Source organism: Mytilus californianus, unplaced genomic scaffold (genome assembly GCF_021869535.1).
Source record: "Mytilus californianus isolate M0D057914Y unplaced genomic scaffold, xbMytCali1.0.p SCAF_7, whole genome shotgun sequence".
NCBI classification, from domain to species: Eukaryota; Metazoa; Mollusca; class Bivalvia; order Mytilida; family Mytilidae; genus Mytilus; species Mytilus californianus.
Window position 1 is genome coordinate 49585133 of NW_026262723.1, and position 106939 is coordinate 49692071.

At 33.4% G+C, this 106939-nt stretch overlaps 1 protein-coding gene and 2 long non-coding RNA genes across 3 annotated transcripts; 1 reads left to right on the forward strand and 2 right to left on the reverse strand.

The window, feature by feature from the left end:
• Nucleotides 1-5296: 5296 nt before the first annotated feature.
• LOC127709740 (ATP synthase subunit d, mitochondrial-like) lies at nt 5297-104399 on the reverse strand. The gene is made up of 5 exons (XM_052215414.1): nt 104223-104399; nt 96262-96358; nt 86569-86646; nt 67158-67220; nt 5297-5584 (listed from the first exon to the last, which is right to left on the reverse strand). The coding sequence occupies exons 1-5, from the start codon at nt 104342-104344 to the stop codon at nt 5411-5413; spliced, it is 534 nt and encodes a 177-aa protein (XP_052071374.1). The 5' UTR covers nt 104345-104399; the 3' UTR covers nt 5297-5410.
• Nucleotides 35417-36670, forward strand: LOC127709764 (uncharacterized). Its single transcript, XR_007985747.1, has 2 exons — nt 35417-35687; nt 36590-36670. It is a non-coding gene; the product is annotated as an uncharacterized LOC127709764 (long non-coding RNA).
• LOC127709750 (uncharacterized) lies at nt 35961-40122 on the reverse strand. Its single transcript, XR_007985729.1, has 2 exons — nt 38922-40122; nt 35961-36164 (listed from the first exon to the last, which is right to left on the reverse strand). It is a non-coding gene; the product is annotated as an uncharacterized LOC127709750 (long non-coding RNA).
• Nucleotides 104400-106939: the final 2540 nt, after the last annotated feature.

The window sequence follows — 106939 nt, forward strand, 5'->3', positions numbered from 1 at the left end:
GACGACGCCAACGTCATACCAATATACGACCAAAAAATTTTCAATTTTTGCGGTCGTATAAAAAAATGCTTATTTTTGGCCCCTTTTTGCCCCCCTAATTCCTTTACTGTTGGTACCATAACCCCCAAAATCAATCCCAACCTTCCTTTTGTGGTATTGAACCTTGTGGTAAAATTTCATAGAGATACATTCACTTAAACTCAAGTTAGAGTGCGAAAACCAATGTGTCTTCGGACGACGACGACGACGACGACGACGACGACGACGACGACGCCAACGTCATACCAATATATGACCACAAAAATTTTTTTGCGGTCGTATAAAAACAGTATGGGACATATATCAAAAAATTCGTAAGGGTTCCGCGGAACCCAGTGTCTCGCCTACTTTTGCTGTTAATCGCAGGCTCAACAAAAATGAGGAAAAAAATTAATAAAAATATTCCTCTCTATACTATCTTTTGATTGTAAGTAGCTTCTGTCCAAGTTTGGTAAAAATCCAGGATAGTTTATGAATCTAATAAATGTTTTAAAAACTTAAAGTGCAGACTGTATGTAATGTTAACTGGAAGAAAAACTAAGTCCATTTATAAGTAAAATACGGAAAAAATGGATTTTTTTTTACTTTTTTACAAAATTTACTTCTGGATACTATCTTTTGATCATAAACAAGCTTCTTTCCAAGTTTGGTAGAAATCCAGGATAGTTTAAGAAAGTTATTAAAATTTCAAAAACTTTAACCACAGAGTGAATGTAATGTTTCATGGCAGAAAAACTAAGTCCATTTATAAGTAAAATACGGAAAAAATGGAATTTTTTTTTTACAAAATTTACTTCTGGATACTATCTTTTGATCATAAACAAGCTTCTTTCCAAGTTTGGTAGAAATCCAGGATAGTTTAAGAAAGTTATTAAAATTTCAAAAACTTTAACCACAGAGTGAATGTAATGTTTCTTGGCAGAAAAACTAAGTCCATTTATAAGTAAAATACGGAAAAAATGGAATTTTTTTTTTACAAAATTTACTTCTGGATACTATCTTTTGATCATAAACAAGCTTCTTTCCAAGTTTGGTAGAAATCCAGGATAGTTTAAGAAAGTTATTAAAATTTCAAAAACTTTAACCACAGAGTGAATGTAATGTTTCTTGGCAGAAAAACTAAGTCCATTTATAAGTAAAATACGGAAAAAATGGAATTTTTTTTTACAAAATTTACTTTTGAATATTATCTTATGATCATAAACAAGCTTCTGTCCAAGTTTGGTAGAAATCCAGGATAGTGTAAGAAAGTTATTAAAATTTCAAAAACTTTAACCACAGAGTGAATATTTGTGGACGCCGCCGACGACAACGACGACGACGACGACGACGACGCCGACGGAATGTAGGATCGCTATGTCTCGCTTTTTCGACAAAAGTCGAAGGCTCGACAAAAATGGCTGTTTTTTTTGTGACAAAGAAAAAACTGATCGATTTGATCCATCTGTAAATAGTGTATTAAAATTTTTGTTAGAATTGCATATGAACGGCCTAGGATATAGTGCTGTTAATACTGCTAAATCAGCAGTATCTAGTTTTGTTTACCTTATTACTAATGTGCAAATTGGAAAACATTTTCATGTCAAACAATTTATGAAGGGAATATTTAACAAAAAATTCGTAAGGGTTCCGCGGAACCCAGTGTCTCGCCTACTTTTACTGTTAATCGCAGGCTCAACAAAAATGAGGGAAAAAATCAATAAAAATATTCCTTTGTCAAAGTTTGGTATAAATCCAGGATAGTTTATGAATCTAATAAATGTTTTAAAAACTTTAACTGCAGACTGTATTTGATGTTAACTGGAAGAAAAACTAAGTCCATTTATAAGTAAAATACGGATAAACAGGTACAAAATTTTAACAAAATTTCCTTCTAGATACTAGCTTTTGATCATAAACAAGCTTCTGTCCAAGTTTGGTACAAATCCAGGATAGTTTAAGAAAGTTATTAAAATTTTTAAAAACTTTAACCACAGAGTGAATGTAATGTTTCCTGGCAGAAAAACTAAGTCCATTTATAAGTAAAATACGGAAAAACAGGAATTTTATTTTTACAAAATTTACTTCTGGATACTATCTTATGATCATAAACAAGCTTCTGTCCAAGTTTGGTAGAAATCCAGGATAGTTTAAGAAAGTTATTAAAATTTTTAAAAACTTTAACCACAGAGTGAATGTAATGTTTCCCGTCAGAAAAACTAAGTCCTTTTACAAGTAAAATACGGAAAAACAGGAATTTTATTTTTACAAAATTTACTTCTGGATACTATCTTATGATCATAAACAAGTTTCTGTCCAAGTTTGGTAGAAATCCAGGATAGTTTAAGAAAGTTATTAAAATTTCAAAAACTTTAACCACAGAGTGAATTTTTGTGGACGCCGCCGACGACGACGACGACGACGACGACGACGCCGACGGAATGTAGGATCGCTATGTCTCGCTTTTTCGACTAAAGTCGAAGGTTCGACAAAAACCGGTTGTACCTTGGTATAATTGTACTTGGAATGTGGAAATTGTGTCAAGTCTGTTAAAGACTTGGAAACCAGTGAAAGATATTACATTAAAAAATTCGTAAGGGTTCCGCGGAACCCAGTGTCTCGCCTACTTTTGCTGTTAATCGCAGGCTCAACAAAAATGAGGAAAAAAATTAATAAAAATATTCCTTTCTATACCATCTTTTGATTGTAAGTAGCTTCTGTCCAAGTTTGGTACAAATCCAGGATAGTTTATGAATCTAATAAATGTTTTAAAAACTTAAACTGCAGACTGTATGTAATGTTAACTGGAAGAAAAACTAAGTCCATTTATAAGTAAAATACGGACAAAATTAAACAAGCTTCTTTCCAAGTTTGGTAGAAATCCAGGATAGTTTAAGAAAGTTATTAAAATTTCAAAAACTTTAACCACAGAGTGAATGTAATGTTTCTTGGCAGAAATACTAAGTCCATTTATAAGTAAAATACTGAAAAAATGGATTTTTTTTTTTACAAAATTTACTTTTGAATATTATCTTATGATCATAAACAAGCTTCTGTCCAAGTTTGGTACAAATCCAGGATAGTTTAAGAAAGTTATTAAAATTTCAAAAACTTTAACGACAGAGTGAATATTTATGGACGCCGCCGCCGCCGCCGACGGAATGTAGGATCGCTATGTCTCGCTTTTTCGACAAAAGTCGAAGGCTCGACAAAAATTTAACTTTTAAATTGGCCATGTTAATAGCTTTGACAACAGGTCAAAGAATGCAGAGTATTTTCTTATTAGATATTAGAAATTTGGAACTTTGAACTTGATACATGCTCAGTCAAAATAGGATATGGAGACTTGCTTAAGCAAACTAGACCTGGATATCAGTTACCAGAGATATATATAGAAGCATTTAAGCCAGATTTTAGGATTTGTGTGGTTCATGCATTACATGAATATTTAGGACGCACAAATAAGTTAAGATTTAATAATAATCAATTGTTTTTGAGTTTTCAAAAACCGTATAAACCTGTTAAAAAGGGTACCATTGCTAAGTGGATTAAACAAGTTTTAATTTTGGTTGGAATAGATATGAAAATCTTTACACCTCATAGTACTAGAGGAGCTGCTACTTCCTATGTTAGTGGACGAATTCCAATAGCTACGATTCTTCGCACAGCTGGATGGAGGAAAGATAGTGTGTTTAGAAAATTTTATCAAAGACCAATTACTAATGACAGCTCCTTCAGTAAAGAAAAATCTTATTAGCCAAGGGAAAATAAGATAGTTTTGTGTATATATGGATATATATAAATTGCCAAAATTTAGAATTATTAGTGTTTTCAAGTAGTGAAAGTATGTAGTGTTTATAGTATAACTGTTGCTACTTAAAGATTTTGACTGAAAGTGCAGAACTGAACTCTAAAGACTCATGTGATTCTATAGGTAGATTGGACTTACTAAATTAACAAATTAAACAAAACTTACCTAAGTAAAGCTCCCTTTACATTTTCATAAATTTCTATAATGACATTGAGAATTAATTAACAAATTAAACAAAACTTACCTAAGTTGTAGTTTGATGTTAATTTGGTAAGGGCCAATCTACCAGAATCACATGCCCGCCCGAGTTGTGATTTGTGCCCTCCCTTATTCAAATATGGAAGTTTCAGTTCCTGACTTTCTCCACTCTGAAGTCTGATTTGTATCATGTGATCATCTGTTCACTCGTGTGATTCTGGAAGATTGGACCTTACCAAATTAACATCAAACTACAACTTAGGTAAGTTTTGTTTAATTTGTTAATTAATTCTCAATGTCATATTAGAAATTTATGAAAATGTAAAGGGAGCTTACATCAATAGATATAAACAATTCACCAAAGTTTCATGAGAATTGCTGACAGCATTTTTGAGTTATTGTCCGAAAACTGGAAAGTCCCCCCTTCAATGAATAAAACCCCGTAACTCAGAAATGATAAATGAAAAATTTATAAAATTCTAAACGGAGCTTACATCAATAGAAATAAACAATTCACCAAAGTTTCATAAGAACTGCTGAAAGCATTTTTGAGTTATTGTCCGAAAACTGGAAAATCCCCCTTTTTTATGAATAAAACACTAACTCGGAAACGTAAAATCTAAAGTATATAAAAATCGAAAGGGAGCTAATGTCAATAGATATAAACAATTCACCACAATTTCTTGCAAGTTGGTGAAAGCATTCTTGAGTTATTGTCCGAAAACTGGAAAATCCCCCTTTTTTCAATGAATAAAACCCCATAACTCGGAAAAGTAAAATCTAAAATTTATAAAAAGTGAAAGGGAGCTCACGTCAATAGATATAAACAATTCACCAAAGTTTTATGCAAATTGGTTAAAGCGTTTTTGAGTTAATGTCCAATATGTTGACGACGGACGGACAGATGGACAGACAGACAATGGTATACCATAATACGTCCAAAAATTGGACAACAAGCTTCTGTTTTCTTCCTTTTATACTTAAACTAGATGTGTCAGATCGACATGAATTGCCCCGCTCGCAAAAAAACTTGAAGCAACTTTTAGGATTGGAAATTTACAAATGGAAGTCTGTTATTTTCACGAAATTTAAAAGTCCAAATCCCATAATTTCGTCAAAAGTCAGCAGACACATACTAAAAATGAGCTCAATATGTTAAGGTGTTTAGAAAAAAGTCTGTATAACTGTTTGTTGCGGAATGACGGAATGAAGGATACGGGAACACTATATGGCCCAGACCACTTTGTGGCGGGGCCATAAAAATCAAAGTCAACACTAACTTTTTTTTTCAAATATAATATATGTTTTTATAGTTCAATACCAAAACTGTAAGAAATAAAGATTGTAATTGTTATTGATCTCAAAACTATTTAAAAGCTATGATCACCATTTCTTTCCACCATAATTCAATGGAGAGGGAGAGGCTTCTGGCTGTACCTCTGGTGTAAAGGGGTACATTGCTGGACGATCAATATCAATTTCAGGACTTGGGAAATATACAAGAGCCATCTCTTTGGTGATTTCTTCAAGCGGTGGCAAAGAATCAAGTACTGCAATCTAAAGAATAAATTTAACAAAAAATAAGACAATAAATAATTAAAAAACAAACAAACAAAAAACAACAACAGTAGAAATTTATCTCCATGTAAAATAATCTGCTTCTATATGTGCAGAGGATATCATATGCCCTTGTCCAGAATTCAATATTAAGAGTGTTATGCAATTTTTAAAAAATATGGACCTCAAGTTTTTCAGCAACAAGTTTAACAAGTCTAGAATAAAATTGCTTTCTGCTCTGGCCACACCAACAAAAAAAAATTGTTCTTCAGATTTTTCAGATGAATATTGAGGGGTGGCAATTAATGAATCTGTTGGTGTGAAATTTTTTTTGGGGTCTCTGACATTGAAATTTACAATATAAGCAGCATTGCTAAGATTCAAACCTTGTATGTAATTTATATACATATCACTTATTTTTTTGTGTTTTTATATGTGTGTTGCAGTAAATGTGGAGTCCTTCCTGTTTTAAGCAAGTTTAAGTTTAATCAGAGCTACCAATCACGGCTGTAGCGCACCTTAAAGGAATTGAGGCAAAGGGGTTCTGGGGAATGTGGCCCCAGCGGGACAAAAATGTTTGAACTGTTAACTTGCATTTTCCTGACGGGACACTAAGGGAATGGTTGGTGCATTTATAATAAGAAATAACATGAAATAACAGAAAGTATGTGTTTATTTCTAACTCTTAGATTCAACAAACTGTCAAGTGTCAATCTGGAAATTAATCTCTATTCATCCAAAACCTCCTGATTCTACGGTAGCTAGAACTATCATATTTCAAATGCCCATTTCCCTGTAATGTGTCTAGGTTAGGTGACTTGTCTTTCTACGGACTGTTACCTTGTGAACTAGCACGTTAAAAATCCTACTCAGCGTGTCGGTCTAGTACAAAGCAAGGTTAATATTCATATTACATTAACTTATTCTTGTCCTGAATATGCATATTAATTTGCCGCTGGATGTTAAGCAGCCATCCATCATCATCATCATCATATAGTGCAGATTCTCTTCCTCACCTCGTCCACCTCTGTTGTATTAATAATGCAAAAGTTTCGTCACATAAAAAATGATTATTTTGCAAGAAAATCTGGTATAAGAAACAATAATAATTGGCTCTTCTTCTTTCAATACATGCATAAATTTTATTAACACAGTTTTAATCATAAAGCTTTTGCTGCCTCTGGAGTCAAGCACTGCCCTGGATTTATTTACAAATAGCTTTAACTTCATGGAGGACTCAGATGTAAATGGCTCATTCATCACATATATTTTCCATAATCCACTGCCTGCACTTCAGATAGTCAAAATCCAACAAACAATACCCAGTAAATTGCTAGTCGGTGCTGATGTAACCCTGCCTTTGGCATTTATCATGATTTGAGTCGCCTATAAATGTTTTTGAGCTTCCATTTCGAAAATCAAAGGGTGAGGTGGGTTATAACTACTCCTTAACCTTACCATCAACCGTATGTTCTGAAATGTAAAATAAATAGTGTATGAGTACATTGCTAAAGAAATATAAATTATAATTTCTTTTTTGCAATTCAGTTTAAATCGTTTTCATTATAAGAGGAGATTATGTTTTGAATCAGTGCAATATTTCAGAAATTATAAGAACACAGAGTATAAAACTTATAGAAGCTTTAAACAAGAGTGCACACACTGAAATGTCTCACCTGCTTTACTGATCATTGATTTTATGTTTATAGTCCTAAATATAAAGCTTTACTACAAGTATCATATTGCTTATAGTTTCTAAGAAACAAACTTAACCAGGAAAACTTAACTCTGACCAATGAACCATGAAAATGAGGTCAAGGTCAGATGAACCATGCCAGACAGACATGTACACCTTACAATCAATCTATGCATTAAATATAGTTGACCTATTGCGTATACCATCTCTAAGAATCAAACTGAACCATGAAAATTTAACATTGACCAATGAACCATGAAAATGAGGTCAAGGTCAGATGATACCTGCCAGACAGACATATACACCTTACAATCATTCCATACACCAAATATAGTACACCTATCACATAAAGTATTAGAAAAAAAAAAGACCAAAACACTGAGCAATGAACCGTGAAAATGAGGTCAAGGTCAAATAAAACCAGCCAGACTGACATGTACATCGTAAAAATATTTCCATACACCAAATATAGTTGACCTATTGCATATAGCATAAGAAAAAAAGACCAAAACACAAAACCTTAACTTTAACCACTGAACCATGAAAATGAGGTCAAGGTCAGATGACACCTGCCAGTTAGACACGTACACCTTACAATCATTCCATACACCAAATATAGTAGACCTATTGCATATAGTATCCGATACATGGACTTGACCACGAAAACTTAACCTTGTTCACTCATTCATGAAATGAGGTCAAAGTCAGATGAAAACTGTCTGACAGACAATAGGACCTTGCAAGATACGCACATACTAAATATAGTTGTCTTATTACTCATAATAAGAGAGAAATTAACATTACAAAAAATCTTAACTTTTTTTTCAAGTAGTCACTGAAACATGAAAATGAGGTCAAGGACAATGGACATATGACAGACGGAAACTTCATAACATGAGGCATTTATATACAAAGTATGAAGCATCCAGGTTTTCTTCCTATTCCTGAGCCATAACCCCCCAAAGCAAATCCTAACCATCCCTTTGTGGTATGGAAACTTGTGTTATAATCTCAGAGAGATCCATACACGGTTCCACAAGTTATTGTCTGGAAACTAGAAAAATGCTTATTTTTGGCCCCTACTTCCTTAACTGTTGGTACCATAACCCCAAAAATCAATCCCAACCTTCCTTTTGTGGTATTGAACCTTATGGTAAAATTTCATAGAGATCCATTCACTTAAACTAAAGTTATTGTGCGAAAACAAATGTGTCTTCTGACGACGACGCCAACGTCATACCAATATACATTTTTTGCGGTCTTATAAAAATACATGAAAAAAAAACTGCCACACAAAAACTAGAATTCAGTACCATCTCAAATGAATTTGTAGACAAACAGCTTAAAAAATCAAACATCAAAAAGGCAACAGGAATAGATGGCATCTCAGTTATATTCCTAAAACTAGCACAACCAGTTATCACAAAACCAATAACTGAATTGATAAACAAGACTATAAAATCAGCTACTTTTCCAGACCAACTGGCACAAGTTGTACCATTGCACAAAAAGAACAATGTACTTGATGTAGGCAACAATAGACAAGGAAGTATACTTCCTGTTATTTCAAAATTTTTCGAACATGCAATTTACAACCAGCTAATTGAATACTTCAATACACACTTTCACCCATACTTATCAGCTTTTCGATCAAAATACGGATGTCAAACTACTCTACTCAGAATCATTGAGAATTGGAAAATAGCACTTGATCAAAATAAGTTTATTTGGTCAATACTAATGGATCTTTCTAAGGCATTTGACTGTCTTCCTCACGATCTTCTGCTGCTTAAGCTTGAAGATTATGTATGGTCTTTCATCTTCTTCTCTAGAACTGATAAAAACATTACTTATCTAACAGGAAACAATGTATCGAGTTGGCTCCAGTCTGAACAATTGGCAAAATATAGACAAAGGAGTACCACAAGGTTTTATTCTTGGTCCTATACTTTTCAAAAATTTTTAAATGATATCTTTCACTTCACCTCACACAGTTCACTCTACAATTATGCTGACAACAATACTCTTTCTTATGCAAATAGGGATATAAACACAGTTATTTCTACACTTGAAAAAGACAGTTTGACTCTGATAGACTGGTTCTCTTCCAATCAAATGAACGCAAACCCTGAAAGATTTCAAGCTTTGGCAATTGGCAAAAATACAATGGGCAAAACATTACATTTTACCTGGCAGGTAACAATATAAAATGTGAAAAAGAGGTCAAACTATTAGGCATCACCATTGACTTTGAACTAAATTTCAACACACATATCTCCAACATCTGCAAATAAAATGCTTCGCTGAGCGCAGCTGGATACGACCACAGAGGTTCAACCCTGAACAGTTGGGGCAAAAATGGACACAATATTCGTGCTTGATACAGGTCTGAATTTGAATTGTAATTAAATATTTTACACATACTAGGTTTCTGACACAGAATAAGTGTAGTCAAAGAACTTAAAACTGGTTATATGATTTGAATTTATATTAATTTTTTTGCTTTTGTGCAATACACTATGATGTTGAATATTAACCCCCCCCCCCCCCCCCCAAAAAAATATTTTGAAGGAATTTTCTTTTTAATTTCTGAAATCTGAAATGAGAAAAATTGTAGCCCCCCCACAAATTCTTATTTACCCTCCCCCCCCCCAAATTTTTTTCAACTACCCCTTTCTCTTATTCCAAAAATAATCTCAATTCAAATTTCTAATGGAGTTTGCAACCATAACTACTCATTTAAATACATCCTAAAATATTAAAATATAAAATGACATACAGTCATGGTTAAAATTAATATTAATTAATAGTAACTTCTAAAAATAAATTTACAGCTAATCATCTCAAGACAATCATCATTTCTTAATACATAATTTTCAAGCAGTGTAAGGGAGGTAATCAAACATATATACAACAGTATTCTTTAAATGGATTGGATTACCTCCCTTACACTGCTTTTAAATTGTCTAAATTATCCTTTGACCATAAAAACCCTTGTTTTTCCCCCTTTTTTGGCCCCTAATTCCTAAACCTTTGGGACAATAACCCCCAAAATCAATCCCAACCTTTCTTTTGTGGTTATAAACCTTGTTTTAATTTATTGATTTCTATTCACTTATACTAAAGTTATTATCCAGAAACCATCTGTCTTCGGATGACGATGACGACTACAACGACAATGTGATACCAATATACGACCAAAAAATTTTCGTATAAAAAGCATCCAACCAACTTAATGTCTTAAAAAGACTTGGCAAATAATTGAACAAACTAGGAAAGTTAACAATATATCACTCCTTCATTATGTCAAACTTTAATTTCTGCTCATTGTCCTGGCATTTCGGCAGTGAGGCAAACACTACTAAAATTGAATAAAATGCTCCGCAGGGCGCAGCTTGATACGACCGCAGAGGTCGATTCCTGAACAGTTGGGGCAAGTATGGACACAACATTCAAGCTTGATACAGCTTTGCATTTGGATTGTGATTAAATATTTGACACAGCATAGGTTTCTGACACAGAATGAATGTGGTCTAAGAACTTAAAAATTTTAAATTGGACATTCACCTATTATGATCCAATATCCAAAATCTAAATACATGGTTAGATTCAGCGTATCAAAGAACCCCAAGAATTCAATTTTTGATGAAATCAAACAAAGTTTAATTTTGGACCCTTTTGACCTCAATGTGGACAAAGTTGATAACGGGGCCCAAAAATCAAAAATCTAAATACATGGTTAGATTCAGCGTATCAAAGAACCCCATATATTCAATTTTTGTTGAAATCAAACAAAGTTTAATTTTTGACCCCGATTTGGACCAACTTGAAAACTGGGCCCATAATCAAAAATCTAAATACATGTTTAGATTCAGCATATCAAAGAACCCTAAGAATTCAATTTTTGTTAAAATCAAACTAAGTTTAATTTTGGACCCTTTGGACCTTAATGTAGACCAATTTGAAAACGGAACCAAAAATAAAGAATCTAAATACACGGTTAGATTCTGCATATCAAAGAACCCCAATAATTCAATTTTTGATGAAATCAAACAAAGTTTAATTTTGGACACTTTGGACCTCAATGTGGACCAATTTAAAAACGGATCCCAAAATCCAAAAAACTAAATACACGGTTAGATTCAGAATATTAAAGAACCCCAAGAATTCAAGAATAAAACCCCATTGAAATTGATCAAGAAGAGCAATTTATACGAAGTACCTTCTTTTGCACAATACTGTGCAATTAAATATTTCTTGCTATTGCGCAATACTGTACAATTGACAATTTCTTGCTATTGTGCAATATTGTGCTATTGGATATTTCTTGCTATTGTGCAATACTGTGCAATTGAAGATTTCTTGCTATTGCGCAATACTGTGCAATTGAAGATTTCTTGCTATTGTGCAATACTGTGCAATTGAAAATTTCTTGCTATTGCACAATACTTATTATATAATAATTTACACATCCTGTTTGGTGTGTATCTCCTACCATATCATTATTATTTGCTTTTAAATATAAATCAGAAATAACCAACTAAAAATGGAAAATTTTAAAAGAAAAAAAAAAGGAAAAAAAGAAAAAAAAGGAAAAAAAAAAATCCCCCCCCCCCCAAATTTTTGAACCCCCTTATGATTCATCACCCCAAGCTCAATCCCAGCCTTCCCTTTGTGGTATGGTACCTTGCAGTACAATTTCAGAGAGATCCATACACTTGAACACAAGTTATTGTCTGGAAACTAGAAAAATGTGTTTTTTGGCCCTTTTTGGCCCCAAATTCCTAAACCTTTAGGGCAATTACCCCCAAACTCAAACCCAGCTTTCCCTTTGTGATATGGAAATTTGTAGTACAATTTTACAGAAAGATCCATACACTTACACACAAGTTATTGCCCTAAAACTAGAAAAATGCTTGTTTTTTGCCCCTTTTTGGCCCCTAATTCCTAAAATATTGAGGCAATTACCCCCATCATCAATCCCAGCCTTCCCTTTGTTGTATGGTACCTTGCAGTACACTTTCAGAGAAATCCATACACTTGAACACAAGTTATTGTCTGGAAACTACAAAAATGCTTGTTTTTTGCCCCTTTTTTGGCCCCTAATTCCTAAAATTTGGAGGCAATTCCCCCAAAATCAATCCCAGCATTTATTTTGTGATATGGAGCCTTGTGGTACAATGTCAGAGAGATCCATACACTAACACACAAGTTATGTCTGGAAGTTACAAAAATGCATATTTTTGGCCCCTAATTCCTTTACTGTTGGTACCATAATCCCCAAAATCAATCCCAACCTTCCTTTTGTGGTATTGAACCTTGTGGTAAAATTTTATAGAGATCCATTCACTTAAACTAAAGTTAGAGTGCGAAAACCAATGTGTCTTCGGACGACGCCAGACGACGACGACGACAACAACGTCATACCAATATACGACCACAAAATTTTTTTTGCGGTCGTATAAAAAGTACAAGAAAGAGGACTCCTCTTCATTTACCAGGATAACAATAGCACATAATTATGATGATTTACTTTTGAAATCAAAAATGCCATCTTCTAAAGTAAGACGCCTAAGAACCCCCATGGCAATAGAGGAAAAGGAAAATCCAATATACCTACATGATCTTATAAACATTAAAGAAACAAAATATTCTTTCAGATATCAAAACTTAGCTTCAATGCCTGAAGTTAGAACTACAAGGTATGGCTTGAAATCTTTCAGATATTCTGCAGCCAAACTATGGAATGAGTTGCCAAACCACTTTAGAACTGAAACATCTTTTACCCAATTCAAGAGTCTAATAAATTCATGGAATGGCAACTTATGCCATTGCAATGCATGTGCTTAGCATTTATTTTTTATGTTGCATGTTACAGCTTTGAAACATAGTAGTGCTGCTTATTATCCTTCCACTCTTTTTGTGTTTTATTTGCTTAGCTTTTTATAATTTGTGATTGCTGTGCTTTAGTGTTTTATGTTGCTGCTTTAATGTTGCTTTTAGCTTAGTGCTCATGCATGTATATAATGTGTAGTATTTAAATTAGTTCAGCCTTGCCTAACTGTGCATGAAATATATGTTTTATGTCTTTTATGCTTTAATATGAGTATTGTGCATGTTTATTGTGTATGTTCATTGTGTAAATGTATGTATTTGTCGGTTATAAAAGCTCAAAGAGCTTATTTATTGTTTTGTGACATGCTGACTTTAAATAAAGCTTTTGATTTGATTGATTTGATTTGGGACACAGATGATGCCCCCGCCTGCATATAACGTTATAAAGGGACATAACTCAAGAACGGTAAATGTGACGCTACTCGAATTTGTACTTAGTCTGAGTTTTGTGATAATAAGCATTGTGTATAAGTTTCATAACATTTCATTGAGGCAAACGAAAAATATATATTAGCATATATTCTATTTTATAAGGCATTTGGTGACAAAATATCTTTTTGAATATGCAGTTCATAGTGGAGTGGTAATTGGGAGATCTCCAATGTAGCAATGTAAGCAAGCTAACATCTACAACATTTGGTATTTGATGGAAAGTTTTCTCATTGGCAATCATACCACATCTCCTTATTTCATAATAGTTTGAGTTTTTTCCTGAAATACAAGAAGTTTAAAGACTTTAACAAATATGTACTAGGAGACTGAAATACGCTGCTGTTATAGTTCAAATCTGACTTTTGTTGTGAACATGTGATGTTATAATTTGATAGATTTAATACTTGCTATACTAAATATACTTATTAACTTTCCAATTTAAGGGACCAACGAATCTTTACTAAAACTACAAATTAGCAATATAGCGCTATAAAGGGACATCACTCAAAAAGTGACGCTACCCTTATTTGTACTTAGTCTGAGTTTTGTGGTAATAAGCATTGTGTATAAGTTTCATAACATTTCATTGAGGCAAACATAAGTTAGAGAACGGAAATGAAAAATTCAGCAATTTTTCCATTTGTAAAGGGGCATAACTCTAGAAAGGTAAAAGTGACGACACCCAAATTTAAACATGATCTGTGTTTTGTTGAAATAAGCATTGTGTATAAGTTTCATTACATTTGGTTGAGGCAAATTAAAGTTAGAGAACGGAAACCAATTTTGGGATGTACGTATGGACGGACGTACAGACGAACAAGGGTAGAACTTAATGCCCCCTCCGCTACGTGGAGACCTTAAAAAAAAGTCAGTTTACAGCAAATAATCATCATTGTTTAAGACAACTTTATGTCTTTAGACAAGTTTAAAGACATGAAATTGACTGCAGACATCTCAAGAATCTAATGATCATTTGCTAAATATATATGCTTCAAGTCCTGAAGACCTCTTTTCAGAAAGGTTTTGGAATTTCATCATTGGAACTACAATTACGTTTTTACAAATGTGCATCCTCAAAAATGTGAGTAATCGCCTAACTGTTGCTTTCTATTCACATTATGTGCTTTGTGTGTTTTTTTTCCACTTCAAATGTTTCTCATCTGGCAGTTGTGAACGTGCATGTTCCAATTGTGAAAGACACAAAGAAATAGGATCATTTTCATGTATTCAGTAATTCTCACAAAGAACCTACTTATTTCGTTGAAATAAATTGGCATAACAGCACGTTTCAAACAACCTACATTATTTACTTCTATTTACTTCAATGTGACATGAAATGGTTAAGTTCGTAATTTGTTATTAATATTGCAATACATACCTACTAAATCAAGTTGTGTTGATAATATTTTTCAGTGATGCTTCTTCTTCATGTTCTATTCAAAACAAGCGCGCTCAAAATCCAACATCCGGTAAAGTAATATTTGCTTATGTGGTTGCAGCTAAAAGACATTTGTCGTCAATTTATCATAATAAACATCATTATATATCGTCTGGTTGAGTCTAAAGCTATGAAATATTAGTTAATTCCCAGTCACAGTATTTGAACACCCCAAGTGTTCAATTTCAGAACACTGTTCTTGAACATGTGCATTAAAAGACTGAACACAATGAGTTCTATATCTAAACATGTTAAACGCTGGTGTCTAATGTGGAACACTGGTGTTATAAACCAAGTATATTGTGTTCAAAATTTACAGTGTAACACACGCTGTATTCAAAAGTGTAAAATATTACAGCTTAGTAACAAATCATTTAACTCAATGTTTAGATCGGTATTTGATATTCAGTACAGGTGGAAACATCTTTTTTCAATTTCTCAGTCATTAGGCCTGGTTAATTTATGCTTCCTTCTGTCTGTCAGGCAATCTTGTAACAAAAAAAAATACCCCCTTCCTGCATTTTTATGAATTTTTCAAAAGGAATAGATTATAAATATGAAGGCGAATTTATTCAAACAAACAAGTTGGTTTAAGTTAACATTTGAAGTTTCAAACTGGATCTACATATATATTTTCAAAAAACTAGGTTTCAATTGCCTGTGTATGAATAAATTTAGAATAAACGTTTCCTGAATACTGGGACATAATATATTGACGTTAGTATAATAGTCCCAGCTGAATATGATAGCCAATAATCAGAACATGTGGTTTTATTGGTCTTCAAATTGTTTTAGTTTCTTTAAAAAAAAAAGATACAAGTAAGGCTTTTACAGAATAATTTTCAAACTGCCGTACAAAAAGAGATCCATAAATGTCTTCATTTCACACAACAAATTTGTCATATGTATGTCAACTTTTTTAAAACAGCTCAGTTCACGTATTGAACACCTTTTTAATGAGAGCAAGTTGTCTAATGCAAGAGTTTTCAATTTTTTCCTTCATTGAATACTTCAATAGCAAGTTATGTTTTGTTTTCCACAGGAACAGTATTCGAAACGGAATGTTTACCAGAGACCGGTGTGGGTAAAGCTCAATCGTGCTTGCCGAATGGAAAAGCACTGTGATAAATGATAATGATGTATTGCTTGAACCTCACATCTTAATAATTTAAAATACCAAATTTTCCAGAAAATAGATGTTTCTCAAGTTTGATCGTCGTTTAAAAGTGAAGCATTTGCCTCCATTATGCTACGGCCTTGCTAATGAATTGCTTATTCTTCCGTGAAAAGAGGAATGCGCAAAACTTTTGACTTTAAAGCAATCTTCAGGTTTTACACAACATCTTCAATGTGCGGACAACCCGCCAAATGAGTAACTATCTCTCAATCAGGAATACTTTTCTAGTGTAAAAATATATTTTTTTAATACATATTTAATAGGCACTGGCTACGATTACGTTGAAATGTAACAATAATAAAAAAGTTATTGTTACATTGGACTCTAATTGCCGGGATGCAAAGTTGAATTAGAAACAGATTAAGATAACACGATATCAAATGGCATATCTCCTGATTTTTTAAATTTTTGGCACACTTGTACTTTGATTCGAGTTACATCGGAATATGAAATAACAAGAGGCTGTCAGAGAGACAACAAACCGAATTTTCCTGCAGAGGTCGAACCCTGAACAGTTGAGCAAGTATAGACACTACATTTAAACTTAAAACAGCTCTTAATTTGGATTGTGATTGAATATTTCACACATCATAGGTTTGTGACACAAACTGAATGTAGTCAAAGAACTGATATATTTGAAATTGGACATTTAAATACCTATTATGGTCCAATATCCAAAATCTAAGTACATATTAGAATCAGCATATCAAAGAAACCCAAGAATTCATTTTTTGATGAAATCAGACAAAATTTTAATCTAGGACCCTTTGGACCTCAATGTGGACCAATTTGATAAAGGAGCCCACAATCCTAAATCTCTCAATACATGTTTAGATTCAGCATTTCAAAGAACCCCATAAATTCAATTTTTGTTGAATCAAACAAAGTTAAATTTTGGACCCTGATTTGGACAAACTTGAAAACTAGGCCTAAAAATCTAATATTTAAATAGAGTTTAGATTCAGCATTTGAAAGAACCCTATATATATATTTAATTTATGTTGAAATGAAACACAGGTTAATTTTATCCATAATATTTTCTGTGCAAATGGGAATAACTCAAACTGGATAAATAGTTCTCTAAAATAAGATATGATGCAATTTTTCAAATTATAATCAATAATAAACAACCAGTGATGACTAAGTTCTCTAAAATTAGATATGATTTAACACTCAAACATTGTTAGAATCAGCATATCAAAGAACCAAAGAATTCAATATTTGATGAAATTAAACAAAAGTTTAATTTAGGACCCTTTGGACCTCAATGTGGTATTATTTTATTAATAATGAAAAGCTCAACCGTTTACAAGTTCTTAAACAGGAGGGGGGTGGGGTGACCCAAGGGGACTCACCTTATATTTCATTTGATTTGTTTTATTGTTCCATACAAGAATATATATGGTTTCGGGGTGGGGATCTTGACCATTTACAAGTTTTCAAAAAGAAGGGGGGTGGGGGTTACCCCAGGGGACTTTCCCTCAATTTCATTTGATTTGTTTTATTGTCCCATTTAAGAATATATATGGTTTAGGGCTGAGGATCTCGACCGTTTACAAGTTATCAAAAAGAAGGGGGGTGGGGGTTACCCCCATTGACTTTCCCTATATTTCATTTGATTTGTTTTATTGTCCCATACAAGAATATATATGAATTAGGGGTGGGGATCTCGACCGTTTACAAGTTCTTAAACAGGAGGGGGAGGGGTGACCCCAGGGGACTCGCCTTTTATTTCATTTGATTTGTTTTATTGTCCCATACAAGAATATATATGGTTTCGGGGAGGGGATCTTGACTGTTTACAAGTTTTCCAAAAAAAGGGGGTGGGGGTGACCCCCCCTGGACTTCCCCTATATTTCATTTGATTTGTTTTATTGTCCCATACAAGAATATATATGGTTTAGGGGTAAGGATCTTGACCGTTTACAAGTTCTCAAACAGGAGGGGGTGGGGGTGACCCAAGGGGACTCGCCTTATATTTCATTTGATTTGTTTTATTGTCCCATACAAGAAAATATATGGTTTTGGGGTGGGGATCTTGACCTTAAACAAGTTTTCAAAACTAGAGGCTCTCAAGAGCCTGTGTCGCTCACCTGACTCTACTTTGGTTTTAGAAATCATGTAAAGATAGATAAAAATCATAACAGATACCAAAATAATGATTGAGGCCAAATTTTGATTAATATTGGTCCCGTTATTTAATAAAATATCCTGGTGGCCATCTTGAACAGTAAATCGGCAACAAAGTAGCAACACTTGGTCAGCACTTCATAAGGAACATTCATGCCATGTTTGGTTTCATTCCATTCAGTGGTACTCTAAAAGAAGACATTTGTATGTATTTCCAATAGGGTCCTATGTAAAACTAAGCCCCCCCCCCCCCTAGCGGCCATCTTGGATGATGGATCGACTGCAAAGTAACAACACTTGGTCTGCAACTCATAAGGAACATTCATGCCATGTTTGGTTCAATTCCATTCAGTGGTTCTCTAAAAGAAGACAATTGTATGTATTTCCCATAGGGTCCTATGTTAAACTAAGTCCCCCGCTGGCGGCCATCTTGGATGATGGATCGGCTGCAAAGTAACAACACTTGGTCAACATCTCATAAGGAACATTCATGCCATGTTTGGTTCCATTCCATTTATTGGTTCTCTAAAAGAAGACATTTTATGTATTTCCTAAAGGGTCCTATATAAAACTAAGTCCCCCGCTGGCGGCCATCTTGGATGATGGATCGGCTACAAAGTAACAACACTTGGTCAGCATCTCATAAGGAAGATTCATGCCATGTTTGGTTTCATTCCATTCAGTGGTTCTCTAAAAGAAGACATTTGTATGTATTTCCCATAGGTCCTTTCTTAAACTAAGTCCCCTGCTGTCGGCCATCTTGGATGATGGACCTACTGCAAAGTAACAACACTTGGTCAGCACCTCATAAGGAACATTCATGCCATGTTTGTTTCATTCCATTCAGTGGTTCTCTAAAAGAAGACATTTGTATGTATTTCCCATAGGGTCCTATGTTAAACTAAGTCCCCCGCTGGCGGCCATCTTGGATGATGGATCGGCTACAAAGTAACAACACTTGGTCAGAACCTCATAAGGAACATTCATGCCATGTTTGGTTTCGTTCCATTCAGTGGTTCTCTAAAAGAAGACATTTGTATGTATTTCCCATAGGGTCCTATGTTAAACTAAGTCCCCCGCTGGCGGCCATCATGGATGATGGACCGACTGCAAAGTAACAACACTTGGTCAGCATCTCATAAGGAACATTCATGCCATGTTTGGTTCTATTCCATTCAGTGGTTCTCTAAAAGAAGACATTTTTATGTATTTCCCATAGGGTCCTATGTTAAACTAAGTCCCCCGCTGGCTGCCATCTTGGATGATGGATCGGCTACAAAGTAACAACACTTGGTCAGCACCTCATAAGGAACATTCATGCCATGTTTGGTTTCATTCCATTCAGTGGTTCTCTAAAAGAAGACTTTTGTATGTATTTCCCATAGGGTCCTATGTTAAACTAAGTTCCCAGATGGCAGCCATCTTGGATGATGGATAGGCTACAAAGTAACAACACATGGTCAGCACCTCATAAGGAACATTCATGCCATGTTTGGTTTATTCCATTCAGTGGTTCTCTAAAAGAAGTCATTTGTATGCATTTCCCATAGGGTCCTATGTTAAACTAAGTCCCCCGCTGGCGGCCATCTTGGATGATGGATCGGCTACAAAGTAACAACACTTGGTGAGCACCTCATAAGGAACATTCATGCCATGTTTGGTTTCATTCCATTCAGTGGTTCTCTAGAAGAAGTTCAAAATGTAAAAAGTTAACGCCGACGACAGACGACGCCGGACGACGGACGCCAAGTGATGAGAAAAGATCACTTGGCCCTTCGGGCCAGGTGAGCTAAAACTAGAGGCTCTCAAGAGCCTGTGTCGCTCACCTGACTCTACTTTGGTTTTAGAAATCATGTAAAGAAAGATAAAAATCATAACAGATACCCAAATAATGATTGAGGCCAAATTTTGATTAATATTGGTCCCGTTATTTAATAAAATATCCTGGTGGCCATCTTGAACAGTAAATCGGCAACAAAGTAGCAACACTTGGTTAGCACTTCATAAGGAACATTCATGCCATGTTTGGTTTCATTCCATTCAGTGGTACTCTAAAAGAAGACATTTGTATGTATTTCCCATAGGGTCCTATGTTAAACTATGCCCCCCCCCCCCCTAGCAGCCATCTTGGATGATGGATCCACTGCAAAGTAACAACACTTGGTCAGCAACTCATAAGGAACATTCATGCCATGTTTGGTTCAATTCCATTCAGTGGTTCTCTAAAAGAAGACAATTGTATGTATTTCCCATAGGGTCCTATGTTAAACTAAGTTCCCCGATGGTGGCCATCTTGGATGATGGATTGGCTACAAAGTAACAACACATGGTCAGCACCTCATAAGGAACATTCATGCCATGTTTGGTTTTATTCCATTCAGTGGTTCTCTAAAAGAAGTCATTTGTATGCATTTCCCATAGGGTCCTATGTTAAACTAAGTCCCCCGCTGGCAGCCATCTTGGATGATGGATCAGCTACAAAGTAACAACACTTGCTGAGCACCTCATAAGGAACATTCATGCCATGTTTGGTTTCGTTTCATTCGGTGGTTCTCTAAAAGAAGTCATTTGTATGCATTTCCCATAGGGTCCTATGTTAAACTAAGTTCCCCGATGGCGGCCATCTTGGATGATGGATCGGCTACAAAGTAACAACACTTGGTCAGCACCTCATAAGGAACATTCATGCCATGTTTGGTTTCATTCCATTCAGTGGTTCTCTAAAAGAAGACATTTGTATGTATTTCCCATAGGGTCCTATGTTAAACTAAGTTCCCCGATGGCGGCCATCTTGGATGATGGATCTGCTTCAAAGTAACAACACATGGTCAGCACCTCATAAGGAACATTCATGCCATGTTTGGTTTTATTCCATTCAGTGGTTGTCTAAAAGAAGTCATTTGTATGCATTTCCCATAGGGTCCTATGTTAAACTAAGTCCCCCGCTGGCGGCCATCTTGGATGATGGATCAGCTACAAAGTAACAACACTTGGTGAGCACCTCATAAGGAACATTCATGCCATGTTTGGTTTCATTCCATTCAGTGGTTCTCTAAAAGAAGTCATTTGTATGCATTTCCCATAGGGTCCTATGTTAAACTAAGTCCCCCGCTGGCGGCCATCTTGGATGATGGATCGACTACAAAGTAACAACACTTGGTCAGCACCTCATAAGGAACATTCATGCCATGTTTGGTTTCATTCCATTCAGTGGTTCTCTAGAAGAAGTTCAAAATGTAAAAAGTTTACGCCGACGACGGACGACGCCGGACGACGACGGACGACGGACGACGGACGCCAAGTGATGAGAAAAGCTCACTTGGCCCTTCGGGCCAGGTGAGCTAAAAAGGGGGTGGGGGTTTCCCCAGGGGCCTTCCCCTCAATTTCATTTAATTTGTTTTATTGTCCCATTCAAGTATATATATGGTTTAGGGGTGGGGATCTCTACCGTTTACAAGTTATCAAAAAGAAGGGGGGTGGGTGACCCCCTGGACTTCCCCTATATTTCATTTGATTAGTGCTATTGTCCCATACAAGAATATATATGGTTTAGGGGTGGGGATCTTGACCGTTTACAAGTTCTCAAACAGGATGGGGTAGGGGTGACCCCAGGGGACTCGCCTTATATTTCATTTGATTTGTTTTATTGTCCCATACAAGAATATATATGGTTTCAGGGTGGATCTTGACTGTTTACAAGTTTTCAAAAAGAAGGGGGTGGGGGTCCCGGGGACTCCCCCAATATTTTGCTTGATTTGTTTTATTGTCCCATACAAGAATATATATGGTTTAGGGGTGGGGATCTCGACCGTTTACATGATAAAACTCAAATTTATTTCCATGAACCAGTAACAAAACACCAAAATAATTCTCTAAAATTAGATATGACTTAACCACTCATAAATCTCTAAAATTAGATATGATTTTATATCTATCAATTAAACACATCACTTTTCAAAACAAATAACTCAAACTTATTTCCATAAACCATTAAAAAACCAGTAACAAAACACCAAAATTATTCTCTAAAATTAGATATGACTTAACCACTCATAAATCTCTAAAATAAGTTATGATTTTATATCTATCAATTAAACACATCACTTTTCAAAACAAATAACTCAAACTTATTTACATAAACCAATAAAATGCTTCGCTGGGCGCAGCTTGATACGACCGCAGAGGTCGAACCCTGAACAGTTGGGGCAAGTATGGACACAACATTCAAGCTTGATACAGCTCTGAATTTGGATTGTGATTAAATATTTGACACAGCATAGGTTTCTGACACAGAAAGAATGTGGTCTAAGAACTTCAATTTTTTTAATTTACCTATTATGGTCCAATGTCCAAAATCAAAATACATGGTTAGATTCAGCATATCAAAGAACCCCATATATTCAATTTTTGTTGAAATCAAACAAAGTTTAATTTTGGACCCCAACTTGGACAAACTTGAAAACTGGTCCCATAATCAAAAATCTAAACACATGTTTAGATTCAGCATATCAAAGTACCCCAAGAATTCAATTTTTGTTAAAATCAAACTAAGTTTAATTTTGGACCCTTTGGACCTTAATGTAGACCAATTTAAAAAACGGGACCCAAAATTAAAAATCTAAAAACACGGTTAGATTTGGCATATCAAAGAACCCCAATAATTCAATTTTTGATGAAATCAAACAAAGTTTAATTTTGGACCCTTTTGACCTCAATATGAACCAATTTGATAGCAGGCCCACAAAATAAAAAATCTAAATACATGGTAAGATTCAGCATATCAAAGAACCCCATATATTCAATTTTTGTTGAAATCAAACAAAGTTTAATTTTGGACCCCAATTTGGACCAACTTGAAAACTGGGCCAAAAATCTAAAATCTAAATACATGTTTAGATTCAGCATATCAAAGAACCCCATATATTCAATTTTTGTTGAAATCAAACAAAGTTTAATTTTGGACCCCAACTTGGACCAACTTGAAAACTGGTCCCATAATCAAAAATCTAAACACATGTTTAGATTCAGCATATCAAAGAACCCCAAAAATTCAATTTTTGTTAAAATCAAACTAAGTTTAATTTTGGACCCTTTGGACCTTAATGTAGACCAATTTAAAAAACAGGACCCAAAATTAAAAATCTAAATACACAGTTAGATTTGGCATATCAAAGAACCCCAATAATTAAATTTTTGATGAAATCAAACAAAGTTTAATTTTGGACCCTTTTGACCTCAATATGAACCAATTTGATAGTGGGCCCACAAATAAAAAATCTAAATACATGGTAAGATTCAGCATATCAAAGAACCCCATATATTCAATTTTTGTTGAAATCAAACAAAGTTTAATTTTGGACCCCAATTTAGACCAACTTGAAAACTGGGCCAAAAATCTAAAATCTAAATACATGTTTAGATTCAGCATATCAAAGAACCCCATATATTCAATTTTTGTTGAAATCAAACAAAGTTTAATTTTGGACCCCAACTTGGACCAACTTGAAAACTGGGCCCATAATCAAAAATCTAAACACATGTTTAGATTCAGCATATCAAAGAACCCCAAGAATTCAATTTTTGTTAAAATCAAACTAAGTTTAATTTTGGACCCTTTGGACCTTAATGTAGACCAATTTAAAAACGGGACCCAAAATTAAAAATCTAAATACACGGTTAGATTTGGCATATCAAAGAACCCCAATAATTCAATTTTTGATGAAATCAAACAAAGTTTAATTTTGGACCCTTTTGACCTCAATATGAACCAATTTGATAGCGGGTCCACAAATAAAAAATCTAAATACATGGTTAGATTCAGTATATCAAAGAACCCCAAGAATTCAATTTTTGATGAAATCAAACAAAGTTTAATTTTGGACCCTTTTGACCTCAATGTGGACAAAGTTGATAACGGGGCCCAAAAATCAAAAATCTAAATACATGGTTAGATTCAGCATATCAAAGAACCCCATATATTCAATTTTTGTTGAAATCAAACAAAGTTTAATTTTGGACCCCGATTTGGACCAACTTGAAAACTGGGCCCATAATCAAAAATCTTAATACATGTTTAGATTCAGCATATCAAAGTACCCTAAAAATTCAATTTTTGTTAAAATCAAACTAAGTTTAATTTTGGACCCTTTTGACCTTAATGTAGACCAATTTGAAAACGGAACCAAAAATTAAGAATCTAAATACACGGTTAGATTCGGCATATCAAAGAACCCCAATAATTCAATTTTTGATGAAATCAAACAAAGTTAAATTTTGGACCCTTTGGACCTCAATGTGGACCAATTTAAAAACGGGGCCCAAAATCCAAAAACTTAATACACGGTTAGATTCAGCATATTAAAGAACCCCAAGAATTCAAGAATAAAACCCCATTGAAATTGATCAAGAAATAAGCAATTGATACGAAGTATCTTCGTTTGCACAATACTGTGCAATTGAATATTTCTTGCTATTGTGCAATACTGTACAATTGACAATTTCTTGCTATTGCGCAATATTGTGCTATTGGATATTTCTTGCTATTGCGCAATACTGTGCAATTGAAGATTTCTTGCTATTGCGCAATACTGTGCAATTGAAGATTTCTTGCAATTGTGCAATACTGTGCAATTGAAAATTTCTTGCTATTGCACAATACTTATTATATAATAATTTACACATCCTGTTTGGTGTGTATCTCCTACCATATCATTATTATTTGCTTTTAAATATTAATCAGAAATAACCAACTTAAAATGGAAAATTTTAAAAGAAAAAAAAAAGGAAAAAAAGAAAAAAAAAGAAAAAAAAAAATCCCCCCCCCCCAAATTTTTTGAACCCCCTTATGATTCATCACCCCCAAACTCAATCCCAGCCTTCCCTTTGTGGTATGGTACCTTGCAGTACAATTTCAGAGAGATCCATACACTTGAACACAAGTTATTGTCTGGAAACTAGAAAAATGCTTATTTTTGGCCCCTTTTTGGCCCCCAATTCCTAAACGTTTCGGGCAATTACCCCCAAACTCAATTCCAGCTTTCCCTTTGTGATATGGAACCTTGTAGTACAATTTCAGAAATATCCAAACACTTACACACAAGTTATTGTCATGAAACTAGAAAAATGCTTGTTTTTTGCCCCTTTTTTGGCCCCTTATTCCTAAAATTTTGAGGCAATTACCCCCAAAATCAATTACAGCCTTCCCTTTGTGATATGGAACCTTGTGGTACAATGTCAGAGAGATCCATACACTTACACACAAGTTATTGTCTGGAAGTTACAAAAATGCTTATTTTTGGCCCCTTTTTGGCCCCTAATTCCTTAACTGTTGGTACCATAACCCCCAAAATCAATCCCCACCTTCCTTTCGTGGTATTGAACCTTATGGTAAAATTTCATGGAGATCCATTCACTTAAACTAAAGTTAGAGTGCGAAAACCAATGTGTCTTCGGACGACGCCGGACGACGCCAGACGACGACGACGACGACGCCGGACGACGACGACGCCAACGTCATACCAATATACGACCAAAAAATTTTAATTTTTGCGGTCGTATAATAAAAAACCAGTAAAATACTTCTCTACAATCAGATATCATGTTATATCTATTTCCATATTATAATCAAATTTAATTAATAGTTGCTAATATTGTTTCTTTCATGTGTCAAAAAATTATACAGATCTGCAACTTATCTATCAATGTCAAAAACTTTATCTCATAATAAAAATAGATTATTATCTAATTAAAAACAAGTTTAGATTCAGCACTTAAAGAACCCTATATATATTTAATTTATGTTCAAATATAACACACACAAACTGATTAATTTTCCCAGGGGACCTGCCCTTTATTTCATATGATTTGTTTTTTTGTCCCATACAAGGATATATATGGTTTAGGGGTGGGGATCTCAACCATTTACAAGTTCTTAAACAGGAAGAAGGTGGGAATGACCCCAAGGAACTCACCTTTTATTTCATTTCATTTGTTTTATTGTAACATACAAGAATATATATGGTTTCGCCGTGGGGATCTTGACCATTTACAAGTTTTCAAAAAAAAGGAGAGTAGGGGTTACCCCGGGGACTTTCCCTAAATTTAATTTGCTTTTAATTTATTGTCCCATACAAGTACATATATGGTTTAGGGGTGGGGATTTCAACCGTTTACAAGTTTTCAAAAAGAAGGGGGTATGGTTTACCACCGTGGACTTCCCCTATATTTCATTTGATTTGATATATTGTCCCATACAAGAATATATATGGTTTCTGGGTGGGAATCTTGACCGTTTACAAGTTATCAAAACTAGAGGCTCTAAAGAGCCTGTGTCGCTCACCTTGGTATATGTGCATATTAAACAAAGGACAAAGATGGATTCATGACAAAATTGTGTTTTGGTGATGGTGATGTGTTTGTAGATCTTACTTTACTGAACATTCTTGCTGCTTACAATTATCTCTATCTATAATGAACTTGGCCCAGTAGTTACAGTGGAAAATATTTTGTAAAAATTTACAAAAATTTACAAAATTTATGAAAAAATTGTAAAAAATTTACTATAAAGGGCAATAACTCCTTAAGGGGTCAATTGACAATTTTGGTCATGTTGACTTATTTGTAGATCTTACTTTGCTGTACATTATTGCTGTTTACAGTTTATCTCTATCTATAATAATATTCAAGATAATAACCAAAAGCTGCAAAATTTTCTTAAAATTTCCAATTCAGGGGCAGCAACCCAACAACGTGTTGCCTGATTGGTCTGAAAATTTCAGGGCAGATAGATCTTGACCTGATAAACAATTTTACCCCTATGTCAGATTTGCTCTAAATGCTTTGGTTTCAGAGATATAAGCCAAAATCTACATTTTACCCCTATGTTCTATTTTTAGCCATGTCGGCCATCTTGGTTCGCGGGCGGGGTCATCGGACACATTTTTTAAACTATATACCCTAATGATGATTGTGGACAAGTTTGGTTAAATTTGTCTTAGTAGTTTCAGAGGAGAAGATTTTTGTAAAAGATTACAAAAATTTACGAAAAATGGTTAAAAATTGATTATAAAGGGCAATAACTCCTTAAGGAGTCAACTGACCATTTTGGTCAAGTTGACTTAATTGTAGATCTTACTCTGCTGAACATTATTGCTGTTTACAGTTTATCTCTATCTATAATAATATTCAAGATAATAACCAAAAACGGCAAAATTTCCTTAAAATTACCAATTCAGGGGCAGCAACCCAACAACGGGTTGTCAGATTCATCTGAAAATTTCAGGGCAGATAGATCTTGACCTGATAAACAATTTTACCCCATGTCAGATTTGCTCTAAATGCTTTGGTTTCAGAGATATAAGCCAAAATCTACATTTTACCCCTATGTTCTATTTTTAGCTATGGCGGCCATCTTGGTTGGTTGACCAGATCACCGGACACATTTTTTTAACTAGATACCCCAATGATGATTGTGACCAAGTTTGGTTAAATTTGACCCAGTAGTTTCAGAGGAGAAGATTTTTGTAAAAGTTTACGGACGACGGACGACGGACGCAGGACGACGGACGCAAAGTGATGAGAAAAGCTCACTTGACCTTTCAGGTCAGGTGAGCTAATAAAAGGGGGGTAGGGGTTACCCCAATGGACTTCCCCTATATTTCAATCAGAAACAGTAAATTTTCAAATAAATCTGTCACTCCAATGATTATCATATGCTAAAATATTTCAAAGATCTAATTAATAATGAAAATAAATCATTATCTTATGCTGAAATATTTATAATATCTAATTGAACAGAACTATGGTTGTTTAACATAGTACTCTAACATAATTAATAATGTAATAATCTTCAAAATGTCTAATGAGATAGCTTATAATCATTACCACTTAGGAAATAGATTAATTTCAAATAAATCTGTCAATCCAATTTTTATTCTGAGATAAGACAAATCATAAAAAGATAACAACAGTAAAATATTTAAAAATTCTACTTTTGGATATTAAAAATGAAGATAACTCACAAAGGAGATATACTAAAATCTTGAAAATTAATAGAGACCTTCATTAAGTCCCATGAAACAACATATTTAAATTTGAAATTTGTTAAAGCGTTTTCATGTTATTGTGCGGACGCTGTTTAGTAGACGCCAGAGCCGCCCGCCATATATAACCATTTTAATAACCGATATTTCCTTTCGAAAATCAGGTTAAAAACTGGGGTTACCATTTTTGTTTTTTTGTAATTTTCATAAGAAAACATCAATTTAGGCGACAAATGTACACAGATATACAGGGGAAATGCCTTTTTTCTAACTTATTTATTTTTAGATATTTCTATGCTCTTATATACGGTGTCCTGAAAGACTAAAAACTAACATAATATCCAGAATTGTATACTGAATCCATGCATGTATAGAAACACATATGTCACCATCCTTGTTTTTGAGATACATTGCTTCAAAGTCGACCGATACTATTGGAATTTTACAGAAAACGTGTGAAGTTACTGAATACAGAATAACTTTATTTTTATTCAGAGGTATTGAAAAACAAGAGGCTGTCAGAGTGACAGCAAACCAGATTTTCCTGCAGAGGTCGAACCCTGAACAGTTGAGCAAGTATGGACACTACATTTAAGCTTAAAACAGCTCTGAATTTGGATTGTGATTGAATATTTGACACAGCATAGGTTTGTGACACAAAATGAATGTGGTTTAAGAACTGAGATGCTTGAAATTGGACATTTAAATACCTATTATAATGGTCCAATATCAAAAATCTAAGTACATATTAGAATCAGCATATCAAAGAACCCCAAGAATTCATTTTTTTATGAAATCAGACAAAAGTTTAATTTAAGACACTTTGGACCTCAATGTGGACAAATTTGATAAAGGAGCCCACAATCCAAAATCTCTCAATACATGGTTAGATTCAGCATTTCAAAGAACCCCATAAATAATTTTGTTGTTGAATCAAACAAAGTTTAATTTTGGACCCTGATTTGGACCAACTTGAAAACTGGGCCCAAAAATTTAAATAGAGTTTAGATTCAGCATTTGAAAGAACCCTATATATATATATTTAATTTATGTTGAAATGAAACACATGTTAATTTTATCCATAATATTTTCTGTGCAAATGGAAATAACTCAAACTGGATAAATAGTTCTCTAAAATAAGATATGATGCAATTTTTCAAATTATAATCAATAACAACAACCAGTGATGAATAAGTTCTCTAAAATTAGATATGATTTAACACTTAAACATTGCTAGAATCAGCATATCAAAGAACCAAAGAATTCAATGTTTGATGAAATTAATCAAAAGTGTAATTTAAGACCCTTTGGACCTCAATGTGGTATTATCTTATTAATAATGAAAAGAAATACAGGTTTAGATTAAGCATTTCAAAGAACCCTATATATATTCAATTTATGTTGAAATCAAACACAGTTTAATTTTGGACCCCAATTTGGACCAACTTGAAAACTGGGCCCAAAATCAGAAATCTATATATATGTTTATTAATAGACAATATAAGCTTAGTTTTTAAAGGAGTTTACTTCATCAAAAAAAAAATATATATAGCATTCAGAAAATTAGTTTTTAGAGAATAACAAACAAACTTGCCACAAAATTCTACAAACAATTTACCAAAGAAAAGAAGAAAAAAATCAAAAATTTTATTTATCATTAATACAATGTCATTTCAAAATCTATAAAACTTATCAGTAACAAGAAATAATTGTAACAGAATGCTGTTACGAAGTCTCCAAAACAAAGCCCCAATAATTCGTTATTCCCATTGTCGCTTGACATTGGGCAATGTCCAGTACAAATTGGATTATGATATGCATAAGGGACGCCTATGGATTGACCCTGTATGTCATTCAAATCTTCTTGAAATTACAAACAGGAATTTATATGTTTTAGGGATGGAGATCTCGACCGTTTACAAGTTCTCAAAAGGGGGTGTGATCCCCAGGGGACTTTCCCTTTATTTCATATGATTTGTTTTTTTGTCCTGTACAAGAATATATATGGTTTAGGGGTAGGGATCTTGACCGTTTACAAGTTCTTAAACAGGAGGGGGTGGGGGTGACCCCAGGGAACTCGCCATATATTTCATTTGATTTGTTTTATGGTCCCATACAAGAATATAAATGGTTTCCGCATGGGGATCTTGACCGTTTAAAAGTTTTCAAAAAGAAGGGGGGTGAGGGTTACCCCAGGGGATTTCCCCTTAATTTCATTTGATTTGTTGTATTGTCTCATTCAAGAATATATATGGTTTAGGGATGGGGATCTAGATCGTTTACAAGTTATCAAAAAGAAAGGGGGTGGGGGTGAACCCCATGGACTTCCCCTATATTTCATTTGATTTGTTTTATTGCATACAAGAATATATATGGTTTAGGGGTAGGGGATCTCAACCGTTTACAAGTTCTCAAACAGGACAGGGTGGGGGTGACCCCAGGGGACTCGCCTTTTATTTTTTATTTGATTTGTTTTATTGTCCCTTACAAGAATATACATTGTTTCGGGGTGGAGATTTTGACTGTTTACAAGATTTCAAAAAAAAGGGGGGTGAGGTTGACCCAGGGGACTCACCCTCAATTTCATTTGATTTGTTTTATTGTCCCATTCAAGAATATATATGGTCTAGGGGTGGGGATCTCGACTGTTTACAAGTTATCAAAAAGAAGGGGGGTGGGGGTGAGCCCCATGGACTTCCCCTATATATCATTTGATTTGTTTTATTGTCCCATTCAAGAATATATATGGTTTAGGGGTGGGGATCTCGACGGTTTACAAGTTCTTAAACAGGATGGGGTGGGGTGACCCCAGGGGACTCGCCTTTTATTTCATTAGATTTGTTTTATTGTCCCATACAACAATATATATGGTTTCTGGGTGGGGATCTCGACTGTTTACAAGTTTTCAATAAAATGCTCCGCAGGACACAGCTTGATACGACCGCAGAGGCTGAACCCTGAACAGTTGGGGCAAGTATGGACACAACATTCAAGCTTGATACAGCTCTGAATTTGGATTGTGATTAAATATTAAAGTTTAATTTGGACCCTTTTGACCTCAATGTGGACAAAGTTGATAATGGGGCCCAAAAATCAAAAATCTAAATACATGGTTAGATTCAGCATATCAAAGAACCCCATATATTCAATTTTTGTTGAAATCAAACAAAGTTTAATTTTGGACCCCGATTTGGACCAACTTGAAAACTGGGCCCATAATCAAAAATCTAAATACATGTTTAGATTCAGCATATCAAAGAACCCTAAGAATTCAATTTTTGTTAAAATCAAACTAAGTTTAATATTGGACCCTTTGGACCTTAATGTAGACCAATTTGAAAACGGAACCAAAAATTAAGAATCTAAATACACAGTTAGAATTGGCATATCAAAGAACCCCAATAATTCAATTTTTGATGAAATCAAACAAAGTTTAATTTTGGACCCTTTGGACCTCAATGTGGACCAATTTAAAAACTGGGCCCAAAATACAAAACTTAATACACGGTTAGAATCAGCATATTAAAGTACCCCAAGAATTCAAGAATAAAACCCATTGAAATTGGTCAAGAAATAAGCAATTTATACGAAGTATCTTCTTTTGCACAATACTGTGCAATTGAATATTTCTTGCTATTGCCCAATACTGTACAATTGACAATTTCTTGCTATTGCGCAATATTGTGCTATTGGATATTTCTTGCTATTGCACAATACTGTGCAATTGAAGATTTCTTGCTATTGCGCAATACTGTGCAATTGAAGATTTCTTGCTGTTGTGCAATACTGTGCAATTGAAAATTTCTTGCTATTGCACAATACTTATTATATAATAATTTACACATCCTGTTTGGTGTGTATCTCCTACCATATCAATAGTATTTGCTTTTAAATATAAAACAGAAATAACCAACTTAAAATGGAAAATTTTAAAAGAAAAAAAAAAGGAAAAAAAAAAATCCCCCCCCCCCAAATTTTTTGAACCCCCTTATGATTCATCACCTCCAAACTCAATCCCAGCCTTCCCTTTGTGGTATGGTACCTTGCAGTACAATTTCAGAGAGATCCATACACTTGAACACAAGTTATTGTCTGGAAACTAGAAAAATGCTTGTTTTTTGCCCCTTTTTTGGCCCCTAATTCCTAATATTTTGAGGCAATTACCCCCCAAAATCAATCCCAGCATTCCCTGTGTGATATGGAACCTTGTGGTACAATGTCAGAGAGATCCATACACTAACACACAAGTTATGTCTGGAAGTTACAAAAATGCTTATTTTTGGCCCCTAATTCCTTAACTGTTGGTACCATAACCCCCAAAATCAATCCCAACCTTCCTTTTGTGGTATTGAACCTTATTGTAAAATTTCATAGAGATCCATTCACTTAAACTAAAGTTAGAGTGCGAAAACCAATGTGTCTTCGGACGACGCTGGACGACGCCAGATGACGACGACGCCGCCAACGTCATACCAATATACGACCGCAAAAATTTTTTTGCGGTCGTATAAAAAGAAGGTTGGTGAGGTTAACCTAATGGACTTCACCTATATTTCATTTGATTTGTGTTATTGTCCCGTACAAGAATATATATGGTTTAGGGGTGGGGATCTCAACTGTTTACAAGTTCTCAAACAGGAGGAGGAGGGGGTGACCCCAGGGGATTCGCCTTTTATTTCATTTGATTTGTTTTGTTGTCTCATACAACTAGAGGCTCTAAAGAGCCTGTGTCGCTCACCTTGGTCTATGTGAATATTAAACAAAGGACGCAGATGGATTCATGACAAAATTGTGTTTTGGTGATGGTGATGTGTTTGTACATCTTAATTTACTGAACATTTTTCCTGCTTACAATTATCTCTATCTATAATTAACTTGGCCCAGTAGTTTCAGAGGAGAAGATTTTTGTAAAAGATTACTAAGATTTACGAAAAAATGGTTAAAATTGACTATAAAGGGCAATAACTCCTAAAGGGGTCAACTGACAATTTCGGTCATGTTGACTTATTTGTAGATCTTACTTTGCCGACATTTATCGTTTTTTACAGTTTATCTCTATCTATAATAATATTCAAGATAATAACCAAAAACAGCAAAATTACCTTAAAATTACCAATTCTGGGGCAGCAACTCAACAACGGGTTGTCCGATTCATCTGAAAATTTCAGGGCAGATAGATCTTGACCTGATAAACAATTTTACTTCATGTCAGATTTGCTTTAAATGCTTTGGTTTTTGAGTTAAAAGCCAAAAACTGAATTTTACCCCTATGTTCTATTTTTAGCCGTGGCGGCCATCTTGGTTGGTTGACCAGGTCACGCCACACATTTTTAAAACTAAATAACCAAATGATGATTGTGGCCAAGTTTGGTTTAATTTGGCCCAGTTGTTTCAGAGGAGAAGATTTTTGTAAAAGATTACTAAGATTTACGAAAAATGGTTAAAAATTGACTATAAAGGGCAATTACTCCTAAAGGGGTCAACTGACCATTTCGGTTATATTGACTTATTTGTAAATCTTACTTTGCTGAACATTATTGCTGTTTACAGTTTATCTCTATCTATAATAATATTCAAGATAATAACCAAAAACAGCAAAATTTCCTTAAAATTACCAATTCAGGGGCAGCAACCCAATAACGGGTTGTCCGATTCATCTGAAAATTTCAGGGCAGATAGATCTTGACCTGATGAACAATTTTACCCCTGTCAGATTTGCTTTAAATGCTTTGGTTTTTGAGTTAAAAGCCAAAAACTGAATTTTACCCCTATGTTCTATTTTTAGCCGTGGCAGCCATCTTGGTTGGTTGACCAGGTCACGCCACACATTTTTAAAACTAGATAACCAAATGATGATTGTTGCCAAGTTTGGTTTAATTTGGCCACGTAGTTTCAGAGGAGAAGATTTTTGTAAAAGATTACTAAGATTTACGAAAAATTGTTAAAAATTGACTATAAAGGGCAATAACTCCTAAAGGGATCAACTGACCATTTCAGTCATGTTGACTTATTTGTTAATCTTACTTTGCTGAACATTATTGCTGTTTACAGTTTATCTCTATCTATAATAATATTCAAGATAATAACCAAAAACAGCAAAATTTCCTTAAAATTACCAATTCAGGGGCAGCAACCCAACAACAGGTTGTTCGATTCATCTGAAAATTTTAGGGCAGATAGATCTTGACCTGATAAACAATTTTACTTCATGTCAGATTTGCTCTAAATGCTTTGGTTTTTGAGTTATAAGCCAAAAACTGCATTTTACCCCTATGTTTTATTTTAGCTGTGGCAGCCATCTTGGTTGGTTGGCCGGGTCACGCCACACATTTTTTAAACTAGATACCCCAATGATGATTGTGGCCAAGTTTGGTTTAATTTGGCCCATTTGTTTCAGAGGAGAAGATTTTTGTAAAAGATTACTAAGATTTACGAAAAATGGTTAAAAATTGACTATAAAGGGCAATTTCTCCTAAAGGGGTCAACTGACCATTTCGGTTATATTGACTTATTTGTAAATCTTACTTTGCTGAACATTATTGCTGTTTACAGTTTATCTCTATCTATAATAATATTCAAGATAATAACCAAAAACAGCAAAATTTCCTTAAAATTACCAATTCAGGGGCAGCAACCCAATAACGGGTTGTCCGATTCATCTGAAAATTTCAGGGCAGATAGATCTTGACCTGATGAACAATTTTACCCCATGTCAGATTTGCTCTTAATGCTTTGGTTTTTGAGTTATAAGCTAAAAACTGCATTTTACCCCTATGTTCTATTTTTAGCCGTGGCGGCCATCTTGGTTGGTTGACAGGGTCACGCCACACATTTTTAAAACTAGATACCCCAATGATGATTGTGGCCAAGTTTGGTTTAATTTGGCCCAGTAGTTTCAGAGGAGAAGATTTTTGTAAAAGTTTACGGACGACGGACGACGGACGACGGACGCAGGACGACGGACGACGGACGCAAAGTGATGAGAAAAGCTCACTTGACCTTTCAGGTCAGGTGAGCTAAAAATATATATGGTTTCAGGGTTGGGATCTTGACCGTTTACAAGTTTTCAAAAAGTAGGGGGGTAGGGGTGAACCTGGGGACTCCCCAAATCTTTTATTTGATATGTTTTATTTTCCCATTCAAGAATATATATGGTTTAGCGGTGGGGATCTCAACTGTTTAAAAGATAAAAGCACATTCTCAAATTGAAAGGGGGTGGGGGTAAGAATATATATATGGTTTAGGGAGACTTAATAACATGCTCCGCTGGGGTGCAGCTTGATACGACCGCAGAGGTCGAACCCTGAACAGTTGGGGCAAGTATGGACACAACATTCAAGCTTGATACAGCACTGAATTTGGATTGTGATTAAATATTTGACACAGCATAGGTTTCTGACACAGAATGAATGTGGTCTAAGAACTTAAAATTTTTTAATTTACCTATTCAAACCATATCATTATTATTTGCTTTTATATATAAATCAGAAATAACCAATTTAAAATGGAAAATTTTAAAGAAAAAAAAAGTCCTCCACTAAATTTTTTGAACCCCCTTATGATTCATCACCCTCAAACTCAATCCCAGCCTTCCCTTTGTGGTATGGTACCTTGCAGTACAATTTCAGAGAGATCCATACACTTGAACACAAGTTATTGTCTGGAAACTAGAAAAATGCTTGTTTTTAGGACCCTTTTTGGCCCCAAATTCCTAAATGTTTAGGGCAATTACCCCCAAACTCAAACCCAGCTTTCCTTTTGTGATATGGAACCTTGTAGTACAATTTCATAAAGATCCATACACTTACACACAAGTTATTGTCCTAAAACTAGAAAAATGCTTGTTTTTGCCCCTTTTTGGCCCCTAATTCCTAAAATTTTGAGGCAATTACCCCCAAAATCAATCCCAGCATTCCCTTTGTGGTATGGTACCTTGCAGTACAATTTCAGAGAGATCCATACACTTGAACACAAGTTATTGTCTGGAAACTAGAAAAATGCTTGTTTTTAGGCCCCTTTTTGGCCCCAAATTCCTAAACGTTAATGGCAATTACCCAAAACTCAAACCCAGCTTTCCTTTTGTGATATGGAACCTTGTAGTTCAATTTCATAAAGATCCATACACTTACACACAAGTTATTGTCCTGAAACTAGAATAAAATGCTCCGCTGGGGCGCAGCTTGATACGACCGCAGAGGTCGAACCCTGAACAGTTGGGGCAAGTATGGACACAACATTCAAGCTTGATACAGCACTGAATTTGGATTGTAATTAAATATTTGACACAGCATAGGTTTCTGACACAGAATGAAAGTGGTCTAAGAACTTAAAAATTTTCAATTTACCTATTCATACATGTGATGGACTGTGAAACTCAGATCAGGAGATTGGGAAATTTTGGTCAGGAGATTAGGACTCAGATCAGGAGGTTTTTAATCGACATTAATTTTGTTGTAAATGTAACCGTGTGCTGTAAAAATGGTCTTTTAAAGTGTGTTTTCTTCAACTTTCCAACCAATTTATTATGTTTATAGTACCCTTGTACTTATAAAGTTTCTCCATCTTTATATTCTACATGTTCAATCTAACATTGTTTTTTTCCAGTATGTTCTTTAAATTTTTAACTTCATATTCTATAAAACAATCATTGCAACCAGAACATTTGTTTAGCTGTCTGCAAATAGTTTTTATTTTATTTTTTTTCTTTTGCAAACTCAGAAATTTATTCTATATATAAAGTTAGGGTCATAGTTATTATATAAATTTCAATTTAAGCCTTAAAAGGAAGTATAGAATCCTCAAATAATTTTCAAATTATTATTTTTTTATTTGTCCTAAGACATTTAAAATCATTTAATAACCATCCTTTTATGATTATTTGTTCAATTTATATTTTATTTATATTCTTTTAAAAATTTTCATTATTAAAAGGAAAGTAACTTAAAACAGGATAAATCAAGGGAAGTAACCCAATAAATACACAGTTTTTGTTACACAACGGCAGTTAGCCTGAGGTAAAAATCGTTGCTTACCAGTATGTTTGACACCCAAGCTGACAAGTGAAGCCATATAATTATGCATGTTAATTGATTTACAGGTAAAATATAACTCCAGGTAATGTCAGTTACACCAGATGCCTGAGATGTTATGTTGGGCAGAAATTTTTCATTCATGAAAAATTTCATACACGGGATTTTTTCAACGGGAGGGGGGGAGGAGACCCCTGAAAACGGGATTATTGTACTCCCGTCGGGAGGTTCACATGTATGCCTATTCAAACCATATCATTATTATTTGCTTTTATATATAAATCAGAAATAACCAATTTAAAATGGAAAATGTTAAAGAAAAAAAAGGAAAAAAAAAATCCCCCCCCCCAATTTTTTGAACCCCCTTATGATTCATCGCCCCCAAACTCAATCCCAGCTTTCCCTTTGTGATATGGAACCTTGCAGTACAATTTCATAAAGATCCATACACTTACACACAAGTTATTGTCCTGAAACTAGAAAAATGCATGTTTTTTTTGCCCTTTTATGGCCCCTAATTACTAAAATTTTGAGGGAAAACCCCCAAAATCAATCCCAGCCTTCCCTTTGTGATATGGAACCTTGTAGTACTATTTCATAAAGATCCATACACTTACAAACAAGTTATTGTCATGAAACTAGAAAAATGCTTGTTTTTTGCCCCTTTTTGGCCCCTAATTCCTCATATTTGGAGGAAATTACCCCAAAAATCAATCCCAGTATTCCCTTTGTGATATGGAACCTTGTAGTACAATTTCATAAAGATCCATACACTTACAAACAAGTTATTGTCATGAAACTAGAAAAATGCTTGTTTTTTGCCCCTTTTTGGCCCCTAATTCCTAAAATTTGGAGACAATTACCCCCAAAATCAATCCCAGCATTCCCTTTGTGATATGGAACCTTGTGGTACAATGTCAGAGAGATCCATACACTTACACACAAGTTATGTCTGGAAGTTACAAAAATGCTTATTTTTGGCCCCTTTTGGCCCCTAATTCCTTAACTGTTAGTACCATAATCCCCAAAATCAATCCCCACCTTCCTTTTGTGGTATTGAACCTTATGGTAAAATTTCAATGAGATCCATTCACTTAAACTAAAGTTAGAGTGCGAAAACTAATGTGTATTCGGACGACGACGACGGACGAAGACGACGACGACGACGACGACGACGACGACGACGACGACGCCAACGTCATACCAATATACGACCACAAAAATTTTTTTGCGGTCGTATAAAAATGCTTGTTTTTTGCCCCTTTTTGGCCCCTAATTCCTTTAATTTTGAGGCAATTACCCCCAAAATCTATCCCGGCATTCCCTTTGTGGTATGGTACCTTGCAGTACAATTTCAGAGAGATCCATAGACTTGAACAGAAGTAATTGCCTGGAAACTATAAAAATGCTATTTTGGACCCCTTTTTGGCCCCTTATTCCTAAACTTTTAGGGCAATTACCCCCAAACTCAAATCCAGCTTTCCCTTTGTGATATGGAACCTTGTAGTTCAATTTCAGAAAAATCCATATACTTACACACAAGTTATTATCATGAAACTAGAAAAATGCTTGTTTTTTGCCCCTTTTTTGGCCCCTAATTCCTAAAACTTTGCGGCAATTACCCCCAAAATCAATCCCAGCATTCCCTTTGTGATATGGAACCTTGTGGTACAATGTCAGAGAGATCCATACACTAACACACAAGTTATGTCTGGAAGTTACAAAAATGCTTATTTTTGGCCCCTTTTTGGCCCCTAATTCCTTAACAGTTGGTACCATAACCCCCAAAATCAATCCCAACCTTCCTTTTGTGGTATTAAACCTTATGGTAAAATTTCATGGAGATCCATTCACTTAAACTAAAGTTAGAGTGCGAAAACCAATGTGTCTTCGGACGACGACGACGACGACGCCAACGTCATACCAATATACGACCAAAAAATTTTTAATTTTTGCGGTCGTATAATTATCTACAAAATGTCTTATAATGAACAGTAAATTTCAAATTTCATTTATACAGTCCTTACTAGTAAATTTCAAATTTTATATATATAGTCCTACAGATCTTATCAGGAAACAGAAAATTTTCAAATAAATCTGTCACTCCAATGATTATCATATGCTAAGATATAACACAGATCTAATTAATAATTAATAATGTAATTAACTTCAAAATGTCTAATAATATAGCTTATAATCATTACCACTTAGGAAATAGATAATTTTCAAATAAATCTGTCACTCCAATTTTTATTGTGAGATAATACATTATGCTTAGTCATAAAAAAGATATCAAGAGTAAAATATTTAAAAATTCCACTTTTGGATATTAAAAATGGCGATAACTCACAAAGGAGATATACTAATATCTTGAAAATTGAAATTGACCTTCATTAAGTCCCAGGAAACAACATATTTAAATTTGAAAAAAATTTGTTAAAGCGTTTTCATGTTATTGTGCTGACACTGTTTGGCAGCCGCCCGTAGGTCCGCCCAGCCGGCCGCTGTACATCACCATTTTAATAACCGATATTTCCTTCGAAAAATCAGGTTAAAAATTACGCAATTTCCACACGCATTAACAGACTTTTGGTTAGATCTCCTTGCTAAATGTATATATTTCCATGTAAATGCATTGTTTCAATTTATTGATTAAAGTTGCTTAACTTTGATAAATTTTATATCTTTTTAATGAGAAACAATGAATTTCATAAAGATGATAAACAGCATAGTTTTTTAATTGCATTTTAATTGATATATGATACTTTTTTTTCCTTTTTGATATAAAAAAGTTCTTTGTAGTGCTAGATATTTAGTTGGTAGTTTCTGACAAGAGGACTAATATAATTGTGCAACTATAAAAGACTATTTAAGACATAAACTGAAACAACTGTTACTTTAATTGACTCAGGCATGCATGAATAAAATAATGTGATTCAAAAATTTGATTTCGTAAACAGTGAATTACAATTTGAATTGATTGATTGATGGTTGCTTAACGTCCAGTGGCAAATATTTCATGCATTTTCAGGACGATACAGTACAGTTTGAAATAGTTGTGTATAAAAGACACATTTGATGTAGCCGTCAAAACAGGTTTAACATTCTGTTTAGTTTTGAAAATTATAAAGAAAATCAACAACCTGATAAAATACACATTCTAAATATAGTATACTCTGCATGGTGTAAATCTGTGAGTTGTGTGCGTAGTTAGTTGGACAAATCTTGCAAAACTGAGAATATATATGCAGCCTCTATATAGGTAAAGCAGTTGGCGCAATATATTTTCAAAATGCCAAATTCAGCAACCTGTCATTTGAAACAAAATCTTTACATCTTTAGTATATGTACTAACACCAGGTACATAATTTAAAAGCTTAAAAACTGTAGTCCTAAGAAATCAGCTGTATAAACTCTATATACCAAGTGCGGGACGGACTGTCGAACGGACACGGGTAAAACAATATGCTCCCCTCATTTTGTCGAGGGAGCAAAAAATATATTAGCATATATGATGATGTTCTATTTTATAAGGTATTTGGTGACAAAATATCTTTTTGAATAAGCAGTTCATTGTGGAGTGGTAATTGGAAGATCTCATATGTAGCAATATAGTTTTTCTTAAGAACATGTGATGTTATAATTTGATAGATTCAATACTTGCTATACTAAATATACTTATTAACTTTCCAATTCAAGGGACCAACGAATCTTTACTAAAACTGCAAATTAGCAGTTAACTAGATGTGTCGGAACGACACGAATGCCCCTTCTCAAAAAGATGAAAAATCTGCAATTTCAACAACACATGTAGACACAAGCATGCATGGATAGTATCCAGCTATCAAGACCAATACTAGTTTGATGAAAAATTTCCTTGATCAATGAGTAGTTAAATTTCAAACTATCAGCAAACAGGAAGCGGATGTACTACAGATCTAACAAGATGTGTTGAAACGACATGAAAATCAGCATAGCAGAACGAAACATAAACTTGATCTGTAATAACTCATCATGGTAGACTCACATACCAAAAAACCAGCCCAAAATCTGAAGGCGTATAGAAAAAAAGTCTGTATAACTGTGACTTTCAACAATTTATTAAAGTCCAAAGCCTGTAATTTCGGCAAAAATTAGCAGAGCGGAACGAAACTTAAACTTGATCTGTAACTCATCATGGTTATCACATACCAAAAATCAGCCCAATATCTGAAGGCATTTAGAAAAAAATTGTGTATAATGGTTTGTTGCGGAATGACGGACAAGGATAAAACTATATGGCCCCGACAACTTTGTTGAGGGGCCATAAATACTTGTCCATCCTGCAATAATCATGTGTTATCTAGATGTCTAGGTTTTGTGTGTTGTTAATTGGCCACTTGCTGTTTTATTGTATATCCCACATCCCCATTTATGCACACAAAAAAATAACAACCCTTTTAACTTACATACACACTTGTATACTTGTTGTAAAAACTCCTAATACAACGTAAGACTGTGAATACTCTCGGGCTATTCCCCGAAGCCTATTTGAGCAATATGCCCCTCCCCAAAAAGGCACCTTTGCTAATCATCTGAGTTGTTTTGTTTTGTCACTTTGTTAAAAGGTGTGTTATTCATCAGCTGAACTTGTACATCATGTCCAACTCAAAACACCAAAAACACACCCATCCCCAAAGACCCAAGTGCAAATTAACATGAATGTAAAATCAAAATGATTCCACTTCATTTGAACTTGGGTGGATAGTTGTCAATCTTTTGCAATCATATCACTTCTCCTTATTTTTATATTTAAGATCTCATTAAGACACCACACGTTGTGGGGGACATAAAAATACTTGGCGTCCGTCCGGTTTTGTTATAGCGCTCTCACCTGTACAATTCTTGCCAGATTTTTATAAAACCTATAAATTAGGTTTATATCTGCATTGTCGCTGACAAGTTTGAAAATCAGTGGCGTTCAATTATTTATTAAAGAGTTACGTATGCCCCTTGGAATTATTAATTATATGGAAATTGCATTGTAAGCTCTCTCACTTGTACAATTATTGACAAATTTTTATAAAATTCATATCAAAGGGTTATATCAGCATAGTTATAATGGCAATGGACAGATGAAATATGAACATCACGGGGGGCATTGGAACTCTGTTCTTTTAATCCCTTTGTTTTTTGCCGTTTGAATAAAATAGGTTAATGAAAATATCTTTTTATAATTTATTTGCGTTGGAAAGCACTTTTCTGGATTTGCCTTCATCGATGCACATCAATCATTTATTGAGGGGCCACAGGTTTTTACTGCATCGTTTGATTGTAAATTTCGAAAAATAGTTTATTTCAGAATGGAATTGAACAAAAATGTAATGGGATTTGAATGATTTAATTTTATTTCGTTTTAACAGAGTGCATATTTAGTGTTGACATCCCCTATGTTTAAGCCTTTGTTAACTTTCTCTGTATTCTGATGTAGTTGTCCTGTGTCGATTGTGCTAATACGATTACAATACTAGTAGTTTATTTTTAAAAAAAGCTTTAGAAACCATATCGGATTTCTTCTGCACAGTCCAATAAATTTCAAAGACTGTTTACACTTGAATCATAGGGAAAGTTGTTCAGCCAAATAGCCAAGTTCAACTACCCTTCTCTACGTCTGCTTGTTCGGTGCTTTTTCGCTTAATTCTATCAATATTGTTTTCCAAATAAATTTCCTTTTTCTATTTCACTAGCAGCGATTTTCAGTGACCATTTTAAAACGAATAGGTTTCTAAGCGGAATTTACCTTACCTTGTGGTACAATTCCCCGTATTTTCACACATTTTCTACTTCCAAAACAAAATTTCATTGGGAAACGGCGTGCATCATTAATAAGAATGTATTGCAAAAAAAACCAAAAGGTTGATTTAATATTTTTTCATTTCCCGATAAAAGTACAGCCTACATGAATTGTGTCGTCAACCATCAAACCTGCTCCATCGACTAGTATCTATGAACGTTGTTCAACAAAGTCAGGAACGATAACTCATAACGCAACATCATTTGATATCGTGTTACCTTAATTACGAAAGTAACAATAATATTTGTGTCTATGGCTACGTTCCGTTATTGTTATGTTAATGCACTTCAATGTATGCTGGGACTACTAATATGTATTAAAATATAACTTGAAAACTTTTATTTTCTTAAACACTGCAATACAATTTTTTCACATCCAGTATGTGCTTTTAGGAGCATGGTTTAAGTCTGATGCATTTTTGGTGAAACCACTGTCATGACTGTATGTCAGCCATCACAAACGAGTGATGCAGCAATGTGCATGTGGTTTTGCAGACTAAACAGTTCCACTGCGCAATATCCCTTTTTGAAGTTAAAGCAACTTTCAATGTCTGCCATACTTCAGGTGAAAAATATTTTTTAGTATTGAAATGTTTATATTTTCATCCAAAATTTTGTTGGAAATGTGAGGTTGTCTTTTAATATCATTTCATTTCCGTCCATTACTGAAATCACACTACATTGATTGATTGGTGTTTAACGCCACTTTCAACACTATTGTGCTGTTTTGTGGCGGTCAATTTTTATTGGTGGAGGAAGCCGGAATGCTTGGAGAGAACCACTGAAGGAAGTTCGCAGTATTTTACTTCACTGCTGTCAAACTTTGCTTTTGATGTATCAATTTTTCGCGAACTGCATTTGTATAAAGTTTTATTCTCGATATTGTTTTAGTTTTGATTCAAACGCATCTTAAGTTTTAAATTTTTCACCCAAAACAAATTTGCTTGCTGTTCGGTGTGAGCCAATGCTCCGTGTTGAAGGCCGTACCTTGACCTATAACGGTTTACTTTTATAAATTGTAACTTGGATGGAGAGTTGTCTCATTGGCACTCATACCACATCTTCCTATATCTATTGGTAATAGGAATCACTTCATCCATTGTTCAAAGTATAATGACAGTAATAAGGGAAGGTGTGCAGTTAAATGATTCTTAAATACATAGAAGTGAACACTTTTCTTCTAAACATCGCACCATTGAACTATATTTTTTGCATTTGGCACTACTAAAATGTAGTATTATCTTGTTGAATATTAAAACAATTAGTACTTAAATACTATTTAAGCATTTTTTGTTGAATAATAATTATTATTATTATCAAGTATTTCGAGGAATTAAGCAGCAAAACTATAGTAGGTTAAAATTTAATAAATCTAACGTAACAATAACGCAATGTAACCATAGACACAAAATATTATTGTTACTTTCGTAATTACTCGAATTTTCTAACCCAACCTAGCATTCCGGCAATTAGAGTCCAATGTAACAATAACTTTTTTATCATTGTTACATTTCAAAGTAATCATAGCCAGTGCCTATTTTATATGTGAGATGACACATATCAATAATAAAATGCTTCGCTGAGCGCAGCCAGATACGACTGCAGAGGTCTAACCCTGAACAGTTGGGGCAAGTTTGGACACAATATTCAAGCTTGATACTGTCTGAATTTGGATTGTGATCAAATTTTTGACATAATATAGGTTTCTGACACAAAATAAATGTGGTCTAAGATCTTAAAAATTTGAAATGGGACATTTAATTTACCTAGAATGGTCTGATATCCAAAATCTAACAACATGGTTAGATTCAGCATATAAAAAAACACCAAAAATTTAATTTTAGTTGAAATCAAACAAAGTTTAAATTTAGACCCTTCAAACCTTAATATGGACTAATTTGAAAACAGGGCCCAAAATGAAAAATCTAAATGCACAATAAGATTCAGCATATCATACAGCTGCAATAATTCAGTTTTTGATGAAATCAAATGAAGTTTAATTTTAAACCCTTTTGACCTCAATGTATACCAATTCAAAAATGACGCCCAATATCCAAAAAAGTAATACAAGGTTAGAACCCCCAAAAATTAGACTTTAAATTAATCCCATTAAAATTGGTTAAAAGATTTGTATTTATTTTCAATTAAAGATTTCTTGCTATTGCGCAATACTGTGCAATTCAAGATTTCTTGCTATTGTGCAAAACTGTGTAATTGAAGATGTCTTGCTATTACGCAATACTGCATAATTGAAGATGTCTTGCTATTGCGCAATACTGTGCAATTGAATATTTCTTGCTATTGCGCAATACTGGCCAATTGAAGATTTCTTGCTATTGCTCAAAACTGTATAATTGCAGATTTCTTGCTATTGCGCAATACTGTGCAATTGAACATTTCTTGCTATTGTGCAATACTCTGCAATTGAAGATTTCTTGCTATTGCCCAATACTGTGCAATTGAATATTTCTTGCTATTGCGCAATACTGGCCAAATGAAGATTTCTTGCTATTGCGCAATACTGTATAATTGCAGATTTCTTGCTATTGCGCAGTACTGTGCAATTGAACATTTCTTGCTATTGTGCAATACTCTGCAATTGAAGATTTCTTGCTATTGCCCAATACAGTGCAATTGAAGATTTCTTGCTATTGCGCAATACTGTGCTATTGCTCAAAACAGTGCTATTGTGCAATACTGTGCTATTGCGCATTACTGTGCAATTGAAGATTTCTTACTATTAGGCAATACTGTGCAGTTGAAGATTCCTTGCTATTGCGCAATACTGTGCAATTGAAGATTTCTTGCTATTGCGCAATACTGTGCAATTGAAGAGTTCTTGCTATTGCGTAATCATTTGAAATTTCAAAAATGTTGAATAAAATAAAATATGAACCCCCAAAACAAATTGGAAAAAAAATCCCCCCAAACTTTCCCCTTCCCCCTTGGAGTAATTACCCCTAAATTAATCCCAGCCTTCCCTTTGTGGTATGGAACCTTGTAGTACAATTTTAGCTATAGAGAGATCCATATATACACTTAAACACAAGTTACTGTCTGGAAACTAGAAAAATACTTGTTTTTGGCCCATTTTATGCCCCTAATTCCTGAACCGTTGGGGCAATTACCCCAAAACTCAATCCCAGCCTCCCCTTTGTGATATGGAACCTTGTGGTACAAATTCTGAGAGATCTATAACACACAAGTTATTGTCCGGAAACTACAAAAATGCTTGTGTTTGGCCCCATTTTGGTCCCTAATTCCTAAACTGTTGGTACCATAACCCCAAAAATCAATCCCAACCTTCTTTTTGTAGTATTGAACCTTCTGGTAAAATTTCTTAGAGATCCATTCACTTTAACTAAAGTTATTGTCCAGAAACCAAATGTGCTGTCGTATAAAAAGTGAGTTGACAATTCAGTAAAATACAGATTTTTTTTTAAATCAAACTTTTTCTTTAGATGATATTTCATGATTTTCAATATTAGGTTTCTATCCAATTTTCATACATTCAAGAAGGTTTACAATTTAATCATGTCATAAAAATTTAATCCCAGATTGCCTGTAAATGTTAACTTCAAAAGTCCATCTTTCAATGAAATACTGAAAATGAAAAAAATATATTTTCTAAATTTTGCATCAGACATGATTATCCCTTGATAATATAAACTGCTTCGCCAAGCGCAGCTGGATACGACCACAGAGGTCCAACCCTGAACAGGTGGGGCAAAAATGGACACAATATTCAAGCTTGATACAGGTCTGAATTTGGATTGTAATTAAATATTTGACACATTATAGGTTTCTGACACAGAATAAATTAATGTAGTCAAAGAACTTAAAATTGGTTATATGATTTGAAGTTATATTCAATTGAAGATTTCTTGCTTTTGTGCAATACACTGTGCTGTTGCGCAATACTTAGTAAATCTGTTTTCAGACAATATACAAAGAATTGGAAATTGTGACGGAAAATTGACAATTTCTTAAATCTTGAAGAAAAAAAATTGACAACCCCCCTTTTTCCAAAAATAAATATTTGAAGAAATTTTCTTCTTAATTTCTTAAATCTTGAGGATAAAATATTGCCCCCCCCCCCTATCTTTGATAAAAGACGAAAATCATTAACTTAGTGTACATGTAATCAAACTTTATAAATATAGTTAATAGTTCCAATATTTTTTCTTTCATTTGTAACAAACTAATAAAGATCTGCAACTTATCTATGAAATTCTACAACTTTATCTACACAATGTAATGTAATGAAATATATCCTTTAATACAAATAGATTATTATCTAATGAATTTGCAAGTCTGGAACAGGATCAAGTAAAAATTAAAATTAAAACACACTCAGACAATTAGTTTATACAGAATGAAAGAACCTTAGTGAGCGCGCTCACATACCCCACGTCCCCACATTGTCATTGGAGAAATAAAATAAGTGTAAGAAAAAAAAATTGTATAGAAAAAAAAATTGAATCATAATTTCCTGTCAATATGCACATCTACATAGTATGTCCTTATTATCTACACAGTTTCATGAAATTCTGTTGTGTGGTTTGAGAGGAGTTGCAATGACAAAAGGTTGCAGTAGTATATTGGGCAATTAAGTTCAAAGAGGCGTAACTCCTGGAAAAAAAAATTGAATCGTATTTCCTGTCGATATGCACATCTACGTAGTATGTCCTTATTATCTAAAAAGGTTTCATGAAATTCCGTTGTGTGGTTTGAGAGGAGTTGCGATGACAAACTGTTACAGTAGTATATTGGGCAAATAAGTTCAAAGGGGCGTAACTCCTGGAAAAAAAATTGAATCGTAATTTCCTGTTGATATGCACATCTACGTAGTATGTCCTTATTATCTGAAAAGGTTTCATGAAATTCTGTTGTGTTGTTTGAGAGGAGTTGCGATGACAAACTGTTGCAGTAGTACATTAAAGTAAATAAGTTCAAAGGGATGTAACTCCTAGAAAAATAATTGAATCATAATTTCCTGTCGATATGCACAACTACATAGTATGTCCTTATTATCTAAAAAGGTTTCGTGAAATTCTGTTGTGTGGTTTGAGAGGAGTTGCGATGACAAGAAACAGGACGGACAGACTGACGGGTCAAAAACATTATACCCTCCGCAACTCGTTGCGTGGGGTATAATAACAAACAAACCTACCACAAAATTGTTCAAACAATTTACAAAAAAAAAAAATCCAATATGTCATTTATCATTAATATAATGTCTTTTAAAAATCTTTATTAAAATGAGTTACATGTATTTCCCTTCGTACAGAAATGGATTAATTCATCAAAAATTGAATTCTTGGAAAAGGGCTATAACTGATCATGACTAACGAGAAAAGCTAAAATCGTGAAAATTGAACTCGACCTTCATTTAGTCACAGGAAACAACATATCTAAATTTGAAAAAATTTCTTTAAAGCGTTTTCATGTAAATGAACAGACACTGTTTGGCAGCCGCCCGCCCGCCAGCCGTACATCGCCAAATTAATAATTTACTTCGAAAATCCGGTTAAAAATTGCAGAATTTGCTGTTCTTTACAAGCATTGGCATCTGTATCCCATGGACACATTCTTCATTTATCTTATTTTGCTCTGGATAATGTCTTTTTGATCATAAAAAAAGATTCTGTCCAATTTACATAAATATCCATGAAGTTTTGACACAGTTATTGATGACTTTAATTTTGGAATGTATCTGTACCTTAACTGTAAAACAAACTAGAAGTTCTAAAGAGTCTGTGTCCCTCACCTCAGTCTATGTGCATCTTCAACAATGAACACTTTCCAACACTGTAGACTAGAGTAGAATTGGTGACCAAATTTTTTTTTTAATGATCTTGTATTGCTGATCTTTTTTTCCCGTTGACAGTTTCTCTTTATTTTCTTTATTTTTTACCCAATACACAAAAAAAATGGACACAGATGTTGCCCCCGCTTGCATACAACATTATAAAGGGACATAACTCAAGAACAATAAAATTGACACTACCCAAATTTGTACTTGATCTGAGTTTTGTGGTAATAAGTATTGTGTAAAGGTTTCATAATGTTTGGTTGGGGCAAACTTAAGTTACAGAACAGAAACTAAAATTTTTGCAATTTTTCGATTTACAAAGGGGCATAACTCGATAATGATTAAAAGTGACGCCACCAAAATTCAACTTGATCTGTGTTTTGTGGTAAAAAGCATTGTGTATAAGTTTCATAACATTTTTGAGGCAACTTAAGTTAGAGAACGGAAACTAAAAATTTTGCAACTTTTCCATTTATAAAGGGGCATAACTCTAGAACGGTTAAAGTGACGCCACCAAAATTCAAAATTGATCTGTGTTTTGTTGTAATTAGCATTGTGTATAAGTTTCATAACATTTGGTTGAGGCAAACTTAAGTTAGAAAAGAAACTAAAAATTTTGTAATTTTTCCATTGATAAAGGGGCATAACTCTAGAACGGTTAGAGTGACGCCACCAAAATTCAAACTTGATCTGTATTTTGTGGTAATAAGCATTGTGTATAATTTTCATAATATTTAGTTGAGACAAACTTAAGTTAAAGAAGGGAAACTAAAAATTCTGCAATTTTTCCTTTTATAAAGGAGCATAACTCTAGAACATTTAGAGTGATGCTACCAAAATTCAAACTTGATCTGTATTTTGTTGTAATAAGCATTGTGTATAAGTTTCATAATATTTAGTTGAGGCAAACTCAAGTTAGAGATCGGAAACTAATTTTCGGACGTACGTACGTACGTACAGACGGACAAGGGTAAAACTTAATGCCCCCTCCGCTCAACAGAATATGACTTGTACAGGTCAGTTTATGTCAGATTTTAATTTATCATGAAATGACTTCCACAGGTCAGCTTTTGCACAAAACATTGTGACTTAATATCTTCATATTCTAATAAGATTTATGCCCCTTTTTCATGCATTTTGACTTAGAGAGGTCATTTTTGTTCTGATTTAAAGCAGTCATTACTACCACTTTGTTATCAATCTCCATAAAAATATGGTGATTACGAGTTTCGAATTAAAAAGTTTTAAAAACTGGGGCTCATCTGACATCATATCTTCTCCTTTCAAGAATCTAAACATAATATATTTATCTCATCACATTCAATTATTTAAAAATACAAACAAAAACCAGGTGAGAAAAAATGGATCATACAATTTTCTGAATATCAAAAGATTTACAAAATACAATATTGGATACATTTACTAGTACCATGACAGTACTTCAAATCTTCCAAGGAAAAACAAGACACTTATTCATGATAAGACTATGTTAATTAAAGATATATTCTCATCCACTTTAAGCCAAATGTATAAGAGCAAAACATTTATTATTCTAATAATTCATTGAGGTAAAAACTGTTCCCCTAACATAAATAACCATTTGACTTTCTAAAAATTTATCAAATAATAAACTCAAAAATGGCAGATTCAGAAGCAGGGCTTGAAGGAAGTACACCTAGCTTTGATTGGAAATTTTGTTCTGTAAACTGACTTTAACAGGTCAAATCATGTTCTGACTTCAAAGAGTCAAACAAAACTAAACTTATTACAACTTTTAAGTCTAGTATTGTCATATTGATTTAAAAATGTATGGGTGAGCCAGATAAAAGACAGAGGAAATAAGGTCCCCATAAGTCACAATAATGAGGACTATAAAAAAGTTTATTTGGTATGTTCAATATTAAATGTATTTTGTTTTAAACAGGTCAAATCATGTTCAGACTTCAAAGAGTCAGTCCAAAACTAAAGTAAATTTATTGAAATATTTAAGATGGGCATTGCCATATGATATTTAATGAATGTATGGCAACGTCAGATAAAAGACACAGGAAATATATGTAAGATCCCCTAAAATAAATAACCATTTGACTTAATTGTTTCTAAAATTTATCAAATAATAAACTCAAAAATGGCAGATTCAGAAGCAGGGCTTAAAGGAAGTACACCTAGCTTTGATTAGAAATTTTGTTCTGCAAATTGACTTAAAAAGGTCAAGTCATGTTCTGACTTTAAAAAATCAGTCAAAAACTAAATTTATTGAAATTATTAAGTCATTGCCATTTGATATTAATGATAATGTACGGAAAAATCAATTAATAAACTCAACAGTTGCAGATTCAGAAGGGGGCTAAGAGGAAGAACACCCAGCTTTGTTTGGAAATTTTGTTCTGCAAACTGACTCAAACAGGTCAAATCATGTTCTGACTTATAAGAGTCTGTCAAAAACTAAATATATTGCAACTGTAACAGTTAGGATACAAGTAGGAATAAAATGCTCCGCAGGGCGCAGCTTGATACGACCGCAGAGGTCGAACCCTGAACAGTTGGGGCAAGTATGGACACAACATTCAAGCTTGATACAGCTCTGAATTTGGATTGTGATTAAATATTTGACACAGCATAGGTTTCTGACACAGAATGAATGTGGTCTAAGAACTTAAAAAATTTAAATTGGACATTCACCTATTATGGTCCAATATCCAAAATCTAAATACATGGTTAGATTCAGCATATCAAAGAACCCCAAGAATTCAATTTTTGATGAAATCAAACAAAGTTTAATTTTGAACCCTTTTGACCTCAATGTGGACAAAGTTGATAACGGGGTCCAAAAATCAAAAATCTAAATACATGGTTAGATTCAGCATATCAAAGAACCCCATATATTTAATTTTTGTTGAAATCAAACAAAGTTTAATTTTGGACCCCGATTTGGACCAACTTGAAAACTGGGCCCATAATCAATAAACTGCTTCGCTGAGCGCAGCTGGATACGCCCACAGAGGTCCAACTCTGAACAGCTGGGGCAAAAATGGACACAATATTCAATCTTGATACAGGTCTGAATTTGGATTGTAATTAAATATTTGACATATTATAGGTTTCTGAATAAATGTAGTCAAAGAACTTGAAATTGGTTATATGAATTGAATTTATATTCAATTAAAGATTTCTTGCTGTTGTGCAATACACTATGCTGTTGCGCAATACTTAGTAAATCTGTTGTCAGACTATAAACAAATATAATTTATAAAATTCTAAAGGGAGCTAACATCAATAGATATAATCAATTCACCAAAGTTTCATAAGAATTGCTGAAAGCATTTTTGAGTTATTGTCCGAAAACTGGAAAATCCCCCTTTTTTTTATGAATAAAACCCCGTAACTTAGTAACGTTAAATCTAAAATTTATAAAAATCAAAAGGGAGCTCATGTCAATAGATATAAACAATTAACCAAAATTTCTTGCAAGTTGGTGAAAGCATTCTGGAGTTATTGTCTGAAAACTGGAAAATCCTCCCTTTTTTAATAAATAAAACTTCATAACTTGGGAATGTAAAATCTAAAATTTATAAAATTCTAAAGGGAGCTTACATCAATAGACATCAAAAATAAATCAAAGTTTCATGAGAACTGCTGAAAGCATTTTTGAGTTATTGTCCGAAAACTGGAAAATCCCCCTTTTTTTATGAATAAAACCCCGTAACTTGGAAACGTAAAATCTAAAATTTATAAAAATCAAAAGGGAGCTCATGTCAATAGATATAAACAATTAACCAAAAATTTCTTGCAAGTTGGTGAAAACATTCTTGAGTTATTGTCCGAAAACTGGAAAATCCCCCTTTTTTTAATGAATAAAACCCCATAACTCGGAAACGTAAAATCTAAAATTTATAAAAAACGAAAGGGAGCTCACGTCAATAGATATAAACAATTCAGCAAAGTTTTATGCAAATTAGTTTAAGCGTTTTTGAGTTAATGTCCGACATGTTGACGACGGACGGACAGACGGACAGACGGATGTATGGACAGACGGACAGAGGTATACCATAATACGTCCCGTAAACGGGCGTATAAAAATCTAAATACATGTTTAGATTCAGCATATCAAAGAACCCTAAGAATTCAATTTTTGTTATAATCAAACTAAGTTTAAATTTGGACCCTTTGGATCTTAATGTAAACCAATTTGAAAACGGGGCCCAAAATCCAAAAACTTAATACACGGTTAGATTCAGCATATTAAAGAACCCCAAGAATTCAAGAATAAAACCCCATTGAAATTGGTCAAGAAATAAGCAATTTATACGAAGTATCTTCTTTTGCACAATACTGTGCAATTGAATATTTCTTGCTATTGCGCAATACTGTACAATTGACAATTTCTTGCTATTGCGCAATATTGTGCTATTGGATATTTCTTGCTATTGCACAATACTGTGCAATTAAAGATTTCTTGCTATTGCACAATACTGTGCAATTGAAGATTTCTTGCTATTGTGCAATACTGTGCAATTGAAAATTTCTTGCTATTGCACAATACTTATTATATAATAATTTACACATCCTGTTTGGTGTGTATCTCCTACCATATCATTATTATTTGCTTTTAAATATATATCAGAAATAACCAACTTAAAATGGAAAATTTTAAAAGAAAAAAAAAAGGAAAAAAAGAAAAAAAGGATAAAAAAAAAATCCTCCCCCCAATTTTATTGAACCCCCTTATGATTCATCACCCCCAAACGCAATCCCAGCCTTCCCTTTGTGGTATGGTACCTTGCAGTACAATTTCAGAGAGATCCATACACTTGAACACAAGTTATTGTCTGGAAACTAGAAAAATGTGTTTTTTGGCCCCTTTTTGGCCCCAAATTCCTAAACGTTTAGGGCAATTACCCCCAAACTCAAACCCAGCTTTCCCTTTGTGATATGGAACCTTGTAGTACAATTTCAGAAAGATCCATACACTTACACACAAGTTATTGTCCTGAAACTAGAAAAATGCTTGTTTTTTGCCCCTTTTTGGCCCCTAATTCCTAAAGTATTGAGGCAATTACCCCCATCATCAAGCCCAGCCTTCCCTTTGTGGTATGGTACCTTGCAGTACAATTTCAGAGAGATCCATACACTTGAACACAAGTTATTGTCTGGAAACTAGAAAAATGCTTATTTTTGGCCACTTTTTGGCCCCCAATTCCTAAACGTTTCGGCAATTACCCCCAAACTCAATTCCAGCTTTCCCTTTGTGATATGGAACCTTGTAGTACAATTTCAGAAAGATCCATACACTTACACACAAGTTATTGTCATGAAACTAGAAAAATGCTTGTTTTTTGCCCCTTTTTTGGCCCCTAATTCCTAAAATTTTGAGGCAATTACCCCCAAAATCAATCCAAGCATTCCTTTTGTGATATGGAACCTTGTGGTACAATGTCAGAGAGATCCATACACTAACACACAAGTTATGTCTGGAAGTTACAAAAATGCTTATTTTTGGCCCCTTTTTGGCCCCCAATTCCTTTACTGTTGGTACCATAACCCCCAAAATCAATCCCAACCTTCCTTTTGTGGTATTGAACCTTGTGGTAAAATTTCATAGAGATCCATTCACTTAAACTAAAGTTAGAGTGCGAAAACCAATGTGTCTTCGGACAACGCCAGACGACGACGACGACGCCAACGTCATACCAATATACGACCACAAAAATTTTTTGGCGGTCGTATAATAATTAGAAGATGTGATATGATTATCAATGAGACTACTCTCCACCAGAGACCAAATGACATAGAAGTTTACAACTATAGGTCACCGTACAGCCTTTATCTTTTCTATTGAACAAGTTTCAGATTTACAAAAGCAATAAAACTCTTCAATGTCTTCAGGGATAATTTTTTCAAATTCATCATCATTAAAATCGTGCACGTCCATACTGATTAGTGAAATATTTGTAAGTGACGATAGTTTATTAACATAGAAAACCTAGTAAAAAACTGTCAACTGCCAAATATTGGCATGGTCGTTAAATGTCATATCCTTGACATTTATGTATACATCCGGTTACTTCGGTAAATTCCGTAATTACAAGTATCCCGAAAACGTTGTTGAACCCATGCATCGATACGACTAATTGAAAGATGTCAGGTTAATTAACAGATACTTAATGATTTTGCGGCATCGCACTATAAACGTTTGAAATCGGTTTGTTGGAGTTCCTGTCAATATAATACTTCCATGTGTAAACTGACTATTTATTATTTGAATTACATTACAATTACTTTGCCTGTGTAATGCATTACATTACACATTACTTTTTCAATATAAAAACTAAAAACATTTAAAAAACAGATTTTTATAAGAAATTGATAAATATTACCTGGGTATATTTACATATATATACAGTGTTAGTGACATAGACTTCAAATACATGAAAAAAAAATTATCATATAATTTTGTTTCTAACATTGATCACTTAATCATTAAGACATCATAAAGGGATTTCAAAGGGATATAATAAATGTGCCATTAAAGGATTATCTTGTTAAATGCTTAAGGGCTCTGTGAGGACAAACATAAGTTGAGAAGATTTGATTGCAATAAAAACATTTTGATATTAATTAGGTGAAATAACAACCACAGTTTGGTGTAAAAATGTTGATTGACATATTCAATCTTTCATTGAAATACATGTAAGGTGTGTATAGAATTATGAAAATTTCATCTTCATATTTTTTACATTCATCTATATAGTTTTGTTTAATAATTATTTTTTAGAAGATTTTTTAGGGGCGACCTATCTATAATGATTTAATACAGTAATTAACTGTGACAATAATTTTATTCAATAATTTCTTTTTTTTTTTGTTAATATTTTATTTCTATTTTACTATATTCTTCAATTTTATGTATTTTACCAATTTGTAATGAAAAGTAATGTACAGTAATGGAGGCATTACATTGATTTTTAACTAAAGTAATTATTACATTACATGTAATTGTAATGCAGAAAATGTGCATTACAAATTACTTTGCATTACATCAAAAAAATGTAATATTACAATGCATTACAATTACAAATTACCATTACCCCAGGCCTATATTTCATTTTATTTGTTTTATTGTCCTGTGCTAGAATATATATGGTTAAGGGGTGGGGATTTCGACTGTTTACAAGTTTTCAAACATGAGGGGGTGGGTGACCCTACGGGACTTCACCTTTATTTCATTTGATTTGTCTTATTGTCACTTACAAGAATATATATGGTTAAAGGGGGGGGGAGGAAATGACCGTTTACAAGTTTTCAAACAGGAGGGGGTGGGGTGACCCCCAGGGACTTCCCCTATATTTCATTTGATTTGTTTTATTGTCCCATTCAAGAATATATATGGTTTAGGGTTGGGGATCTCGACCATTTACAAGTTTTCAAACAGGAGGGGTAGGGTGACCCCCCAACATATCATTTGATTTGTTAAATTGTCCCATACAAGAATATATATGGTTTAGGGTGGGATCTCTACTGTTTACAAAATATAAGAACATTCGCAAATGGCAGGGGGTGGGGGTAAACCTGGAGAGGAGGTCTCATCTGGGGGTTCTGATCCCGGATCCCGCTTACTGTTTTGACAGATTATCCCGCTTACACTATGTACGTAAGCAATTCTCATTTTTTTTGTAATTTCCCGTATCCCGCTAGACTTCATTTACCATTTTCAAGGCACAATAATTTGACTTTCACGTGCCACGCTTACCAAAAAATCGACAATCCCGGGTCATGCTTAGACCCCAATGAGACCCACTGGAGACTAGCCCGGTATATTTCATTCAAATCAATTTGACATTATAAAGAGGAATAGTGAAATGACAGAGATAGGGGTGATCCCTGGAGACTTGCCCTACATTTCATTTGATTTGTGTCATCATGTCCCATGATCATAACTGAAGACCCGGTGTGTGTATCACTTATTGTTCTCAAGTTATAATCATTTTAAAAATAAAAAAAAAGCCCTTGGGTTCTTTAGTTAAACCCCTCCCTTTCTTTTTCTTTTTATTAAAATTATTCCCATTTTCGTTTCATTATCAATATTCACAATGAATGTTTTTCTCACTGGGAGAAACGAATCAGAAAGGTTAAATAAAATGCTTCGCTGGGCGCAGCTTCATACGACCGCAGAAGTCGAACCCTGAACAGTTGGGGCAAGTATGGACACAACATTCAAGCTTGATACAGCTCTGAATTTGGATTGTGATTAAATATTTGACACAGCATAGGTTCTGACACAGAAAGAATGTGGTCTAAGAACTTCAATTTTTTTAATTTACCTATTATGGTCCAATGTCCAAAATCAAAATACATGGTTAGATTCAGCATATCAAAGAACCCCATATATTCAATTTTTGTTGAAATCAAACAAAGTTTAATTTTGGACCCCAACTTGAACAAACTTGAAAACTGGTCCCATAATCAAAAATCTTAACACATGTTTAGATTCAGCATATCAAAGTACCCCAAGAATTCAATTTTTGTTAAAATCAAACTAAGTTTAATTTTGGACCCTTTGGACCTTAATGTAGACCAATTTAAAAAACGGGACCCAAAATTAAAAATCTAAAAACACGGTTAGATTTGGCATATCAAAGAACCCCAATAATTCAATTTTTGATGAAATCAAACAAAGTTTAATTTTGGACCCTTTTGACCTCAATATGAACCAATTTGATAGCGGGCCCACAAAATAAAAAATCTAAATACATGGTAAGATTCAGAATATCAAAGAACCCCATATATTCAATTTTTGTTGAAATCAAACAAAGTTTAATTTTGGACCCCAATTTGGACCAACTTGAAAACTGGGCCAAAAATCTAAAATCTAAATACATGTTTAGATTCAGCATATCAAAGAACCCCATATATTCAATTTTTGTTGAAATCAAACAAAGTTTAATTTTGGACCCCAACTTGGACCAACTTGAAAACTGGTCCCATAATAAAAAATCTAAACACATGTTTAGATTCAGCATATCAAAGAACCCCAAAAATTCAATTTTTGTTAAAATCAAACTAAGTTAAATTTTGGACCCTTTGGACCTTAATGTAGACCAATTTAAAAAACGGGACCCAAAATTAAAAATCTAAATATACAGTTAGATTTGGCATATCAAAGAACCCCAATAATTAAATTTTTGATGAAATCAAACAAAGTTTAATTTTGGACCCTTTTGACCTCAATATGAACCAATTTGATAGCGGGCCCACAAATAAAAAATCTAAATACATGGTAAGATTCAGCATATCAAAGAACCCCATATATTCAATTTTTGTTGAAATCAAACAAAGTTTAATTTTGGACCCCAATTTGGACCAACTTGAAAACTGGGCCAAAAATCTAAAATCTAAATACATGTTTAGATTCAGCATATCAAAGAACCCCATATATTCAATTTTTGTTGAAATCAAACAAAGTTTAATTTTGGACCCCAACTTGGACCAACTTGAAAACTGGGCCCATAATCAAAAATCTAAACACATGTTTAGATTCAGCATATCAAAGAACCCCAAGAATTCAATTTGTGTTAAAATCAAACTAAGTTTAATTTTGGATCCTTAGGACCTTAATTTAGACCAATTTAAAAACGGGACCAAAATTAAAAATCTAAATACACGGTTAGATTTGGCATATCAAAGAACCCCAATAATTCAATTTTTGATGAAATCAAACAAAGTTTAATTTTGGACCCTTTTGACCTCAATATGAACCAATTTGATAGCGGGTCCACAAATAAAAAAATCTAAATACATGGTTAGATTCAGCATATCAAAGAACCCCAAGAATTCAATTTTTGATGAAATCAAACAAAGTTTAATTTTGGACCCTTTTGACCTCAATGTGGACAAAGTTGATAACGGGGCCCAAAAATCAAAAATCTAAATACATGGTTAGATTCAGCATATCAAAGAACTCCATATATTCAATTTTTGTTGAAATCAAACAAAGTTTAATTTTGGACCCCGATTTGGACCAACTTGAAAACTGGGCCGATAATCAAAAATCTAAATACATGTTTAGATTCAGCATATCAAAGTACCCTAAAAATTCAATTTTTGTTAAAATCAAACTAAGTTTAATTTTGGACCCTTTTGACCTTAATGTAGACCAATTTTAAAACGGAACCAAAAATTAAGAATCTAAATACACGGTTAGATTCGGCATATCAAAGAACCCCAATAATTCAATTTTTGATGAAATCAAACAAAGTTAAATTTTGGACCCTTTGGACCTCAATGTGGACCAATTTAAAAACGGGGTCCAAAATCCAAAAACTTAATACACGGTTAGATTCAGCATATTAAAGAACCCCAAGAATTCAAGAATAAAACCCCATTGAAATTGATCAAGAAATAAGCAATTTATACGAAGTATCTTCTTTTGCACAATACTGTGCAATTGAATATTTCTTGCTATTGTGCAATACTGTACAATTGACAATTTCTTGCTATTGCGCAATATTGTGCTATTGGATATTTCTTGCTATTGCGCAATACTGTGCAATTGAAGATTTCTTGCTATTGCGCAATACTGTGCAATTGAAGATTTCTTGCAATTGTGCAATACTGTGCAATTGAAAATTTCTTGCTATTGCACAATACTTATTATATAATAATTTACACATCCTGTTTGGTGTGTATCTCCTACCATATCATTATTATTTGCTTTTAAATATTAATCAGAAATAACCAACTTAAAATGGAAAATTTTAAAAGAAAAAAAAAAGGAAAAAAAGAAAAAACTAGAGGCTCTAAAGAGCCTGTGTCGCTCACCTTGGTCTATGTGAATATTAAATAAAGGACGCAGATGGATTCATGACAAAATTGTGTTTTGGTGATGGTGATGTGTTTGTACATCTTAATTTACTGAACATTTTTCCTGCTTACAATTATCTCTATCTATAATTAACTTGGCCACGTAGTTTCAGAGGAGAAGATTTTTGTAAAAGATTACTAAGATTTACGAAAAAATGGTTAAAAATTGACTATAAAGGGCAATAACTCCTAAAGGGGTCAACTGACAATTTCGGTCATGTTGACTTATTTGTAGATCTTACTTTGCCGACATTTATTGTTTTTTACAGTTTATCTCTATCTATAATAATATTCAAGATAATAACCAAAAACAGCAAAATTACCTTAAAATTACCAATTCAAAGGCAGCAACCCAACAACGGGTTGTCCGATTCATCTGAAAATTTCAGGGCAGATAGATCTTGACCTGATAAACAATTTTACTTCATGTCAGATTTGCTTTAAATGCTTTGGTTTTTGAATTAAAAGCCAAAAACTGAATTTTACCCCTATGTTCTATTTTTAGCCGTGGCGGCCATCTTGGTTGGTTGACCAGGTCACGCCACACATTTTTAAAACTAGATAACCAAAGATGATTGTGGTCAAGTTTGGTTTAATTTGGCCACGTAGTTTCAGAGGAGAAGATTTTTGTAAAAGATTACTAAGATTTACAAAAAATTGTTAAAAATTGACTATAAAGGGCAATAACTCCTAAAGGGGTCAACTGACCATTTCAGTCATGTTGACTTATTTGTTAATCTTACTTTGCTGAACATTATTGCTGTTTACAGTTTATCTCTATCTATAATAATATTCAAGATAATAACCAAAAACAGCAAAATTTCCTAAAAAATTACCAATTCAGGGGCAGCAACCCAACAACAGGTTGTTCGATTCATCTGAAAATTTCAGGGCAGATAGATCTTGACCTGATAAACAATTTTACTTCATGTCAGATTTGCTCTAAATGCTTTGGTTTTTGAGTTATAAGCCAAAAACTGCATTTTACCCCTATGTTTTATTTTTAGCTGTGGCCGCCATCTTGGTTGGTTGGCCGGGTCACGCCACACATTTTTTAAACTAGATACCCCAATGATGATTGTGGCCAAGTTTGGTTTAGTTTGGCCCAGTTGTTTCAGAGGAGAAGATTTTTGTAAAAGATAACTAAGATTTACGAAAAAAATGGTTAAAAATTGACTATAAAGGGCAATTACTCCTAAAGGGGTCAACTGACCATTTCGGTTATATTGACTTATTTGTAAATCTTACTTTGCTGAACATTATTGCTGTTTACAGTTTATCTCTATCTATAATAATATTCAAGATAATAACCAAAAACAGCAAAATTTCCTTAAAATTACCAATTCAGGGGCAGCAACCCAATAACGGGTTGTCCGATTCATCTGAAAATTTCAGGGCAGATAGATCTTGACCTGATGAACAATTTTACCCCATGTCAGATTTGCTCTTAATGCTTTGGTTTTTGAGTAATAAGCTAAAAACTGCATTTTTCCCCTATGTTCTATTTTTAGCCGTGGCGGCCATCTTGGTTGGTTGACCAGGTCACGCCACACATTTTTAAAACTAGATACCCCAATGATGATTGTGGCCAAGTTTGGTTAAATTTGGCCCAGTAGTTTCAGAGGAGAAGATTTTTGTAAAAGTTTACGGACGACGGACGACGGACGACGGACGCAGGACGACGGACGCAAAGTGATGAGAAAAGCTCACTTGACCTTTCAGGTCAGGTGAGCTAAAAAGAAAAAAAAATAATTCCCCCCCCAAATTTTTTGAACCCCCTTACGATTCATCACCCCCAAACTCAATCCCAGCCTTCCCTTTGTGGTATGGTACCTTGCAGTACAATTTCAGAGAGATCCATACACTTGAACACAAGTTATTGTCTGGAAACTAGAAAAATGCTTATTTTTGGCCCCTTTTTGGCCCCCAATTCCTAAACGTTTCGGGCAATTACCCCCAAACTCAATTCCAGCTTTCCCTTTGTGATATGGAACCTTGTAGTACAATTTCAGAAATATCCAAACACTTACACACAAGTTATTGTCATGAAACTAGAAAAATGCTTGTTTTTTGCCCCTTTTTTGGCCCCTAATTCCTAAAATTTTGAGGCAATTACCCCCAAAATCAATTACAGCCTTCCCTTTGTGATATGGAACCTTGTGGTACAATGTCAGAGAGATCCATACACTTACACACAAGTTATTGTCTGGAAGTTACAAAAATGCTTATTTTTGGCCCCTTTTTGGCCCCTAATTCCTTAACTATTGGTACCATGACCCCCAAAATCAATCCCCACCTTCCTTTTGTGGTATTGAACCTTATGGTAAAATTTCATGGAGATCCATTCACTTAAACTAAAGTTAGAGTGCGAAAACCAATGTGTCTTCGGACGACGCCGGACGACGCCAGACGACGACGACGACGACGACGACGACGACGACGACGCCAACGTCATACCAATATACGACCAAAAAATTTTCAATTTTTGCGGTCGTATAAAAATCAATTCGTGATTGAGTTTAAAAATAGAAAAATCCATGACGATGTTCAGCTCGAAGCAATAATTTTACTTTTTAAATTGCATTGACTGGTTAATAATGTTAACATTGTTTAAGACAACACGAGTTATCTCCCGAAAATAACAATTCATTATCATAACAACATTTTCTGACCTGAACAAGTCAGAATTGTCAAACAACAGGTCATCTCAAAGACCACCCATCCGTATTTACAGGTCTTGCGCCTTCATGAAACAGCAAAAAAATCACTTGCAAAAAACTTCTTTATAGGCAAAAAGTATAAAAATGCCCATGAAAATACGGAGGTAATATGAATTACCTTTCTAAAAATGCCCACAATGACCTAGATTTTCACTAAAAATCGTAAATAATCAATATAATATTCAATGACTTCTCGTTCGGTCACTTCCAAAACAACGACTCCCAAACACGTGATCTCTCGCACAAAACCATGTGATCGTATGTGTCGTAGATCAGCAGCAAATTCAAAATAACTTCTGGTTTGACGGACTCGAGTGAAAACTACGCAAAACAAAAATTGTCGCGTACAGGTCAGAATTTCATAACACTTTCTGACTTAAAGAGGTCATTTTATTCTGACTTGTTTATGTCAGAGCTCTGACTGATTATGATAATGTAGTTGAAATGAAATGCAGAATAATATTATATCTAAGTTAAAAGTATAATAGAATTATATTATAATGAACTGAGAATCTTTTTTAACTTTTTTGCAAAATAGGATAATAATATGGGATAAAATTGTTGTATGATATTAGGCATGAATTGGTAATTGTGGTTTATGGGATTGTAATTCTAAGTGGTTGAGATGTTATTTTAATAAGATTTGTGAATTTGTGGTAAGAATTGTTCTGAAAAGTTATATCAAAAGGTGACATTCATGTTGTGTGTTTTAGAATAGATTATCATTAAATTGTGGTTTGAGTTATTTCCCTTTGAACAGAAATGTCAATATTAAGGAAATTGTTTTTAAGTGTATGTGGCAAATGTATAAATTATTATTGAAGTGGATGATATATTTGAATGGGAATGCTGATAATTTGATAATTTTGGTGATGCATCTTTTTACCTATTTAAAGTGCAGTAGACAGTTGAGGTGATGTTATGGAAGAGGTCATAAATAAGCAAATCAAACAAAGTTTAAACAAGAATGTGTCCATAGTACACAGATGCCCCACTCGCACTATCATTTTCTATGTTCAGTGGACCGTGAAATTTAGGTCAAATCTCTAATTTGGCATTAAAATTAGAAAGATCATATCATAGGGAACATGTGTACTAAGTTTCAAGTTGATTGGCCTTTCAACTTCATCGAAAAACTACCTTGACCAAAAACTTTAACCTGAAGTGGGATAGACGGACGAACGGACGAACAAACGGACGCACAGACCAAAAAACATTGTTTTTTCTCCCTTTTTGGTCCCTTAATCTTAAAGGGATATGGCCATAACCCCCAAATTCAATCCAACCTTCTCCTTGTGGTACTATTTCATACAAATCCATACACTTATACTCAAGTTATTGTCCTGAAACCAGAAAAATGTTTGCTTTTGGCCCCTTTTTGGCCCAAAATTCTTAAATGGTTAAGCCATAACCCCTAAAATCAATCCCAACCTTCCTTTTGTGGTATGGAACCTTGTGGTACAATGTCATAGAGATATTTACACTTATACTCAAGTTATTGTCTGGAAACCAAATGTCTTTGGACGACTACGACATCACCATACCATTATACAGCCGCAAATTTTTGCTGTTGTATAAAAATTTAACGTTGTCCAAAGAGCCTTGATAATGATGTCAAGGTCAGATGAAACCTGCCAGACAGACAAGTACAAATTTTCATATAGTATCAGAGAAACAGACCTAAGGATAAACACAATAAACTGTTGACACAGAGATATATCTTGCCTGTCGGCATAAAGTTCAGAGAAAAGATAATTTGATGGACTGCAACATTGCTAATCAATTCAAAGTCACTGGACCATTAACTAGTGGGCAGGGCTTCGTAATGGTTGACAAAAAGAGATGTACAGACAGCAAGGTAATTTTATAGAAAATATCGTTGTCTATTGTAAGTAGTTCCTATCAAACTAACTTAAGCAGAAAACTTTAACATTGAAAATTGCTTATTAATTGAAAGTTGGTGGACCATGACCTAGGGGACAGGACCTCAAAATAGTCGTTAAACTGATATAAATTAATAGTAATGCAACTCCATACAAAATTTTATCAATCTTTCACAAGTAGTTTCTATCACACTAACTTAAGCAGAAAACTTTACAATTGTTGACGTCATCGACAATGACAACATTGTTGCAATACCTATGTCTCGCCTTCCGCGACTTTCCTCGCAGGCAAGACAAAAATCAAATTCACGGACTGATATCTGTTCAATGAAATGGGGTCAAGGTCAGCGGAACAATGTCTGAATGTGTGATTTTTGAAGAAAGGACAAAAATGCGAGATTAATTATTGTGATTTTAGGAAAATAGGCATACAGTTACCTGGTATATGTATCCAATATCAGAATGTGAAAAACCTCACAATAATTTCTGAATTTAAAGTACATGTATACCATATATAGAGTCCTATTACTCATAATATAATAAGTTAGAAAATCCTGTGATAAAAAACCTAAGAAGTTATATAATTTTGCCACCTCAGGATTGGCATCAATATGTCACTCAAAAGCAGTCTTCAACAATCCGAACTTTTCTGAATGGGTTCCATTAATATATCTACCAGAACTAGAAATTAAAGAAACAACAGACATGGCTTCCTCCGCCTCATTTTTAGACTTATACCTCGAATGGTCTTGAAGTATAGATTTTGCGTACTGACGTTGTTTATCATCTTAATAACGTGTTATAGTATTCTTTTATTTATCTTTATTAATATTACTTTTACTGTTAAGTCTGTTTTTTGAGATATCCATTTGACGTGACTCTGTGCTTATGTATCCCATCATACTTTGAACGACAAAATTATTTTATTTATTAATATTACTTTACTGTTGAGTCTGTTTTTTGTGATTTACATTTGACGTGACTCTGTACTTACAGTTAAAAGGCTTGTATAGTCCGCGGTTTAATTCTCCAAAATTGACCCTGACAGCAGGGGTGCGGACTATAGAGTACAATAAGCAAGAAATAAGAGAGAAAATTTCAATTTCGTGATGTGGTTTGTTTACGTTCCGCCATGTTTGTTATTGGCACTGTAGAGGGCGCTCTTATCATTTTTCAAACCAATAATTTTACCCAATCCATATTAATAAGTTATTTTAATTCAATATCAAATTAATACTGATAAATTTGAAAATTAAATGCTTCATTACAAAATTCTCTTTTCTTTTCAATGCATTGCTAAATATAACCTGGTATCTGCTTGAATAAAATCGTACAAAAAAAGTAAAAAAAGACAACCGTAAACCAGCTTACGATGTGTAAACTACAAAACGTAATCGGTTATTTTTCATTCCATTTTGGTGTTTCCTATTGACAAATATGTTTTGTATTAGCTTAAGACCCTTCAAACATTAATGTGATAGATATATTAAACACTGTTTTACATAAGGAGGGAACTGTTTTACTTTCAAAGTTGTATTATAGTGATATCTATTATGTACGGATTTTGCCTCTCACTGGGTTTTTTCATCTTTTACTCATGCTTTTCAAACTTCCGGTTTAAACATACACAAGTTTCTAAATTGTTTTTTGTGTGATTTAGACTTAATTTAACCAGCGTGAAGTGTTTTAGAACCATTTAGCTTCTGTTTGGTGATGGAAAATAGGTTTTTCCAAGAAAATACCGCAAACAACCACACAGGATTTGAAATTACCGGAGTTTCATTAGACCTTTTCTAACAGTTACAAAAAGTTTTTTTACCTGAAATTTCGTGGGGAGAAGGGGGTGCGGACTATGTACCAGTACGAACTATACAAGCCCAATTACGGCATGTATATCGTCATACTTTGTACCACACAATTGTTTTATTTTATTTATTAATATTACTTTTACCGTTAAGTCTGTTTTTTGTTATATCCATTTTACGTGACTTTGTATTTATGTATCCTGTCATACTTTGAATGACAAAATTATTTTATGTCTACCTGTGCGAATTTCAAACGGGCGATTTTACGCCAATACTTAAAACCTTCCATCCTTTATGGGTGGATTTTACATAGATAAATAAAATCGTATAATATAAGCAAAATAAGGATGTTAAATTTGATGTATGCCTTTTTGTGCTTCTTCGTTACATTTGTTTTTATAGTGATTAAGATGATAACACAATGTTGACTGCTGTACCCCTATCTTTGACATTTTTACCTATTGTGTCTGTTTGTTTTGTTCACGCAGTCAATATAATGGAATTTGATGTGACTGTCATACAAGTGAGAGGTTTAGCTAGCTATAAAACCAGGTTCAATCCACCATTTTCTACATAAGAAAATGCCTGTACCAAGTCAGGAATATGACAGTTGTTATCCATTCGTTTGATGTGTTTGTGTTTTGATTTTGCCATTTGATTGGGGACTTTCCTTTTTTGAATTTTCCTTGGAGTTCAGTATTTTTGTGATTTTACTTTTTTTTCAATATATTACTTAATGTTACCTAAGTTTCAAATTTCTATAGCAGTTCATAAGTTTTCACCGATTGAAAACTTTTCAGTTCTTTGATGTTTGTACTTACATATTCCTTATATAAATTAATCTGTCCATCTAGATTTTCTACAATAACAGCATTCTCTTCATCCTACAAAAGTCAAAACACAAATTATATAATTAAATATACTGTGGATTATATTGGAATATAGCAAAACTTGACAACCTTACTTGTTATTGTGTATCTCCCAGATCATGGGTAATTAAAAACGTTATTGTAGTTATCTGCAATTCATTACAAGTAATTTCAAGTAATTTGTAATTGAGCCTATGTTTAATGTAACAAGCATTCTGAGAGTATTGCATGGCAATACATAGTCCCCTACCGGGTAAAAATTCATTTTTACTGGAACAAAATGCTAACTTGTTCTATAACTTGTCATGGTGTAAACAAAAAGTAAATATCATGTCAATATCTTCAAGCATGACTAAAAACAGTGTGGAAAACTGATTATATGAGTGAAAAAAACATTAGATATGTTTAATAGTTCTCTAAAATTAGATATGATGTAATAAAGTGTATATCTATTTTCAAATTATAATCAAATATAATTAATAGTTCCAAATATTTTTTCTTTCATTTGTCACAAACTAATATAGATTTGTAACTTATCTATAAAATGTCAACAACATTTATCTACACAATGTAATGTATTGAAACATATACATTAATAAAAATAGATTATTATCTAATTAAAGGATTTCTCTTCATAATTTCTTTATATATATATATAGCATTCAGAAAATTAGTTTATACTAAATAACAAATAAACCTGCTAAAAAATTCTTCAAATGATTTAACAATGAATGTCTTTTAAAAAATGAGTTATCTCCCTTTGTACAGAAATATGGTTTAACATAGTACTCTTACATTAGATATGGTCCAGAGTTATGGTCCATAACTCTGGACTAAATCATCAGACCAGAGCAAAATTCTAACTTGATCTATAACTTGTCATGATAAAACTATATACCAAATATCAAATCAATATCTTCAAGAATGAAGAAAAAAAGTGTGGAAAGCTGATTTGCCGGACTGACGGATGGACAGACGGACAGATAGACAGACGGACAGAGTGCAAACCTGAAGTCCCCTTTGACTTCGTCGGTAGGGGACTAATGAAAAGTTATTACTCACATTGGCTTTTTGCCATGTAAGTGATCATGGCTATAATGAACTACTTTTCAATTACATTGGAATATTTGCTTGAAAGCTTAAAACATTTTTATGTTTCAAAATACATTTCATTGCAAATTATTATTACATGTACAATGATGTATACTCATTTTCTTTTAGCTGATTAAATAATTTCTGCAATTAAAAAAATCAAAAGATGAAAAGTGTTACCAATGAATGAGTTTAAATTCATACGCCTGCTAACTTTGAACCAAACTTATCTGGTATTCATCATCATCAAAATCTCACCCATTCACATAAATTCATTTAATGGTACAACCATAGATGCAACAAGTACATCCAAATTTAACAGTCTCATTACCACATCTTGAGTTTGACGAATAATGGATCTTCCCAAAATGGATATACCGGTACATTATGCAGTGAGGGAGATCACTTGAACTTTTTACGATAGTGCATTTACAGATTTTGGACACTCAATTTTAATTTGTGACAACATATATATTTAACAACCAAACAACAAGATATGACTTCAATGCACTGTGTAAAATTTCACAAGTTGAGGTTTTTCTTGGTGTGTCATCAGACATTTATATACTGATAGCGGGTTATTTTCGCGGGGTGTTTATTTTCGCTTATTTTGGTGGATAAATGAAAATCACTAAACAAAATGAGCAAAAATTTATGCAGACATTCAGTACTTTCTAATAGCTAAAGTGTTTTGTAAACGATCTTTTTTTCCCGGTCCGCAGGTCAATAATGGTGTATGTTAGTTTTAACAACATAAATGCCAAAGGGCATTGTACATATATGCATTTTATAAAGTGACTGTAAGTTTCTGTATACCCTTATAAATTAGTGTGGAATAAAATAAAAGAGTTGTAAGTCACTCTTGATAATTGTATAACCTAATAAGAAGTACATCAAAGGTCTGGTCAATTGCGTAACTCATCAACCAAAAAATTTACAAAAAGTTTGTATACCTGTGACAAATATCTAAGATTCAAATAATTCCTTTAGATCATTCTGAATATTTCTACCCCTGTCAGATTTTCTCTGTTTATAGCAGTTTTCAAGATATTAGACAAAACTTGCATTTCACCCCGTTGTTTTATTTTTAGCCATGTTGGTTGGCAGGCAGGGTCATCAGACACATTTTAAACTAGATACCCCAAAGATGATTGGTTTAATTTGGCCAGGTAGTATCAGAGAAGATTTTAGTCAAAGTAAACGGATGATGAGGATGGACGACAGACATGAAGTGATAAGAAAAGCTCACTTGACCCTTGCAAAAGACAAGATGATGAACTATTTCGAAATGGTTTTTGGGATCCATCCCACCAGAACTTAGTAATGATGTCTTCAGTTTGTTCATTGTTGGAATAAAGGAGTACTTCTACTTTAACGGACCCCATAAAAGAACTGAAAACTATAGTAGATACTAGTATATAAGAATAAGCTGTCCCCAAAAAGTAAAAAAAACGAAAAAGAGGTCAAAAATCAAGAAAATAAGGTAAAATTTGAAGTCAACAGGTAAAGTTTTGTTTTAAAAAAATGTTAAGTTTTTTAAATTAGATTTTCAAAATCTTAAAGAAACACATCTTGGTAAGTGAACAAAATGTATGTTTTCCATTACTCAGGTAGGTATATCACGCGACAGAATTTCATTATCTGTGACCCCTAAGTAATAAATATTCATTAAACATATATGGTATCTCGGCATAATGTAAAATCAGCTGTGTTTACAAACATTGCAGTGTAAGAAAATGCTGATTTAGTTAAAAGATTTGTTTAGTATTTGTGAAATTAACGCGAAAATTATCCAGTGGTGTATTTCTTCAGGATTCAACTAGACTAGTTTAGAGAGGTGTGTATAAATGTAACCATGGACATTTTGGATAAAGGAACAACAGTTCATTCTCAAGTAACAATGTCACATTTCTCATAGAAATTGTAGTAATAAAAAGTGCAGATACATATTTCAGTCAAACAAATTATAATCAGTTTTGACGATCCATTAAATTGATTTCTTGCATTCATAAATCTTATTAAAAGAAAGCGTACACTGCATGCAGAGGAACAAAAACAGACATTGTTTTCAACAGAAATTAGCATTTAATGTTGTCCAGCTATCAAAAAACCCAAATTATTACAGAAAATTTCAAATTACTTTTATATTCTAGTGTCGATGATATTCTAGAATTGGCAATTCAAGTACAATAAATTATCATTTATTTTTCATTTTTACTACACCAGCTCTCCAGCCATAACGCCTTTGGTTGCTGTCAGATAAAATTTTATTTTTTTTCAATTTCTGATCAGTTTCCCAAGCCTCAACTGCAATGTTTAGTCTAACTTTGACTGTCAAAAATTTAAAATACAAGTTGAAAACAATCTTATTATATAAGTTGGATCATTGTCTTTTGATGCGGTGTAAAAAATTGCTGCTGTTAAGCCTGTTTATATTCTTGCATAGCAACATAATTTCGGGTTATCTGTCATGCGCATTAATAGTGCATTTCTCAACTTCTGGGGTCCGCCAAAAGCAGATTCTATCCGAAATAAGTATCAATATTTTTGATTTGGAGTTTTAGAAAATGAAACTAATATTTAACGCTATACAGAAAATCAAAATGGACAAAATTGGGGAAAGGACGACATCATTGGTAAAATTCTAGCTGCGAATCTTCTTTTCTTTGTGCCTACTGCTAGCAGCTATATTTTGGTGCCAAAGAAATAAAAAATTGTATTATGTGACATTGGCAAAGCCTGATAGGTCTCTAAAAAACACAGCAAAGGACCTCCTTTGTGCACAAAGAAACACAATGCACTACGAAGAAGTATCATAAGAGCACAAAGAACCAAACATATCCTTCTTTGTATGGTAAAATTAATATTTATGAAGAAGAATAAAATGATTCGCTGAGCGCAGCCTGATACGACCGCAGAGGTCGAACCCTGAACAGTAGGGACAAGTTTGGAAATAATATTCAAGCTTGATACTGTCTGAATTTGGATTGTGATCAAATTTTTGACATAATATAGGTTTCCGACACAAAATAAATGTGGTCAAAGATCTTAAAAATTTGAAATGGGACATTTAATTCACCTAGAATGGTCTGATATCCAAAATCTAACAACATGGTTAGATTCAGCATATAAAAAACACCAAAAAATTTATTTTAGTTGAAATCAAACAAAGTTTAATTTTGAACCCTTCAAACCTTAATATGTATGGACTAATTTGAAAACAGGGCCCAAAATAAAAAATTCGTAAGGGTTCCGCGGAACCCAGTGTCTCGCCTACTTTTGGTGTTAATCGCAGGCTCAACAAAAATGAGGAAAAAAATTAATAAAAATATTCCCCTCTATACTATGTTTTGATTGTAAGTAGATTCTGTCCAAGTTTGGTAAAAATCCAGGATAATTTATGAATCTAATAAATGTTTTAAAAACTTAAACCGCAGAATGTATGTAATGTTGACTGGAAGAAAAACTAAGTCCATTTATAAGTAAAATACAGAAAAAATGGAACAAAATTTTATCAAAATTTCCTTCTAGATACTAGCTTTTGATCATAAACAAGCTTCTGTCCAAGTGTGGTACAAATCCAGGATAGTTTAAGAAAGTTGTTAAAATTTTAAAAACTTTAACCACAGAGTGAATGTAATGTTAACTGGCAGAAAAACTAAGTCCATTTATAAGTAAAATACGGAAAAATGGAATTTTTTTTTTACAAAATTTACTTCTGGATACTATCTTATGATCATAAACAAGCTTCTTTCCAAGTTCGGTATAAATCCAGGATAGTTTAAGAAAGTTATTAAAATTTCAAAAACTTTAACCACAGAGTGAATGTAATGTTTCCTGGCAGAAAAACTTAAGTCCATTTATAAGTAAAATACGGAAAAATGGATTTTTTTTTTACAAAATTTACTTCTGGATACTATCTTATGATCATAAACAAGCTTCTTTCCAAGTTTGGTAGAAATCTAGGATAGTTTAAGAAAGTTATTGAAATTTTAAAAACTTTAACCACAGAGTGAATGTAATGTTAACTGGCAGAAAAACTAAGTCCACTTACAAGTAAAATACGGAAAAAATGGAATTTTTTTTTTACAAAATTTACTTTTGAATATAATCTTATGATCATAAACAAGCTTCTGTCCAAGTTTGGTAGAAATCCAGGATAGTTTAAGAAAGTTATTAAAATTTCAAAAACTTTAACCACAGAGTGAATATTTGTGGACGCCGCCGACGACGACGCCGACGGAATGTAGGATCGCTATGTCTCGCTTTTTCGACAAAAGTCGAAGGCTCGACAAAAATCTAAATGCACAATAAGATTCAGCATATCATACAGCCGCAATAATTCAGTTTTTGATGAAATCAAACAAAGTTTAATTTTGGACCCTTTTGACCTCAATGTAGACCGATTTAAAAATGGGGCCCAATATCCAAAATAGTAATACAAGGTTAAAACCACCAAAAAGTAAAGACTTTAAATTAATCCCATTGAAATTGGTTAAAAGATATGTATTTATTTTCAATTGAAGATTTCTTGCTATTGCGCAATACTGTGCTGTTCAATTGAAGATTTCTTGCTATTGCCCAATATCACAGCGCAATGCTGTGCTGTTGTGCAATACTGTGCTATTGGTCAATACTGTCAATTGAAGATTTCTTGCTATTGCGCAATACTGTGCTATTGAAGATTTCTTGCTATTACGCAATACTGTGCTATTGAAGATTTCTTGCTATTGCGCAATACTGTGCTATTGTGCAATACTGTGCTATTGCGCAATATTGTGCAATTGAAGATTTCTTGCTATTGCACAATACTGTGCTGTTGCCCAATACTGTGCTGTTGCCCAATACTGTGCTGTTGCACAATACTGTGCAATTGAAGATTTTTTCTTGAAGCTTTTCCAAAAATTTGAAATTTCAAAAATTTTGAAGAAAAAAAATATAACCCCCCCCCCCCCCCCCCCACAAATTGGAAAAAAAAAATCACCCACAAACAGGTCTGAATTTGGATTGTAATTAGATATTTGATATATTATAGGTTTCTGAATAAATGTAGTCAAAGAACTTGAAATTGGTTATATGAAAGATTTCTTGCTGTTGTGCAATACACTGTGCTGTTGCACAATACTTAGCAAATCTGTGACATTAGACTATAAACAAATAAAATCTTATAACTCGGAAACGTAAAATCGAAAATTTATAGAAATCAAAAGGGAGCTTACAAAAATAGATATAAACAATTTACCAAAGTTTCATGTAAATTGTTGAAATTTTTTTTGAGTTATTGTCCGAAAACTGGAAAATCCCCCCTTTTTTAATGAATAAAACCCCAAAACTCGGAAACGGTAAATCCGAAATTTATAAAAAAAACGAAAGGGAGCTCACGTCAATAGATATGAACAATTTACAAAAAATTTCATGCAAATTGGAGAAACTGTTTTTGAGTTATTGTCCGAAAACTGGAAAATCCCCCCTTTTTTAATAAACAAAACCCCAAAACTCGGAAATGGTAAATCTGAAATTTATAAAAAACGAAAGGGAGCTCACGTCAATAGATATAAACAATTCAACAAAGTTTCATGCCTATTGGTTAAAGCGTTTTTGAATTAATGTCCGACATGTTGACGACAGACGGACGGACGGACAGACGGACAACGGTATACAACAAGGAATTATTTGAATCTGGAATAATTTTGAATTCTGGAAAATTGATGAGAAATATATGATGAAAACTAACCCAACTAAATAGGGTTAGCTATGCGCGCATGGCTAAGGTGGGTTAGTTAGTTCATACTGAAATGATAGTGAAAGTAAAATTAACCTTAGCCATGCATGCATGGCTAACCCTATTTAGTTGGGTTAGTTTTCATCATACATTTCTAATCAATTTTCCAGAATTCAAAATTATTCCAGATTCAAATAATTCCTTGTTATACCATAATACTTCCCGTAAACGGGCGTATAAAAATGCTTGTTTTTGGCCCCTTTTTTACCCCTAATTCCTGAACATTTGGGGCAACTACCCCCAAACTCAATCCCAGCCTTCCCTTTGTGATATGGAACCTTGTGGTACAATTTCAGAAAGATCCATACACTTAAACACAAGTTATTGTCTGCAATAACTACAATAAACTGTTTCGCTGAGCGCAGCTGGATACGCCCACAGAGATCCAACCCTGAACAGTTTGGGCAAAAATGGACACAATATTCAAGCTTGATACATGTCTGAATCTGGATTGTAATTAAATATTTGACATATTATAGGTTTCTGAATAAATGTAGTCAAAGAACTTGAAATTGGTTATATGAATTGAATTTATATTCAATTAAAGATTTCTTGCTGTTGTGCAATACACTGTGCTGTCGCGCAATACTTAGTAAATCTGTTGTCAGACTATAAACAAATAAAGTTCAATTAATTCTCAATGTCATATTAGAAATTTATGAAAATGTAAAGGGAGCTAACATCAAGAGATATAAACAATTCACCAAAGTTTCATGAGAATTGCTGACAGCATTTTTGAGTTATTGTCCAAAAACTGGAAAATCCCCCCTTTTTTAATGAATAAAACCCCATAACTCAGAAATGATAAATGAAAAATTTATAAAATTCTAAAGGGAGCTTACATCAATAGATATAAACAATTCACCAAAGTTTCATAAGGCCAATTAAAATTAATTGATAGATTTTCATCCCCGCCCGCCCCTCTGAAATCGTTCCGCCCCAATTTTTTTTATTTTGAAAAATTTACGATTTCCGGATTTTGTTCATTTTCGTTACCGGTAACTGTCGATAATTTCGTTTCATTAATAACATCCTGTTTCAAATTTTGGTTTTTGCATTTCTTTGTATGTTTGATTCGTTATACATGTATATACATGATAGAACCTTATTATTACACTTGCATATATGAAGAACACGTCACAAGAGCGTTTCATATCTAATAAAAAATAAAAAATAAAATCCTCCCACCCACCCCATTTTTTTCAAAAATTTGGATGAAAATCTACTAATTAAATTTACTTGGCCTAAGAACTGCTGAAAGCATTTTTGATTTTTTGTCTGAAAACTGGAAAATCCCCCTTTTTTTATGAATAAAACCCTGTAACTCGGAAACGTAAAATCTAAAATATATAAAAATCTACAGGGAGCACATGTCAATAAATAAAAACAATTCACCACAATTTCTTGCAAGTTGGTGAAAGCATTCTTGAGTTATTGTCCGAAAACTGGAAAATCCCCCTTTTTTTAATGAATAAAACCCCATAACTCAGAAACGTAAAATCTACAATTTATAAAAAATGAAAGGGAGCTCACGTCAATAGATATAAACAATTCACCAAAGTTTTATGCAAATTGATGAAAGCGCTTTTGAGATAATGTCCTACATGTTGACGACGGACGGACAGAGGTATACCATAATACGTCCCGTAAACGGGCGTATAAAAATGCTTGTTTTTGGCCCCTTTTTTACCCCTAATTCCTGAACATTTGGGGCAACTACCCCCAAACTCAATCCCAGCCTTCCCTTTGTGATATGGAACCTTGTGGTACAATTTCAGAAAGATCCATACACTTACACACAAGTTATTGTCTGCAATAACTACAATAAACTGTTTCGCTGAGCGCAGCTGGATACGCCCGCAGAGATCCAACCCTGAACAGTTGGGGCAAAAATGGACACAATATTCAAGCTTGATACATGTCTGAATCTGGATTGTAATTAAATATTTGACATATTATAGGTTTCTGAATAAATGTAGTCAAAGAACTTGAAATTGGTTATATGAATTGAATTTATATTCAATTAAAGATTTCTTGCTGTTGTGCAATACACTGTGCTGTCGCGCAATACTTAGTAAATCTGTTGTCAGACTATAAACAAATAAAGTTCAATTAATTCTCAATGTCATATTAGAAATTTATGAAAATGAAAGGGAGCTAACATCAAGAGATATAAACAATTCACCAAAGTTTCATGAGAATTGCTGACAGCATTTTTGAGTTATTGTCCAAAAACTGGAAAATCCCCCCTTTTTTAATGAATAAAACCCCATAACTCAGAAATGATAAATGAAAAATTTATAAAATTCTAAACGGAGCTTACATCAATAGATATAAACAATTCACCAAAGTTTCATAAGAACTGCTGAAAACATTTTTGATTTTTTGTCTGAAAACTGGAAAATCCCCCTTTTTTTATGAATAAAACCCTGTAACTCGGAAACGTAAAATCTAAAATATATAAAAATCGACAGGGAGCACATGTCAATAAATAAAAACAATTCACCACAATTTTGGTGAAAGCATTCTTGAGTTATTGTCCGAAAACTGGAAAATCCCCCTTTTTTTAATGAATAAAACCCCATAACTCAGAAACGTAAAATCTACAATTTATAAAAAATGAAAGGGAGCTCACGTCAATAGATATAAACAATTTACCAAAGTTTTATGCAAATTGATGAAAGCCCTTTTGAGATAATGTCCGACATGTTGACGACGGACGGACAGAGGTATACCATAATACGTCCCGTAAACGGGCGTATAAAAATGCTTGTTTTTGGCCCCTAATTCCTAAACTGTTGGTACCACAACCCCCAAAATCTATCTCAACCGTCCTTTTGTGGAATTGAACCTTATGGTAAAATTTCATAGAGATCCATTCACTTAAACTAAACTTATTGTCCGGAAACCAATTTCTCTTTGGACAACGACGACATGATAGCATTATACGAACGCAAAAATTTTTTGCGGTCGTATAAAAAAACTTTTACTTTATTTTATCATAAAAATTTTGTGATTCTTTATTTTACTCTAGGGTAATTAGTACCGATTAGGAACTGACTGTGTATATTCTGATTGTGTGATAGCTATTACAAATCAAAATATCCTGCCTATATCATGTATATGTTGTGTTTGTGAAAACAAATTTCCAAAATTTTTGTTATGGGAACCAAATTTTGTATGAGTGAAATTGACCGGGAGAGTGGTATCAGATGTTTACCGGTAAATTTTTAACATCTATAGTTTGAAAAATCTGTATTTCAGAAATGCTGATATAAACTTTGTTTAACAAATATTTTAATCTGAATAACAAAGTATCTACAGAGGCCTAAATTAAAATATTGTTTGTTTGCCCTTTTCCTATCCTATTTTTTGAAACAGGGTAGGTAGGTAGGTAAAATATTTTATTTTTCTTTGCCAAAAAATAACTTGGCATGGTACATTTGTTTTCATGGGTGGGTAGGTAGGTAGGTAAAATATTTTATTTTATTTGATAGATATGATATCTGCCTGATATCATTTTTGTCGAGCCTTCGACTTTAGTCGAAAAAGCGAGACATAGCGATCCTACATTCCGTCGGCGTCGTCGTCGTCGGCGGCGTCCACAAATATTCACTCTGTGGTTAAAGTTTTTGAAATTTTAATAACTTTCTTAAACTACCTTGGATTTCTACCAAACTAGGACAGAAGCTTGTTTATGATCATAAGATAGCATCCAGAAGTAAATTTTGTAAAAATAAAATTCCATTTTTTCCGTATTTTACTTATAAATGGACTTAGTTTTTCTGCCGGGAAATATTACATTCACTCTGTGGTTAAAGTTTTTAAAATTTTAATAACTTTCTTAAACTATCCTGGGTTTCTACCAAACTTGGACAGAAGCTTGTTTATGATCATAAGATAGTATCCAGAAGGAAATTTTGTAAAAAAATAAATCCATTTTTTCCGTATTTTACTTTTAAATGGACTTAGATTTTCTGCCAGGAAACAACACATTCACTCTGTGGTTAAAGTTTTTAAAATTTTAATAACTTTCTTATACTATTTTGGATTTGTACCAAACTTGGACAGAAGCTTGTTTATGATCAAAAGCTAGTATCTAGAAGGAAATTTTGTAAAATAATAAATCCATTTTTTCCGTATTTTACTTTTAAATGGACTTAGATTTCCTGTCAGGAAACAACACATTCACTCTGTGGTTAAAGTTTTTTAAATTTTAATAACTTTCTTATACTATTTTGGATTTGCACCAAACTTTAACAGAAGCTTGTTTATGATCAAATGCTAGTATCTAGAAGGAAATTTTGTTTTCTTCAAGTTAACATTACATTCAGTCTGCAGATAAAGTTTTTAAACATTTATTAGATTCATACACTATCCTGGATTTTTACCAAACTTGGACAAAAAGTTCTTACAATCAAAAATAGTATCAAGAGGAATATTTTTATTGATTTACTTCCTCATTTTTGTTGAGCCTGCGATTAACAGAAAAAGTAGGCGAGACACTGGGTTCCACGGAACCCTTACGAATTTTTGTCTGTACTGCTTTGTTTGGTATCTTCTTTAAAATATCTGTAAATCCTTTCATATGCATCATCTGCATTTAACTTCTTTGTATGCACATATACCTGCACGGCTTAAATGCACACTGTAGTATATGCACCCTACTTTCCTTAACCAACCATTATAGAATGCTAGTTTATAACATATCTGCATGTTGGGTGTCACAGTGCAAAATGGCACATGGATCAATAACCAGTCCCTCTAAGCAAATGGAAACTGGGGGTTCTAACTAGTGCTGTAGACCAAACAGAGGGCTTGAAGAATCATTCTGCTCTTGATTGAAGTAAAAGAAAAGAGAAAGTCATTGCAAGATTCACTAATTTCAAATTCATATATTTTAGATAACAATAACTTATTGTTTACCATAATCTTTCTATATTATTGGTAGACTGAAATTATATACAGAATGATTTTTCCATTCCTGTCAGAAATGAAAACAAAAGATATATCTGAAGCATGTTTATTCACATACTAACAATTTTAACAGTAACTGAACTAAAATAACCTGAGACATATCTGTGAACTTAAGAGAATCTCAATAACATTATCATTAAAATCTGCCTCAAACGTTTCCTGTGATCCACCACTGTGCAATTTCACTGTAACTTGTCCCTTGTCAAAGGCATCGTTAACATGGTCATCCTGATCTTGATCACCAAAAGCCACCCATGCAACATCATCCCAAACTTCCATTGTACAAACATTCGACATCGATGTCAAACCAATGCTTTGAATCTCAAATCATGCCGGCAATCAAGTCTAACGCTCCCGTGATACTGAACGGGCTTAACCTTATCCGGAAAAGATAAAACCTGAAGATTCCGTTAAAAAAGTTTTGAGCGGTAAATACAAATATAAGATTTTCAGTCAGAACGAAAAATCAATTTAAAACAAACATTTGCCGGTAAATACAAATAAAAGATTTTCAGTTGGAATGAATTTATTGGGTCGGTCGGTAAAGGGCAAACAAACAATATTTTAATTTAGGCCTGAACTATTCTTACTTTAGAATATTGCTTTGGACTGTATAGCTGTTGTTTGGAATCAATCTACAGTTCAACCTGTGACATACTCAGATAAATGGTGGCCAAAATATGAGTGATGGAAATCACTCATGGAAAGATTGGGAGAATAGTTTGAATAATTTCAAACTTATATTATATTTAGGTAAGGAGTGGACCGTCCAAAAAGAACACCAATATAGCACTATTGCTGACAATTGCATTTACCGCTGGTCTTTAGAAGGATCTGCGGAAATATATAGTGATGATCCACCTTAATGTGTGTTCAGAGTATATTTCACTCTTGGGCTCATTATTCTCCTGTCAACTGAGCCATGCATGAATCTACAGTTATCTAAATATAAGAATATAGATTTGGCTTATTGTTGATCCACTTCTGATCTTGATCCTTGTCCTATCAGTTGTTGGCAAAATTTCAATGGCAGCTGAGAAAAATTTGCAAACAAACAATATTTGACAAGCCATTTGGTAAGGAACATTACATTGTTAATGCACTAAATGGATCAAACATTCACTAAAGGCCATTCTAATCAAGTTTTAATGAAGTAACAAATTCATTTTGCTGAAAATCAGAATCATTTGATGGCAGTCGAGTAAAGAAAGAAAAGTGAAATAATTACAATCAGTCTACAAAGAAACCTTTGAAATAATTACAATCAGTCTACGAAGTTAATGCTTTCATCCTTACTTATAAATGAAAAATTATCAGAGAGGAGAGTGATCGTTAGAACACCCAGATAACTAAATTTCATTTTTGATAGTCAGAAAAATAAAAGTGACAGACACGAAAGAAACTTAGTTCCTCTAGTCACCCAGTGAACCCTAAAAGGTGCCATATGAATCTAGTTTCAACCTTAATTGCAAAGTAGTTTCAATGACTATCTGTTTATTAAAAAAATCTGCCTTAAGGGCAATCTACATTAAAAGTGTTAAAAATTTATTTCAAAAGTTTAATGATTCTACAATTTGTGAAAAGCTTTTATCAGCATTTTCAATCCTGACTAGCAGAAACCTTTGCCCATTACTTAACCCTTTCAACCCTACACAAAAAAATAGAAAAATGGCTACTGCTGCTGAATTTTTTTGTGTTCATTCATTAGAACAGTATATTCCTTTTCAGACTGCTGTATCTTTTTTATTATTAGAAATACAAAGTTAGTGCATGAAAAAATGCTCAGGAGAGCATGAATTGTAATGTTAAGCAATTATTTTAGTAAAATTTTCATCAAGCTACCAGCATTTTCAGGTAATTAACAGGTAAAAGGTGTAAATTATTGTATTTGTGTTGAATTTTGAATAAAAACAACTTTTAATCTTCATTAATTTTGTTGTTTTATCTGCCATATAATAAAGAAGACACCAGTTGCTCGATTCTGTAGCGTATTTGCACCATACACAACGTGTAATGTAAACGTGGCGCAAATAAGTGGCTCCGTCCCCAAAATGTTTAGTCAACCTCCGTTTCCCCCCCCTTTTTCTACGTCTCGTAAAGATCAACCAAATCATATTTCCCACACGAAATGAATGTAATTAACACAATGAGATAACAGGAAACCTTTTAACTATTCCTCGTTGTCAGTTTTGCCATAGAAATGCTGAAATATTTCCATATTTACAGCGTCTTTTTTGATTTCCGCCATTTGCATTTGTCAAAATATTTTTTTTTATTTTTCTTCTACTGCATGCTTTTACCATTAAAATTCCAGTGATTTCAAGCGCAAATGGGACCTTGTATATCCTCGATTCATACGAGGAAAAATTAGAGAGGACCCGAATGAAAACCGAATGGTTACGAGTCTGTATGAAAAATCCATCATTATCCCGACATATGCCGCGAACAGCAGTGGCGGGCGGCGTACATCATCGCAGCATATGCCGTGTATAGCGTTGAAAGGGTTAATAGCTATGTTAAAGGAAGGCATTCATTGTACATTGAAACACTTCCTGGATGAAGGATTACATGAAGTAAGATTGCATCCTCTGGGCAAAATTTGATAAAATATATTCACAAAGGGATGAGGGTTATTCCATTAAAATGGATGTGGGGATAGGAAGGGACTTTCTAAATCCTCCATAACCAACAAACTTTCTTTAAGTACTTTTGCTTACATCAAATAGATAAAAATTCCATAAAGACGGAGGATCCATATCCTAAAATAAAACTTCCCTTCCTACCCTCCAACATAAATGTTTATGAATCATCCCTGACAAAACATAGCTCTATGGGCAAGACCTATAGAATATTAGTACGGTGACAAATAAGCTAAATTTGAGAATTTAATGGACCGAAATACCTCACGGCTAATTTTGGTCTTATTTTGTAGATAAATATAATATCCTTTGATTAAGGCGTGTCGTAGAGTGCCAAAGTGGTGCAGATTTTTTACTGAGGTCAAAGGTCTTTGACCTATAATGGTTAACTTTTACTAATTATGACCTGGATGGAGAGTTGTCTCATTGAACTCATACCACATCTTCTTATATCTATAAACAATGGAATATATAGCAGACTTGAAAGTCTGATATATATGTAAGCCTCAAATCTATGTCCTTTTTAATATTGCGTCATAGACGTTCCAAATTTATGTCCTTTGTTGTCTCAAATCTATGTCTTTTATTGTCTCAAATCTATGTCCTGCATTGTCTCAAATCTATGTCCTGCATTGTCTCAAAATCTATGTCCTGCATTGTCTCAAATCTATGTCCTTTGTCGAAATGTGGTGACGTAAGACATAGCAAGAATAATCAATTAAAAAAAATGTGTAGTTTCAATCTTGAAAGTAACATACATGTATGCTCGTTATGCCAATAATTTGTACACTGAATTATGTTGTGGTTGTTGAATGTTGATGTCATGGTACACAATGGATTTTTAAAAATACATAGATTTGAAACTGGAATAGTTTCACCAGAAAAAAAAACTTTTGTAATAATTAAGACAGTGCACAAAATGTCGTTGTTAAACACAATAAATTATACCCTAAACATTTTATGTGGTATCTATACATTGAAACATTGAACAAAACGTTTGTAAATAGGTGTATGTGTTTATAGCTTACGATACAGAATAGGTTTGATTCATTGTTGACGGCCGTATATGTATCTTTAGTTGCTTGTATACAGATGTCATTTTGTCTCAGGTTGTTTATTAATTTATATTTCCAGACGTAATGAGTAAAGGGAAGTAACGATAATTACTACAGAACAATTAACGGGATCAGGAAATGCAAACAATTTGAAAATGTTGTAGTTTTACAATAAAATGTAAATCATACAATAATTACACACGCATGTAAAAATTTTAAGCACACACATGGAGAACACACCCCAACTTAACATTGAATTATTGGAAATGACTTAATAAAAAAAAAATCCTATAAGGCCGTACTTATTAGACGGGCATAAATTTGTGCATGGCGAAACAAACTGGAAAAAGATTTAAGGAAAGGACACAGATTTGAGGCCGTATCTTTTTTAACAGACATAGATTAGCGATTGACGTCACGATGGGGCACAGATTTGAGAAACGGACACAGATTTGAGGCCGTACACAGATCTGAGGCTAACATATATGTGAACTACAAACAAAGATTCACAGGGATATTACGCTTCAAAAGTTGCTGTCTATGTTTAATTATAATACACTAACACTAGACATCAATATGCACATCAATTTGAAAAGGTAACGGAATCCTAGAAAAAAAAAGTGGATGTCAATGTATGGCGCCGACAAAACTCATGAGTTTATTCAGATCACCATGTACTGATTGACCATTGCTTCTGGGGTCATTTTGATCCGCGGTGAATTGATTTTCACTGCAACATATGTGTCAATATAAGAATCAGCAAGAATGACAAATTTTGATACATGCATGTATTTCCCCGACCTCTTGTAATTGTCTTCCTTTGCCAATTTCGATTACAGAAGACATGTCGCATCCTGTAAGAGCGCGAGCTGCTGTTGGTGTGCCAGACATCAGGGGTCCAATAACTTTTAATAAAATGCTCCGCAGGGCGCAGCTTGATACGACCGCAGAGGTCGAACCCTGAACAGTTGGGGCAAGTATGGACACAACATTCAAGCTTGATACAGCTTTGCATTTGGATTGTGATTAAATATTTGACACAGCATAGGTTTCCGACACAGAATGAATGTGGTCTAAGAACTTAAAAATTTTAAATTGGACATTCACCTATTATGGTCCAATATCCAAAATCTAAATACATGGTTAGATTCAGCATATCAAAGAACCCCAAGAATTCAATTTTTGATGAAATCAAACAAAGTTTAATTTTGGACCCTTTTTACCTCAATGTGGACAAAGTTGATAACGGGGCCCAAAAATCAAAAATCCAAGTACATGGTTAGATTCAGCATATCAAAGAACCCCATATATTCAATTTTTGTTGAAATCAAACAAAGTTTAATTTTGGACCCCGATTTGGACCAACTTGAAAACTGGGCCCATAATCAAAAATCTAAATACATGTTTAGATTCAGCATATCAAAGAACCCTAAGAATTCAATATTTGTTAAAATCAAACTAAGTTTAATTTTGGACCCTTTGGACCTTAATGTAGACCAATTTGAAAACGGAACCAAAAATTAAGAATCTAAATTCACGGTTAGATTCGGCATATCAAAGAACCCCAATAATTCAATTTTTGATGAAATCAAACAAAGTTTAATTTTGGACCCTTTTGACCTCAATGTGGACCAATTTAAAAACGGGGCCCAAAATCCAAAAACTAAATACACGGTTAGATTCAGCATATTAAAGAACCCCAAGAATTCAAGAATAAAACCCCATTGAAATTGGTCAAGAAATAAGCAATTTATAGGAAGTATCTTCTTTTGCACAATACTGTGCAATTAAATATTTCTTGCTATTGCGCAATACTGTACAATTGACAATTTCTTGCTATTGCGCAATATTGTGCTATTGGATATTTCTTGCTATTGCGCAATACTGTGCAATTGAAGATTTCTTGCTATTGCACAATACTGTGCAATTGAAGATTTCTTGCTATTGTGCAATACTGTGCAATTGAAAATTTCTTGCTATTGCACAATACTTATTATATAATAATTTACACATCCTGTTTGGTGTGTATCTCCTACCATATCATTATTATTTGCTTTTAAATATAAATCAGAAATAACCAACTTAAAATGGAAAATTTTAAAAGAAAAAAAAAAGGAAAAAAAGAAAAAAAAAGGAATAAAAAAAAAATCCCCCCCCCAAATTTTTTTGAACCCCCTTATGATTCATCACCCCCAAACTCAATCCCAGCCTTCCCTTTGTGGTATGGTACCTTGCAGTACAATTTCAGAGAGATCCATAAACTTGAACACAAGTTATTGTCTGGAAACTAGAAAAATGTGTTTTTTGGCCCCTTTTTGGCCCCAAATTCCTAAACGTTTAGGGCAATTACCCCCAAACTCACACCCAGCTTTCCCTTTGTGATATGGAACCTTGTAGTACAATTTCAGAAAGATCCATACACTTACACACAAGTTATTGTCATGAAACTAGAAAAATGCTTGTTTTTTGCCCCTTTCTGGCCCCTAATTCCTAAAATTTTGAGGCAATTACCCCCAAAATCAATCCCAGCATTCCTTTTGTGATATGGAACCTTGTGGTACAATGTCACAAAGATCCATACACTAACACACAAGTTATGTCTGGAAGTTACAAAAATGCTTATTTTTGGCCCCTTTTTGGCCCCTAATTCCTTTACTGTTGGTACCATAACCCCCAAAATCAATCCCAACCTTTCTTTTGTGGTATTGAACCTTGTGGTAAAATTTCATAGATATCCATTCACTTAAACTAAAGTTAGAGTGCGAAAACCAATGTGTCTTCGGACAACGCCGGACGAAGCCAGACGACGACGACGACGACGCCAACGTCATACCAATATACGACCACAAAAATTTTTTTGCGGTCGTATAAAAAGTTGCATATGTCGTGAATAGGTAAAAACTGTTTTGTGGCTTTGGTTGAAGAAACGCCTCCAGTCTAAAATCAAAATTCAAAATATTTGAGATCTGAGGAAAAGACCTTATTAGAAATAAAACATAACTGTCAAGATTTTAATATGATGCAACCCTTGGAATAACTTTTCAATATCTGTTCATTGGCAAAAAGAGGCGGCAGAATAATTCTTATATCTGCCTCTTCAGTCACTTACAGATCCTACACAAAATTGCCTCACAGTCTATAGATTTTAAAAAGATCCCGCTAGAAATATTTCATCATGTTCTTGCAAATCAAAATCATTGTAGTGTGATAGTGCATAGTTACAATGTACCTACAAATCTAATCAACCCATGTTAATTTTCAGGTGCACAAAGAAATTTCTTACAATCTCTAATTGATCTGCATTCAATGACTTGAAGAACAATTTCGATCTACCACTATTTGAAATAAACCTTATTGTCTCTTTGACGCCTTTAATAGCTGACTATAGGTGATATATATAAGAAATGTAATATACTTTGACAGACGGTAAGATTGAAAAAAATGTTACATACATTTGAAAATCGTCCAATTCACTCAATTTATATGTTCATATGATATTAATGTTTGATGTCAAATAAAAGCTGATACATAACTCTTTCATCTGATACCAATTTGTTGATGATATTTTCATTCAGGAATTTATTATAAGCGTTCCCGTGTTTGAAAATGAAAAAGAAAAAAATCCGAAAATCACACTTTAACGCGATTTTACAAAAAATTGCACTGTGGGAAAACTCTATGACAGGGCTAAAATGAAAGTATAATGTTTAATCTATCTTCATGTGAATTTTCAGCCGTGAGGTATTTCGGTCCATTAAACTCTTTAAATAAGCGACTTTTCCCGATTTGTCACTCCACTATATTAACAATTTACAAACCACAGTTGTAAGTTCCTTTTCAATTTCTGGTATCAACTTTTCTGAATCTTCAGGATATGGAACCTTCAAAGCTGTATACTGCAAAATAAAGAACATCTATAAGGAATGGAAACATAATAAAACGCTGGAAAAACAAGAAATGATTGTAACAGGATGCTGTTATGAAGTCTCCCAAACGAAGCTCCCATAATTCGTAATTCCCAGGGTTGCCTGACATTGGGCAAAGTCCAGTGAAAATTGGTTTGGTCCAGTAAAGTTATATGCATTAGTGATGCCTGGGGACTAACCCTGTATATCATTCAAATCACCTTGGCATGACAAACCAGAATATATATGGTTTAGGGGTGGGGATCTCGACCATTTACAAGATACTAGAACATTGGGGGTGGGGGGAACCCCTGGGGCCTAACCCTATACGTCATTCAAATGTTCGAGACATGACGAACAAGAATATATATGGTTTATGGGTGGGGATCTCGACCATTTACAAGACATTAGAACATTGGGGGTGGGGGGAACCCCTGGGGACTGACCATATACTTCATTCAAAAGTTCAAGACATGAGGAACAGGAATATATATGGTTTAGGGGTGGGGATCTTGACCATTTACAAGATATAACTTTCTCAAATGGCAGGGGGTCGGGATGACCCCTGGGGACTAACCCTGTATATCATCCAAACCTTCTTCGCATGACAAACCAGAATATATATGGTTTAGGGGTGGGGATCTTGACCACTTACAAGATATTAGAACTTTCTCAAATGGCAGGGGGTGGGGGTGACCCCTGGGGGCTAACCCTGTATTTCATTTGATGTGTTTTATCATGACAAACCAGAATATATATGGTTTAGGGGTGGGGATCTCGACCATTTACAAGATATTAGAACTTTCTCAAATGGCAGGGGGTCGGGATGACCCCTGGGGACTAACCCTGTATATCATTCAAACCATCTTCGCATGACAAACCAGAATATATATGGTTTAGGGGTGGGGATCTTGACCACTTACAAGATATTAGAACTTTCTCAAATGGCAGGGAGTGGGGGTGACCCCTGGGGGCTAACCCTGTATTTCATTTGATGTGCTTTATCATGACAAACCAGAATATATATAGTTTAGGGGTGGGGATCTCGACCATTTACAAGATATTAGAACTTTCTTAATTGGCAGGGGGTGGGGTGACCCCTGGGGACTAACCCTGTATTTCATTTAATGTGCTTTATCATTTAGAAAATTTTCAATTAAAATGATTGTGTCTATCACAAACGGTTTTCAATTTATAATCATTTGAAAATTTAAAAAAATAAAATCCCATAGGGTTCTATAGTAAAACCCTCCTTTCTTTTTGCCCCTCAAAGTACCCCTTTATAAACCCCAATGCACAAACAAAACCCTGATTGCACCACTAGACATGTTAGTCTAACATATTGTGAAACCCTAAGTTAATCTGACAAGCGGTTTTGGAGAACGGGTGCGGACAAGTTCAAATTTAAAAGCAGCGGAAGAAGAAGAAGAATAATAATAATAACTGAGCAAAAACAATAAGTCTTCCCAAACTTCGTTTGGGAGACTTAATAATAAACAATCAAACTATTTTTGGCTGTCTTTTTTTAACATTTGCCTCTCTTTAGACTTTTAGACTTGTAACCAATTCAAGTTTACTTTTAATAAGCCTGTCCTATACAAACACTTTCCTCATACACTGTCTGTATTGATTCTCTTAATTTCTAGGTATGTTATTGGAAACTGGAAGTTTAAAGTAACAATATATATAAGAATGTAACACTTGAGTAGGACATTAAGGGGTAAGATCTTTTAAAGACAATTCAAAAGCTTACGATATAGTTTCTCAGGTTTTTACAGTGTTCAATTTTGTTTAGATACATTTACTAGTATGGTACAATGTTCAATTCAAAATATGTAATGCAAATTCACACTTCTGTGAAGAGATAACCGTTAACTCTTCTCTGTGCATGGATTTCCTAAAGAAGATTAATACAGATTCTAATATGAAGTTCTTCAAAGTTTGAAGAAGTTCAAACGCTTTGAGTACACACCAGTGGTAAAATACTATAATATATTGATATGTCAGCTGATCAGCAAGGTCATGATTTGTTACACAACTTATGCTTTAAATGAATGAGTTACCCAAGGTCAGACAGGGTAAATGACATCAATGAACAATGGCATAAGAATATAAGCATTCTACAGGAAAATGCAAACTGAAAATCGTCAAAATATGAAAACATAAACAAACGATGATATATTAATTTGTTGAAAGATCATTTTCTTAACTCATTCGACCCCAAGAGATTTCTGGAAAATCAGGCATTTTCCAAAATTTGCAAACTTATACAAATTATATGCAAATTAGTAGACTCTTGATGCTGTAACTGATGCTGATCTATTAAACTATGTATTGAGATTTGGGGGCGGATGGCATAGGTGGGGTGGGGTGGGAGGTGTTATATTTTCTGGTGGGTTTGAACTCACCCCTACTGAAAAATGGTCATTTTCAGTCTATTTTTCGATTTTAATACGACCTTGAGAGGTGAACATTGACTAAACTGTGTTTCTTTGTCATTCAAGTATTACCTTACAGTTACAGCAGTCTATCCATACTGACTGGAAGTAAATGTGACTTGAGAATCTTGCTGGGGAATTATTATTGGCTAGCCAAGTATGCCTAAATGTCCGTTTTTACCGATTTCTGACAAAACGGTGACTTAGATTTTACAGACCATTTTTTTGGCCATATTATACCTCCTTGTGTTCCTGTACCATCTATGCATGTATTTATGATAATAGTTGATACCTAAAGCCCATACCAGTAACATAGTGACCATAAAAAGACTCCCACCCCACCTGATTTTGGCTACTTTTCACGTTTTTCCAATTTTGAACTCTAAAAAGGCCATTAAAGTTGCCATATTTTCATGATCACACATCTGAGAAGAGTTTATGGACCATGAATTTCATGGTTGAAGTCCCTGCTGTAAAGACAGTTGAGCTGGGGCAGTTCTAAAAATGTATGGTGGGTCATACAGGCCATCAAAGAATGGTGGTCGCCATCACGACTACAGGCTGGATTGGGGGCAAAGGGGTTAAATAAAAGTCAGATAATCATTTAACTTCATTCAAACCTATCTCAGTATGTTAATTGTTAATTGTTTAAGCATGTCACTCATTCAGTTTCTTTGTCTTTTACATCAATATTAATAGTGTGTTCAATTACTGGAATAGTAAATAATTCGTTCACCTAGAGCGCTTAGATAGAAAAGAATTACCGTCTTTGTCCTATCAGAATAGAAATACTTCACGGGGGCTTGAATTGATATTGATTTTACCATGGGTAGGGCCTTTATGCCAATATTTCAACCCTCGTTATCACTCGAGGTATAATCATGATAATATTTAGCATAAATGGCCAACCCATGGTAAAATCTATATAAATTCAAGCCCCCATGATTTACTTCTTAATTTTAAGGCTTTCACTAAATTTTTGATCATACATTCAACAGAATAATAAATAAATAAATGGAGAATGTGTCCCCATGGACACAGATGATGCCCCCGCTTGCATACAACATTATAAAGGGACATAACTCAACAACGATAAAAGTGATGCTACCCAAATTTGTACTTGATCTGAGTTTTACGGTAATAAGTATTGTGTAGAGGTTTCATAATGTTTGGTTGGGGCAAACTTAAGTTACAGAACGGAAACTAAACAATTTGCCATTTTTTCAATTTATAAAGGGGCATAACTCGATAATGATTAAAATGACTTTACCAAAATTCAATTTGATCTGTGTTTTGTGGTAAAAAGCATTGTGTATAAGTTTCATAACTTTTGGTTGAGGCAACTTAAGTTAGAAAACGGAAACTAAAAATTTTGCATTTTTTTCCATTTATAAAGGGGTATAACTTGATAATGGTTAAAGTGACTCCACCAAAATTAAAACTTGATCTTTATTTTGTGGTAATAAGCATTGTGTATATGTTTCATAAACTTTGGTTGAGGCAAACTTAAGTTAGAGAACGGAAACTAAAAATTTTGCAATTTTTCCATTTATGAAGGGGCATAACTCTAGAACAGTTTAAGTGATGACACCAAAATTCAAACATGATATGTGTTTTGTGATAAGCATTGTGTATAAGTTTCATAACATTTGGTTGAGGCAAACTTAAGTTAGAGAACGGAAACTAAATATTTTGCAATTGATCCATTTATAAAGGGGCATAACTCTAGAACAGTTAGAGTGAAGCTACCAAAATTAAAACTTGATCTGTGTTTTGTGGTTATAACCATTGTGTATAAGTTTTATAACATTTGGTTGAGGCAAACTTAAGTAAGAGAACGGTAACTAAAAATTTTGTAATTTTTCCATTTATAAAAGGGCATAACTCTAAAACCGTTAGAGTGACCCTACCAAAATTCAAACTTGATCTGTATTTGGTGGTAATAAGCATTGTGTATAAGTTTCATAACATTTGGTTGAGGCAAACTCGAAGTTAGAGAACAGAAACCAATTTTGGGACGTACGGACGTATGTACAGTACGGGTAGAGACTTATTACTATAAATAACGGACTGGGACATGTCGGAAATGAATAATCCAACTTTTTTATGGTAGGTAGTATGGTCATTAATCAACAGATCCAGGTGTGAACGGTAATATAATTGTCCTTTCATCTCAATCCGTGCTACTAGATTATTACACTTCACTGATTTCAGAATCAGGTTACCTGTGATTTAAACCTCTCAGTCACTTTATTGATTAGTTCTACATCGTATTTGACATAAAATATTTTTACAGGTGAAGTACTGGAGACAACTTAGTTTTAATAAAAATAGCCTATTTTTTTATTTATGGCTTTTTATATTTCAAATGCTGTTTATATTCCTCAAAATATTATTTTTTATGTTCCCTGGTTTTTTTTTTGTTATGCATCTTTTTCGTATTTGTTGGCAAACAGTTTTTAAAAAATTTTCTTTTTTATTTCTTGAAGGTTATTTTTGTTTTACTGATTTATTTTCCATGTAAACCCATTGATTAGCAGAATGATGATCTGCATACGTTTTAGTTTGACAACACTACATTTGTATTTAATTTTCAGTCTGCGTTGGGTCAGTTCTGAAATAAAAATAATTACAGTGAGCAATACTTGTATACTAGTAGTTTGGTGATTCTTTATAAAATTTTGTGAATTTACTTTTTACTGTAAACAAATATTGTCCGAAAGTTGGTGATATATAACTAAAGTAGTACGCAAATAATAACACTAGAAGAAGATAACGATACTTCTCAGGAATTAGGTTTATTTTGATATTTCTGTGTTTGTTAAATATGCATGAAATAATTGCCACTGACATGAATGGACATTAAAACTAGAAGCATTCAATCGTTTGATGACCAGTTAATTAAATATTTACTATGATTTGTAGTCTAAAGAAATGCAATTACTCCCATTTAAACAATTTTATGGTGCTGCATTGACTCTTAATTGCATAATATTAATTTACACACAATGCATGTTAACTTGTATGTTGTATTTTTGACACCAATCTAAAAAAAATATTTGCCGTGAAAAGACAATTCCATGCATGCATCCATGATACACATATCAGTGATCAACAGCATGTGGTTGAACTTTGAACTTGACTTCACTCACAATACAATGTTGAATGCTAAAAATAGCTGGGATTAATTTTGTCAAATGCACGTGATTTTCATATGGCGGGAAATATTGTAACAGTTAACACAGGTGACCTTACTGACCGACCGTGGGAAAATCCATTCATGATTTAATTTGATACGTAATGATTGGCAGTATTGTGCGTTAGTTCTGAGGCTCTTGATCGAGATCCATTACTAATTGATTTACCAGAATAGAAAATTTAATCCTTGTACATATAAACAAAACAAGCTATAGTCTTCTTTAACTATTTTATTTATTATATTTATCAGTCAACACCCAGATTCCTATTTAAATAATTTATTCGGACACCTCCTTTAAAGTTCGGGAATTATACAATTTAAACTGCCGACATCAATTTACAAAATCTTACTGACTGCACGAGCTTTAGAATGGCTAGAAATACACCGCAAAAGTAAAGACGACTGATCATGAATAGTGTAAAACTTTGATCTTCGTGTATTGATTGACACAATTCGTAAAATATGTTTATAAAAAACACGATTTTCATTAAAATTTCAAACATTGAAATAGAAAGGCAATATCTTTGTTATAATACAACGAGTGTCAACAAATCTGTTGTTTCCATTATATGTAAATTTATTAACAAACAAAATTTTAAATAATGCTGGGTCATATATAGAATATTGACGTGAATATGATATGAAAAGTTTTTTTTTATATAAAAACTAGGAATCGAAGATGATCAAGGCGTTATAAATATTGTAAAAAAAAAAAATTGTTTCAAAGAGATTAACGGGAAATATATGTCAAAATAGAAAGCACGGATGATCTGGCTGACCAAATTGTTTTACATGTACTTGCGAGAAATGATTGACAGGTATGAATATACGTAGAGGCTCCGACGGGGAACGTGGTATCAAAAGGAAAATAACAGTTTATTCACAATGCCTATATTCAATTTGTTTATATACTTTATAAATACGATATGTTGGCCTTATACTTAAAATTGTGTTTCTATTAATTACATAAAGGAACAGGACGTTAAAAGGGGGAAATATTGTAACCATCAACGAAAACTCGTATAATTTACGGGATTACTCAACATTTTGATTAAAACTTCGATTGAAAACAGTCCTGGTTGTTATAATTTTGAATAAAATGAAATATTTACGGTTTACAAATACAAATACAAATAGTTTATTGGCACAAACACAATTATTATAATTGGCAACACATTTTTACAGTACATTGTTAAAAATCTTCTTTCTTTCATTTTCAAGTTTAAAAAAAGTTGATCCCAAATTCATGATATTAAATTCTTATTTTTATTGTAATTTTTTCTTTGAATACAAAACAATATTTTACATTTATTATCTATCCTCCATAAATACTAAAATATCTGTACAGGTAAAATTTAATTCTAATCAAGCTGGTACAGATTGATTTACGACCTTCCACTGGGATATTGTACAGGTTAATATCACAGCAGGTGTTAATTACACTGAGACAACTGTCCGACCAGTCTGACATCTAGACGGATTAAGACATCCATAATAATAAGTCTCTACCCGTACTGTACATACATTTGTATGTACAGACAGACAAGGGTAAAACTTAATGCCCCTCCTCTACGGCGGGGGCATAAAAAGAAATTAAAAGTCTTCCAAAGTCAAATACATTTCAGATAAAAATTATACAGTGTATTAAAGGTGATTTTCTTGCAAAAGTCACATGCAGGAAAAAGTTGTATAGCTTGTCCCATATTACAATAAACTGTTTACACAGAGATATGTCTCACCTTTTAGTAATTTTGATAATGCAAATGTTGAAATTAAAATAGCAATACTTTAACATGTAAGTTATGCAAATATTCAAAGTCAATGAACCTTGACTGAAGGTACATGGCTAAACAATCTCCATGGACATGAGATGTGCCAATGCTAATACAACTTCATACCAAATACCATTGACTTATCATAAGTCGTTCCCTTTAAACAAACCTAAACACAAACCTATGTAAAAGTTTCAAAGTCCATGAACCATGATGAGGAGTGGGGCTATATAATCTCCATGGAGACAAGACTTGCAAATGCCAATACATTTGCATAACAAATATCATTGACTTAACATTAGTGGTTCATCTTAAACTGATCTCATCACAAACTAATACATGTAAACTAAGCAAAAGTTTCAAAGTCAATAGACCATGACTGAGGGGGCGGGGCAAAATATTCTCCATGGAAATGAGATGTGCTAATGCGTATACAACTGCATACCAATTAACATTGGCCTACCACTAATGGTTCCCCTTAAACTGACCTAATTACAAACAAATACATGTAAACTAAGCAAAAATTTCAAAGTCAATAGACCATGACTGAGGGGGCAGGGCCAAATAATCTCCATGGAAATAAAATATGTCAGTGCTTATACAACTGCATACCAAATGTCATTGACCTACCACTAGTGGTTCCCCATAAACTGACCTAATCACAAACTTAATAAAATGCTCCGCAGGGCGCAGCTTGATACGACCGCAGAGGTCGAACCCTGAACAGTTGGGGCAAGTATGGACACAACATTCAAGCTTGATACAGCTCTGAATTTGGATTGTGATTAAATATTTGACACAGCATAGGTTTCTGACACAGAATGAATGTGGTCTAAGAACTTAAAAATTTTAAATTGGACATTCACCTATTATGGTCCAATATCCAAAATCTAAATACATGGTTAGATTCAGAATATCAAAGAACCCCAAGAATTCAATTTTTGATGAAATCAAACAAAGTTTAATTTTGGACCCTTTTGATCTCAATGTGGACAAAGTTGATAACAGGGCCCAAAAATCAAAAATCTAAAAACATGGTTAAATTCAGCATATCAAAGAACCCCATATATTCAATTTTTGTTGAAATCAAACAAAGTTTAATTTTGGACCCCGATTTGGACCAACTTGAAAACTGGGCCCATAATCAAAAATCTAAATACATGTTTAGATTCAGCATATCAAAGAACCCTAAAAATTCAATTTTTGTTAAAATCAAACTAAGTTTAATTTTGGACCCTATGGACGTTTATGTAGACCAATTTGAAAACGGAACCAAAAATTAAGAATCTAAATACACGGTTAGATTCGGCATATCAAAGAACCCCAATAATTCAATTTTTGATGAAATCAAACAAAGTTAAATTTTGGTCCTTTGGACCTCAATGTGGACCAATTTAAAAATGGGGCCCAAAATCCAAAAACTTAATACACGGTTAGATTCAGCATATTGAAGAACCACAAGAATTCAAGAATAAAACCCCATTGAAATTGATCAAGAAATAAGCAATTTATAGGAAGTATCTTCTTTTGCACAATACTGTGCAATTGAATATTTCTTGCTATTGCGCAATACTGTACAATTGACAATTTCTTGCTATTGCGCAATATTGTGCTATTGGATATTTCTTGCTATTGCGCAATACTGTGCAATCGAAGATTTCTTGCTATTGCGCAATACTGTGCAATTGAAGATTTCTTGCTATTGTGCAATACTGTGCAATTGAAAATTTCTTGCTATTGTACAATACTTATTATATAATAATTTACACATCCTGTTTGGTGTGTATCTCCTACCATATCATTATTATTTGCTTTTAAATATAAATAATCAGAAATAACCAACTTAAAATGGAAAATTTTAAAAGAAAAAAACAAAATCCCCCCCCCCCAAATTTTTTGAACCCCCTTATGATTCATCACCAATCCCAGCCTTTCCTTTGTGGTATGGTACCTTGCAGTACAATTTCAGAGAGATCCATACACTTGAACACAAGTTATTGTCTGGAAACTAGAAAAATGCTTATTTTTGGCCCCCAATTCCTAAACGTTTCGGGCAATTACCCCCAACGTCATACCAATATACGACCAAAAAATTTTCAATTTTTGCAGTCGTATAAAAATACATGAAAACTAAGCAAAAGTTTCAGTCAAAAAATGTAGTGTTACACATGAAAATCTGACACGCCAGTAATCTTACAGCTTTCTCAAATGCTGCAGCCATAGTGGGATCTGCCATTCTGTTCTTGTACAATGCAAAATCTATTTTCTTTATTTCTTCTGGATACTTGTTTACTCTAAAATCATATAAAATAATTTCTGTCATAAAATATATTGCTGAACAAAAAAATATGACTATAAAATTAAGTGCAATCTGTTATCATATCAACTAGTCCTATTAGATTTTACTAAAATTTAGTAAATCTACTGGTTCAGCATATTAATGAAAAATTCAAATTAATCAGTTTTTGAACAAATACTTTCTTAATTTGGAATTTAAATTCAGGCAATATATTTGAAAAGAACTTTGTGCATATGTGCTACTATAGTACAATACAGATGGATTTCAAAAACTTAAGCATGTTGGGAAAATTACCAGAATTGGATATAACATGTTTGGGATTTAATAACATAAAATTAACAACAATATTTTTAAGTGCACTTGTTTTCAATCAAAACCATAAACTTTCAAAAATTTCAATGATTTCTTTGGAAACAAGAGCTAAGAGCCTGAATTGCTCATCTGAATTTTTTTGTGTAGATCTTGCATCAATGATTAATTTTATTTGCTGTTCAATGTATATTAATAGTAGTCATTTAAAGTTTATGTCTATCTATCATAGTTTCTGCAAAAAACTAAAAATTTTTGGTAAAAATCATCTTTCAAGAGCAATAAATCCTTAAAGGGATCTATTGAAGATTTCAATCTCGTTAACTTATTTGTAGGTCTTACTTTTCTCACCATTTTTGCTGATTTAAATTTCTCTCTATCTATCATAGTTTCTGCTAAAAAAATTTAAACTAGAGGCTCTTTAGCATGTTTAGAGATATCTTCAACAATAGCCACTTTTTAGTAAAAAAAAATAATAAAGTTTTGCGCATGGGATACTTTGATTATTTCTCAGCTTTGTTCGAATCAATCTATAGTTTGAAAAAATGCATTTGTTGTCTACTCTATGGTCGAGTTGTTGTCTCTTTGACACATTCCCCATTTCCATTCTCAATTTTATTTGATTTTATCAGTCATTTGTCAGTAGTACGAGTGAATTGTAAAATTTAATTGCTTCTAATCATATTGCTAAATAGACACCCTAAGGGGACAAGTCCCAACAATATCATAAATAAAAATGCTAATTATTGTTATATAATCAAATCTGAATAATTGCTGTATCAATTAATGATGTACACATACATTATGTAAGTATGCTAAAATTACACTTTTTCGAAATTGATAATGAACATTTTTGAATAGTCAGTTTCATTACATTGAACTATTTTTTTTACTGTAAATATTAGTTTTATTCCATAATTATATAGAATAAGCATTCTGAGAGTATTGCATGGCAATACATAGTCCCCTACCGGGTAAAAATTCATTATACTGGAACAAAATGCTAACTTGTTCTATAACTTGTCATGGTGTAAACAAAACGAAAATATCAAGTCAATATTTTCAATCACAACTAAAAAAAGTGTGGAAAACAGATTATATGAGTGAATTTTTCAAGTCCAAGGACCATAACTCTGCACAAAATTATCAGACTGAAACAAAAATTTGAACTTGATCTGTATTGGTTATGATAAAACTATATACCAATTATCAATCAATATCTTCAAGCATGATGAAGAAAAGTGTGGAAAACACTCTTTACATTAGATATGATTAATAGTTCTCTAAAATTAGATATGATGTAATACAATGTATATCTACAGTTAACTATCGTTGTCTCGAACTCGGTTGACTCGAAATTTCGGATAAGTCGAAGTTTTCTCGTGGTCCTGAAATTTGTTCCATATAAATATATGTATTTCGACTCCTGAAGAGTCGAAATTGGATGAGCCGAAATTTTGGTTGAGTCGAACTAAATTTACGGTCCCAAGGTTAACAAAAGCATTCAAAATTCATTATTTATCTCGAACTAATACACATATGTCAAAACATGACCTCCGGGATTTAAATGGATTGAAGAGTTAATCTGACAATACAGGTGTAATTAAATTTCCGGTCACTGACCACTCTATTGATTTATGACATTCTATTTCCACGGGTGTTTACCTAAGATTATCTTTTATCACCATGATAAATAATTAGTGATACATTGTTAAAGTTTATGAAAAATTATTTAAAATGTTTACAAAAAAAATTAATTAAATTAATCGTGATTTACACTGATGAGCTTGGATGTGTATAAAGTGGGGATTAAGACTTCCGTTGGTGATCACATAAAAACTACTCAATCGGCGTCTTTTATCTTTTTGTATTTTTTTCTTTAAAAGAAAGATTGAGATAAAAGAAAATAAAAATAAATCTAAATTTCTAAAATCTCTTGTATCCGAGAATAAACAATTTTGTCAAATTAAAATGACTTAAATAACGCTAAGATCGATTGGAAATTACTCTCTCGGATAAAAGCCACAGGGAAAAATTGTAACTGTTCAAAGAAATAATTAAATAAGTGAAAACAATGTTATTATAATAATGAAAGACCATAACATACAAATCCCATCGATATGAGACCAGAATATCGATCCCCTTCCCATATTCATACAGATTTATTTTAGCTTAACCAAGCTAAGCAAGAGTTGTGTCCCTTGGTCTGTCAAACTTCCGGTTTTCGTTTGAGTCGAACTACGGGTATCTCGAAATATTTCTCTGGTCCGGCTGACTTTGAGATAACGAGAGTCGACTGTATTTTCAAATTATAATCAAATATAATTAATAGTTCCAAATATTTTCTTTCATTTGTCACAAACTAATTTAGATTTGTAAGTTGTAACTTATCTATAAAATGTCAACAACTTTTATCTATACACAATGTAATGTAATGAAATATATACCTTAATAAAAATACATTATTATCTAATTAAAGGATTTCACTTCATAAATTTTTTTCATATATATAGCATTCACAAAATTAGTTTATACAAAATAACAAACACTTCAAACAATTTACCAAAGAATGTCTATAAAAAAATCAGTTATCTCCCTTTGTACAGAAATATGGTTTAACATACAAAATGTAGTACTCTAACATTAGATATGGACCATGATAACTCTGGACTAAATCATCAGACTGGAACAAAATTTGAAATTGATCTATAACTTGTCATGATAAAACTATATGCCAAATATCAAATCAATATCTTCAAGAACGAAGAAATAAAGTGTGGAAAACTGATTTGCCGGACTGACGGATGAACAGACGGACGGAGAGCAAACCTAAAGTCCCCTTCGACTTAGTCTGTAGGGGACTAAAAAGTCAAATTGAACTCTTTGGTTTGCTGTTAACAGTTTGACCAATTTAGACAAAATGGCAATTTGATAAATATTTAGGGGACTTAACTGTATCTATCAACCTTATTGTGAAAACTGTCCTGTCGGAAAAGTATGGTACTCTTAAGATAAAGACCACTGAAGATTTGAGACCTTCTTTGATGACAATAGCTCTTTATCATTATCTAAACATATACATGTATTGTCATATCAATCAATCAATCAATATGAGTATTAGTGATAAAAAATGTTCATTGCTTAAATTTGTCATGTCATATTACATTTCTTATGTTTTGCCAACTGATATCATTTTTTTTACTGGTACACTACTAGTACTGGAAAACGATACTGGAACAAAATTTTTATTCCAGTATTGTTATACTGGTACGATGCAGTCCGCTTATTCTGCCCACATAAGGCTTTGATCGTTTGTATTTCTGCTTAATTAAATACAAATTGTATCAAATTTAATATAAATCGATTCACTGACAAATCAATTTGGAGTAATTTAAATCATTTCCAAAAAAATATCTGAAATAAATTTTAAAATCAACAAAACAAGTGGGTCATCTGTGTTTTTATCAGAAATGTGTTTGTCCAGTAAATCCGCCCATGCGCAGTAAAAATGTATGGAGGGCCAGTTTATCACATATTTATGAAAGGAAAAGGTGATCTATTAATAGACCACATATACAGGGATTCCAGACAATCGAAAAAAAAATCAATTTCAAGTCAGAAACGAGTTTTGTAAGCCATAATATGATTATCATTAGCTTTAGGAACTGTATTATATATATATCACTAGATATTTTCGTAATAAAAGATTTTTCTTTAAAATTTGTCATGCAGTGATGATAACAGTCCCTATAAATAAAATAGCTGAGGAAATATTCACGGAAGTGACAATTATGGAAGGAAATGGGAGTGGGCAGGTTTACCAGACGGGCGGAATTACTGGACCCTATACTGTATACCAGTATTGAGATTGACAAGTACAGGAGTTCCCTAGTCAAAATAATTATGACGTCTTGAAAGGCAATTTTAATTTTTTGCTTTGACGCATTCCTGCAAATTCACAGCAAAAAAATAAAATAGCCTTTCAAGACGTCATAGTTATTTGGACTAAGGAGATCCCATGTTTTCAGCGGTATCAGGTCCGTTCACGCCCAATACACGTTCGCCCCCTAGGTCCGTTGGCACCAAATTTTTATTCAAATTCAAGTTGAATTATTAGATATTTTTTTATATGTATATTCCAAATAAATATATATTTTCCTGAATAAAAATTGGGAATTATTATATGAATGTTTTTTTTTTCATCAATTTGATGATTAATTATGTACAAATGTAGGATTACTGCTAATTGGTATTTATACACAGCTAAATTTGGTATTATTGTTGTGTGTTTGAAAATCCTGATTGTTGTTTTAACTTGCTTTGATGTAAATACTGCATGTATTTAGCTTGGTATGAGTAAAACATTGAAGATTTTAAAAGAAAACATGAAAGATAATTGATTTTAACAGCTTGGCCCCTTTGATCTCACTTTATTTTGAAACAAAGAAAAAAAAATTTATATCACAACACTAACCAAAACATAATTTAAGATTTATTCAGCACAAAAAAAACGTGAGAATCTCACTTTATTTTGTAACAATGAAAACATAAATTTATAGCAATACACTACATGCACTAAGGCCAAAAAAAAGATATGTCTGTTTACGGTTACCCGACCGACCCTATTTTTAAATAAATCAATTGCCTGATACATCCCAATGTTCACAATCGTGAATATGACAGCTGTTTTAAGGAAATTCGCGACTCGTGTGAAGAAATAAACACTTTGCCGCCATTTTTCTCCAACCAATTACCAAGGGAAATAATCCAATCATTAAAAATACGGGTAAACTCGGCCCATGATCAATTCGGACCACCACAAGGCAAAACCGGATGACTCAAAATCATGTCACAAAAAATAAATTGAAAAAATAGAATAAAATGGAAATATGGACCTACCTACCCTATTTTTTAAAAGTATCATAGTATGTAACCTTAAACAGACATACATTTTTTTTGGCCTAACCAAAAGATGATTAAGATTTATTCAACACAAAAAACAAATGTTGTCAGAATCTCACTTTATTTAGAAACAATGACATTTTTTTTTATAGCAATACACTTACCAAAAGCAGAGACATATATATATAATACAAGAGATTCGCAACTCGGCGAAATCCCGTAATAACACGCGGCCACTAGTTAAACCTCGCGAGATCTCCTTAGGTAATAAAGTCATTAATAAAAGTATTAAAAGTACTCGAAGTAAGGACGAATGTTTAAGCATAACATAAACTGTTTCAGTGTTAAATTAATCATAATTAATTAAATATAATTTGAGTACATATATAATTATTTATTTTAATGTAATTTTGATTTTAGATTTGTATTATTGAAAAAGAGACATGATTTGATATTGTATAAAAAAAACTGATATTAAATAATTAACACTTGATAAATTGTGTCAGAGTTCATTTTATTTGATAGTTACATAATGGGTTCTATTGAATATACACCTGTCTCGGAGACATAATTTCACAGTGTGACATGTATATTAGGTTTGAATTATTCGATGACCAGGTAAATCGCGAACATGTTATAAATAATGAGTTTTAATTGACACCTTGTAAACAAGAAGTTGTCACACCACAGGTGTCCACACTCTTTCCAAAAATACAATTCACAAAATGTATAATTAATTAATATGGAAAAAAACTTAATTTATTTGTTAATTAATTGTTAATCATGATAGGCTTTGTTTTTTATTCTTGATATTTATAAATTATTTAAATTTTATTTATTTTTATATTCCTCATTTATTGGGCTTTCATTGAGTTTTTTTCTGTAGGATTGTCGGTAAATGTTTGATTTCTAAGTGTTGTTTACATATACAAATCCTTGGTGTAAATAAAATCTTTTATTATCAAATATATATATATATATATATAAAAGTCTAAATTGAAAACAACGTTCAAACCTATGATTGCGTTGGATAAAAACCGCAATTTTTATACGTGTGCATGTAAAACAAATTTCTTGGTAGAGGGGTCTAAATACAGCACAAACAACAATTTCCAAAAGACCAAAAAAAGTGAAAAAGTCTATTTTAACAAAACGCATTGGACTAACAGGTCGAACAACTGATGTTCTTAAACCCTACTGACTGCCATTGGCGATTGCCAAATAAATTGATCACCAGATCTAACAAAATAGATCTTAATATTAATTAAATACCAAACAGAAAACAATAAACTTGTGGAAAAGATGATATACCACAAACATATATATATATATCTTTTGCAGTCACCATTGAAATGTCCTCAATACGATTTATATTTAAAAATGAATTAGGTTCATGTTTTGAACGAGAAGCGTAGTCTGAAACGACAACAGATGCATATGAAGCTCATTCATAATATTACGACCAGCAGAAGGTTTCCTTTACTAGGAAAATTTTACTCCTTTTGTAAATTTACTGCATTCGTTCATCTTTGGCACCCTAAAAAGAAGAAAAAAACAATGACTTCAGAATAGGAGAAAATAAACAACTTTGCTATAAACAGAATGAAAAATGAATAAAATGTCTAACAAAATGCAGGCTATAAATTTCATAGTGCACAAAAAAGAAGGACTGATTTAAGGAAATTTGTCCATGAACAATTTCAATATTTAGCCAGTTTAATAAAAAATTTCGGGTATCAATCAGAAAAAATCGCCACATTGTTGGTTCAAATTTTACGAAAATAGTCTTATTTTCAGTCACGAAACAACATTTGGGAGTACTATTGGCCCATAAAATTATATATTTATTAGCATATTTTCAAGTTTTAAGAAAAAAATTGGGAGATCAAATGGTTTCTACGGCAATAGGTGAAGTAAAATGGGCCGAGTTTTAACTTTGTTTGTATTTGATTAATCTCATCATTAGAACACATTTTATCAATAACAAATTATTAGAATTAGTTTTTTGTAACTTTTAAATATACTTGCATGCTTTAGCTGTGAAAGGTATCGGCATTATCCATTAGAAAAATCGTGAGGCGTAGAACCTTTTACACAACAATACGGGTTATTACCCATAAATCCATCGGATTAATCGGCTTTCCGGTGGCCACGTCATTTCATTGGCTGTTATATAGACTCTACTAGAGTTGCGAATCTCTTGTATTATATGTCTCTGCCAAAAGGCAAAACATGATTAAGATTTATTCAACACAAAAAAATGTTGTCAGAATCTCACTTTATTTTGAAACAATGAAAAAAAAAATATTTACAGCAATACACTTACCAAAACTATTACAAAATTATTAAACACAAAACCAATAAAAAGGGTGCGAATGTGTAGGGTGCGAACGGACTTTGAGTACGAATGTGTTTTTGGGCGAACGGACCCGGATTCGTTTTCAGATTTTTCTGTACTCAGGAAATTGTTTTAGGCGTACAGATTACACTCCCATATTTGCCAAACGGGTTTGTTATCCCTTTTATTCAGGGATTCGGAGTCCTGTGCAATTTTTTTTTTCTGATCTGCATGCCCAAACGGCAAGTTTAAATTTATACAGGTTTTGTAACTGTTGTAATGTCTTTAGAAATACTTAAATATTCACAACCTTGATAAACAGCCGTCTATTGTCCCTTTAATGTGTCTGTATTGAGATTTGCCACCTTCGCCCAATTTTTTGGCAAGATTCTTCCAATCTATCGCAGTTTTTGTAATTCTCTTAGATGCCATTTCGTCCGACCTTTCTATTCAACGTCGATCAAGGACAATTGTAAAGGTCTTTAATACGTTTGAATTTTAGGGTCGCAAAAATTAGTGTCAACTCGTACCTTCCGATTTTTACCAACCCGTACCTACCAAACTCGTACCCATTTTTTATATTAATAATCCTGATCCTGATCCTAAGGTCAAAACATTGACACTACTTGTCTCATGGTACTATCTGTGACTTTATTAATTCATCTTAATCTGGTGCTCTTATTTCTTTAAGTAGTATCCCGCGGTACTTTGGTATCTATACTTTTATAGGCGCCGCGCAGGATCGGGGCTTGCTAGATCTCGAAATCGTCCTGAATTTTCTAAATATTCTACTATAATATGTGCTATTCTTTCGTAGGTCTCTTTTGAAGTTGGTGCCAGAAGTGTTTTCATAGCAGTCGGGATGTTCAATGTGTCCAACTGTCTCGTGTGCAGTTGCCGAATAGGAAATGTTCCGTATTTTCTTCTTCACCACATTCACAATATGGTATGAGACCTGACTCAAGCTAGCGAACAATTGTAGCGAAAAATTAGCTAGCGAACAATTAGGAGGTATAACTAAAAACCACAATATCACATAAGGTTATCACGTTTGTTCGAGCTAGCGAACAATTATGAGAATACATACAATCTTAAACAAAAACGAAAAAACTAACTTAAAACAAAAGGGAAACCATACTTCATATATAAAGAATACAAAGCTTTTCTTTCCTAACTAAATAAATCCACATAAGGCATTCAATAGACAGTTGGATTACAATGACCATAAGTTAACACATTGACACAATGCATTTTTAGTGAATGGGGGTGCACTTTACGTTGTTTGGTCCGATTAATCAAATTTTTGCGGTCGTATATTGGTATGACGTTGGCGTCGTCGTCGTCGTCGTCGTCGTCGTCGTCGTCGTCTGGCGTCGTCCGGCGTCGTCCGAAGACACATTGGTTTTCGCACTCTAACTTTAGTTTAAGTGAATGGATCTCTATGAAATTTTACCACAAGGTTCAATACCACAAAAGAAAGGTTGGGATTGATTTTGGGGGTTATGGTACCAACAGTAAAGGAATTAGGGGCCAAAAAGGGGCCAAAAATAAGCATTTTTGTAACTTCCAGACATAACTTGTGTGTTAGTGTATGGATCTCTGTGACATTGTACCACAAGGTTCCATATCACAAAAGGAATGCTGGGATTGATTTGGGGGGTAATTGCCTCCAAATTTTAGGAATTAGGGGCCAAAAAAGGGGCAAAAAACAAGCATTTTTCTAGTTTCATGACAATAACTTGTGTGTAAGTGTATGGATCTTTCTGAAATTGTACTACAAGGTTCCATATCACAAAGGGAAAGCTGGAATTGAGTTTGGGGGTAATTGCCGAAACGTTTAGGAATTGGGGGCCAAAAAGGGGCCAAAAATAAGCATTTTTCTAGTTTCCAGACAATAACTTGTGTTCAAGTGTATGGATCTCTCTGAAATTGTACTGCAAGGTACCATACCACAAAGGGAAGGCTGGGATTGATGATGGGGGTAATTGCCTCAATATTTTAGGAATTAGGGGCCAGAAAGGGGCAAAAAACAAGCATTTTTCTAGTTTCAGGACAATAACGTGTGTGTAAGTGTATGGATCTTTCTGAAATTGTACTACAAGGTTCCATATCACAAAGGGAAAGCTGGGTTTGAGTTTGGGGGTAATTGCCCTAAATGTTTAGGAATTTGGGGCCAAAAAGGGGCCAAAAAACACATTTTTCTAGTTTCCAGACAATAACTTGTGTTCAAGTTCATGGATCTCTCTGAAATTGTACTGCAAGGTACCATACCACAAAGGGAAGGCTGGGATTGAGTTTGGGGGTGATGAATCATAAGGGGGTTCAAAAAATTTAGGGGGGGGGGATTTTTTTTTTTTCCTTTTTTTTTTCTTTTAAAATTTTCCATTTTAAGTTGGTTATTTCTGATTTATATTTAAAAGCAAATAATAATGATATGGTAGGAGATACACACCAAACAGGATGTGTAAATTATTATATAATAAGTATTGTGCAATAGCAAGAAATTTTCAATTGCACAGTATTGCACAATAGCAAGAAATCTTCAATTGCACAGTATTGTGCAATAGCAAGAAATCTTCAATTGCACAGTATTGCGCAATAGCAAGAAATATCCAATAGCACAATATTGCGCAATAGCAAGAAATTGTCAATTGTACAGTATTGCGCAATAGCAAGAAATATTTAATTGCACAGTATTGTGCAAAAGAAGATACTTCGTATAAATTGCTTATTTCTTGACCAATTTCAATGGGGTTTTATTCTTGAATTCTTGGGGTTCTTTGATATGCTGAATCTAACCGTGTATTTAGTTTTCGGATTTTCGGCCCCGTTTTTAAATTGGTCCACATTGAGGTCAAAATGGTCCAAAATTAAACTTTGTTTGATTTCATCAAAAATTGAATTATTGGGGTTCTTTGATATGCCGAATCCAACCGTGAATTTAGATTCTTATTTTTTGGTTCCGATTTCAAATTGGTCTACATTAAGGTCCAAAGGGTCCAAAATTAAACTTAGTTTGATTTTAAC

Coding starts and splice junctions, on each gene's coding strand:
- LOC127709740 (XM_052215414.1), bottom strand. CDS start 104,344: ATGGCATCTAAGAGAATTACAAAAACTGCGATAGATTGGAAGAATCTT. Junction 96,359..104,222: donor ATAGACGGCTGTTTATCAAG/GTTGTGAATATT, acceptor ATATGATTTTAG/AGTAAACAAGTATCCAGAAG. Junction 5,585..67,157: donor TTAATTTATATAAGGAATAT/GTAAGTACAAAC, acceptor TTTATTCTTTAG/ATTGCAGTACTTGATTCTTT.